At 39.4% G+C, this 144,179-nt stretch overlaps 1 protein-coding gene across 1 annotated transcript; it reads left to right on the forward strand.

The window, feature by feature from the left end:
- Positions 1 to 20,963: 20,963 nt before the first annotated feature.
- On the forward strand, positions 20,964 to 115,415 carry BICC1 (BicC family RNA binding protein 1; the record flags this gene model as incomplete). The annotated part of the gene is made up of 21 exons (XM_079536361.1): positions 20,964 to 21,417; positions 53,560 to 53,606; positions 68,144 to 68,213; positions 92,406 to 92,485; positions 93,634 to 93,792; positions 94,846 to 94,899; positions 95,809 to 96,003; positions 96,872 to 97,123; positions 99,658 to 99,789; positions 100,840 to 101,026; positions 101,972 to 102,130; positions 102,493 to 102,689; positions 102,976 to 103,117; positions 104,069 to 104,225; positions 105,590 to 105,752; positions 106,788 to 106,827; positions 107,497 to 107,651; positions 109,457 to 109,610; positions 111,918 to 112,078; positions 113,919 to 114,018; positions 115,285 to 115,415. The coding sequence occupies 21 exons, from the start codon at positions 20,964 to 20,966 to the stop codon at positions 115,413 to 115,415; spliced, it is 3,189 nt and encodes a 1,062-aa protein (XP_079392487.1).
- Positions 115,416 to 144,179: the final 28,764 nt, after the last annotated feature.

Here is a 144,179-nt window from a genome sequence, read left to right on the forward strand (position 1 = left end):
TCCGAAGGCTCCATGTAACAGTGTTCCTGCCCCTACCAGCTGCTTGTTGTGCAGCTCCCTGCCCTCAACACCCAGAAGCCCTTTTGCTTTTAGAGCCATTTGGCATCTTTCCACCCTCTCTCTCTCTCTCCCATCTGAATAATGTTGGGCTGCTGCAGCCTCACCATAATCATTTCCCAAGGCACATTGCTCTTCCACTTTTTGGCACCCTTCTTGCTGAATTTCAGGGGAAGCTCAGTTCCTTCAGTCCAGTCTGTCCTAAGCTACTAGGAATTCTTCCAATATGTTGCCCACCCCTCAACCTGCGTTGTAGGAAATAGACTTTTCTTCACGCAGAAGATTATTACAGCAATGCTCTGCTTTTGTGGATCCCTTAAATTAAGTCCTCAACAGCCTTACCAGGCAAAAGTATTTTTCTTAGTGTGTCCTGGTGGGTCACAATCTCCATGCTTCTAGCTATTGTAACCTCAAGTCCTGTCACAGCCACAAACAAAGCCCAAGGTCATGCATATCTTCCCAAGTTTATTTTTATGGAAGGACTCCTTTTCTAAGCTACCATTCCACATAGTAAACTACAGTCACTGCCACCAAGAGCAGGATACATAACATGAGAGAACAGGCTTCACATCCACTTCTCCTTTCTCTGTCAGCTCAGGCTCTTACATCACCTCCAGCATTCTAGTTATAAGCAGCAGCAATCAGCCTGTGACATAAGGAAACATGGGCTTTTTAAACCTATCATTGACAAACCAACACAGCAGGGAGCTCTTCAACACTCTCCAGTATTTCATCCAACTGCTAGAAGCTTCCAAACCACTTCAGAATGTAGTAGTATCTCATCCATATTCTATACTTTGAAATACATTGCTACCTAAAAGCAGCGACTGTCACCACTTTCAAGGGCTGGTGGCATTTTTGAATTATTTATCTGATATTAAGAATCATCTTTTGTTCTTCCTTTTTCACTATTATTTAACAACCCACTTATTGAAAAGTTCATCAACCCACTTATTGAAAAATTGGTTCACTATCTTCCTACAAATAGATTCAGGAATGCTTTCACAGTTTTGAGCAAGTAAATTATTTTTCTATTTTATCTTTGTATCTTTGCAAGGCTTTTTTTTCTGGCTGATGCCTTCTGATTCTGAAGCCTTGGTTCCAGCTTCAGTAACATATTATAATAAGCCTTCCTATTTTGGAATCAAGTGCTGGACTTGCTTTCAGAGACTGAGAACTGAGGTATTAATGTATATACACACATCATTTTGTCTTTATTACTATTAGATTTTTAATTTAGTGGGATAGATTTTATAAAAGTTGCTGCTACAAACCATCCAGGCCAGATGTGCTTTTGCACAAGGCTTTAAAAAATCAAATAACAAGCACTGTCAACACTCTAAACCAGTGATCCCCAAATGCCAAAGGCTTTCAGGGACTGTTAAAGAAATGGAAGCTCTCTGGCATTTAGGAAAAAAAAGGATGACTTGGTAACTGGAGACTCCTTCAGCATCAAGCAGGTTAAAAAAAAAAATAATGTTTAGCTTTGGAGTTTCAGCTGAACAAAGGCTACGCAGCTAACCATTGTTACCTGTGCTAACTGTTGCCTATCCTGCACTTACTGGATTGAGAAATCAACACTTCTATGTAACAAAAGACAGACAGCAGATGTGCTTGCCTGCAAAACAGCACATATTTCCTGGGCAAATCTGTCAAAAACATTAATAAATAACATTGTAAAAACCAGCTACACTTACTAAAAGATGCAAACATTAAGTACATCACTTTCTGATTGAATTCTTCTGCAAAGAAACACAATACACAACTTGAGGATGAGCTGAAAGGACTCTGAGCTAACTGCTGCTGGCACAAGCTGCTGTCACTTACTCAGCCAACGCTGTGAGGAGATGGCTGAGCATCCCAGACAGCACACCAAACACCGTGCTGCGGCCAGGCCTGCAAGCACAAGAGGGCAGTGTCATGCTGCATGAGAAGGGGAAAGGGCTTATTTGATAAGGCTTATCAGGAGCAAATATTTCAGCAGATTTAACAAGCCAAGCATCCTGCTGATAAGGTTATTAAGGCAGAATATGTAGGAGAAAGTACATGGAGCTTTTTTTTTTTTTTTAAGTTTAAAACTAAAGGGTACAAGAAGTGACAGCTGAGGAACAACCCCTGGTTATCTTTTGGAAAGACTAACACCTGTGTTTCCAATGCCTCTGAAAGTTAGACTGCCATCACTGAAGAGATCAAAGATCCTACAAATCAGATACAGCAGCACCAAGGACAGAAACAGCTAAGTTCAGGCATACTCAGCCCACTAAGTTGTGACCCCAGGCACCCTCTGACATCTCTATCTTGTCCTTTAGTGCTCTTGCCCCTTTTCCACCTGCAATGCTCTTAGTGAGGACTTAGCTTCTGCCAGGGCTTCATATCACACCACCACCCTGGGACACTGACAGACATCCAGCACAGACCCCAGTTTGTCAGGTGCTGGTGCTCCAGGAATGTTTGTCACTGATTATCTGGCCTCACCAGAACCTGAGGATTTGCTTCTAGGAACTGATGTTCCTATGTCTCTGGCCAAGGACATCCCTGGGAAACTGTCCAATGCTCCTGTACTGTTCTTGCTCTGAGGAAGGTTCTCTGAAATACCATTCCCCTACAACAAACTTACAGAAATACTTGAACAAAGCTAATCTGCCCCGAGATGAGATCAAACGAGACTCAGAATCAGGAGATTCAGTGCCAGCATATAAACCCAAGGCTCTGGTATTCCTGTAGCTGAGGACATACATGCAAGATAGCTCAGAATGCAGTCTGTACTAAGACCATTACTCTAAGTAAATAATCTGAGTCTCCATTGAAAGATTCTGAAAACACCACAGTACACTTCAGACAGAGTGCTGTAATATGTTGATTTCCTATCTAACAGATCAGGTACATTCAATAAATACACAGAACCACAGTGAACTTAACACACTGTCCATCTCTTCTATTCCTAGATCATGCTCTCGAGAAGGCTGCAGCTAAACCACAACACTTTCCATTCTGCTCCTCTCTTCTGCACAACTTAAGTACCGCAAGCCAGATTAATTAAGAAGTTTAGGTCAGCCATTTGAGTAGGTTTTACTCACGCAAGTGCAGAGAAAAATTCTCTGCCATGTCCCACTGCATAGGCATGCCATTGTGGTACGGCTAAGAAGCACCACTAGCAAAACAGCCAGCCTCTAACAAAGGATTCAAGGCTGCTGAGAACAGGTGACACCTGACTGGAAAGCTGTGTAAGCAGAAGGCACAGAAATGTGCCACAAAAACAACTCAGAAGACATTGAAATAGCTATAAAAGGGTCTAGAAGCATACAAGTCAGAGTTAGGCTTTCCATAACCTCAGAAAGAAATGAAAATAACACCATACACAGTATTTCTGGCTCTCACTGTTTCCAGAAAGCATGCCCCTAAAATGAGGCTAAAATGACTGGTGTGGAATGAGCAGAACAGTAGATGCTCACTGCAGTAGTGCCAAAGTTTCATCTAATGCCTCGACCGCTGAATCTCTATAACAAACAAGTTGATTTCCTCCACTTTCTTCCATTCTACACAATCCAGTTGGAAACGAATGGTTTAATTGTATCTTTGAGGGAAATCAACATCACAATTTAGGACCAGCTTCAACGTTTGGAGTTAAACATTTGGAGTTGACAGCACCATGTCAGTGGATCATCAGCCACAAATCTATGAAGGAGCACAATTTCCTTACAGAGACAAGCAGAAGGGTTCTGGATGTTGACTGTGTACAGGGGAAATTTGAACTTAGTAGATTCTTGGACCTTTTTTCACACAGAAAAATCCCAATGAAGAGGAAACCAACACTGACTGTGAGCAGTGCCTTTGAGGACAACAATCCACAATCCATCCAGGGAGAATGAGTATCTACAGCTCAAAGAAGGTAACAATTTTATTAGTGGATTGACTTAAAAAAAAAAACAAACAAACAAAGACTTGTATTCAGGCAGTTAGCTTCATAATTGTGCCAAAAACTCTGGTTTTGTAGTGTGGCACAATCCTCTGAAAGCCACATTTGCAAAAGCACAGTGCCAATTTCTCAGCTGAGACTGAAAACCAACAAACTGGCCAAACCATCAGAAGTGCTTTGCACATACACTACTGGGCAAAAATATTTTAAAATGTCAGCAAATCAATGAAGCCACAACAATTTGCATCTGCAAATAATTTGACCCATATTTTCCTCCCTAGTCATGCTTATGCAATGGGAAAAAATGCTACTTATATCTCTGCTTTATTTATGCTATTCATACATACTGATTCTCAATTTGCAAGAGCTGTGAGAAAGAAGGTGGGATTTCTTGTCCCAGAAGAGAATAACTAGCAGAAAAGATTAACTTCCAATCCAAATACAACTATTCCACAGCTAAAATAAAAGCAAATTAGTCACTTCATCAGCAATTAAGCTTCTCTAGAAGTGATACCTGAACTCCTATTCATCCAAGTCATTTTTATTTGCAAGGACTGTTTTTCCTGGAAGGACTGAAAAGCAAAAGATGATTCACAACATGCCAAACATCTGTAAATCTATTGTTGAGAACAAGACATTAGAGCGGAAGCGAGCAGCCTACATGCTGGGCACAGTAAGTTCTGATGAGTAACTAATAACTGCATTATTTTTAATAGCCTTCTGAGAGTCAGAAGTCAGCAGGAAATCCAATATTTCAGCTATTTGGATAAAACCATTCATTGCCTCTAGGGTATTGTTGTTTACTTGCCTCAAATGATAATTCCATCCTAACCAGGTATTCAGAAAATGTGTGATAGCAGAATTGATCAGTCAATGCATTCTGAACATTCTTTTCCAGAGGACTGAGAAATAATTAAGTAGTTCTTTCGCAACATCTTTTGGCTACACTGTCCCACCCACTAGATTCTTACAAGGATCAAGAATTATATCTGTTATTGTCCCATTACAGCTCTTTCTCTGCAGACTTGAGCAAAATATTCACATCTATTTTTATTTTGTTTCGAGTAGGAGGTTACATTTTCTTCCCCATAGTACAACTCTGCATCCCTCCCAAGGAAAAGCATGTATAAATTGCAATTGCAAGGCAGTGACAACAGTAAATCTGAAAGCAAGCTCAGACCCCACTGCTCAAGTTTGTTTAAGCAAATGAATAAAGATCAAACTAGACGATCATGAATGAATGAAAATAAAGAATTAGATATAGCCTTCACAGGAGTGAGCAGATCCATTTCTGCCAAGGATTACTACAAGCAGATGAAGAAGCCTCCTTCCGGGCCACGATTCATCTACAGGAACCTTCCTCCTGAGCAACTCACAAGGCTTATAGAGAGTTTTTGGATCAGTTTTGTCTTCCATCCTCTTCTGCCTCACACAGTTCCCGGTTCTGCTGGACACAAGGTACTCCTGCACATCCTCCAGCATGCTGCATGTCCAAAGGAGCATGGTCACCAAGCAGCTACCAACCGCAGACAGCAAACTGCTCTGGGACAGATGTTACACAAGTGGTACAAAAGGAGTGGCACTAGTGCCACATTTCCATGCTGTATTTCCCATCTTCAGAGGGGGGATCTTCCAGATTCCCAGAAGTCAGCTGGGACTAGCAAACTGTAGAGTTGTGGCAACAAAAAAAATCCAGACAAATCTAAGATCTCTGGAAGAGAGCAGCATACTGTGCTCTTTGTTTGGTCTTCTACAAAATTAGAGGTTTCAGTATGCAGCTTTAATATAAAACCTAACTGTTTTGGTTCAGGCTTGCATCCAAACCTTATAAGGATCAGTTCAACTTTAAAAGTTAAAGGGAGCAGTAAAGGTTTCACCATACTTTTTCCTTTGACAGTGAAATGTTTTGACTGGAAACAATTTATTTCAGAAGCCATCTTTTTGCTATATATACATGTATGTATTCAGGCCACTGAACTGATCCCGACAGATCTTGCTGCAATAATAAATGTGGTGGGCACCCACTGTTTATTCTCAGTTTCAAGTAACTGTACAATTTTACCATTAGGTGGCACCAGAGAATATTTTAACTTTTATACAAAGGGCCCTCTGAAACTGAAGTCTGGAACAGTCTTAAAGCAGATGTATCCACTAAAATTAAAAAACAGTCATCTTTGCTATGCATCTGAGCACTTTAATTACTTGACTATAAGCAATAGCTTTATACAGCTCATTGGGAATCAAGTTACAGCTAAAGCCATGATTTCTTTATTAGCATGTTTCTTTTCTATTCTCTATCATACATGAAAAGTACTCTGTGTGAAGCTGCCATACAGTTCAGTTTAAGTGAGATGAACTGCTTTGTAGTGTTTCATTTGTCTTACTGAAAAGAGAAACATCACTGCCCAAACAATTCCAAACATAAGGTATCAAAATAGCCTTCCAGGACTCTGTGCATATCTGGTACAGTTCCAGCTAGGTCTATGAATAATTTGCCAGTTAATGATCTCTTTTCTAGTTATGAAAGAATACTCTTTATAATACTAAGGCAGGACATGGGCAGTAGCCATATGTTTCTTCTCGAATTCCAGCTAGACAAATGACCTGAAAATTGCTGTTGCAAGAACTTCTAAAACATATGGCTAAGTACAGGGAATTTGTTAGCTTCTTGTGTCAGATCCAAGAGTTTCCAATTATCAACAAAAGATGGCATACCAACCCAATTACTCCTGATATATTCCAGTCAAGACAGATTCCAAGTAACCATAGCTGTGTGGGTGTATGTGGTTTGAAATAACAGGAATCACTGAAAATTTAGTGTAAATAAAAAAAGTAGACCTTCTACATATTACATCCAGACAAACTTGTCCCAGTGTGCTGAATGTGCTTTCAACAGGAAGCAGGAATTTTTAGGCTTTCTACCAAGGCTGATTTCAAGCCATCATAAACTATTAGAGGTACATTTACTTTCCAGAGTTACAGAAGAGTCCTGCAACAGCTTATTTATTTCATTTGTCAATAGAATGGGAAAAAATACATTTCTTACATCAGATAGCAAATATGTACCAAATCATTCTCTTTTTAAAAAATGATTAATTGCAGATGGCTTTAAGACAACATCCTTGTAGTGTTGAGTAAACATGAGGCTACAATTAACAGTCAGAGCATAAGAACATTATGCACATTACCAATTCATCTGACTAAGTAACAAAGACTGATCCCAGTTTTTTACTCACATGAGCACTTAGATCCAGACTATGAAGACTTCCCACTCAATGCCTTAACCTAAGAATCTCTAGATAGTCTACTTAGCAAAGGGAGATTAAAAATCCTACATTCCCGAAAAAATCATAACTATTAGAACTGCTAGCAAAAGAAAACATAAGGAACATACCTGTAAACTAAGTTGGGTTCCATATTTGTTCTGTAAAACTATAGTTATGTCATCTTAAAAGCTATATAAACTCTTTCAAGGATTGCCCCCACTCCACTATATATACACTGATATATACAATATTCTTCAAAAAGATTTTCTCCAGGTTAGGTTTTTTAATTACACATTCTTCTTGCAATTAAGATAGATGTCTACATTCATGCTACAATTATATTTCAATTCAGACTTTTGAAAGACTGATTAAACTATTTACATTTACCTCCCAAGTACTGCAACAATTCTGAGATTTAAGCCATGGGTGGTAGCAGAACATATTAAATAATTACCCATAGGCAAGCCAATTAGTTACCTGAGATGCTTGCCCTTTTATTAGTCATAGCCTCAGTCACTTCAGATGCAGCTCCCCTTGGGACTAATTGTGCAACCCCTACCAGAAGGGAATTTACTCTCTGCACTGCATGCCTCTGCTCTGCTTCACTGGGAGTACAACCTGACTAAAGGCTACAGGAGCATCCCTAAGGTCCACCTGCCGAGGTACAAGCCAGAAGAAAAGTCCAGCTTCTGGGGAAGAGGAAAAACCCTCCGAAAGCTCAAGGAACTTTCCTTAGTATTTCCAGCCAGTCAAGCTAATCATCATGATGGAGACTGGTTCATTTCAACCAGACAGAACAGAAAGTTCAGGAAAATGATCCCAAAGCCCTTAGTAGTCTGAAAATGAAAATAATCACACTCATGAAAGATGTTTAAGTCAAGAAATGCAATCTTTTCCTGATGGCTCAGCAGCTGCTTTCATGAAGTTGAAAATCATTCACTTAACTAATTCTTCACCAGGTATCATGAATTTCAAGAGTAGCACCTGATCTACTAACAAAAAGGCAGCTTTTTAAACAACTCTGTGATCTAATGCATAATGATGGAAGAGGGAAACATGTTGTAACTTCATATGCTATCTTGAACTACAGTTGGAAGATTCAAGAAGACCATTCTGACCTTTGCTACCTAAACACTATCTGAATCTAGATGAAGGCTTTGTTTCTCCCAAACACAAGATAAAAACTAATTTGTTGTTCTTTATCAGAGCAAATAATATCTGGCACTGTTCATAGGAATTTCCAATATTAACCCACCTGTAAACCAAGGAAAACATTTTCTCATAGCTCAGGAATCAGTGCCATGGTAGCTCATTTGTAAGACACAGGAATGTTGCTTTTGAAACTCAATCTGGTATGAGCACATGGAAATTTAATGATTAGCCATTGTTTTATCTACTCCATAACAAAAAGTTTTCAGAAAAATGTTCATGGTAGCTAACTAGCAATGCTTCCTTACCACTGGAATACCAGTAGTCAGCAGGTTTTCCAAAGCATCCTTACATCAAGTTCTCCTATTAAAACACGGAACAACTATACAGAAAACTGTCATGAGTCAGAACACCTCTATATAAGACAGCAAATCTACTTGCTACAAAACTAGCCCCAGTTGTCAACCTTGGGCTCTCAGACCTGCACCTAATAGAAACCAAATACTCTTCCATTTCTTGCTGCGCATTGTACTTGCTTCCTGAAACACATTCTCACATGTTGCTGTTTGCAGTATACAACTGCTCCAACAGTACACTTAAATGCATAAATTATATTCATGAGCCCACTGATATTGGTTAATTTATCCTTATACTTAAAGCCAAGCTGAAGCACTGTTGCTAATTACAGCTTCTTACAATTCTGTACTTAATTATCAGCTTCTAGGTATCTTAATATCAAGAAACATACATCAGCAATAGCTTTAGCTATTTCAGAGCAGTTGTGTCCAGAATTTTCACCATATCAATGGAAAATGTATATTAATGTACATGTGTACATATACAGAGTGCCCAATCAAGGATCTGAATCCTGTTCTGCCTCCCTCTTGAGAGAGGGGATATTGCAGGTGAGTTCTCCAGCTGATTACTACATCTCACAGGAGATTCCAGCAATCTGTTCCTCTACACCTATATAGGGTCATTCCAGTAACCTCATATCCACTAGTGGATTAATTATCTGTTAGACTACTTTTGTACATATCATGTACATCATCTGCTCTCACCTCAAGACAAACATCACAGCTTTTGCCATTTTAGCACTAGTCACAGTATGTTACACAAAATGAAGGCAAGTAGGGTACAGATTATTTAACAAACAAATTAGCATGCAGCATCAGCATACAAGTCCTTGTATTGCACTGTTATCATGTTCTGTAAATAAGGGTCCCCAACTCATTGTTTTCTTACAGCACTGAAATCACGCTGCTCTTGAACTCCACCATCTCTAATAGTGTCTATCCCTTGCAGGATGGCTATAGAAGGATACTGGTCTTTGTTAGTTGGAATCACTGCCACACCTCTTAAGCATAATTTAGTCAGCCATGGTTTTGCATTGTATATTTTAATATCTGTTTATTTTAAATATCCAGAAAGAGTCAGATAAGACACAGACTATTTTACTAAAGAATGCATAACATTCTTAGAGTAAAATGTACAAGACTCCCACAACTATTTAAGTTAATAATTAAAAGGCCTTCCCCTAGGGTTAACCAAGTCAAGTTAGTAATTCAACTCATTTAAAAGAGCACATACTAAGGTAAAAAAAAAAAAGGAATGGAAGACTAATTTGTATTTCATCCATGCATCACTCTGTACTATAGCTGCATACAGAAGTACAGTATCACTGAACTCTGATAGTTATAAAACAAAGTACAGCAAGCCCCACAGTTCAATATGCAGGTATGTCTCCTAGAGCTATCTGAGGCTCACTGAGAAGCTTGAATGGCTTTAAACTATCCCAGTGGCTGCACCAGTTTCAACACCACATCACTCTGAAAGCACGCAGACTGGTACACATACACACACTTGTGAAGTCCCTTGCATGTTGTGTCTTCATTGTAGAAAATTGTGGCTAACAGCCCTAGCCAGCCACTGCTCCAAGCTACACTTAAAAAGCAAATTCATTTTTACTGATGTTGTTCACAGCTCTGCAGAAAGACTAAACCATGGAGAAGCCAAAGGCAGTGGTTTTTGCACAGTCACTGGAATAAACTAGGTGGTTAATTTTTTATTTTAAATGAACAGAAAATGAACATCTACTTTCAACCTTTTTATTTTTATAAACTCGTTTATGTATACTCCCCTATGCAGACTAAATACAGAGAGACAATTCCAGCAGGCAACAGTTTAGCCCTTTGGGAAGTACATCTGTTCCTTCTGCTGCCAGAAAAACATCACAGTGTGGTCAGCCTCACAGATGATGACTATTCACTTGGTGATTTGAACATGTAGCTTTAGGGAAGAGACTACTTGCTGCCTCTGTTAGCCAACAGTGTTTCCATGCCAAACCTAACTCTACCCTCATGCCCTCTCTAGTAGGAATTGAGAGCATTACGCAAAACAAGAGAAAATGAGGAACTCAAGTTACCATAGCAGAGGCTCTGTATTTCCTAAAGACTCTGACTAGCACTCCATGCAAGTGACTAACTCAGAAAACAATACAGGAGGAAAGTGGAGGAACCCCCCAAAAATATGTGGAACAAACTCCTAATAAAAAAAGTGAAGCTCAAAAAAAAATGCAAGAGCACAGCACCTAACTAAAAACCAGAAAATGAGAGATTGGAAAGAAGCAGATGATTCTGGAACAAACTAGTAGATGATTTTTAAATGTGTATGGCTTAAAGAATAGCCAGATTTGTAAAGAGCATGTTACAGATTCCCATAAGGAGAACTAACAGATGTGATTTATCTTGGAATAGTAAGATAAACCATTAGTGAAGTTCCATATAACATTCTTGTACCAAACTAGACAACTGCACATAGAAAAAGCATTTGGAATAAGATCATGTAACAGTTTGGAAAAACAAATACAGATTAAAAACTGTACACAACTCCTGCATAAAGATGAAAACAGAATAAGACTGAATTAAGTAAATAGGATTTCCAAAGGCAAGTTCACTCCCATGGTCAGAACAGGGCCACTTGCATAGTGCTGCTCATGGTCATGTCCTGAATTGAATCTGTTCATGACTCCAAGCACAAGTTCATGTCCACAGCCTCCTGTCTGTTCATCATTTGAGTGTTCCTTTAAAAGAAAGGCCATCAATCAGACAACCCTGCTATCCGCAGCCACAATACATTTGGAGATTAATCTAAAGGCAACACCAATTGTTTACAGAAAAAAATAGAAGGAATCATTCAGACAAGAAAGCTAGCAGCATCACTTGAGCTGTAATTAAGATGAACTCTGCCAATGTGTGATCCTTGTAATCACAGAATAAACCCAGGTTTCACTTCAATTCTCATAGCTCATGCAGTAAGATAGAAAGCATTTCTACACTATTATCCCAATAAGTTTTACTTTGAGGTTTTTTTTTCCCCATCTCTTCTGAAAGAGATGTAATACAAATATTAACCCAGAAAGCATCAACACTTTTTCTTTGGAAGTAGCATCTAAAACATATGAGGATCAAGAGTCAAGCATTTATTAAGCAATGTAAAACACTTTTCGGTATTACCAAAGTACATTTGATATACTGATATGTCTGGATCAAATCTTCATCTGTTGCATGTGCAAATGCATCTACTTCAGCATGTCCACGTAAAAGCATCCATGTGCGAAATGTATTTCTCCATGCCTGCTGAAGTTCTTGGATATTTACAGTCACTAACCTGATAAAACACTATTACAGACTTGTTTTAGGAATGTAATTCAGTCATTTCACTGCTTCCTGTCTCTGCCTCTGTGGGCTAGTAAACTCAGCTTCAACAGTATGGTTACATTAACCTAGCTTTTCTCAGCATTACTATGATGTTTTTCTTTCTTCTGAGTACTGTGAGTCATTTCCTTAAACCTTTTGCTGGTTTGGCTGCAGCCTTTAGGATACTAGGAACTGCCTGTGCTCCTCTTCCACTTTGGGTTTTAATTCCACTGTGAGCTAGAACTGGTCCTCTGTTTCACAGGTTTTATCTAAGGTATTTTTGTTGAAATAACTACAATTTGACCTAATGCTGAAGTCATCCAAACACAGCTGTCAGTACAGCTTCTTTGAAGCCAAAGTACTTTACACTCACAGAGAGTCTGAGCCTTATGTTCTATTATCAATTCTGATAAAGCCCTTGCAGATGACTAGCTGTTTCCCATGCTTGAAAATATGGCTGTACTACTGAACTTGGGAAATAAGTAGAAAGAAATTCTTCACAGCTATGGCAGTTCCTCTACAAACACCCAAGGTTTGACAACAGAGGCAAGACCAAAAGAACAAGAATGTCAGTGCATGAAGTTGTTAACTTCTGAATATAAGTCCCTTTCATTTCTTTCCTGACCAGATCACACAGAACCCACAGAAACGGTTAATAAATAAATCCAGATGTAGAATACAGTCCTCCTGAAAGATATAGCTCAAGACAACAGGTCAAGCAGAGATAAAGATCAAGCAAATTTGCTCTCAGTCATGTTTGAAGCAGCTGGGTGCCAGGCTGCTTGCAGTGCTGAAGTGATTCTAGTTGATTCTAGACTTGAAAACACTGTGGAAAAGCATAAGGTACCATAGGCACCTGTGTAAGGCCTTCCACAGTAAAAACACTACACAGACAAGGGAAAAAAAAGTCACTGCTGAGTAGATAAGAAATATGACCCTATATAAGGCCAGTATACTGATCAATAAAGTACTCTGGCTTCTCACTGTTTTACAAGCACCAATGGGAATGGTGCACAGTTTAAACACTACAGCAACCATCCACAAATCCAAATTCCCCCCTTCATGGCCCAACATGCCAACTCATTTAGATCAGGCCTGCTTGCTTCAGACAAATGCACAGAAAAGCTTACACCACTCTCTTTCCAGCCATAGCACATTTAGAACATCAGTCAGACCAGTTTTTCCAAAAATTTATTCACAAAGTATTCCTTGCCTCTGACAGGCAAACACCCAAAAGTGGAAAAACCTTCCTATCTCCCACTTCTGTAGTAAATAATAAAAAAAATCAAGTTTCTAGATACTTACAGATACTTACACAACAATACACACAGCTCAGATACTGCTTTATACTTACACAACAATACACACAGCTCAGATACTGCTTTCCACAAAGGTAAATGGAGCATACACAGTTACGTAGAATTTATGGTACCAGCTATGTTAGTGACAAGTAGAAAGCATAATATAGAACACTATCTCCTAAAATTTTTGCCTGCTCTGAATGGGTATAACAACACTCAATTGCACAAAGATGATAGCTTGCAAAATGAAGACTTCAACCACCAGCTTTTCACTGCTCATTATGAGACAGTCTCTCTGCCTCTGAGAACTTGCATGCCTTCTCATTAGGACAAAGTTATTCTTTTTAGTTCACAGTCAGTTCTTGAAGCTTTAAGATCTCTCATTACACTTCCTTTACCAGAAGATGTAAGTCTACTTTGAATTTGAACAGATACTCAATATTTCCAATATTTCCAATACTCAATATTTCCAGGATTCATACAATCAAAAACTAAAGATAAAACAACTAGCAGTGGTAGAAACATAATAGAATTGAATTAAAACTAGAAGTTATTTTCAAGCCTAGCTCTTCCCAAGCAATTCATTCACTCTAAATCAACAACTTACTTGAACAAAGAAATTCTTCAATAGCTAAAGGAAAAAGGTAGTAAGAACTCACACATTTTTATTTTGATACAAGAATTAATTCCCTTTGATTTACTCAGGTACATACTAATATAAAGTAGACATAAGCATCTGACAAAGAAATACTAGAAATTCAAAAGTAGTAGCATTTTTCACTGTGGGAATAAGCAAACATCTAGAGTTAAGGGGAACAGAGAAACAGACACCAGAGCTTCACAACAACACTATGATGCTGTAACACAATGGAAAGTACTACAATAATAGCAGGGTTGCATAGTCCCAGACTACAGAAAATGAGTACAAGCACAAATGCAGGAGCTATCAACACAGAAACAAAGGAACAAAAACTACTTACCATCAGAAGGCCTCCAGCAGGCAAGGACTTCCAGCAAAACAGCTTCACCTCCCCCTGCTAACCCTTAAATGAGATCTGGGAAGGGGTGGATCCTGGCTCCACCCTTTCCACTCACTCAGATGCATTGAATGCACCTGAGCTCCCCTGGGTTCCCATCAGGTGCTCAATCACTGGTTCAGGCCATGACTTACATTTCCACCACAGAAGCTAACAAAGTTTGCCAGTTTTCTTTTCCTAATAACTAGAATTCCTTGCCTGCATCACACTAAAATATGGTAAAGTCCAATCTAAAGCTTAGTAATATTTCAATTCAAACATTTCAGTCATAATTAAGTAATCTAAGTGTGCAGTATAAACACTTGTGAGGAAGGCTCATTTTCAAAAAGAAAACAGAGCCATCTGATGACATGCATTCTAAAATATAAAGTTGCTATTCAAGAGCCAGAAGAGCAGGACTAATCCGTAAGGCAGAACAAGACAGGAACATCAGTCAACAAATCTTACTAACTCAAGTGCAATTCCATGTGTATAAGTGTAATTACTTAAGTCAAACAGGACAAACAAGGTCCTATCAACAGGATCAGACATGGAACAGTGATCAATCACTAAAGTTCATCGTAGAAACAACAGCAAAAAACAAAAGATACATCTGCATACCTCCAACACAAACCAAAATCCAGCCAAGAAACAAAAACAAGAAAACAGATTTCATTCTGATACAATCCAAAACAAGAGCTAAGGCTTGGGGTTGAGCTTAAATAGATCTCCCAAGCCCATGGGTGGAGACTGTAGGTGAGGCCCCAGGTGAGGCAGGTTAGGGCAGTTAGAGCATATTAGTGCACTCAGGTGCACTGTCTGTTTTGACAGCATTTGTCAGAACACGACTATCATGGACTGAGAGATGAATAGCTGTGTGAAATAATAGAAAGCACATTTCAATCATTCCTTCCAGATTTTTTAAATGGTCACTCACAAAGTGCTAGCAAACCAGGCCAAACCATGACAGTATTAAACCTGTATAAGAAAACAAACAAAAAAAAAATCATCAAATTACAATTTGCTGTTTGATTTCTGGTGGATAAGAACGGCTGATCTTAGCAGCTATTTATCTTGCTCCTGGTAGAAATATAGGAACTACGGCAGCCATTTTGCACAATGTGAAAGCCTTGAATGCCTTGGGGTGCCTGTACATGTAAAGGAGACCCTCTCTTAATTGATGGAACATTATAATAATGTAGTGAATTGCATATGCACATATAACTGGAAAAATAGATGTTATCAATGTGCCATTGGTAACTGCAGCATTTCAGCTGTGTGGGATAATAAAAGTACAAACTACGTGTACAAACATAAGCAAATTAAAAAAAAAAAAAAAAAAAAAAAAAGGCCAGAATCATATAAATAAAGAAGGTTGAATCATTTGGAGCCAGAAACCACTGTAATGTTATTTCCACCGATATAGGAAAAAGTTTAAGTATATAGTTGACATCAAGTGAAGATAAACTCTCCTCAGTGGTCAAGTGATCCCAGAATCACAGAATGTCCCAGTTTGGAAGGGATTTCAAAGATCATGAATCTCCAAACCCCCTGCTACAGTCAGGCAGGGCCACAATCTCCACATTTAATACTAGACGAGGCTGCCCAGTGCCTCATCCAACCTGGCCTTCAACTGCTCCAGGGACAGGGCATCCACAGCCTCTCTGAGCAGCCTGTGCCAGCACCTCACCACTCTCATAGTAAAGAACTTCCCCCTGACATCCAACCTAAATCTCCCTTCCTAACAAAACAAAATGATTTTTAGATACCCTCTCCAGAGTTGCCCAGTCATTCGTGTCTTAAATCTTCCCACTTTAATCAAGTACAGTTGCTTTTGCTCTAATTCTTTTTCTAACATGGAAGAAAAATTATGTAATAAAGATACATATTTGGTCATTTTTGAGAAAATGAAACCTTGAAAAATTCAGACACAATTTTTTTCTTTAATGTTCGTAACAATAAATGTCATAAGCAGTCACTACAAAATGCATGTATGTATTCATGATCAGGTGATGACTTTCTAAAGATATTATTAAGAAAACGCAGGCACATTGGCAGAATTTGAATTGTCATAGTAATCACAGTAGATAGACTGTTGTGCTACTGTGACAGAGAAAGAAAGTCTGCACACTGGTGGATAACAGCAGAGGCCATACCTGAGGGTTTGAACAGAATTTAAATCCTGTTTCCTGTAACATTCCAATACAATATAGCTAAAACTGACAAAGAAATGGCATGCAAATAGGTGAATAAACCTCACTGTGCAAGATCATTGTCATTGTTTTGGTGTGAAAATGGAATGGTGTATAAGATAGGACTGCAATAGTTTGTTCTGGAACTGTGTCTGTTCAGTGTTTTGCTGACAGCATTGGTGAAGAAACTAAGAGTATGCTTCTTAGGGGCATAAAAAAATAAAATGCAGAAGTATAGCACTAGCACAAATATATGTAAAGAAAAAAAAAGGAAAACAGTCTTAAAAAAAAAAGATGAAATTCAGTAGGGACAAGCCCAAGAGGTCATACTGATGAAGAGTAAACAACGTCACAAATCCACAGTGAACAACAGCAAGGTAGACAGTGGATTTTCATAAGGACACCTAGGGATTATAGTGGAGCAGCACAAACCAATAATGTCACACAGAAGAGACAGAACAAACATGATGCAGAGATGAATAAGCAGGTATGAGACATATGGTAAGATCATGCAGTTACGTTCATTGGTAATGCTTCAGCTGGTATTTTCTCTCCAGTTTTGTGCTTTGCATTTCAAGAAGGCTGTAGGCTGTTGTGGAAAGAGTTTGTTGGAGAGCAACAAGAGATAATACCTCTGAATGGGCTGGAAGACTTAGGATTAACTGATTTGAATTGCAGCAAGTAGTATTCAGGTCACTTATTGTGGAGAAAAAGTACTTCCTGATGGTAAGTGAAGCACAGGAATTTCCTAGAGAGGTCACGGAGACCTCATCATTAGAAATTGTCAAGAAGATAAACAAATATATTTTCAGAAATGAACTCAGCATAGTTAAGAGATGGACTAGATAACCTTTTTGAGATCTCTTTCGATTTCTTTTTTATAGTTCCACGATTAAATGTAATTATAAAGATGTTTCAGAAACCTCTCTGCTCTTACAGTTAGAAAAATTATCTTGGGAATTTCTATGGGTGGAAAAGTTTTTATAATAGCTGTGGAGAACCTCTTATTTATTTGCTGGTGTGCCTTAAGTACACAGTATGTTAGTACAGAGTAAGCCACTTGATATTATTCTGAGAAATTAAAGTTAATGGGGCCTGCTTGGAGAATATAGTACGACATAATGAAAGTGAAAATCTTACAGGCTGTTACTCCTGCAAAGGAGATAATTGCCATAAATAAAGCATTTCAAAATGCCGCTAACATTAATTTTCATCAGTAATAAACCTCTTCTAAATAACTGAAACCAAAATTAGCATTCTCTCTAGAGAAGTATTTCTAGAAACCACAGTTGACTTATAAAGATTCTGTATGTTTCCTTCTCTTTTCCCACTCTCAGTTCACAGCTTGATGAGCTGGGGTTTTTTTTGTTTTTTTTTTTTTGTTTTTTTTGTTTTTCTTTTTGGACATGGCTCCCAACTTGGAAAAATACAGATAATGGCACTTTGCTATTAATAAATAGATTAACACATTAAATAAATTAAAGATTGCAAACTCTGGAATACTGTGCTGTACTGATAGGTTACATTGTGTCACTCCTCCATTTGTAGATAACGTCTGCATCGCAGGCTTGCGAAGGACAGAGATAGCCAGCTGTCCACTTCATGCTTTGGCAGCAGCCCTAAGGCAGACCTGTAGCTTTGATTGGTGCTCTTTTCTTGGTGACTGTCACTTCTCTTCCTTTGCCATAGGAGAGGGCCTATGCAGCTCTAAATTTTGGAGTTCAATGCAGTCCCAAAGAGAAGTGATTTACGAGCGAATGCAACCTGATTCATCAACCTCCTTTAAATTCATATAAGCTATTCCACCCTGATGGATGTTATATGATAGACTTACTGTCAAGCGTGTGAGTAAAAAAACACTTTTCTATTCAGTTAGGCTTTTTCAGAGATTTGCAGATATTGTATGTATGTGAGGTGAGGAAAAGAGACCAGGGTGAAAAAACTGGGAGAGAACACAGCAAAACAGGCATCCTACGCCAAAATGAGGAAAGTCCTTTTATTCTTTTCTTTGATCAAGCTACTGGCCACAGAAAAATGACCAACGTATGCTATACATGCCAAAGTCAACTTCAGCTAATGTTCCTTCTAGCCATTTGATCTTTTATCTGCCAACTTCCTCCCATTTTCCCCAATTCTATCCACATTCCATATTGTTTTAGCCATTAAAGTGTGGTTTTCTATTTTTCTATAACATTTTATTCTTCCTCTGCAGTGTACTAGAGAAATAAAATGCCACCTTTGCAGCACAAATGATACTCATCCTAAATGCATACTATCGATAAAAAAAACTAACACTGCCTCTTTTTTGACCATTTATATAGATTTTGGTAGGTTTACTTTTCATTTTTGATCTAAAACCACACCACGGAAGGGTTATTTTCAATTCATGAAAACTAAACCATGTACATCATTATTTTTAAAGAGATGTTTGATTTACTATATTGTTTACATGGCTGCTGAAAAAATACTGCTGAGTTTGACCGTAGCTAATTTATGAGAAAGGATTCTGTGGCCAAGCTGCAGGAACTGATAAAATGCAAAGAAAGGGACCTCACACACTGAGAATCCCTGACTGTAAATCTCACTGCTTTATGAGTGGAAAATACCCAAGTAATTGTTCTGCTCAGAGGTGCTAAGCACCTGTAGCAGCTGTGGGTTGTAATTGGCCCTGTCGACACTCATAACTTGGGAACATTTGGATTGTGTAACTCACAGGTCCTGGCACCCAGAAGACAGACAAGTCCAGCTGGCGCCGATCAGGGGGAAGCAGCAGCTTTCTCTGGACTCCCAGTTGGTTTGATAGGGACCATCTTCACTTTCCATCTGCAATAAAAATAGGGTTTTGATGACTAAATTTCTGAACCAGGAAGAAAAGCAGCAGTGTGCTTTCAGCCTCCCCTCAGCCCAGCCATTGTGCTACAAGCAGCAAACAGAGATCCACTCTTTTGAAGATCTGTATTCACATTGTGTTCTGTTGCTGTTGGATCCAGCTGCTCTATTTCCCATCACCATGAGAAGTACCAGGGGATGTTGCAAGCAGCATGCTGCCTGCAGGTCCCTGGCTGGGATCCATGGAGGCTGAGAACAGCAGGAGGAGTAACTGCTGTGGCTGAGCACAGGGAGCTTCAGTGAGAGTGCCTCCTGGTGTGCACCTCCTGGTTGGCAGAAGCACAACCACAGAGGTGTGGAAATCACACTCACAGCACAATGTGAGAAATTGTTAATGACGCAGTGAGCCAAAATGTCAGCCTCTGTACATGTGACTGCATCTTGCAACAAGATCCATCTACCTGACATCGGCCCAGCTCCTGATGACTTCTAACACAGCCCGCCAACCCGGTGTTAGCTCTGAGCTTGGTAAGCACCACTGGAGTCAGCTACCGCTGTCCTACTGCTTTCTGGCAGTGAACAGCAGCGCACTTTGGCCACCAGAATCCATACCGTAGAATCACAGAACCATTCAGGTTGGAAAAGAACTCTGAGATCACCCGGTCCTATCTGGCCCCACAGCCAATGCCACGCTGTCTGAACACTCTCCCGCTACACCACTGCATGGTTTTGGACGTAGACTGATTGCAAAGCGATACAAACTACACTGCGGTAAAACCCAATGTTTAACTCAGACTGAATTCTGCTGGTAGGCCATCCCAAGACCTCCGTGTGTAAATTAATGTGGTTTTACCTCCAAGCTCAGGGCTCTGTAACACATCCTCATGTGAAGCACTTTGTGTTTCCAAGCTTCAGAACCAGAAAACCACGAGGGTGGAAGTTACTGTGGTGCGGAGATCTGCCGGCCACACAGGACAGATGCTGCCTCCAATGCGTGCTCACAAACAAACATTGTTGTGAACAGAACAAAGTTTGTTTCTTTTTGCTGCACATTCGATCAGCGTTGAGGGGAATCGTGGGTTGATTTTTTATTTTATTTTTTTTTTTTTTGGAGGGGGGGCGGAGGAGAGGAGAGGGCTGTTATTAAGCGTTTATTTTCCAGAACTAAGACCCCTATGAGTCCATCGCTCTCCAGCACATCAGCCGGGGCCGCACGGCCGCCGCCGGACCTCCCTCAGAGAGCGGCGGCGGGCGGCCGAGGGGACACGGGGGCCGCTCATCCCCCAGCGGGCCCTGCCCAAGCGGGGGCGGCCTCGGGGGAAGGAGGGCGGGCGAGGCGGCGCGACGCTCCCGGAGCCCCGCAGACAGAGACCGGTGCCGCGGGTCGCGGCCGCACCCCGCCCTGACAGCCGCCCGCCTCCGCGGCCGCTGGGGGCGGCCTCTCCCCTCCCCCTCCGCTCCCGCCTCCCGCCGCCCCCTCCTCCCGGGCCGCGGCCGGGGATATCCCCGGCCCCTCCCCGGCGGCCCGACGGCGGCCCAATGGAGACGGAGATGCTGTGCGGGCTGCGGGCGGGCTGGGGGCGCCGCCGAGCCGCGGACGCCGGCCCGGGGCCGCGCGCACTCGGTGGGGAGCCGGAGGCAGAGGCGGGCGGCGGCGGCGGCGCCGGGGCCGGGACTCTGGCAGGCGGCGGCTGGGATGAGGCGGGGGGGCGGCTGTGGGGGCAGATAGCGTCCCGCGGGGAGGCGGCCGAGTGGGACTCGGAGCGGCGGCGGGGGCCGCCCGGCAGCGCCATGGCGGCTCAGTGCGACCCGCTGAGCGGGTACCTGCAGCAGCCGCTCTCCGACCCGGGCTCCAACAGCGAGCGCAGCACCGACTCTCCTGTGCCCGGCTCCGAGGAGGACTCGGCCGGCCCGCCGCGGCCCCTGCACAGCCCCGAGTGGGGCGAGGAGCGATTCCGGGTGGACAGGAAGAAACTGGAGGCCATGCTCCAAGGTGAGGGCGGGGAGCGGCGCCGGCGGTGCCCGGGGGGGCGCGGGGCGGCGGCAGCCCCGGCCGGGACGGAAGGAGGAGAGGGGGCCGTGTCCGGGCCCGCCCGGCCCTTCTGGTCCCCGCTCCCGGCGCTCCTCCTGTCAGTGTCCCGGGGCGGCAGCGCGGCGTTCCCGTCCGGGGTTGTGCGGAGACGGCTGCGGCTCGTGGTCTCATATGGAACTGAGTCCCCGGGACCGCCCCTGTCCCGGCCGCGCCGTGCTGCGGCTGCCCCGGGGACGCCTCGAGGCGCTCAGGTGCCGCGCCGGCCCTGGCGTTGCGAGCGGAGCCGCTCCCGAGAACCGCACCGGGGCGAGCGTGCGGCGGGGCCGCCGCTACGAAGGGCTCGGGCTCTCGAGAAGCGCTTCCGAGCGAACGTCGACCCTGGAAGCGTGCTCTGAGCTCGCCGCTTTCTAGGAACAGCTCCGAAGGCCGCGGCGTAGCGTAGTGGAACGGCGGCATCCCCCCGGCCGGGTGCTGTCCGGGAGGAGCCGCGCGCCCGGCCCTGCCGCTCCGCCCGGAGCCCGGCGGGACGAGAGCCGAGGGAACGGAGCCCGGAGCGCCGTCTGCGGGTCTTTCGTAACTAGAGAGCAAAGCGGTTCCGATGAGTCGCGAGGGGGCGGCGGGGCTTTGCAGCTGACAGCTGGCTGTGTGCGCCTTGGGCTTTTTTCCCCCGGGACTCCGTGCTTTGTCCCATTGTGCCTAGAATTATCTGACTGTCTCAGTGGGATCTGCGTGGATGGCTTTGGACAAATAGTATCACGAGCCTGGCTCTGTTTCTAAAAGGCAGATGGATGGTTTTAAAGCCACTGGGGTTGGCACTCACTGAGCAGTTGATACTGGGTGTTCCTGCTGCTGACCCCAGAGCCCTGAGGATGAGGTGAGTTCAGGGCTTGTGCTGCCCTGAGGCAGCAGGATGTGTGGGGAGCAACCCAGGAGGATCAGGGTGCTTTGGAGAAGTGTGCTCTTAGCTTTGAGACTGATGTTTTGTAAACTGTGTTATGCTCGCACCTTAATCCGTGTAAGTAAATTTTCCAAATAAAACCCTAATCGATACGTTGCAATTGTTCATGAGGTGCGTGCCATTGAGAGCTGCAGCCAGCAGGTAGGTAGCTGGCTCTCCTGTTCCAGCACCTGCCTGTCCCTCAGGTGAGAGCCGGCACAGAAACGTGGGTGAATTGGCTGCTGCAGAGCTGTGGTCTGACTCAGTGACTGCAATGATTGGAATTTTTTAAAATGAGATTCTGTCTCCTGGGGGTGGGTTAATCTTTAATCGGTTAATTCTTTTGTACCAGTAGAAAAATCTCTTTATGTCATGTGGTAAAGAGTAAGGAATTCTGAGGAACAACTATCATAAGTAGAAACAACTGTGGCTGAAGATGTACTCATCGGAGTGACTTAGAACTAAAATCCATGGGTATGGAAAAGAAAGCATTGGTAACTTTTCCCTGCTTCTTCATAGGCACCAAATGCTGTGAAAAGATTGACAGCTGCCTTAACCTTCTCCTGTGCTAATGAAATAAATTTGCATTGTCTCATCCCACACAGTCTCTCTTTCTGCTGCCTGAGGTAGTGAGTGTGTGAGAGTAAACAAAGCTCCTGAGAAAGATCTAAGTTTAATCTATTCTGTCATCCAGAAGTAGCCAGTGTCAAAGGAGTTGGACTCTAGGATGCTTATGGGTCCCTTTCAACTTGGGAATCTTCTGTGAAGTGTGGGGCTGCTTGTTTGCTCCTGTTTTCAGTTTCTTCTTATCCTTGTAAGAGTTCAGTAAGAGGTCTGATAGGTAGTGCAGGCAGAATGCTGGGTGTTTCTGTGTTGCTTTATGTCCCTTCCAGTAGGTACGTACATACATGCTTCAGGTAGTGGTTTGGGGAGGTTTTTGACTCCGTTATTCTTTTTTATTCTTTTTTGTGAAGAGCAGTGCATGTAGAACTCAGTATCAGGTGATTTTTGTTTGTTGTGAAAGCCTGAACTTTCTGGCTTGTTGGCTCTACAAGGAGCATACTATTCGGGAAATGTAGCAGAGGCAAGCGGAAAACAACCATTTGTTAAATGTCAGCACTCTTGTACAAGTTCTAATCTTGTGTCTTGACTTTCCTACAAGGTAGGTCTAACTTGACCTATTTCGTAGGAGGGTACATCAGGATACATTACTTGAGCAAGGTTACCAGGGTGTCACACATAGCATCGTGAAGCCAGAGCCGTAGATGGTACCCGGAAGTTTCAAGTCAGTTATGTTGCAGATTGCAAAACAAAGTTGATTTTGGTAGATGGGTGTGGCCATCTTTTGTAAGTGTAAACTTTCCCTCACCCCGAGAGGAAAGAAATGATGGAAAAGTGCTATCTTCAGAAATTCACTACAGCTTCTCTTACAGTGAGTTTCTGATTTTGAAAACATGACTCAAGGTCACATTTCCTATTGTTTTTAATCCCTGTGTTCTTCACTGGGGAAGTTCTTAAAACATGCAAAAATGACATTGTAGAAGGGAAGCATTTTTGTCATCTTCCCTTGGAGAAGTGATCATCAGATTCTGACTTCCAAGATTTACCCAACTTTTAAAATCTGGGCTGGGTAAATATAGCTTCTTGCTTATATTAGATGGATTAGGTCTCTTTTAGATTTTAGTCTAGCTAAGTCTTATGGCTTGTTGAAGTGTTCTCAGTAGCTTTTTTAGGTTACCTGAATGCAAGAATGCAATACCTTGAGTTCAGTTGTCATTAAAGCCAAATTATAAACAGCATCTAGTTAAGAAACCTATCAGGAAATGTTGACATGTTCTCTTTCTTGCTCTGGGAACCTTTTCTATTTTTTTAATAGTCAACATCTGCTTTTGCTAATGAAGAAATGTAAGAAGCAATTGGTAGTAGAAAAAAGTTGAACAAGCTAAGTGTTAGTATTAACTATTAGGCCTGGTGCTTCTGCTGCATGTTCTGTGTTCTAGGACAGTATTACTAAATCCTCTTTTCTGCCATGATTATTTCCCATCTTTTCTGCCACTGCTATGTTGTGCAGAATTTCTCAAGAGGCAGAGACTTCAGTGAGATTTAGCTGGCACTGCAAATGTGTTTTATAGTTCACTTATCTTGGGTGCCTTGGTGTCACCTGCAGAATCCATAGAGGGAGGAAGTGGTGTGGTAAGATACACAAGGTTACTCTGTTCCAAGAAGCTGTTGATGTGGCCTGTTGGCTACCAGTCACTTCTGAAGCAGAAACCAATTCTGAACTGAGATGGCAGAAAGCATTGACAGATGTGGGAGTGTTGCTTGTTCTTTTTTTCCTCAGATCTTTTTGTGTTTTTGGTGTTTTGAAGGTGGATTCTTAATAGCCTCAAGAGAAATATTTAAATAAAAAGTAGAGGGAGACTCTCAAATAGTTTTCCTTTTACTAGTATCTGCAAACATGAAAACTGGTGAACATTTTTGAACATCAGTTTTTTTTTTCCACATCAAACTGTCTTATATTACTGTTTTATTACTTAAAGATGAGTGGAATAATGTTCCATTAATCTGAATGGTTACTGTGGCATATATGTTGTCTTACGGTGCATCTCTTCATCAGTTTGTTGGTTGAGAGCTTTTTTTTCCAAGAAACAAACTTAAATAAAGCAGATCAGCTGTTGCTTTATTTTTTCAGCAGCAACGGACCATCGGATGGTATTTCATATTATTCCTCTTAATCATAGCTGCTGTGTACTGGGGAACACTCAGATGATTTAATGCTGTGGAATAATTCACTTTGATTATTTAAGTGCCTGTTACCATAGCAGCTGAGTATGATTATAAAAGTGAAAGCTATTAAACTTGAAAAAGCTGTCTGAGAAGGTACATCCTAACAAGAAATGCAGCAACCATTGAAAGACTCAAAAGTTACCCATGCATCCATAACAAAGAGAAAAAGAAAGACACTCCAATACCTTTCTACTGCATTGCAACTTAACTGTGAAGTATTGTGCCAGTTTTATTTAAAATAATCCTTTCTTCTATGTCGTTCTTTAACGGATGTAAGGGAGTTTTGGTGGGATGTATGTAGAGCGCATGCTTAAGTACTTGGATTTTATAATGCACTCTTGTACAGCAGTACTTCAGCCAAGAAAAGGAAAAAAGCAACACCACAAAACCACATTTCTTGTTTTAAGAGAAGCTTAACTGCAGCAGTGATGCAGATGCCACATGACATATCTTTCCTTACAGAAAGAAGAATGCAATAACAGAAAAGACAAAAACCTAAAACTGTGACAGTCTGTGCCTGTCAGAATTTGCTTTTTAAAACACATCTTTCAGTTTGGGGATGCCTTTAGGTAACCTTAGTTTTGCTATCTGGAACTGGAGGTAATTTGTTGTTTTCCTCAGTTACTGAAGCACCTTTCTGCTTCTGGGAGTGTGCTCTAGAGGGGGTTGCTATCAAGTGGGAATCTCATCCTGGGCTCATGTGGTACTGGCTGATGAGTTCTTTCATTTTTTAACTAAAGGAAGTCAACATCTGTAGGAATCGTGTCCATCTTCATGTACATAAGGTAGATTCATTTTTCTCTGGTGGATTTGGTGTTCCTTGCCAGTGGTTTGGAGTTGGAAGAACACTCAACTGTTGTTTTTGACCCAAACAAGTCCTGCTGCTCTTTGATACATTTTCTGTTCATTTAGGCTAGGTGAACGTTGCCTATTTCCTGTAAGTCTATTGAAAATCAATTGTGAATTCCTTTGCCCAAAGCTCACCCTTGAGGCCCTTGCCTGGTGCTAAGGCTGCACTTACGCAATGACCTACCTCTGGTGCCTGGGTGATAACTGATTTATTTTGTGTTTGCTGATCTCTCAGATGGAACTTGCTGCCTTTAAGCAAGTATGTTTTTTCTACTTTACCTATAACTGTCAAGGCTAGTTGGTATCAGATACAGAGAATGATAAATTAATGTCTGACTGGCCAGGCTTGTGTGGTGGGGGGAAGAAAACCACTTGAGCATATGGAGGGAACTGGAGATGTTCCAGGAGAGGTGGAGACATTGCTGCAAACAATAGTTTCATTAGAAGCTGGATTCTGAAGATTTGAGCAAGCTAGTATCTTTAATAGGCTGTCTTTAATCTTTATTTTAATAGGGTTATCCTGACTAGTTTCTGTGTGGGGACAGTGACTTGCGTATTAAATATGCTGACACTGATGTTTGAATGGCTGGACAGGGATGAATCCTTCACTTCTGGATTTTCATGTGTGATAGTGGCAGAAATCTAAACAATAACACTAAATGTACAGTATTGATTTGAATAATTAGCATACTTTGCTTGCAGTTGAATTTACAGGTGCATAATGCTGTTGATTTGTATTCTTGGTTAAAGGGTCCCTGTTGGAGCTATAAGAAGTGTGAAATACGTTTTTTCTTTGAGATTCTCACTGAAATAACTCCTCAAACTCTTATTTTCCTAGCCTGTAATCTCTTTATTTTCCTAGAGAAAGAAAATGTTTTTTTGTACTTAAGAATGAGATTTTAGTTCGTGGTTGTTTTTTTTGTTTTTTTTTTGTTTTTTTTGGTTTTTTTTTTTTGTACCTTGCAATGTAGTAGCATAGCCTGGACAGAGAACATAGTTGTGGGGTAATGGGAGCCTTTTTAATAGCATTTACATTTGGTGTTTAACTTCCATGTAGCAGGAGAAAAACAGTTCAGTTTCTTGGTCACGCTTTCAGATCCCCAAAGTGCTGAGTAGTCTATTTCTAAAAAAAATAAATATATGAAATGAATTTGTGTGACTTGTAGTTTAAAAATGTTCTTACATTCCATTGTTAACAATTGTAATAATACCACTTTCTCAAGTTTCAGTGTTTTTAAGTAGTACAACGGACTATCATGGTTTGGCACGAGCTGCTGAATTAAGTATTGCTGGCTTGCACATTCCTGTTGGTTATATTGTAATCTTTACCTCCATTGGAAAATATGTCCTATTTTGAGTACTCATTGCAGGCTTTTGGCTTAATGCCTGTCAAACAATTAAACGTGTTAGCTTTTATTTAATTTCAGAACGCTATGTTGAAAAACTAGCAGTGTTTTTAAATTAATTGTTTTTAGACCACTATCCGGTACTGTGAAGGCTCAGTGGTTTTCTTGTGCTTCAAACATAAGAACTTGCTATGTGTGAGTTGGCCCTTGGAGAGCTCATGAATTGCATATAATTCTTCTAGATCAAGGAGAGAGAAATTGATTGAAGCGTTTCTTGAAGATTCTACCTGTTAATCAGTGGTTGTTTTCCTAATGAATTTGAGCAACCAGAGGGTTTTATTCAGTATCTTAATGACTGTGCTTTCAGTTCAGATCAGGGTGACTACCTTGCGTGGGGTAATGTAACTCTTCATGTCTCAGTGACTTTAACAGCTGATTTATGTTGAGACTTCTGTAATGATATCCTCTTTACTGGAATAGGAACATTATTTTTTTTTTTAAGTTTCCTGTTCAAGTCGTGTTGATATTTTGAGGAAATGTTTTCTCAAAAGACCGAGGTAAGATAAGTGCGTATTTGAACTCTAAGGCTGAGGAGATGTGTTTGTAGTATCAGCCACAGATAGGATCTGTCTTGTAACAGACGTGAGCAGAGCAAAATCTGCAAAGTGAAGGCGTTGGTTGGTGAGTGCTAGCAGCCCTCTGCCAGTTCACTCCGGTGCTGCTGGATTAACTGCAGTCCGTAGAAAAGAACCATGCCCTTTCTGCTGTTATTTCTAATAGGAATCAGGAATTGGGGCGCTCATCAAGTTTCCTCTGTAATAATACATGACACTATAGTTTTTGGGTGGGAAAAACCCAACTTGTGTGGGAAAATTTGTGGAGTGGCAGCTAGGGGGCTTAAAATGAATATAAAATATAAACGCTAGATCCCCTGAATGGATAAATCCCTTGTCCAGTTGTGCAACACTTAATTTTGTGCTGAAAACTTGACTTCATGTGGGTGCACACAATGTATGTATCCATAGTGGTTGGTCCCAGCCATTGTCATGGTGCATAGCTCTGGTGCAGTGGAAAGCAGGGCACACAGCATGGAAGGGCACCCACCAGCACTGTGCCTGCAGAATGGCTGTGGGGGAAGTTCCTGTTCCTCTTCTGGGAAGTGTGTGCTCTGTCTGGACCTGGGCTCCCAGCAGGTGACTTGGATCACTTGGATCAGCGAAGGGTTATAAAGAGATAGAGGGACTGCAGCCTCTGATATGAGAGGTGGGCCTGAGGTGCCTGGGACTGCTCGGCTTTAAAATGTAGAAGGCACAAGGGAGATCTTGTTCATTGTGCATAGCGGGCGTGTAAAGAAAACAGACTTCCTCAGATCAGTGACTACTGATAGGGTACAAGGCTAAGTTACTTTCTGTGCCTTTTTCTTTTCTTTGAAAATGAACTTTCATTTACTTTTACATTTTAGAGGTAGTTGAAAACTTGAGTGAATTGCCCAGAAAGGCTGTGGTGTTTCCATCCTTGAAGCTGTTGTTAACCTGACTGGGCATAACCCAAAGTAAATAGTTGTAGCTGATGCTTTTTTATGGAAGATAATTGGAAATGTATTTAATCCCTGCACTTCATTTTTGAGTTCATGAATTTGGTTGACTTGTTTCACACTACAAAAACAGGAAAAATGGATTTGTATCAATAATATCTGTAGCACTTGGATTTTTGTGGGTATGAATGCATGGGGCAGTGTCAATGGACGGGGTGGTGTGTGGAGGTCATGTTTCGTTGGTTCATTGTGGATGAAGGATGTAGATAGGGAATTAAGGCAATTGAAATGCTGTGCAATAGTCCAGAGGGTTTTTTTTTAATAGTATATAATTGAGCAAATGTCTTTGCACAAAAAGTCAGAGTTGTAAGGCTTGTGATCAAAAGAAAGTAAGTCTACCTGATTTTTTTCCCCAAAGAGTTATTGCGTGTTGACATACAATTCAACCTGATAAAATGGGATCTATTCTAGAAAACATCCATAGAAATCTTCACTTGTCAATTTTGTAGTGTTCAGTTATGAACTGAGATTAGTTATACTGATTTCTAGGTGCTCAATCAGTTACAAGTATTACTAAAAAAAAACCCTTTGGAGCACAAACTGTAGTCAAGGATTGATGGTGTGCCTGAATATTGTAATGGATTTGCCTTCCTCAGGAGTGCGAGAAGCATCTCCTAGGAAAAATATGGTCTGCACCTGTCAAAGTCCTGGTACCATTTGGATGTTTATTTTAAGATTTTTTATTCCCAATTATTATTGCTTTATAATGTTATTTTAATGGAACTTCAAATAGTGATGGTACAGGCACAAGTTATGTAGGCTGCTTTTGCTCTTTTAAGCTGTCTATCTCCTGAACAAGTAGAAAATTGCTAATACTCTTTAATTTGTATTCTTGCTCACTTTTTTTTATTTTTCTTTTTCCCCCCTCTTAGCATGGCTACTGCTGTTCTTTAGATACCATTGTATGATTTAAGAACTGACCCCCTCTCAAATGGCCAGTGGCCAGCAGCAGCTGCTTTAGAGTTTGGCATCTTGGTCAGCAGTTCCATAAGTACTGCGAAGTAAAGCTACTACTTGAATTACTTTCTTCAAAGTTGCTCAGTCTGCTATCACCTAGAAATGGGTTAAAATCAGATCTTTGTTGTAGAGGCTAAGCAGCATAGGAGCATCCTGCGGTCACTGAAGGTGGCTGTGTGCCAGGACACAAGCAGTCTGATCGGCTGGAGATCTTCCTGAGCACGTGCTTGGTGGTGTGTGTAGTCCAGCTGTAAGCCGTTGCTGCATCTCTAGAGAGGTACAAATGCAACCTGCTGGACTGAGAGCAGTATGAGCATTGATCTGCCTTGAGAGCTCTATTCAGTTGCTGCCCACATTTGTTTGGGCCTTGTGCCTTTTCTAGGAGAGGGGGGCTGGTCAGAATGGTGCCAGCCCCAAGCTCCTGCTCCATGCAATTCCGGCACTCACCTGATGTGCAGGGGCTGCTGTAAGCCTTGTGAGAAATGCTGCTTCTGCAGAAAACCTGATAAACTCATGGAGAATCGTGGGTGTTTTTTTTTTTTTTTTTCTTCCAAATATTACTTTCAGAAAACAGCAACTCCCATTCTTCTTCTGGCTTTTTGCCTGTTAGGAACTTGTGTAGACGCAAGTGAAGCCTGAGCTTTCCATTTTCCATTTGCTAAACTCATGTCTGGGCCAGGCCCGGCAGGCTTTGCAGAGTCTCCATTCAATTTTCCACTGAAGTGAGGTGATATGAGTAAGGTCTGTAGGAACAGTTTTCGAGGAAAAAATAAGCAGTTATCCTTCTGCTTATAGTCTTTCTATAAGGCTTGCAGTATATATGTATTCAGGAATTTCTTTTTAACACTGTAGCTTTTACAAGTATGTTTTTCCCTGATGCTACAAAAGACTCTTTAGTTTTGTTCAGTTTTGTCTGCTCCCTCCCACTTTTTATTTAGCAAGATATGGTGTTGTCATTGACTTAGGCCTTCCAGTTCTTCTCTGATGTTTTCCAGCTTTTGAAGTTAAGTTCTATTTTGAAGGATGTAATGCCACAGGATGCTTTGCTGTAGATACTGGAATGCTATACAGCATCTGGAAGCAAAAACCATAAATGAAAAGGTGTGCTAAGGGAGGAAAAAATAAACGTTCTCATTCAAGATCTTTCAAGTGAATAAGTAGGTAATGTAAAAATGGGTATTAGCATTATCCTGATATTATGGGTATCAGTATTAGCATTTTGCAGTGATTAGGTGTGAATAACTATTCACACCCCTTACTGGCAATGAGGCAGCTCCTTGCAGGGGAAAAAAAATCCTAATAGACTCTCTTACTATTTGTGGAGGAGGTCAGATCATGGGCTTTGTCTGGTAAGCTTCATTCCTGGAAAGGAATTATGCTGTACTTTCCTGTGAGAAAAATTTGCAACATTTTAATAATAAAATTCAGTTAAACAGTTTATAGTACAGCACGTCTGGAAATGAGCAGCAAAGACCAAGTACATCTGGCCTGAAAGAGACAATGTTAATAGATAATTGGAGTTAGAAATTGGTGATGCTAATGATTTATTAGAGTTCGAAAGAAGAAAAAAAGTGGTGGTTTTTACAGTAAAGCAACTTCATCTCTACCATTTCAGCCCTTCCAAACAGCATTATGGATACGTACTTGACTTGTTTTTAAGTCTAATAAGCACACGCTCATGCAAACCCTCTGTTCTACCATCCAGCTGTCTTGTTAGTATCTTGCTGTATAAAGTTTCATCTATAGAATTTCTATTGATGTTCTGAAGTTTCATGGTGGGGTTACCAGCTATTCCAAAGTTTAAATATATTATCACCACTTTATTAAAATTGTATTATTAAAATTGAAGTATTATTCTACGTACAAGTGATGGCACTTTGTCCATTATAAGCAAGGTCTGCTTTTAGGAATCTGCACTGCCATTCTGGAGTAGTGGTTTAAGCTGACCTTTAATTCTGCCTTTTCCCTATTGCCAATGACTTGGTCTGAATGGAGGGCTTTGATTTTATCTATTTGTATTGGCTCTGTGCTGTTCAGAGCACGTCTGTGATAAATTTATGGCAGCTGAATATACGAGGCTGGTAACTTAAGACTAAGCATCTTGAGAAATGTAGAAAATGAAATCCTTAATTCCAAAATAAATATTAGGTCAATTAAGTGGTGCATTGAAGCATTTTTATGTTACAGAAAGCTTTAGCAGATTGCTTCTTTTGAAGGTATTCCCTGTGACCTTTACAGTAAGACAATTGAATTGCCTGAGGGAATACAAACCATGATTCTGTGAGCTGTTTGCTGGATAATTAAATCAAAAGCTGTGTTGTGAGGTGGTTCCTGTGTGGAATGCTCTCCTGTACTGCAAACACCACGATGAGTGCAAGCTTAGTCACTTAATCACAGAATCACAGAATCACCCGGGTTGGAAGGGACCTCAAGGATCATGTAGTTCCAACCCCCCTGCCTAGCAGGGCACTTAATGATACAATCCAGGGTGTTCTGACCTGAACTGATGCATCCCCTGCTCTGGGGCCTGGCCAAAAGATTGGGTCTCACTTCTTCTGGGAGTGCAGTGCATCTGTGGGTAAGAAGTGCCATGAAATGGTGCCATATTATATTACATCAATTGCCCCTTGGTTATATGCAGTTAGAGTGGTTAAAATAGTGCTGTATCAAAAGATCTGGTCATGGAGTACAATATTTATACGTTCTTTAAATGGTAGAAAGGAGTCTCAGTACTTTTGTTAGTAGAACGAATAGAAGTGCTGTTTTTCCCTTAGTAAACCTGTGGGGTGTGTGTCAAGCAGCAGATAAGAATGTCTGGTTTTGATCTATTCCATGTGCAGAAACAGTGAATAAATGTGATCAAATCTTAGTACTTTAAAAGCAGTTCCTTTCTGATATATGAACATATCCTGCAGAATTCTTTTCTCTCGGTGTGGAAGACATTACCATCACTGGAGTCCAGAATCCATGGATTCCCCTATGTGTGAGATTGTTTTAATGCACTAAACAATTGAACATGTAGGGATGTTTTCTGGGTTGCTTAGTAACAGTCAGGTTCTTTATTTTAAATGGCCTTCAGTGACATTTTTAGATTTTTTTTTTTTTTTCCCCCAGAGATTTGGCAGAAATAAAAGTCATTCTGATGCTTGAAACATGAGGAATTGTTTAAGCCATGAGAAAGTGGGATTGGATTGTTGTAGTTGTGTTTGTGTTTATTTACAGGACTTGGTATTGTGTATAGCTTTGGGAGTGTTGAATCCAAGAGAATCCTACTGAGCGTTTGATATGGTTGTAAGTGGTTTATCACCTGAAAGATGGAGCTTGGATTACAGAATGTTTAAAGCTGAATTAAACTTTAAAATCAATATTATGTTCAGTATGAAGCTGGGTGTGGTGGTGGTGGTGGTGTTCTGAGTTGAGAATATTATTCCAACTAAAACTTAGAATATGCAAGCTACTTCTTTGCGTATGGAGTACCAATTGCATGCAGACAAGGACCCTGTAACCTGGTCACTCCATTACTGCTGCAATGCTGGCACTGGGGTAATCTCCTGCTCTACTGAAGGAGCCAGTAGGAGTTAGAGACCAGCTTCAGTGTGTGCTGCCGGGTTGGCGCTGTCAGCTTCTGCTTGGGATGCTTTTGGTGTGTCTCTTCTGCATATATTATCTAAGCTTTGTTTTACCAATTGCTGCCACAAATTGAAAAATGGTTAAAAATAATCAGGAAGGCTTGCTTAATTTTAAGGTAGGCAGTTCCTGTCTGGTAACAAAGTAAGTGGTAAACTTCTGGATGGAGCTTCTTACTATGGAACGCTCAGTTCTTAGTATGTAGTGTTATCTTGTAACTTATCTTGTCTTACATTCTTTTAATAATTGACAGAATGAGTTCTTAATGATGCCCAATTTTATATCATGCAGGAGATTTCAGCTTCAGCAGAAATCGTAATAGCAATTCCTAATTAAAATAAAAAAGTCCTTCACTGTGGTCTCTTGTAATTCCCAAATGCTGTAGTCTGCTTTTACTTCTATCTCTTCTCTTCTTCAGAAATGCAGAGGCACTTTACCTCAATAATAGATCTTAAGATGAACTTTACTAAATTGACAGGGATAGTAGTACCACTTTTTTGGGGAGATGGAAGAGTTGTACAGAGTTGTTTAAGAGGACAATATCTTTTTAGGCAAATTGTTCTGTAACTTCAGTTAATTTTTGTATTTTTCAATTAAAGACTCTAGTATTTTTCTGATATAAATGTGATTTTACTTCTCCAGCTGGACCACAGGTCCCGACCCTGTTAGCAGCTTATTTTGCTTCAACACAGCATGTTCCTTACTTTGTGGAAGGAGCTATTCACTTGGTGCAAAGTAAAGCTCGGCAGCTGACTGATTATTCACAGGACTACATGAGGGACTGTGCTTTAGCTTGCACCTGCTGCTGTTTCTTCAGTATTGCTTTCTTTTCTTTTATGGAGAAACTTTTCTCATTGGGCCTGAAGTAGATAGGTGCTGGCACTGGAGGTTGTGAATGTTTCATAACAGATACAAATCTACTTCTGAAACAAAATGTTTCTTCTGAAGCACCTTAAGTTTGATTACATGTCAGCAAGTTAAAGAGAAGATTTATCTCAGTCTCTGCAAATTGGCTTTGCCAAGACTGTGGCTTCATAGTAGCCAATCTGTCTCATGATTTCAGGGTAGGAACTTAAGCAGCTGACAAGTATTTTATGATTAGAGCCAGTTGAATTGAAACGGAAAACCTACATCCAACAAAAATCAAAATAATAAAAAAGCAAACAGGAAATGTTGCTTTTTTTTTTTTTTTTTTTGGCAGTCTTAAGGGCTTGTGAATTCTAGAATGCAGTAGACTATGCAAACTTTACCTCTAATCTTTCTTGATTTTATTTTTGTTATTCATGATTGTGATTTGCAGATATCTGAATCTCCTGAGCCCTCTTGTCTTTCAGTCTGATCATTGCAGTGTTATTCTGCGTCGAGACAGTTTTGGAAACTTTGCTGTGTCAATAGAAAACAAGTAATTGATAAACTTCCTTAGCTGTCCTGTCCTTACAGAACAATCTACTGCTCTCCATACAGCTTAATTATTTGTAATTGTATGCAGTGCCTCATTTTTTTTTTTTTAATTTTTTTTTTGAACACGCAGGAAAAACATGCCATAACAGCACAGCTACAATAGTTGAAGTCACACTGCTATTGAAAAAAAAAAAAAAAAAGAGGTAGAAGGAGAAGTGTAACTACCAATAAATTAATCAAATGATGAAATGGCTCTTCATGCATTGGAAAACTCAGCTCAGTCAGGTCTATCTGAAGAACTGATGATAGGAGAAATGACTTTGCTTGTCTAATGGGGCTCGGAAGCACAAAGAACAGGAGTGCCTCTGGTGCACTGAATGCATGCTATTGCATGCAAGTGATTGTAAAACTCGTGTAATACCTGGTGTGCTAAAGAGTAACAAGTACTGATAAGCACTGTCTTTTGAATGCAGCCAAATTTAGTGTGTGCATTTTTATATATTATATATATTTTGTAATTAGAATGTAACTTAATTTATAGACTATCCATCCATATTAGGAGGTAGTGTGAATTCTAGTTCTCCATTTCTGTATGTGGGTGTGACATATTGGCAACTCTAAAATGAATATAAAATTGCTTGAATTCTCTTTTAACTGAGAAACTAGAGAAATTGCTGTGGATTAATTTCAACTATGGGAAGACCCAGTTAAATGAAGTTAATATTGGAAGACATGGCTTGTGTGTGTGAGCAGGGCCATGTTTGCTGTTTTTCCAGAGTTGTCATTAGATGGTTGTACCTGCTAAGCAGGTGTGCCTGTTTTAGAGGGACTTCTCTGAACTTGAACGCTTGTTTTCTCTTGTGTCTGCTGCATCTGCACAGTGACAGCAGAGCTGGACACCTGCTCTGCTTTGCCTTGCACTCATCCTTCTGCAATGCCTGATCAAAGATAACAAATAAAGGCTCCTTTAAGGCTTCAGGTGCTACTTGTTATGCCAGTACCTCGTGTAGAAGTGGAAGCTTTCCGTATAATGCACTTGCAAGAAAATTGTACTCATAACTTACAGTTCTATTAATCTTTTTTTCTCCTCAAATGTAGTCTTCCGCAGCCTTGAGTTACTGTTTACTTGGCTTAAAAACGCCTGAAACATGAACTTTACAAAACATTCAACAGAGGAAATGGAACAGCAAGACCTAGCATTCTTTGTTCAATCTTCCCTTTCTGCTTAGTTGTAAGGCTAATTCATTTTAACTGTAAGAGCACACTTTTTCTGGTAGTTGGTTTGCACTGCTGTAAAGCTGCGGCTCATGTTGTGATTATTAAATTTTGATTATTAATAAAAATTATTGTAATGAATAAGGAATGTTAGGAATCTTTTGTGGACAGTTTATATTTTGCTGCAGAACTTTATGTATCCTTGCTTTGGATAGCTGAGCAAAGGCTGTAATCGCTTGTTTAGCTTTTCTGTGCCTTAGTAGAAGGTATTCTCTGAGAAGGCTCCACATCCTATCTCTCTACTGCTGGGGGAGTAGGGGGTGGAATGTAAGGCTGGCAACTCCAGTGTAGATGAGTATTCTAAAATTTCACTTCTTCAGCTGATGGCCCCTTTGTGCCTTCTAGCTGTTGTTTCTGGATGATTTAGTGGGATTATTTAGCATCATTCTAGGCTTTGCTGAATTCTTACAAACCTGTGAGAATACTGATATGGCTTTCTCTGGTCTGAGTCAGTCTGGATAGGGAAGGTGAAAGGGGGGAGAAGGGCTCAATATGTTGAAAAGAACATCATTATTATTAAGGAAGGCTGTCAATTTTATTTTTTAATTGTAAAATACAAAAGCATTAGAAGGAAGTTTTTTGGTTTTTTTTTTTTTGTGAGGGCTTTTTAAAACCCAGAAGTAATAGAGGGCTTTAAGATTCTGGATGCTTCTGTGATTGTGATACTTAGCTTTATGCATTGCAGTTTGGTGTTGAAAGATCGTATGCATTGAGTAGTCATCAGAGCGATTGATGGAAATTGTAAGCATTTTCATGGGGTTCTGATGTTACTGTTCTTTCTTATTTATCACTTTCTTGTCTTTTCTTAATGCAGGGTTTGGTGAATGCAAGTGTGTATCGGTTTCTCATCAATATTCATAGAATCATCATAGAATGGCTTGGGTTGGAAGGGACCTCAAGGATTGTCAAGCTCCAACCCCTGCCGCAGTCAAGGCCACCAACCTCCATATCTAATGCTAGACCAGGCTGCCCAGGGCCCCATCCAGCATGGCCTTGAACACTTCCAGGGACGGGGCATCCGCAGCCTCTCTGGGCAGCCTGTGCCAGCACCTCACCACTCTTGTTGTAAAGAAGTATTTTTTTATTAGATCTAATCAGCAAGGCATTGTTGCATTTTTTAACTTATTTTTGGTCAACTGCTAACTACTATTTAGTGAAGCAAAATAGCAGCAAATGCAGAATATTGTCCAGTCAACATTTTTTTTGTTGAGGTATGAAAGAGGTGTACTTGGCTCATGAGTGACAAAGAGTCCGTTGCATTCTTATTCCTCAACAGATCTGAGTACTCTAGTTCTTTATTTCAGTTTTCTGCTTTTATTTCAGTTGAATGTAAAATGCTGATGTCTTTTGCTTTGGGGTGAAGGAACTACTGACAGCTGTTGTTAACAGTTACTACTTCATTGATGAGAAACTGATCTCTTTCACAGAAGCTTAATCCAGTGTTGAGTTTGAGCTACTTTGCTCTCTGCTTTTTCAAGCTTTGCAATTCAACTACTTTTGTCCATTTAAATCAAGTGTTTTGGGGTTCAAAATAGGATTCATATAATATTGTTTTCTAATTTATCAACCACAGATGTAATCATTAAAAATCATATTTTATTTGTATAATTAATGACTAGCATGAATACACTCTTTGTTTTACACCGTAGCAATTGAACGTGGTTAGGCACTTTTCAGGGGCAAACATGACTCCCTAAGAGAACAGTACTTTGTCTTATTACAGGTCCTTCTGATTGCTACTTGGAATTATTTCCAAGAGCAGTCTCTTCTGATGTTCAGCTGCAGTTGTTGGCTGTGCTGTTTTTATCAATACTTTTGGCTGATATGTTGTCTTTTGTCAGGCTTATGTTGTTTAAGTTGGTGTTTTGGGCTACTTTATTTCTTGGCCTATTTTAGAGTAACTTTATCAATACTTATGCACCTGTTAAAAGCATGATTACTTGCAGTTAAGTCTGTGTTGTCTGTGTCACCGCCATCTAATCTTTACAAGTTCTTGGAGAACAGTTAATTGTTTACCCCACAGCTGTGAAGTTATTTCAGTTAATTATGACTCCTCCAAGGGGTGCAAATTGGCAGGTAACAGAGGGCAAATGACAAGGTTTTAAAACTAGTCTTGATTTTTTTTTTTTTCTTTTTGTTGTTGGTTCACTGACATTCTTTCCAAATGAGTGCATTTTCCATGTCAGAAAGTGAGTGCTTTTGGCAAATGCTTTATGCAGGCATGAAACAGATGGAGAATATTTATAAAAACTGGTGTCTTTTGCAAGCGGTACATCATGTGAAGAGATGTGGCCTGAAGTGTTACACGATGTTTTGTACATATTGCTTTGTGCAGATAGCTGGTAATATCATTCTGTGTTTTGTGTTAACAAACTAGACTTTTGTTTTTGTCACTGTGTCACTTCATCTGCTCCAGTTTGAAAGAGCTGTAAACTTTACCAGTTATTCCTCAAAGTTTTGCAAGCTGAGGCTTTTATTTTTGGAGAAATAGGCTGGTACATCAGCAGGGTGAAGAAGCTTTTACCACTATACTTGAGACTCACTGAGGTGTTTTTTTAAGCTGTGAATAGGTGTACAAAAAAGAACTTGATAGAGACTTCAGAGCTACTGTTAACACTGGTCAGTGCCATGTTAGCGTATGCTAAATGGCTTTGTAGGTAGCAAGTTCAATGCTTATCATTTTGTGATTAACTGATATGTGTACCTTGCAGTGATCAGCAGAAACTTCAGAAAGTCAATTCTAAATATTATGTCATGCTCAAGGTCACTTATAGGCGTACTTTATGATATATGAAAACTTTTTCTTACAGATCAGATTCTGATTAACTTTGCTTTCTTGTATGTGTGTTACTTGACCACTGTGTAAGCACCAAGAGGAGTGCGTACTTAATATAAAACAGAAGAAAAAAAATATGTGCATGAAGCTTTACTGATAGGATCTGAGTGTAATAATGCGGCGTACAAATGGGAGAAATTATTCCTGAAAACAACATTACGTTGTCAGCTGCACTAACATCTTGCTGCTTAATAGTGTTTGTGTTTGCAGAAATATGGTATTTCTTCAGCTAAAGCTCCCACACAGGAACTGGAGGCAGAAGAAGGCCAAATATTAGTTCCACGCTCTTTATCGTTTGTTTTTCTAGATTTTGGCAGAAATCGAACATTCTTCGTTTTAATTCTTCACTTAACCACAAATGACATTTTATAGCCTTTAAGTTTGTAAGTTTATTTTTAGTTTACTGTGCACAAAATCAAGTTTCTGGTATTATTTCTTCTTAGAATTGATAGTTCTTGAGTCGTAAGAATGTAGATGAAGAACTTTAAATTTCAGAATTGCTCAAGGTAACCAGATAAGTGAGTTATGTAATTCAGAATGGGTTGTCTAACCACAGTGCTTTCTTGTTTACCCGGGGTCATTAATTTAACTTCAGCGTTTCCTGCTCCGTATCACAGGTTCGTGTAAACAGTTTTGTAGAATTTCTCTGGCTTCTACTTGTTTCCTGTAAACAACAGTGTCAGAAGTAGCTTTTTGTATTCATAAAATAGATATTAGCTAGTGGAGGGCTGAATACACCATCTCCTCCATGGTTTGCACAGATTGGCATGTAGTAATGGGCTTGTTGCCTGTTGTGTAGGCAATGTCATGTTGGAACTACTCTCTCCTGACTGTTTCTTCAGCATCTTGCTCAGTTGAATCTACTTGGAATTGAAGATTCACCAGTTCAGAGACTGGTTTTCAAATCCTGTAACTTAAATTCAAAGGTGATGTTTACTTATAGCCCAGCTGACTATTGCTATTCTGCTGTATTCCCTTTGACTACTCAAACCTGTACATGTGGAATGAGAGATTTAAGATTGTTTCCTGAAAACTGAGAAGCACAGATGTAGACTGCTGTGTTCTGCAAGTGTGGCAGTTGCGCAGGGGAGGCCAGGACCTGCAGTCCTCAGGATTGGGTCAGCTGCCCCGTGCCACATCCTAACGTGTGTATGGAGGGGAAATTCAGGAAAAGTCTTGTGGTTAATGATCTAACATTGCAAGAACATAGCTGCTGTGAGGGCTGGGCAAGCAGGGAAAATTTTGTGTTTATGTACATCTCCTGTGCAGCCACTGTACGTGATTTGGAAATTGAGAAAAACAACAGAAGACTGAAAATAGACAGGAATGAGTTTATGCATTTCAAAGCGTGGCCCAAAAATGGGTGAGGTTTGGCTGAGCCATAGAGTCAGTGGTAATTATTGCTACAGTGCTCACATTATTGTTCTAGTATTGCAAGCATTGTGTCATTGACTCAAGTTTTTGTTGTTTTGATCAGTCTGAATGTGACAGGAGTCACCATGTAAAAATGCAGGGTGAATGGAGCAGGTTAAGCCTCTTAAAAATGGAAAATGTCTATTTACTACCATACATGCATTGTCTGTGGTGTCTGCTTTAGCACGTCTGTATTCAATGTTCAAACAGAGACTTGGAGTTTTCATGAAATAAGACTCAGTAGTAAATCTCATACCAAGCTCACAGAAAAATAAAATGACCAAAGCTGTTTTCTTTGTGTGTGTCAACTGGTCATCAAGCTGTTGTTGATGACATTTTCTTTGATTTGAAAACAGCTCTAAGAAACCTGTCTTGCTCTGCTTCTCTTGCCTTCAGTTAGTGTTTTGTGCAGAAGACAGTTGCTTTGGCTGGAACAGACTGACTGAAGTCTGTATAGGAGGCCTTTATTTTTACTACCTCTTGTGCATTGCATCCCTTCAAGGAGATACCCTGAAATTGTGACAGTGAGTGCAGTGTGAGATAAGTAATGCCTCATCAGAACACAGGTTTGCTAGCTGTCCTTTGCATTGGAATGTAAAGAGTGTTCTACTTGTTCTGGCTCTTATAGATGACTAAGTTGGTCACTGTAGCACATAAAGTGAGCCCAGTTTCATAATACTTGAACAACCCTGGGAGTTACTTGGTCCCAAGGCAGGCTGAAATGATTGTGGATGTTACAGCACCAAGGACACAAAAATGTTAAACTAAGCAGCTCCTGATGAAATGGCAATGGCACATCTTGCTCTACTTCTTTTTATCATCACTTGAAATTCTGCTCCTGTTTTATATTCTTACTATCAGTTTTGTAGGTTTCTGAAGCAGCATTTAGGACAATTGAACCAGTCCACAGCTGGTTAGGATTTTTCCCCCAAGTGGATAAGATTTATAGATTTATCTGCCTGTCTTTGTTTGCCATGTGGACAGATCGATATACTGCAACTTTTCAGTAGTTATTGATGTAAAATTAACTATAAAAATAGTTACTGGAAAGGTAGAAGTACCGTTAACCTGACATTCATAAGCATTTGCTTCTACTCTGCAAACGTCTTCTGGGAAATCTGCTTTGAAAACACACTGGTAAGAGAAAGTCAGTTTGCCAGTGTAAGGGCAGAATTTGTTCTAGAGCTGCATCTTGTTGTCCCTAAGAAGACTTTATTTGCCTGTTGGTTTAGAGCAATTTTCTTCCTGGATATATGTCCATGTTATGTCTTGGTCCAGTGCTGTTTACATGAGTAGCATTATTTCAGTGAACAAGCACATAGGTTTTCTGAAACAGAACAATTCAATTTGGGAGGTAAAATGAATATAATTCTTTTACTTGATTTTGGTTCAATTTTGAGAAATCAGAGTGCTTTTGCTTGTCCTCCTGCTGAATAGTTGACCACACTAAAATACAAGTTGGTGTATTGGGCTTAGTAGCTAATGCAATTCACATCTTCCACCACAGAACTATTTGAGTCTGTGTGGATGCTAAGCTCCCTGCTGACTTTGACCACTGAGCTTTGAACTTACGTAAACTGCCTCTAGAAATGGTAGTTGTACAATGTGGTGTTCTTTCTTTGCTCTGAGTTTGTGTATTTTTGTGTATTTCTATACAAATACATAAAAGATAACTTTTCTGCAGCTGTATATAGTGCTTGTGCTTTTTAATATGGGAACTGGTCATAGGGGAAAAAAAATCATGTAGTTGTCAAAAAAAATGTGGACAACAAAACAGCTGTGAAAATAAAACTTTTTCACCTTTACCAGAAGATCTAGACCTTTGTTGTACTTTGATCATCTTACCTAAACAATTACTTCATTTCCTTAGCTTCTTAAAAGAAGGACCTTGATGCTGTGAGTCAACTTCAGTTTGTGGGCTTAAAGTATGTTGCAGGTTTTTCTGCTGATGCATAATTTGGACTCCTTGCCTGTGTAATATATGAGAAAATGAGTGACAAATCGGTGCAAGCTTTATGATGCTCCATTGCTCCAGGCTTGAGGTATGAGAAATGAAAAGTGGTATTTTTCAACAGAAAAAGAAAGAAACTCTTTGTTTCATTCTCCAAGTATTCCAGTTAATTCCACAACGCTGGAGAGTGTGGCTGGTTGGTTTTGAGAAAGGGAGAAGATCTGTTCTTTTTGTCCTTGTCTCTATGTATTTTCAAAATCTTTCAGCCTAATGGTTCCAGATAGGCATGGTGTCTCATTACTGATGGGAAAGGCTTGTTTCTTGTAGCTCACTATGTAACCTGCATTGCAACAGTCTTAAGCTGGTTTCCTGTATAAAGCTTTGTCTTTGACTTAATCTTGGCTTCCATCCTGTAGCTCCACATCTGTGAGTGACTCATAACGAGCAGAGCCATCAGAAAAATATTGTGTACATTTTTATCCAAATCTGTAGGGTTTTTGTTTCTAATTTTTTTACAGCCTCACTGCATTCTTTTCTCGTATGTAATGAATCATACAGTATCTGTGTGCATACCTGACAAGAAAAGTGGTTGTGCATAGAGAGAAAATGGAACACTAAACAAATAGAAAGAGTATCCCTAGTCATCAATCTGTTGAGAGCAGAGCTTTTGTATTTGGCAGTTATCCTCTGTCAGCCCCTGGGGCACTTCTGAAATGATATATATATATATTTTTCCCCTCCTGTAAACAGCAAGTTCTGTTAAGTGGAGACTGTGGCTTGGGGGCAGATTCAGTTCTGTCAGTCACTGGCAGCAGGAGAAGTTTTGCCTCCTGAGGCTTTCAAGAAATTGTCTCCACAGCACCCAGGGATTCAGGAAAGCAGACCTGCCATGGAGCCTTATAGAAAAATGCCAAGCTTTACACCTTCTGCTTCTCTTGTTCTTGCAGGAATGCTTTGACTCACCAGTGTGTCCCACTTCTAGGTGTGTGACAATGTGAAGTTTGCTCTGTCAGCTCTTCTGCTCCTCTGCAAAGCAGTGGCTAGGTTTCAGACAAGATGAAAAATGTTGAAGCCTGAAAGACAATTCCTTTGTTTTCCATCTTTCCTTTCACTATCTACTTAGGTGAAAAAACAGCTTCCAAATTCAGCATTGGGTACTTGTGTGCTCGCTCATAGACTGACAATGGAGTCAAGGATGATTCAGGGAAGTCAGCTGAGGCAGGCGATGTGGAAGTTGGGCTGGAATGGTTTAACCGAACTGCATTGTTTTCATCTCTTCCCTTGTGTCAGGAGTAGGCTTATTGTAATGGAAAAATGAGTTGCCTGGGTGTACAGGAACTGCTGAGTCACGGCCTGAACCTCTGATCACCTGAGGCGAGCCATGAGTCAGCCACGGGAGCAGAGGTGCAGGCAATTCACCTGTGCTGCTGGGAGGGGTGGAGCCTGGCTGCACCTTTCCTATACCTATTTAAGAGCTGGCTACCAGTGGGGAAGGATCTCTTCTGGAGATCCACTCTGCTGGAGTTTTGTAAGTGAGCCCAGGATACGGGTAAGCTTTCTCCCTGTTCTCTTTTTGTTATCATTATCTGCTTTGCCTAACTCTATTGTTTATTTCGTAATTATAACATCTTAATATTCGTTGATTATACACCTGGGTAAATAGCTTTTCATTTCTTTGATTAGAAGTATTTTATAGCAACTGTAGGTTCTATGGGATCTTAGATTTTCCAGCAGCTACTAGAGCAGCCCTTCTGCAGTTTATAGAGGATCATAGATTAAGGGAATTTGTATCATTATGGCAGTGCGTAATATGGAACAGTGTTTTTGTTGACTTGACATCTGGCTGTGGGCTGGTCCTGTCAACATTGTGCCTACAAAGCATCTGGACCAAGTTGATACCACATGAAATCTTACTATCCCAGACTATCTTTTTGACCACAGGTTCCCAAATTTCCTGACATGCTGAGTTGCAGAAAGGCCTTTTGGAGGAGAGGAGCCAATTAATTTACCCCTTGAGTAAAATGGCAAAAGCTAAACTACCTCATCTTTCCTTGCTGCATCTCAGTGAAGGTAACACTTCCTGGCAGTGGGGTTCCACTTATTTTCCTGGAGCGTAGCTTGGGTAAGGAGTGTAAGAAGACTGAGTTCATGGATTATTTGCTCTTGTTATATATCTGTTCAGTTAGGAAAACATTTTAGAAACATAAGGATCAGTTACAGTCTTTACTTTTTAGTCCTACATACCATATAATGTAAAATGTTTGTCTCAAAACTGGGGGTCAGAGGGTAATATTGGAGTGAGGGAGGGTCCACAGAGGGACTTAATATAGTGTTTTAATCAGGTTTCACTCATGCTAATAGACTAAGTGAACCTATCTGTCTTATTGCAAATTGTGGTATGTGATAAATGTTTTTTCTTTAAAAAGCATTTATCAGAGTTGCAGGTGTAATTTTTTTCTATTTTGAGAAATCAGAAATAAAGCTCTGCTACTACAGAGTTTAGGTTCTGAAAAGCTGTCTTTGTCCACTTTAATCAAAATAGAGGAAAAAAGTAATTTATAATAAACAAAAATGATAGTAATATGGGAATCTCTGTATGAAACATTATTAAAAAAAAAAAATAAACTGCTCTTCAAAAGAGACACCTTGACAAAGCAAATAAGACTTGAGTTTGCCTATGCTAAAGATGTTCCTTGATTTAATGGCCAGTACTTTAATATTGCTTTGTAAGTCCCAGTGGTAAGACCAGAAATAATTAAAACTGGATCATTTTTCAGTTTTGCTTGTGAGTACTTAGAGTAATGGGACAACTGCTCTTTTTCTTTCATTAAATATCTAGTTTGTGTTATGGCCACCAGTGCTTTAGCTGAGATGTTCTGTTTTTGAATTCATTCTTGCTTTGAACTCTCGTTTCCTTACCTACAGCCTGACAGCAAGCTATGCTTTCTGTGTATGGAGGACTTGAAAAGCAATCTTTATTAGCTTGAGATTTCTTAGGCTTTAAGGAAATTCTTAGGGTTTCTATTTTTATGTAGAATTCTGTTGAACTTGAATTAGCTAAGGAATTTCAGATGAGCCCTCAACTGTTCCCGGAAGCAGGCCAGATGACTTAATCTGTTATTGAAATTGGAGTAAATGAAAGATTCTTAATAGCTCTTTTACATCATTTAGATACAATGCAGCTGTCAGTCTCCTTGGTGTAGTATCTTAACTCTTACAAACACCATGTAGATAAAAGAATTACTCATGATAAATACCATAATTTGGCCATCAAATAATTCAGAATTTTTTTTAAGTATAGAATAGTAATGACTCTTTGGTTTTCAGCTTATGGTTTAACCTGCTGAGTATAAATAGAGGAAAGAGCCTTTGGTTTTCAATCTAGTTTTTGACAGTGAGAATAAGAAGGTAAGAATGGACTCTGAAAAAGCTGGCATGAACTAAAAAGCTGATCCAAGTTTGTGTGTTAAGAAGGGGAAGCTGAAAACTTGATCTTGGAACACGAGTTGGCATGTCTGCTATAGGTAGCAACTGGAGTCCTTGAATGCCTCTGAAGGATGATGTAGGAGGCTTTCAGCAATTATCCACCTGATATGTTGAAGCAGAGAGTAGAAGACAGTGCACAGTGCTTTGCACAGTGCTGTTCACTACTAGTCATTTCAGCATTTTTTCTCTCCCTTTGCCTATTCCTGATCTATGTTTTTAATTCTGATGTAGAAATTATAATTGAACTGCTGGGCACAGGTTTTTTTTATGTGAATTTCTGTGTGCAAGGGAAAAGAAGCAACGTAATAGAGGTCCAGGTTTCTTGGGTTTTAATACTGATGAATCCACACTGAGAGAGCTAATAGAGCAGTTTTAATCAGGTAATGCACTGCTGACAGCTACTGGGTTTTCCTGACTGATTTCTTAAGAGTAGCCAGCACGAAGTAAAGCACTCACTTGCTATCTTTTGAAGTCTGAAATGCTGGGTCATAGAGTCTTCTGTACTCCTTGTCTCATATGAAAGCACCCTGTGCTTGGGTAGGTGAGACAGACCCGTTTGATTTTGAAGGAGAGATCCCCAACAAGGAAAAGAGGTCCTGGGGCAACCCCAGTTTCACAGCTAGCTTTAAGTCTGATTTGACTACAGAAATGTACAGATAGCATACTTTCTCTATGCAGAGACTTGGCAGAAATCATTTCCTTAGAAACAAATTCGTTTTACAATATGAGGAAAAATCTGTTGGTAAAATTTGTAAATGTAAAATTTACGGTTATGTATTAAGTCAGAGGTTCTGGATGCAGTTCTAAAAAATCTTGGTGTCGGGGAGAGAAAATTGACCAGGCAGTAGCTTGTAGCATTAATTCTAGTTTTCTTGATGCTACTAGCTGTCAAATCCATTAAGTCCCTAAAGAAATCTGACATAAATTGCTGGAATATTAGTTCAAAACTGTTTTGGTCATTTGAGTGTATATAACATTCTTTCTTGGCAATGTATGCAATGGCAGTAAGCTTAATTTCTTTCAAGCTTTTTCCTTTTGGCATTTTTTGTTCCTTACTCATTGCAAGTAACAGATGGAGGGAACTTTGCATTTTGGTTGTGGGATGGTTTAACTTAATTGCCAAAAGTCTTATTATAGCATGAGGAAAAAGATTATTGAAAAATTGTTTTAATAACTGACTGTTTATGTAGTTCACATGATAGATAGTCCTCAATTTTATGTATGAAAGTAAATGGGGACTTGAGGGATGAATGAAAAATATCAACTTCTGTCTGTGTGCATTCAGGAAAGGCCTCAATTCAAGAAATCTCACGCAGCTAGCTAGTAGTCCAAATAGGGGCTGTAGGTGCTGAGCTTCTGCAGTGCTCAGAAAACGTATTTCAACAACAGTGTAAAAGCAGTTTATGTTCAGAGGCTACTCTTTTTTTTTTTTCTTTTTTTTCTTCGCATTAGTTATGTCTGTCAGAACTGGCTTTTTCACTAATAGCTTCATAGCTTGTATATTAAACTCCTTCCAAGAGAAGGAGATACAGTGGAACCTACCCAAAAACATCTAGCTCTTTAACAGACTGTTTTTTGTCCTTTACTGAGAATATTGAGATTGTTCCAGTTCTCCTTAGGCTGCTCAACTACAAAAAGAAACTTCCCATGTAAGATTTGTGTTTGTGTCATGGGTATCTTTTTGTTTTAATTGTTTTCAATTGTTTTTCCTCTTAATTTATGTATTAATCAAAGATGATACTCATGTTTTTACCTGCAGTCCTGGAATCCTTTCATCACATGATGTGTAGACATTGGATAATTATGTAATATTATAGATGGTGCGTACCTTCTCACTTGGCAAGTTTGTCAGCATGATATATGTTGTTTTTTTTTTTTTTTTTTTTTTTTTTGTTTTTTTTTGCCAGCTTTTTTTAGTTGTGACTGTGCCAATAACTTCTTGAGGACTTTGCGTTGTCTTCCATCCATTACCCTTCTTTCTGATACTTCTAGTTGACTTTGTAATGTACTCTGCCTGGTCTGTGGTGAGCATCCTCTAAGACTACAGGATGCCTTATCAGTGAACCTAAAAATAGAAGCACTTAGTTGGTTTGCTTTTTTTTCTGCTTACTGACTCTGGAATACTTAAAACTAATAGAAAATCCTAAAATACCAAAATGTGTAAGTTACAGAATACTTCATGATACCATAAAACGAGTGATTTTCTTCCCTTTATTGCTTGGGAAGTTGACTACACAGGAAAACTGGTAACTTTTTTTTCGACATTGTGGAAAGTTCTTCACATGAACACAAACTTAATTGTGTTGCAGAGAGAGTATCTGTAACTTGCAGCAAACTAATAAGTAGTCACAGAAAGCCTAAGCTATCTCACGTGAGATGAATATGTAGCTGAAATACTACTGAGAGGCCAATACAGTAATAGAGCTGAAGGTTGTTATGCAAATGGGTGGCTTATTTAAGCTTTCCTATGTTCTTTTACCAAACACTTTCATTTTGGCTCATCAGCTCTTATTCTAACTTCTTAGTTTGCTAGCTGAAAACAGCAAGTGAGGCTAGCTTTAGAATTAAAAGAAAAATGGTAACTTACTTTGTTTGGATATCAACAAATTCAGCTGAAGGTCAGATTCTTTGAACAGTGTATGCTCTTCTTTGTCAGTGAGCAATCACTATGAAATGAGTGATTTCACTACTTGAAAACAAGAAGAATCAAGTCAGTATTGGGTCAACACCTTTTTATAACTTTGTGAAAAGATAACTAATTAATATGGGGAAAATGACAAGTTTTACAAATTCTTTGTGATTTATTGGCTATAGAAGGTTTTAAAGTTTGCTATTCAGGTATATTATTCTACAGTTGGACAAATTCACGCTAGGTTGGTTTGTCTTGTTAAAACTCAATTTTTTTTTAGCTCTTTTAAATGTGTTTCCTGATGCAAGGAATAATTTTGTTTTATAACTAAAACCCTGAGACGGGAACATGCAATTAGTTTCTCTGAGAAACGTAGAGGTTTTTTCAAGAGAAGGGAAGAAATTCTGATACTAACCAACCCAAAAGCAAATGCACAAATATTTTTCATAGTTTTCAATACCAATTTCAAGAGCTTAGGGAATGAGGCATAAAGCTGATTTGTGAGATCAATTTGCAGTAATGGCTTCTTTAAACAAAACTAGACTGAATCCGAGTACCTTTGGTTCAGTTCTTGTAAAAGTGGTCTACTTTGTGAACTATTCTTTTCATGATTAAAAGAACATTTAAAATAACAGTTAAAATTCACTGTTCCATGTGAACTTAAAAGAAATTACAATCTGGCTTTTTTCTGATTTGGTGATTAAGTAGACAAGCAGTATACTTAATGGGTATAATAATAGTTAACACCTGTTTCAACTGTTTCATATTTGTTTTGGATGGGACCTCAGCAATCCAATATATCTTGAAAAGTGAAAACGAGATATAAAATATTTCATGGTATGGAAGAAATTATAATAAACAGAGTATAGCTTAAAATATAAAATGCCTATTATGCACGTTTATTTAGTCTTTCCTTGTATTTCTGAAGCCAGTGTTATCATTTTGTGTAAAAAGAATCCTAGTTTTTGTGAAGTTCAGTTAAGTAATTATTGAATACAAGGAAATAAATAGTGTTTCCAAGAAACCAATACTTGCTGAGTAGGAGAGGTTGGTGAAAATGAAAAACTTCGTCAGTCAGGAGTCAGTGCATGGTGTTAATTAGCGTTCTGCTTGACGTGGCAGAATGGTAAATGTGGTCAAGCCCACTTTGAGGATGGGGCTGCCAACAGAAGGGTGTGGTGGTCTGAGGCTGGTGACCACATGTGGAATTCCAGAGCTCACCTGGATATACTGTCAAAGCACAGATCCTTTTCAGTTTCTCAGTAAAGATGCTGATGTCTGTTGTGGAAGACACTTAGTTGAGTTCAAGGAATGCTGTCATTAACATGGTAGTACTTCTGCTGTAAGATGTGCTGTTACAAAATTAAAGAACTGTTCTTTTAATATTTATGCCATTCTTGTGATGCCTGGTTTTTAAGGAAATGTTGGCTTTGTATTAACATTACAGTTAATATTAGTGAAATAACTAAAATAATCTGCCAGGATATGAACGTCAGCTATGAATTCTGAGAGATTCTCAGTATGATATTTCAAAGACAAGATTTGTTTTGAAAGTCAGGGTTAATTCTCAAGATTTGTTTAGAAAAAAAGTTGAGCTTAGGATGCAGTGACCTATCAGACTTTTTTCCCTAAACACAAATTAACGCTTGCTTTTATCTCAGTTTGTCTGACTGAGGTCAACCTCAATAGCTTGCTGAGTGGCAGCTCACTGTAGCGAATGCTGCACAGTTTGGAACCCATTTTCAATGACTTGGGTATAAAATTAAAAATTTTGGGGAATAATTTTGAGGCTCATTTCCCTGTCAGTGATACTGAGCTGGTGGCGTTAGAACAGAATCCGTTTTTCTTTTTAATTAAGAAAGAAATGGGTAACTTTTTCCTTGTTTGGCAACTGTTCCCATTTTCAGAAGCAACAAATCTCGGCCACTTTTGCAGGGAAAGAAAGGCTTTGAGATGGTAGAATCTTCACCATATCAGGAACTATTAATGTTAAACTTTCTTCTGTGTGTGTGTATATATGTTGTTAGGCCACCTTAATATTCAGCAGCTATTTTATATATGAAAGTGAGCACAGACATAAAGGACACATAAGAAATACTGAAATCATAGAAGAACTGCTTTAGGATACAGCAGTGTGAAAGTTCAACGTATTCCCCCCTTTTTCCCCCCCCACAAAAAAGAAAAAAACAAAAACCAACCATACAGTACAGCCTTCCCCATCTTTTGTTAGGAGCCACAAGACTTTAACAGTTAGAATGAAAGACCATTCCTTTATTTTACAGTAAAGCAATTGAAAACACTGAATAATGACTAAAATTGTAAATGCCATTTGCACCCCAACTTCATTAGGACACTCTCATTCCCTCTTCTGCCTTCCATGCTTCTTGGGATCCATGTGTTGTGTCATACAGTTGCTGGTCAGGTCAAGCTGTAAATCAGGTCACCAGAATGATTCAGATTAAAAACAAACTTGCAGTAAGAAACTTGGAATTTACATTGTCAGCATTCTACTTAAATGCCTCGCAGAGCATCACTGCCATTATCTAAGCCATCTCTTGTTTGTATTCAGTTTAGAAGGCATGTATTTACAGCTGAAACAAAATCTGTCTATTCTCAAAGCTACAACTTCAGCTCCCCTGTCATCTTCTCATCTACAGTTTGTCTTCTGGACCCTCTGATTAAAAGCACATTAGGCCCATCTATCATTTGAAAGGGCATTTTGATACTCACCTCCCTAAAATTTTTCAAAGCAATTTCTGAGTTAGTGAAAGACGTGTAAAAACAACATGCATCTATGAAGTGTCCGCTGTCTGAAGTTAGCTCTTGTTTGCAATTTTCTTGCTAGTACCTCTGGCTTGCAATGCACAAGTTGAATTTTGTTTCTAAAAACCCTGCTCTAGTGAAGCTTCCAGCAGTGCACTCTTCTGTCACAGGCGGTGTGGGTTTGGAGGGCGAGGAGAGCACTGTTTTTTCCTCAGTTTATGAAGCTGAGATTTACTCTGCAGCAGGTCGACTGCTTCACTGGGTTCTTCTGCTTTGACACTGGATGAAAGAACGGGGACTTCTGTATGCAGTTGTATAGAAATTCGTGGTCAAGGATTACTCCATGCTATTTGTGTTAGAGACTCTTTCTGAGAAGCTCTCAAATACAGTGGCATTGCTTCCTCTGGGGTAGGAGGTATCTTGTACCTCCTCAGTGGCTTTTGCTCTGTCTGGAATTGCTTGTGTCATCAAAAGAACAGAGAGAACTAAGTAGCTGGAACAGCTCTGAAGGTAGGTGATGGGGCTAATTGCACATCTGTTCTGCGTATGAGAAATACAGAAAATTCCCAAAGACAATGACTGTCTTCAGCAATTCAAATTTCCAATCAGGAAACTTGTTTTTTTTCCCCCTCTTTTGTTTCCTTCACTTGGAATTTCATTTGGAGGCATTCCTTTCTGGGGGAGAAAAGGCAATTATCCTTCTCATAATTATCTTGCTTCTGAAAGACCCCCTGTGTTGTGGTTGCTGTGCCTTGAGTTGCAACACAGATAAGCTACAACATATGTTATGTGCAAACAGTTGTAGCGTTCCCCTTACATCACCCGAGAGCACAGTGAGAGGTTTAAGGTGGGAGAGAATCCAAGCCCTAATCCCTGTTTTGTTCTTGAAACCACTAAGTTGCATCTTTGTTTCTTGTATGCTTGCAAGTCCTGTTCTGAAATGATGCTACTGTTGGTATTTTTTTTTCCTGCAGGCTTACTGAAAAATACTCTTAAGGCTGTATGCTTTGTTTATTGGCTATGGATTTTTAGGTTTGTGGTTGCCTGCTCTTTCCAGAGTCACTGTTATCTTTTTTGTTGACCCAAATGTCTCTGTGTGGCTTCAAGACTGCAGAGCACAGCGCGCTTGCACACACCAGCATCAATGCCCCTTTTATCGGCTCTCCCTCACAGAAGCTCAAGACCTGGAATCCCCAGACTTGATCTCTTGCACAGTTTGCACAGTTTGACATAGCTAGAACCATGCTAAGCATGAAGGGGAGCTGATGTTCTCCATTTTGTGCTTTTTACCTACAAAACTGTACCAGTATCAAGTTGATGGTTTTTCTATTGTTCTGTTGTTTGCTGTTTTTCCTCTGAGCAGTTTGTTTTCATGGACTCAATACTTTCACCTTTCAGCCTCTAAAACCTCCTAGGCTGAGGAGCTCACAACATTTTTCCTTCATGACAAGTTCACATTTGCCCGTGGTTGAGAGCAGCCCCATTCAGTTTACCTTCTAGCTTCAGGTCGCCTTTGTTGAATGCTCTTCTTGTAATCAAAAGTGCTAATGGTTCTGGTTTGTACAATGGGGGCTGTTCCTAGTATCTAGGGCTGTTTTCAACTTTTCAGCTGTGTTGACTGTAGTAGCTCAGCAGTGCTGTTGGTCTAAAGGAGTACTGCATAAATTCACTGCCTGACAAGCAAACATAACAGCAGAAAAGTGTGCTTGGATTTCTGTGATGCTTTGTCAACCTCAGTAAACCAAAGAGCAGTCAGTATTCTATGAGGTTGTTTTATTTCCCTTTGGTATTAAGAAGAAGTTAATAGTAAAATAGAGGTACTTACTAATGTGATTCAGATTTAATATTCTGCTTAGTTTTGTTTTGGTCCTGATTCTTAATCTTGATTTAGTGAATGCTGTGCCCTTCCAGCTTTCTGTTTCCATCTTAATAGAAGAGCATGGCAAAGTATGCAATGTGAATAAATCATTGGACTTAGGTGATCGTAGATCTAAATTTGAGTTACAAAGTATATATGTATAGTAGCTCTATTATGCAAATAAATATGTGCTTGGAACTGATCCTTAGCAAGTGACTCACAAGATGTTGTTCCAAGTATTAGTCAGTTGTTGATAAATGCCTATTGCATAAGAAATAACTTACCCAGAGTTATAATTTCACAGTAACATGGGCTCATTGATGATTTTTTAATATGTAGACCTAGAACTTTTCTCCCAGCTATTTTATAACCAGATGTCATTTTTGTTTTACAGCTGCTGCTGAGGGCAAAGGGAAAAGTGGGGAAGACTTTTTTCAGAAGGTAAGAAAGTTACTGTAATTCTATCATAACAACTGACTAGACAAAAAATGATGCTCTTTATTTATTCATGATTTCTACTAGTGAAATTTACGGTGCAGTTTCCACTGTGTGAGCAAATCCATTTCTTCAGTTTTGCTGTTTAACACTTACTTACCATCAGCTGTCTGTAAACTATAATGATAAGTATTGCTCTTTAGTGTATGCTACTGTAATTCACTTAAAAGCTTAATTATTCTTCAATTGAAAGTTTCAAACTAGGGGAAAATATTTTCAAAACCTAGTAGCAGGTTTTTCAAACCCTAGTAGCAGAGGGCTCACCAGAAAGATGGTGTGGTGGTCTTAACATTTTAGTCTGTGGATAAACACTACATCCTGTTATTGAAGAAATGACATGAAACTTATTGTGCTATCGTTGAAAGCATAAATATTTGGTTGAGAAATGCAAAGTCCTTTTAAGAAAGAAATGCACAATCCACACAGTGTTTCAATAATGTCTGTGGTTAGACAGAGGCACGGAAGGACTGGAAAAAATAGTCCCACAGCAACTCGGCTACAAAGAGAAACACGAACAAGAGTAATGGCTTTGAAATTGCTTTTTACAAAGCAATGTGGGTTTTTTAATGAATAATGTGTAAATTAGTATTTGAGTCGATGAAGATAGTGCATATAGCATGCAAATAAAAATGAGCTGCTTTGTCTTTCTGCACTCCAGAGAAAACAGTGTAAACATTCAGGTTGTATCCAGAAATGCCTTGAAACTTCATCTTGATTAGCTGTCTGTTAAACAAGTGGCTGCCCTTATTTTCCATATTTTGTTCATACTTAGAGATTGTACTTTCAAAAGATATGTTTTTAAATGTGAAAGAACACTTTATCCTGTATGAGATCAGCAGATGCCCTGATCAAGGCTGGAGGGGGAGGAGTGTGGATAATGGCAAAATATCTGTTTTATTAAGTATTACATGGGATTCTTAGATTACATTCTTGCACTACATTACATTAGACTACACTGGGACTGACAAATGAGTTAGTTTTCTGAATGTGCTGCTTAATTTTCATGATTAGTGTGCACAGATGAGGGATGTGTTAAGAATTCATCTTTAGAATGTTATTAAAATGTGTGGATTTGTTTTAATTTGAAGCAACAATGCCTTAAAGCAGGTACTTCGTTCTACACATCACTTTATGGTACAATATTTTCTCACCCTTATGTAAAATGGCTCATACTTCTTACAGCTGAATGTTTCCTCTGTGGAGTTGAATGACTTGCATGTTTAATGTGTTTGGATACTTGATTATTTACTGTAGGCATAATCTACCTTAGAATTACACAGTTATTGTAGCAAAAAATCCTGTTTTGAATTTAATAGAAAATGGAATGTCCTTTGTGAATAAGAGTATATTACTTAGCAATATTGATATGTCTATTTTGGCATAAACCTGTGAAGTTATTATTTAGGCAGAGTGTGGATGTAGCAACAGGTTAAAAGTGGTTCATTTCAACTAAAGCTCTTAGTGTCTGAGCAACTCCGTAGTTTAATGTACATTAGTGAATCTTCTCTGTATGTACATGTGATACTACAGCTAATAAAAACAGATGGAAGCTATCTTCACAAGTTTTCTTTTTGTTTAAAAAAAAAAAAAAAGAAATCTTTGGACAGTGTCTCATGGCTTACTCACAGTCTGTCTGTGCAATTTCCTTTAATCAAGGTTACGTTTTTTCCTTTCTCTCATGTGAAATGAATAAGGCAGTTTCTGGAGGTAAAACGAAGACTTCTGATGTGTTTCAGGTTGTGTAGTGAGGAAGAGTGATTTGAAACTTTGGAAATATATTGGAAGCTAAGGGAGAAAATACTTTCAGAAACTTAGTATGAATTTGAAGGTGTTTTTAAAATGGCTTATAAAATGAGCCTCTCCAGAGCTGTATTATCAGACTTCGGAGTTGATTGGTGAGGAGAGGGGAGCCACTTACGAGTGACATCAAGATTTGAGAGTGTAATTTGCATAAATACTGTCGTGTATAACATCTTCAGACAGTACAAATGTTTTCTGACAAATGTGTTGCACTTACTGTGGGTTGAAAGAAGTGGGCTGGGTGTGAGAAGTTTTCATGCGAGTGCTTCAGTGACGGTGGGCAAAGGCTCAGAAGGTGATTCAGTTTGAGAGAGGCAGATAAAAAGGGAGGAGAGGAGGCCAGTACTGGAGGCAACAAGGCAATGCTGATTGCTTGCAGATGGCCTGGCTTGGTGGCTGGGCCATGAGAGACAGCTCAGCTAGTGTAAGTTAGATGTCAGGAGGAACAGAAGTTACTCATGCTCCCTGAGCTGGGCTTGAAGCCAGAACTCATCCAGGATTATTAACACAAGTTTTGTGGTGCTAAGTTTTTTTTACTGATCTTCCAACATGAGTAAGCAGTATTGCTGCCATTAATTTTTGTAATAAAGTAGGCTTTAGTGGATATGAACTGTTCCTATCAACTTACATTAAAAGCTTAATAACAGTTCAAGTATCAAAGTGCAATATTTCACTGAGCATATTAGCAGAACCAAGTATGTATTCTGCTGATGGAGTTGCAGAATTAGCCCTTGTTTCCCGTCAATTCTTTACTGTGTGGGACAATATGGCCATCATTTCGGCCATATTGTGGGGAAGATGGTGATGATGTACAACTTCCACTTTTCTGGAATTAAATATGAGAAAGAGAAAATAGCAAAGTGTTCTTCTCTAGTGTTACTTAATAATAATCTGAGGACTTCATCATGCTTCCAATGTTTTTAATCTTGACTACTGCTTCAGAGTTGGGGGAAGACCTAACATAGTCTAATAGATTTTTCAAAACCTCTGGCAGTTGCTAATTAAATAAATAAATAAATAATAGTTTTCTCTCCAAATCACTCTGGTTTGTGGTTCAGTGACAGGTAATATTAATTAAGCATGAACTGGTTGGCTGCTATTACATAGAACAGCTAATGCGAAATATAATTGTGGGTCTTGCTCTCTCTATTATTGTTCTTATTTTTTCTATGAGTAATGGTTAATGTAAAATTATTACTTGATCCAAAGCCCACTTGCAGTCGATGGCAGAATTTTTCCATTGAGTTCTGTAACATCTGGTTCACGCCTCATGTGCTAGCAAGGCCCTTCCCAGACAAAGCCAGGACGTTGTTCCAGGGAACGTATAATTTATGTAGCATTATAGATATGCATGGCACTTTCATGTAAAATGTAAGAAGGTGATGGGTCTCTGCCGTAAGGAATTGGTAATCCAAAACAGATGAGAGTTGGCTGCATGGACAGAGGGGAATTTAATACATCATTTCTGCTTGCTTTTTGTTCTGGCCTCCTTGCCTTGTCTCTATCTTTTTCTAATATTTGGAAATCTTAGTGCTAAATGATAACCTCTAACTCTGAAATTCCTCAATGCATCAGTGCATGTAGAACTTGAATCACAACGCTGATGGGAGAATGCTGGGATTCAGCTGACTGGAGTTCTTAGGCTAATATGGGGCTTTGTGCTCAGAAAGAGGGCCTCTGGAAATGTGCACATGGGGTTCAGCCCAAGTGCTTAAATGTAGGTCGGGTGTAACTCCTCACTGCAATGTGGTTCAGTGTCTAAAGGAAGGCTAGGGTTTTCTTTGCTCATTTTCTTCCTAAAATGAGTCAGACGTTTGAACGTACTGCAGTTTTAGAAGTGTTAATCAGTGAAACTATCCTTTAAAGCTAGCTACTTCTCCAGGATAAAGATGAGAAACACTACAATAGAAGATTAAAGGAAAAAAACTAAGCACAGATAGACATACCTAATTGCATCTTTCATCACTTGTTGATCAGACTGAAATTGTCATCTGAATTAGTTAATAATGAATGTATGAACTAATGAATTAGTTAATAATGAATGTACACTACTTTCAGTTTAGGATACTCTCATAGCAAGAGGCAGTAAGGAAACAGCCTCAAGTTCAATTCATTTAAGGTAATAGTATTGTGTTCTACAGAATCCTTTATTTTCACTTGTTTATTCTTTGAAGAGCATTTGTTGGGATGATGTTAGGCAGACGTGAACTTTTGCAAAGTGCATGTGTGAATATGCTGACAGAGTTATTGTGTACATGAATGGTTCTGTAAGTACGTATTTATACAAATGTAACCCAAGATGTCTCTGTCTGCTGTAGGTCATGCTGGAAATGGGTCAGTATTGCTTCTTAATCTTCGAACATGAAGTGTGTAGGTAAAGCTCTAAATGTGGATGGTTTTAGTGCACTTTGAGACATAGGTATTAATCATTGACCTGAAACTAAGATGTCCCAGACTGATTATAATATTGTTCAGCAGAAACTTTTGATGGGGTTTGCATGTGTCTTCATCCATGACTTCTCTGAAACTTTGTATTTGTAATTAACGTTTCCCTAAGGCTATACTCTCATTTCTGATGGCACTAGTGTTGCTATTGGACTATGGGTTTCTTCCAGTGCTATGTATTTTGCTAATTAGATATATTGAGTTCACGTTTGATTATGCACCATCATTATTGTGGGCTTTATATTTCAACTGCAAGAACCAGGAGCAGCTGTGACTTGCAGATACTGGTTCCACACCTTCAATTTTTCTGTGTAGGAATCAATTCATATATCTCCATTAGCATTAAATTGTATGTAGACTTTCAGCTCAGAACATGTGTTTAAGGGTTTGCAAAGGTGATACAGTCCCAGTACTTGCTTCAGTGTTAGTCGGTAGTGCCACGAGCTTCTAATTTGTTTAGCTTCCTCTCAGTTAGCTTACCAGGAAGGTATAGAGGCGGCTCCAAGATATTGGTATGGATGAGAGAGTTGAAAGAATATCAGTAGTCAACATTTGCAAGAAATCATGAGATTGAGAATTTGGTCCCCCTTTTAGCGAAACCGCAACAAAAGGAACGAAGAGACTATTCAGGTTAGTTCAGTTTTGCTAAAAAGGTAAAGCAAGTATGTTCACTTGAACTTTTCACTTAGTCTGGGGAAGCCTGAGTGATGGGAAGACTGTCTTCTTGCAGAAAAGTTTTTGTCACGTTTCTACTGTAGCATTATTCCATTAAGGGAATGGAGTACTCACGAGACCTTTAACATGCAAATGAAAAAATCATGATCTTTAGCTTAATCTTTGCTGCTTCTGATATAGTGGGAATGATTTTGAGAGTTAGCCTGCAGTATGGAAATGCTCTCTGATGGGTCTAGTTATTAAGGCTTTCACATGTGATGGTCACTTCAGAGCACTGATTGTCCCTGCTGATGCTGTTGTGCTTAACTTCTTCTGTCAGGAGAGGGCATTTTGATCCTTTCAATGGAGTGAAGATTTGCTTCATGATGTGGAGCTCAGCCTGAGATCCAAATGAATCAGTTTAGTTGATGAGGAAGTCTTAATTTATGTACTCTCACTGCTATACTTCAGATTTTGTGCATGATCTCTTGCAGTTTAAAGCAACAGAAGGGAAAGTTTGTCATCACAGTCCCCACTGAGATGCTTAATTCTTTCCAATTAGAAAGTTCAGAAGAAGGATTTTTGACCATGAAATGCCTTGATTCTTTCTGTGAAACTGTTGAAAGAGGAGGTGAGTGAGAATGATGCACATTTGTAACATAGACTGGGTTCTGGATTTGTGGGAAGGAAACTGCCTGTTCTACTTGGGGGGGAGGGGGGGAGGAAGAGTTGGCTGCCAGTTGCTCTTCCAGCAGCATGCTGTGGGATGTCACTGCTAAGTAATATTCTCAGATGAATTTTTGCTTTTTTCTCCTAGTACTGTTTAGAATTAATGTTGTAACACAGATAAATTCATAGGGTTTTTTTTTTGTGCGTTCTTCTTCAAAAAAAAAAAAAAAAAAAGTTGAAAGGTTATATATTTTCACTCAGAGTGGTGAGGCACTGGAACAGGTTGCCCAAGGAGGCTGTGGATGCCCCATCCCTAGAGGCATTCAAGGCCAGGCTGGATGTGGCTCTGGGCAGCCTGGTCTGCTGGTTGGCAACCCTGCACATAGCAGGGGGTTGAAACTAGATGATCATTGTGGTCCTTTTCAGCCCAGCCCATTCTATGATTCTGTGATATATTGTTTTAGCCATTCAGTCAAAAGAAAAGCATGATCTTGGATTAATATCTCAATTGAGGGCTCATAAAACATGAAGTTAAGGTAAGGCATAAATGCTTCTCTGTAGGTAAGGGCAATTGACTGATAACTTTCTTTCTTACTGTATTTATGAAGGAAATAAGTACAGTGTTTAGTGAACGTGACTGGTGCAAGAGGTTTGCTTAGTGCTGTTTTTAGTTGTGTGTTTTTTTTTTGTTTTTTTTTTTTTTTTGTTTTTTTTTTTTTAGATTGCAGCAGCAATACTTAGTGGACTCCTGTCTTAAAAATTACTTTCCCAGTTCATTTTAGGTAAACTGTAGGTTTAAAAAAAAAAAAAAGCTATGTGTGCTTGTTCTTTTACCCTCTGGTACTAATCTGACGATATTGTAGTGCAAGCTGATCTTATTTGCAGGTGCTACCTTAATTGCCTTTACTTACTATATATTAAATAGCTTTCTGAAGTATTAAAAGCTGATATCCATTGATCAGTACTATGACTAGATTGCTATACTACCTATGATGTTAATCTTGTTTTCTAATTTTAGCTTCTCTGTTTCATCATTCTGCATGCGATTACCTTCTTGATAATTATGTTAAGAACAGGTTCTGAAAATGCGCTGAAGATGTTAGTGTGTGTTTTGTTAATCTGGGCTACGGTGTAGTCCTTTAAAACATTCTGCTTGGCTTGTTTGTGCAAGTCTCAACATTTGTACATGCAGACTACAAAATTATGGGTCATGAGAAGTTAAAGGAAAGCATGTTCATATTTTTGCTTTTGGCTGGAAACTATAGAAATTCCATTTGGAAAGAGAGATGTGTTTTTGTTGCATTTTTATACCTGAATCTAGATTAGCTGGAAAATTCTGAAATACTTTCACTTTTTTGGATGAGGTTGTTTTGGCATTTAATGTAGGTAATTTTAAATTAAAATCAATTGAAAGAAAATGGGCTAATTCATATGTGAAGATCAAATTCCTCTGATCTTGGAATAAATAACTCACAGTGGAATAATAAAATATTTCTCTTTGCCAATATTTAACCTCATCCATGTCGGGTATCCCAGATGACAGTCTGTAGAATCATTTCAATATTAGCCTTTTCAAAGATAGGTAAAATTGCCAAGGTCTAGTCTTCTAGAAGGAGTAGTTGCATACAAGTGGTTTGTAAAAAAAAAATATTTGGGGTCTTTAGCAGTTGGAAAATAATACAGGAAAACGTTATAGCTCTACCCCACCTCCAAGGGATGCATGCGTTCCTTTCCTTGTACCTGGAAGGCTCCTCTTCAAATTGCTGTTTGCAGAACCTTGCACAAATGGCACTGAATCATTACTCTGCTTTTGCATTATCCAATTGCATAGTTTTGAAGTATCTTCCCTTGCTTCACATCCATCTATTTTACACTGCCTCAGAGATGAGAGTCATTTTGATATTCATGGATGTGGTAGTCTGTAGTTATTCAGTTTAACTTCTTAATATTTTGCCCGATCTGCCTGCTCCAGTGACTTGGCAGGGAGTAACTTTACCTCTAGCCTTGAGAATACTGGAGATAGTTCTTGTTGGAGAAAGGATTTCTATTTATTAGTGACAAACCAAAATGGGAGTTTGTTGCCTACATTGTCTCTGCTTAACTGGAATGTTGTATCAGTACTTAAAAGTATCTTCAATTGTATTGGAATATTGGTTATTCTTGTATTTTTTTAACTAAGATTATTTAGAGCAGAATGTTGAGCTTGAAACGTTTGTCACCAGGCCCTTAGACAGGCTTGTTATCAGAAATTGTGCATGTTGGCCTGTGAAACACTCCAAGTGGGAAAACTAAGTGCTTCATGTTAACTTCCACTGTTTGATGGTTGAAAGCAAGGTATGTTGCAGTAGTTATGTTCACACAAATTCTCAGTGCCATTTCAGGTGACAGAGACAAAGCTGCTCTTGCAGCACTGGCCGCCCTTGGGCCCTGTGACCAGCAGACTTGCCATGGCTGTCACTGAGCAAGAGACTTAGCTTTGAACATCTGACTCCTTTCAAGTTCTTTGCTTGAAAGTGATTTGGGTTGTGTGTTAGAGCTCTCAACAGAGTGATTTTCTTACTGACACAAGACTAAGCATGTGGAATTCTGGGGGCCATAGGTTACAATTTCAGCTCCTTGCAATAAGGCAGTGAAAGCTGAGGTACCATCTAAACTCATCTGGGGTTTTGTTGGTGATTTAAGCCTTAGAGGGATGTGTGTTTTTCATGTCTAAATTAGGAAACCTAGAAGAAAATTACTTTGAAGTCAAGAACTCAGCTGTTCAAAACAGTGCATGGACAAACAAATAAGAACTACCAGTAGGCATACAATTTAATTGCTTTCTAGGCTTTTTTAATAGCATGAAAAAAAACCCTATCTGCAAAACCTATGCCAGTATGTTAAATAAAAAGTTCTTAAATGTAGATCGTGATGCATGTACTTCTCTAAAATAGGAATTTAATTTGAACTTATTTTTTGAACCTATAATTTTTCATTGCTTCAGTGCTCTGTGCCTTGAAAAGGCCTGTACGTTACTCTGAAAGTAATGGTTCCTATTTATTTGCATGGAAACTACAAGAGATACTAAGAGCACAATAACTCTGAGAGAGCAAATTCTCAGCCACAAAACACTCTTTTCTCAAGAAAGTCACCTCATTTAGCTATACGTATTTGCCAGCAATAAAAAGCAGTGCTCATGATGCACTCGTAAAAATTTACGTTGATGGAGATGACCCACTGTTTCACAACTGTTATGACAGCATTTTTGGTAGAAAAATGTTGCCTGTCCAGTCTGCCTTTCATCAACTCAAATGGATGGGAGTCAGAAGGCGCCAAATACAAACTATGTATTTATGTGGATGGAGTAGGAGTCCAGCCAAGATTGGCAAAGTGCTCCGCAGTATTCCAGGTGATGTGGGACTTGACACTTGTGTTGCAAGAGAGAGGTTGCTGCCTTCTCTGGCCTGACTCTGGAATTTTAAACCTTAAGCTTAGTTGGTGATGATAGTTGGTATAGATAGATGATATAGTAATCAGACTTGATGGTTTGTCCCAGTTCCAGAAATCCAGATGGACCACACTTTTCCTTTCCCAAAAGGCAGTACACATTCCTGTACCTGCTGAGGGCTGTATCTTGAACTTTTTTCTCTGATGGAGAATTCATGTTGTTGCTCTGTGGACTGCTGCTATGATGCTGACTTGCTATGGTGACACGTGTATTGTCACCAGTAATGATGCAACCCAGGAAACTGTCACCTTCAGCCTTGTATTGGCTCAGTAGGACCTGATAAACTTATGTGCTGTTCTTTCTCTTCCTGTGTGAACATTTTTGGGACTTGCCTGGCACAAGCCTTGTGATATTGCAATATTGCCACCATCATTTCCAGTGCATTGAAGCTGATATTCAGTTCTGTACATGATTCCCTTGATTCCCATGATTGGTGGACCACAGTCCACCAATTTTGCAGATGAGCTGACTGATTAGGATGCTCTTCACTTTGTGATGTGACAGCTGTGTGTCACGGCCATCTGGAATGTGGCTCGTTCTCAAGTGGTTGTCATCATTGCTGAAATGCTCCAACTACCAACTCACTCTGCTCATATCCACTGTTTGTTCTCCTTAAATGTTCAGCAAGCATCAGTGAATTTTAGTGGATGCAATTTTTTCCACATGGAGGAATTGAGTGATGCACCTTTGCCCCATTCTCACTTCCATTTCAGGTGCCATTGTGTCAGACTGCCCCTCTACTGGCATCTGTTGCATGGCAATTCTGTGTAATGAAATATTGGTAAGAAGGGTCAACCTCTACTGCCACCTGACCAACATCTGCCTCTGGCATCAGGAGATAACATAATAAAATAGGAAGAATTAATTTCAGAGCAGTTGTCATATTTTTCTGTTGTAGTTAACAAGGTTGAACTGAGGAGATGGATTTCCCACACTGAAAGAGAGAGGTTGTTTATTCACGAAATGAATTACTTGTTTATTTCCTTGTTTCAACTGATAGCCACATCTGTGATTTTCTTAAGTCCCTTTTTGTTATTTCAGTTCAAGTGGACTAGTTTGCATGTTTGTTTTTTTTTTTTAACTTCAACATAAAAACAATTGCAGAGATGCCCTGGCAGATACAGAAAAGTGACAGATTCATTTTTTTACCCCTTTTTTTTTATTTACTTTTTTTTGCACCATGAGTAAGGACTGATACAAAAATAGGTGAGATGGATAAACCGAAGCGCCAGGAAAATTGGTTTTTTTTTTCCTTAAAGTTTAATACAAATTATAATAAAACTGCTGCCACTGAACGTATTGCTTATAAGAAAAGCAAAGCCTTTTCTTCATCTATTTTGTCTGAATTCTGAAATGTTTGTGTTTTTTAAGAAAATTTTACTTCATTTTTCCTTTGAGAGCATTCCAGCTTTCATCCAAAGTCAGCTGTTTTAATGTAAAAGCTCTCCGAGTGTTTAAACAATAAATTTCTCAAATAAGTTCTAAGTAGCTGCAGTTCTTGGAGGGTGAAAGCTTTTCCTCCAACTGTCTGAGCTGTAAGTCTCTATTTTATTTTTTTCTTCTTTAAAAACTCAGTGATCTGCAACTAGAGCCAGTTTTTCATTGTCAGGGCACAGCCCTGTTTGTTTTGATTGTGTCTCCCACATCTTGTGTCATCTTCTGTGTCTTTTTCATGGTATGTATTACTTGTATCTTTTGGCTGTATAAATGCTATGATTTCTTCTGGGAAAGGGGAGAAGAAAAAAGAGGCAGATAAATAACTGAAGAGTTTCTCCATTACGAACCACCTTGATTTGTTTACTGTGTGGTTAAATCTTGCTGACAAATGTGCCTAGTCCTGGTCAGTTGATTCTTCAAGGTTGAGGGACTATAGATTAGTGCAAATCCTGATACTTAGTTAATGTGAAAAGAAGGGAAACCTGTCTAGAAGTGATCTTCAGCAATCTACGTGATCAGGAACTCAAATTTACTCATCCCTTGACTGAATCCTGTTTTACAACTGATATATTTGTACTAATATAATATGTATATACACGTATTGCTGGCAGAGCAAGTTCTGTGTTCTGTTTTGTTAATATGAGAGTAGCACTGTTGTTCTCAGAGTATGTTGTGTAACATCAAGTTTTCACTAATAAAGTATCCCATTGCAACATGCAATTGAGGTTTTGATGGAGTGATTCCAAGTTTGTTTCATGGAAAAAGAAAAAAAAAAATCCTGGGTCTTACTCTTTTGGGCACTTAAAACTGAGTAAGTTGGAATGGTAAAATGTGAAGCTGAGATAACAGTCATCTATACTATGCAGATTTTCAAGTATAGCAGCTGGAAAAGAAGCTGGTTTCTTTGTGGCATTCCTGCCACATACAGTAAGTATTAAAATAATAATTAAAAAAAAAAATACAACTCTTTGCAGTTTCGATCTGCTTCATAAAAGTTCTTTAGCTATTGTTTGTTGTAATATATAAGCCTTATTTTTGACATGCAGCTCCAATTCTTCTTAAGGGTTCCTATGACCACCCTGATTTCTCAAATGTAACAGGATATTTTTGTGGCAGACCTTTTTTTGATTCTCAAATTGCTTGACAGACGAGGTTATTTTCATGGGTGAAAAAGTGTTGCAGCAGAAACTTTTATTTTGTTATATAAATGTAATTTTCAAATACATGGTAAATAATTATGCTCAGATTGGAATTTATTAAGAAGTTTACTGGTTAGAGTTCAAAGCCAGCAATGCTCTGATTGTGGTTAAACTTCAATAAATGCACATAATTTAAATGCATACAGACATTTTTCTGCATAACTGATACAGGAGATAAACTTATCTTTGTAGTGACCAAATTGTGAACCTTCTTTTTCATCTAATGTGGAGGTACTTAGGCTTGCGTTCTGAGAAGAACCTGAAGGTATTGGGCAGCCAAGCCTCAGAGCTTGGTAGTTAACTCAGTTAACTCCTTTTCCTTTGAAGATCTTGTGCATCTTTGTATGTCCTCAGAACGCGTGCACCTCTGAAGCCACTTTGATTTTCTTTTGGTTTATTGTGACAAATATGATGGGTTTAATTTCTTTAACAAATTTCCCAGCTTTGAGAAGTTACGGTACTGATGGGACATGAGCATTATTCAAGACAAATGTTATCCTCTCCACTTTTGTTTCTTCTCTTGTAGTCCTCTTTATGTTGGAACTTTTGTTTCAGCATCTCCCTTCTCCTTTCATTTCTTCCTTGCTATTTTCTGTGCATTTCTTTTCCTGCTGTACAATTAGGAATAACACGGCCTAAAGCCCTCTGTTTAAAAGTGGATTCTTGGAAATGGTGTTTTTCACATCTGGATTGGAAAATTGTGAGAAGCAGGTATATGTTGCTGATAGAACTTCCTTCTCCTTGAAATGTCTTATTTCATCTATAATTTATTATCTAATAGTTGCTGAAACAAAAAATATACTATAATGAGATGTGGCTAACACTTCTAGATTTTCCAAGTGGTGTGCTGATCTGGAAGTTGTTCTGGTGTATAGAGATTTGAATGGAGAAGAGTTAACGATTCTTAGCAAAGTCTGCCTTAATTTTGATCTATACTGCTGTTGAAAATTTATTTGTGATGCAGCTGATTTCTTATTACATTTTCTTCTTGGAAGTGACTTTAATTGTTTTGGACTTAATTGCTTGAGTTTTTTTTACCAATGACTAGAAATGGTAAAATACTTCTCTTCGTCTGATTCCCTCACCCTCATCATGAATGAATTTACTTTTTTGGATAATATCCATGTTTATTTTATTTTTTCATTTATTATAATTTTATAATTGTCGTTGGTATAAGCAATCCAAAGAATGCATTCCTATGTTTTCTCTGCTTGTGTAGAAATTAAACAAATAGTCTTTATGGAGGAGGAGCCCTGAGAGCTGCCGTCTGAAAAGCTTTCTTTGTTGTTTCCTATGTCTTTCCTACTTATGTAAATCAGGTGTAGATTAGAAGAACAGCTGAATTAAAGTGTTTTTTCCTAGTTTACTGCATAAATTTATGATGAATGCTTGTGTACTTGTTACTGAAAGATGTTAGTGAGAGTGTTAGCTGAGAGAACTGATTACTGAAATTTTTGAAGGGGCAGCAGCCAACAACTCTCTTGGTGCACAGACAGGATTTTGTCCAGCAACAGCAGAACTGGACAACTTACTCCAGATAAACTTTATCAAGGTCTTCTATAATGAGCAAATTTATTAAAAACACCTTGTTTGATCCAGCCTGGGATGGTATTTGTTTGTTTTCATTAGATGTGTTTTCTTGATGTTTTATATAACCATCCTGTCATGGACTAATATGGGCAGATCTTCCTTTTTTTTTTTTTTTTTTTTTTCTTCCAGATAAAATACTATCTTGGTACTCATGTTGATCAGACACTGCCATTTCTAGTGCAGTGAGAGGTGCTTCATCACACTGCTTGATGAGATCTCAACACAGAAGAGCTTTTTAGTCTCAGTAGAGACATGACCCATGTATTTTGGAACTGAATTTCAGTGAAGTCTTTGGTGTCGTTTGGCTCTTTCTCCAATGTTAATGCTAAATGTGTTCATAATGCATTGTAACTGTCATTATTAAATTCTAGCAAAATATTATCTACCTGGTGGATTTTTTTCTCTAAAGCAAAAAAGGCAACAGAAGTCTCTACTGAGCCAAATGATCAGATAGCTTTTGAGGTGCATGTGCGCTTGCAAAGTTTTGTTTTTTTTCTGTGAACTAGCTTGAGATTTACAGCTAGGTTGCACAGTGTTTGATTAAATACTGTCAAACTTATTATCTGAGCAGCTAAAGTGGTAAGTAAAATTTCTGGTTTCTGAACAGCCTCATATTTAAAAAAAAAAAATTGCACTTAGGTCAAGATGAAGCAAAAAAAAAAAATCTCACAGCAAGAAACCTTTGAAGGCAAATGGCTACATCTTTAGGCGTCTCAAAGGACTTGTTTTGAATTTAATGGTCTTTGCTTAGAAAATATTTAAAGGTAACTTAGAGTATTTTTACTAATCTGTAAACCTTTTGAAATATGCGTTAAGGTGGATTTGGAGCACATTGGGCCTGGTACTGCTCTCTTGAACTTCATGCAAACAACACAGCAGCATTATGCTGTAGGTTGTTATTGACTAGAACCTGATCTAGAGGGAGGTGTCCCTCCTACAGCAGAGGGTTGGAAGTAAGTGATCTTATATGCCTCTCAACCCAAAGCATTCTGTGATTATTGATTTGCTTTTAGGATTTGTACAGAACCAAAGAGCCTTCTCAAGGTAATCACCAGTGATACGAGTCAATTACTTGTGCTAGCTATGACTAATAGCAAGAGTGAATGATTGTATATAGTAATAAGTCTTGCCAGTGTGCGCTCTTATCTTCTGTAGGAGAACAGTAGAAAATTAATTTTTCTTAAATACTTTCTTTTTCACAGATCATGGAAGAAACAAATACACAGATTGCTTGGCCATCGAAGTTGAAGATTGGAGCAAAATCAAAAAAAGGTACAGTGTTTCATTATTTTTATTTATACCGTTTGGGACGAATTCTTAAAAGAGGAAAACCATGGAACAAGAAATTCTGCCTGTAGAATAACCTTACAAATAGCAGACAAATTTTTCACTTCAATCTTTTTCTTATTATGAGAGTTTCTTGTTGAAATTTTCAACTTTATGTGAATATCTGGTGTATGAGTGTATTTTAAGTAGCTTGTGCTTCTGCAGGTTCTTTGTCAGCACTGAACTACTTCTGTCTTCAGCGTGCATACTTCTGTGTAATTCTACATCTAATCTGAACAATTTCTTTATTGTAGCTAAATCTAATTCATTTTTCTGGTAATGTATATTAGTGGGTCTCCTCTTTCTGTTTAATTTTGTTTTCTTTGTCTTTATAGATTGAGATGATGTGTTTTGGTTAAACCAGTTGAGATAACATACGTCCTTTGTATTCCTGACAGTGAAAGTCTATGATTCTCTGGTTTCTTAAAGAAACTGAATTAGGTTCCTTGCTAATGGCTAGTATTATCTCTTTGAAGTTGTGCCTCTTTCAAATATTCAGCCTACTAAAATGTATCAATGTTGGGGAAATCTTCCTGAAATTTGCCATGTGGTTTTGTTCTTAAAGAAATGCAGTTGAATGGTAATAATACTTCCTTCTCTCTAGAGAAATAATGAAACTAGGAATGTTTTTCAACGTTGTCTGTATTTTTGTTCAGGCTGATACATATTTAAACCTGAGAAACTGGAGTTCAAATAACTTCTGGCTTGTTTAGAAAGTAATGGTGGAGTTGTAGCCAAACTTTGTAAGTGAAAAAGGTCTTATGAGAAGAAAAATAATCTCTTTAGAAACATACAGGTTTATGAACATCGTGTAAAGTGAGATTCAGTCTCTGAGGTACTATCCCACATACTCTTGGAAGTATGAATTTTCCACCTGTCTAGAGGGGAAAAAAATTGGAGAAGGGAAAACAGGGAGCAAGAATTCAGGGTGGAAAAAGATGCTGTTATTGTGCATGTGTGTTCATATGTGGGACTAAGTTGCCGCAAATCCAAGCAAAGCAAAAGTTCTTCAGAAAACTATGGCAGAGAAAGATGATGATTGGATGATAGTAGCTTTTTTTTTTTTTTTTTTTTTATAACGGAAGGAAAGAAATAAAGCAGTGCTTGCATTTGTTTTCTTGCCAAGTTAAATGAGCCTAGTTCTGAAGCTGAAAAGCGTGGGTTAAAGGCCACAAAGAGGGATGAGAGAGTTGGCTGGCTGGAATTCTGGGTCAATAATTAAAAATGCACATTAAGTAAATTAAACTCTTTTTATCTCCAAGACAAAATGTTAGATTGTAAGTGAGGCTCTGTAAGTATGTGGAATGAATTTAAATACCAGGGGAAATAAAATAGCTGAAAGTTAAGAGCTGGTAACAATCAAAAACCAGTCAAAGGGGAGAAGAAATGCATAATATAGCTGAGCAGACTGAGTGCTTCTTCAGTGAGTGGTTATCTTGGAAGGCCATCATGCCAGAAATTTTAGATAGCAATGGGCTGCAAATAAGGCATTTGAGCAATATGCTGAGCTACTAATAATGTTTCAAATGCCTGTGAACTGCAGGGTGGCTCTTGAGTTAAGGCTCTTACTCTCTAACTAGCTTTATTCTGGGCAGTTGTGTATATATATACCTAAGATAATAAATTACAGTCTGTGTGCAAGGAACCCCTTAACCCAGAGGTTCCCATTTCTTGTGAAATAAAGAGTAGTTTATATATTCTGTTTACATTTGGTGTCAATTGTTTGCAATTCTGTAACTTTCCATCTGTGGCTACAGCAGCTGTTTATATGGGGAAAATACTCTAAGTGTTCAACATACTCCAGCATTGCTTAATGATGCTGTGATTGAGTGGGGAGTGTGAAACAAATAACTGGCCAGCTCTCAGTGGACTTGAACTCTGAGAGCATCGTATCTTTTGCCATCTCCTTGGCTGGAAACTGAGTGCCTGATTAGCAGTCATTCAGTGAGGGAGAAGCAATTACTGGTGCTCAGTGTTGCAGCCCAGCTGTATCTTGTATCCTAGCATAATCAAATCTAACCCCATTTGTCATGTAACTTTTCATGGTAGTTTGCCTGCAATTTCAGTGGCATCGTACTGTCTTGGTATATGTGGCTTTTGGTCATTCATTTTAGTTCCAGAAGATAAAGAAAAATCATTAGGTAGACTTAAGTCTGTGCAGCTTCTGTCATGTCCGGTCTACTATGAAGTATTTTCTCTTCTCGCTGTTGTCAGCTCTTTGTTTGAGGTTGTTGATGCCTTTCCAGGAAGGACAGCATACCAATTTCTTTCCTAATTACGGCACATTAGTTGAAATTTGTATGCAATCTAACCATAATAAGGTTCAGAAAGGATCTGAAGGTGAAGTTTTGTACAAGCCCTTGCATCTTATGCTGATCCTTTGAGGAGAAATTTGTGATAACAGATGAAACATTCAGGGTAGAAACCTTTAAGTTGCTACTTTTTACTTCATATATACTCACTGCAACTTTTACGGTAATAATTGTGAAATGCTATATATTGTGTAGTCATAGGAGTTCATTCATTCGGGCTTGATGAATGTTTTCTAAAATTTTTGAATTGCAAAATACCTGTGTCTGGGACCATTGTATATAAAATTTAAACCATTTAATAATTAAAAATTCTGTTTCAGTATGAAACTGCTTAAAAAAAAAAACGAAACACAACAACAACAAAAGACTTGTACAAAGGCTAGAATACACAAATCAATTATCAGCTCTCAATAGTTACATAGAGACTGAAACAGGAATTTCCTGGCTTTAATGAATACCAGATGCTGCAGTCTTGCTTAAGTGATGACGTAAAGTATTTTGAAATGCACGTTTAGAAAACACGCACAGGTAGTCTTCTAGTAGCATCTTTTAGAAAGCTATTTGTTCGTGTTTTCAAAGAGATTCTGTATCATTAAGGCTTTAGAGAGGGAAGCAAAAGATTGTGAAATAGCTCTGTAATACCCAATTCTTCTCTGCCAGTGACTGAAACAATCAGAATTTATGTTCTGAGCCATGTGCCTTTGGGATGCAAGGGCTGGAGTTCAGGGCTGACCAGCAACTAATCTTCTGGAGGTTTCAGATCTTTCCAAGTTCAGTGAATTACAGATCTAACTGGGACAGAGGAATTTTTATATTTACCCTCTTGCAGTTAATGTAAATCTTCCCCCTAGGATGGTTAATGTTGCTTAGGAGTGCTGTTAATTGTCTTGAGAAGACTTATTCAGTAATACTCAAGTCCACACCAGGGCATGAAACTCTAGGTGATCTAAAATGTTTGCCCTATCCCTTTCCAAATACTTCTGCCCTCTTCTTGGTCCAGTTGTTTTGTTCAGCCTTTCTTGTTACACTGTCGCTGCTGTTTATATTGTCATGGATGGATTAAGACTAATTATAAGTAATTTTTACTGTTGGATATGTCTTTCTGTGCATTTGGTAGCTGCTTGAACCCACACTTCGTCCTCCCTCTTGTTCGTTACAAGGTTGAGGTTGAGTGAACTTGTAATGCCTAATGCATGGAAGCAGTGTAAGCCGATGAAAAGTATGACAGCAGCAGCACGTGTTGGCAGTTTAAGGTACTCTCTAGGAACTTTGGGGAATAAGTTGGATTTTAGAGTTTAGATTTCATGCATATTTATCTCTTTGATTCCTCCTCGTAATATTTTTACTCTTTCTTTTTGTGCCTTTGTATTTCAAGAAGCTAGAATGTGTGTCCTGAGAGCATAGGCAGCCCTGCAGAAACGTATGGCCAACAACAGGCCCTCAAATAGCTTCATCTGGAAAATCAGTGGCACTTGGCAGGAGCGAGTTCAGAGAGTTGGAGCAGGGAACACTTGAGGAGATTACAAAAGGTGATAAAAGGAAACATGAAGTAAACTAAGAGAACAGGGAAAGTCCAGTGTTTCTGAACTTCTGGTAATAAAATACTGTACGTGGATGATTGGTTTGTATATAAGCAGTTCAGCATTTTGTTTGCCAGTTTTTAGTGTCATATGTGCAGACACTTCATGATTTACGCGTGTTCCTTGGAGAGATTACCTCATTTCATAACATGCAAATACATCCCTGACCATTGCAGCTATTGGGACTGAGCTGAATCCCAGATTCACACAAAGGTGGAATTGCTGTTCCCAAATGGAGACTTAAGTAAAACACAGCATAAAAGCTAAGTGACACCTCAGAATTGTTTATTGTAGTGTATCATAGATGCAGATGAAACATGAATGGTTGTATTTGAACAGAATATTTTCATCCGAGTCAGTGAGCCGATTCCCTTGGAAGTAAATGGGGTACAGGTAAGGCAGGAGTGTTCTGCATGTGTTCTGAATATGTCTGTCGCATCTCTTCCATAGACGACTGCAGTGTTCCCTCTTCGTGCTCTTTTGACACATGGCCTGTGGTTACCATGCAGCATAACCTGAGGCACAGGAGGAGAACTGCTCACCAGACTTGGCTGTTTGTTTCCTTCCTTTACAAACTATACTCACTATTTTGTACCAAGATGAAATGGTCCTTGTCCTCACGAATGTTTAGAACTGAGACTAACGGTGCAGCCAGCGGGGAACTTGGAGTACTGTGAGAAGTGTGTGGCATAAATAAGTGGTCTGGCACTCTCAAAGCAGGAGTTCCTCACTGCGTTGCTGTTAATTTGTAATAAATGCAAAGTTGGAATAAGCGAGTAGTTTTTTCTACTTCCAGTGATCATTGAGGATGCAGGAATACTAAAAGGGTTCCAGAGCATGCTACTAAATTGTAAGTTAAATAACCATTTTTCTAAATACCAGGAGACTTGGTGTACTTCAGAAGCTGGCATGTTTGCAAAGAGCAGTTATATAAACTGCAGTTTTACCCAAGAATTTGGCCATGTCTGAGTTTAGTCAAACAAGCATAAAAGTAACTGAAGATTACCTAATAGTTTAGACTATTTACTTCTGTCTTATATAACAGCTTATGTTGAAAACTGTAGACTGTTTCCAGCAGTTTGGCAGCTATAAGACTTGATGACCTTGCAGTTTAAATATATAATGTAGTGCTATATGTGTGCATCTATATGCATGAAAAGAAAGAGAAAAACAAGGAATTTAAGTCTAGTGCTTTCCTTTCTCAAGCATTATTTGTATATGTTATTCCTCCTTAGTGTATTTACAGCCATAATTGGGCTTTGTTATTCTGTATTTTATTTATGACTGATGGGGTGAAGAGAGATTAGTTGCTCTCTTTTTCACAGTGCATATATGTGCACTGTCAGCTTCACTTTTTAACCTAAATTAGAACAAAATTCAATTTGTAAGTAGCTGTGTTATGGAAAAACTGCTGGTGTTGACAACGTGACATCTGTTAATTAAACCCATTGAGCTCAAAGATTTTAAACTTTTGTTTTGTTTGTGGGCATGGTGGTGGTGTTGCTTGTCTATTTGACTACTCTCTGAAACAAGGATGAAACAATTTGGGGAAGAAACCCACTGCACAACCCAAAATCCCATATGTAGTTACGACAACAGATTTGATGTTAGTTGTAAGAATTACATATTTAAATGTGTCTATGCTTTCATTTCCATCATTTTTATATTCTGTACAATGTTATAAGAGCATTTCTGAAAGCATTCCTAGAAATGGATGTTGAGGAAACATTAATTGATTTTCAGTTTTCGATTTTTTTTTTTTTTTTTTTTTTTAATCTGGATATATGAAACTGGTATCACATAAAATGATGAGGGGAAAAAAATCTTTAGCCTATTTTGGTACTTTTCTGAACATAAGTGTAGATATCAGACTAGCATTGTTCTGCATGAAAATCATAGCTGTTAGTGTAATGTGGGGGGTTACTGAATTCTTCATGATGAAAATGATTCTAGCCCAGAATAAAACCATATGTGCCAGTGTATATGTAAGTAGAGGAAAATAAGCAACTTTCTTTTGTGAATACACACAGTAAGTTTGAGTGTTCACAGACTAGATTTAGATATTTATATTTTCAGATTGAGGCCATAAACTTCTTCAAATTCATCTGTTTCGTATATACTTGGTGAATTGCTGTTTAACTCTCAGGTTGGGAAGGGGAGTTTTCATGTGTGTGAACCTCAGCTACAACATCAGGGCATACTTTTTTACTAAAAATGATAGGTTATTTACTTCCAAAAATGTATAAACTTTTTCTTACAAAGGCTAATTTCCTATTGACACTTAATACTGTCTTAATTCTTTGAAGATAAGTGAATCCTGCTGTTTTTGTAGGGAATTCGATCATGTGAACTGTGGTGATGCTCTTCAAGCACTTAATCTTGCATATCACAGAAGTCCTATAATATCATTCACTTCTAAAATGAGTCTTTTTAATTGTAACTGTATAGAACCTTTGAAAACATGCATAAAATGACATGGGAAACAAAGCTTAATACACTACAGTTGCTTCTATGCTTGCCAGTAGCTGGTTTATCACATAGCAAAGTTTTTTCTCAAGTTTAAAGACCATAGTAAAGACTACAACTTACTGCAGAAGTGGTCCATAGTTTCTGTAAATGCAATCGTGTTTTGTGACTGAATTCATGTCAGTCAAAAGTGTTGAGGCAGCCCCACCAAAGAAGGTGTGATACTGTGTCAAAGAACTGCCAAGTACTCCAGATGTGTTAATGCAGCAAACAGCAGTGATCTTTGATAATTCTTGTCAACTTCTGTTCCTGACCTGTCTTCATCTCCCTGTATGCTGCTGCTAGTTAAAGTTACTGTAGTTTCTGCTGTTCTCAGGAAAAGACAAAGCAAAACAAATGGACAGTGTAAGACATAAAACATCATGGGACTTGACCAGGTAACTTTCCCACCTTAAATTCCATGTTATGAAAAGCTGCTTAATTTATTTAGAGCCTTGTTTTACTCCCATGTATTTTGCTCAGGCCCTTGGAGTCCTACAGCATTGCATTGAGCTTTTGATGAACTATTATATTGGCTTTAATTAGGGATGTGAAATAGTGCAAGTTTTGTGTGAAGAGAAAGCTGAAGTTCTGTGAGGTGCATAGATGTGCAAGTGCTTAAAAAACAAGTTAACTTACTTATCCATGCATGTTCAGACTCCAACAGTTTGTTGTCTCAGCATTGATTTCAATGTAGATAGGTGGAAGCATCAGTTCAAATGGCATAATGCTATACTGCTTGTTGTCTAGAGACTGTAAATGATGTTCCACATCCCAGTGTGAACTCTGCCAGCAGATAGTGCTGCCTATCCAGGCTGACTGGTAGTCACAGGGCAGTGTGGGAATGCCTGGAATGGAAGGGGGATGTTCCTCTAACAGTAAGAGCAGGGAGATGCTGAGGCCTTTGTGTCAGGACTGTAGTTCTGAGCTGTGAGCACCTGCTGTCTGAGGAGCGGAGTTTTCCATCTGGCTGCGTGTGGATCAGTCAGGAGCTATTACAGGAGAGGTTTTGGAAACTCTTCCATATGGTGAACTCTTGTGAAAGGGCAGAGATACGACAAGGGGAAATGGTTTTAAGTTGAAGGAGGAAAGATTTAAGTTGGATGTCGGGGGAGTTCTTTACTATGAGAGTGGTGAGGTGCTGGCACAGGCTGTTTAGGCTGTGGATGCCCTGTCTCTGGAGGTGTTCAAGGCCAAGTTGGATGGGGCACTGATCTGGTGTTAAATGTGGAGGTTGGTGGCCTTGCCTGACTGCAGCATGGGGGTTGGAGGTTCATGATCTTTGAAAACCCTCCCAGGCCATTCTGTGTGATTCTGTGTGTGTTATTCCTCCTCTGTAAGTAGCAACAGGATCCTGGTGCATTAATTCAGAGCATCTGACAGTAGTAATAGACATGATGTTTTTTGTCACCATGCCACCAGAGCACCCGTATTCCCTATACTATGAGTAATGATAAGGATGTGCTCAATCGTGACTTTTCTGAGTGCTCTAACAGCAAAGACCACTAGCCACTTTTGCTAGAAACGAAGTCAAGGCAGACAGAGCTGTTTTCACAGCTGCTGACCAGTGTGCCTGTGGTCTTATCTCTTGCTTTCCTGCATGCCTGCTGTGTGTCTCTTTGTCTCCATAGCTGCCTGCTAGGCAGATCAGCCCTCCAGCCTGGCATGCCCTGGTGTCCAAAGCAGCTGCTGTGGAGGGAATTCAGCACCAGTGCTTTGCTTAGGACAGTGCTGTTTTCTCAGTGGAATCTTTGTAAAGCTTTGTACTTTTGGTTCCCAAGGTAAAAAGTGTAGGTCTAACTTCATACCAGGTCAGTAAAGGTTTTTCTTAATCTTGGCATCTACAGGCTTTGTACTTGCTGGGCCCCATGACAACACAACTGCTGGGTTTGCTGTTCTGCTGTGGGCTGTGCATGCAGTAGAATTCCCGTGTGGCTTTCATGACCTCAGTGGGGGGAAAAAAAAAAAAAAAAAAAAGATTCATTCCGATATGTAATTGTTAACTATGTATAAAAGTAAAATTAAAAAAAAAAAAAAAAAAAAAAAACACAACAAAGCAGACATGAATTCTTTAAATCTACTTATACCTGAGCAGCATGTGAATTTAGCAATAGAATGCTTTTGCATATTGCAAGCAGTTGTGTCAGGAGGTAAAGGATGCCATAGAATGTTTCTTGAGAATTTCTAGTAAGACTTACTGAGGAAGGAATAATAATTTCTTCTGCATTTGTTCATAAAATCGATCAAACCATTCCAACATGGTATGTAATCTGATAGGTCGCACGCTTTTTCTGTTCATCAAAATGGCCTAATTATTTTTGTGCTTGAGCTTTCTACAGCAGAATGAATGCTGTTTTGCATTTAACATAGGTAAATATTTAAAAACGTGATCAACAGTATGTTTGAGGTAAAATGAAGCCAAATAATTTTGTAATCTGAAATGCAAAATACCTTCATTTTGGAAGTTTGCTATAATACTGACAAGTACTCACTCAATGATTTTGTGGCTTTCTATAACTTCACTGGATTGTGGTTCAGATCATCTGAAATGCTTCAAGATTTGATCTATCTGTGATGGAATTGAAATAAGCGTTTTGAACTGAAATAGGCTTACAGGAACACTTTGATCTTCATTGGGATATAGGAGTGATGGTCAGATAATTCCTATCAATCAGAAACAGGCTTGTTAGGCTTTAGGTTGTATTTCTTGAAGATACAGAACAACTAACAATTGTTGACAGCGGCATTTGTATACCATCTGCTTTTTGACTATTACCACTCACTAGTATGTTATTCCTTTTGTGAAGAGATTATACACAATCTTTAGATGGTGAGGGGCCTGGAGCATCTCTCTTATGAGGAAAGGCTGAGTGAACTGGGTCTGTTCAGCCTTGAGAAAAGAAGACTGAGAGGAAACCTGATCCAGGTCTATAAATATCTAAGGTGTGGGTGGCAGAATGGCGAGGATGGACTCTTTTCAGTGGTGAAGGGTGACAGGACAAGGGGAAACGGCCGGAAACTGCAGCACGGGAAGTTCTGCACAAATGTGCACAAGAACTTTTTTACAGTGAGGGTGACGGAGCACTGGAACAGGCTGCCCAGGGAGGTGGTGGAGTCTCCTTCTCTGGAGATGTTCAAGACCTGCCTGGATGCCTACCTGTGCGACCTGCTGTAGGGAACCTGCTTTGGCAGGGGGGTTGGACTGGATCTCTGGAGGTCCCTTCCAACCCCTACAGTTCTGTGATTCTGTGATTTAGGACTTTTTCATAAGAAATGATCAACTTCGAGGATGTCAAATGTCACTTGAAGCCCACAGTGTTTTTGGTTTTGTTTCGGAGCGTGTAACTTGTCTAGAATTTGATTGGTAAAGCATTGAGAAAAGACATGTGTTGTTTCATTTTGAACTCACTCCTGCTTCCATGTGTTTAAATCCTAATGGTTCTTAAAGTTTCAAATGAATCTGAAGTTTCTGGATGTGCACTTTATGAGCAATATTAGTATTAAGCATTCACATGAAACAAAATTTTTTGCAAGCCTATTTAAAGATACTGATTAAAATACATCACTTATGCATTAGCATTTGACCAGTGAAGAATAATGACATGAGGTTAATAAATAAGATGCAAATTGCTGTGTTTTGATTTGAAACAAAGTTGACTTGAGTGTGGGAAGGTAGGACCCCAAAACAGCTTTCCAGAGCATAATGAAAATGACATACACAGCAGAAATGAAGTTCAAGAACTTGTCAGACTTCGAAATAATAGCAATAATGAAAAAAAGCCATTTGATAACTTTATTGAGGATTCAGAACAATGTTTTTACACTCTAAAGAAATAATACCGAATACACTCTATTTTATGTTTGAAGAAATCCCACACTTAAGCTGTCATTCCAGTTCCATGCTACTATCTTTCTGTAGCTCTATCCAATGTGCAATCCTCTCCTCAGGAAGGGGATGTTCCAGGTTTACTGCTGACTGCAGGAAAAAAAGGTCTGCCATGTTAATCTCTCTAAACTGGTGCACCACCTTTAGACTGTCTAAAAGTAAAATGTAAGTATCTTACATTCTTTGTAGATTTTGTTGTATTATAAGTAAAATTCTGATACATTTATGTTGAAATTGCTTTCATTTCAAACATTCTTCATGCTGTGGATTCTAAATATAGCCCAAGGCTGTGCCAAAGGCTGACTGCAAACACACAAAACCATCATTGATAAAAAAGCACTTTAATGACTTCCTCTGGAAAACTCTAATTACAATCATATGATCTTTCTGGAGTAAGCAGTAGAAGGGAATATCTGAAAAAACAGCTATAGTATGGAATGGCTTTCTGAACTCTAAGCTTTTGATCTGAACAAGCTTAACTTTGTATAAACTCTGCAAGTAATTTTATGTCTTGGTTATGGGGCAAGACTAATATTTCCTGTAAAGCAATCCAGATCCAAAAAGCAAAAGCCAGGGCATCAATAGTGTTCTTGGGATACATGTGATTTCCCCCTAGCTGGTGAGCAGTTAAGAAATAATAATTTTTTTTGGAAGATGTTTGTCTTGAGCTCCGGTAGTGTGTAGGTCTAGCTGTGTGGCTGCAACTGTTAAATTGGTTTTGTTTGTCTATTGAGATTGGTACTGTTCAGTGATGTTTATCAGCCAAGGTTAGTCATTGAGAGCTGCTGGCAATGTTTGCCCCCTACCTTCCACTGGCATGGAAGGAAAAAGCAAATGGTATCTTAATGGGAGGAAAGATGTGGGAAAGGAGCAAGTTGGGGATGGAGGGAGAAGGGAGAAACACTGAAAGGAAATGAGTGGTTGATGAATAGACCCAAAGTAAGTTGGAAAGATGTAGATGTAGTTCAGCAAATAGTTTGCAGGAAGCATGAAGATAAAGTGGAAATCTCAAAGAAATGAAGCTTTTGAAAATGGAGAATAGAAGAGGTAATAATGGAAGTGGCATAGGAGAACAGGAAAACAGATGAGTGGTGGAAAGAGGAAGGTGCTGGGGAGAAGAAGATGGTTACAAGGAATATTCCAAGTGGGGAGGGGGGTTGTTACCCAGTGTTCATGGCTCTTTGCCATGGGGCTTAGTCAGGAACCCTTTTGAAGTTTGTACTGGAAGAGTATTATGGAGAAAAGCTGGTAAATACCATTATGTTGATGCAGATTTTGCTTGCTGTTTTAAACTGGTGACTTAATACTTACCATGCTACCATTCTTATATCTAATATCCTAATGCAACTTCCATAAAGATGACTCCAATCTTGGGTAGGTAAATTTTTTTAACAGGTACCATGTCTTTGATCAAAACATACCTTTGATTTAAAATGTAGGGAATGCAAAACAGTTTCTTGCCTGGGAGTTGAGTATATTGGCACTTCCTGCTAAAAATTAAAAAAAAAAAAAAAAAGAGTATGTGCAAGAAAATTAAGACAACTAAAAGGGTTACATTTGAGTGCAACTACTATCTAGTTTATTATACTTGTGTCCAGTGCATTGTCAAATAATGTAAACTGCTTGGTTTTCTAACACTGGAGGAGAATAAAACGTGATAAAATGAGCTGAGACAGTACTGGGCTTCATGAAATTGCAAGCTATTTTGTGGAACTTGCTTGAAGTATCATGATGCCAAACTGTTCCCATCAAGAATGCAGAGTATTTCTATGTGTATGTTGCTCTTCCCCTTTTCTGCTATAGCAGTATGGAGTGAAATGTAGGAGTGCTGTTAGTGTTAGCTTTTCTGCCTATGGGTGCTGTCTCTGACTTGCAGAATTATAAATGTGTGAACTGGCATGTGTGTAAATATACACTTGGTCACTTCAAAGAAATCTATGTTTTCAGAATGTGTACACATTCTAGAAAAAAGAAGGAAGAAAAGATCAGTTATGAATGTTTAGGTGCAGTATTCGTTATTGTCTTCTATGATTCCAGGGAACAGGGAGACTGGGTGGTTGCCCACACTTAAAGTGACTGCTATATTGCACTTCTGACTACTTTCCAGTACTGGTCAGTGGTTTTATTGATTGTTAGTGGATGGATAGTATGTATTTTAAAAGTATGCAGATGGCATCAAGGTAGAAATGCAACTTTTAGTCAGAGCGTGCTGAAGAAATGATATCTCAGTAATAATAATTTGGCCTAGGCTGATTTAAGAAGAAATGTGGGGAATACGGTGTTGAAGAGAGGGGTTTATCTGTTATTACACACTACAGGCTAAACAGACTGTGCAGTGTGATGCTATATCTCAGCATAAAGCAAAATAGGACATTTTTAGATTCATTGCTCGTAAATAAAGGGAAGGATTATTTCATATTCACGAGAGAAATCTCAGAAATGCTATCGTGCCCAGTCAGTGGTGCTACTCGTCAGGATTTGGACTACTTGGAGGAATTCCTGGGAAAAGCAGAGGAGATACTTAGAAAACAAAGTAGGAAAATTTTTTTCTTAATGTTTCATATATTAACATAGTAATAATTTATGTAGTGGTAGTAAAATAGTGATTGTTATCAGTGTCTTAGTACAGGATTATATGCAAACACTTCTGTTGAGAAGAGATTTTTTAGGTGTTACAGAGGACAAGGGTAGGTAATACTGCAGGGTTGTTTGTGGTGGTTTGGCTGGTGGTTTGTTGGTGTTTTCTTTTTTTTTTTTGCATAGTTTTTGCTGCTTGCTCTCTTGCAATTTTAGTAAAAACTCATACCACAGTCAGCTGAAAATGAATGCCTTGTAACTTGTGTTTGAGTATCTACATTTAGATTCCTAAATCTGTATCTGAATGTGGTATCCTTTGCTGGTTTCCTCTGGTCTGCTGGCAGGGAAAAGGAGTGAGCACAGAGCTGGGATAAGTGTAAGTGCTGGAGGGGGTGTTCCTCACAGAGGTGGACTCTTCACGACGCTTTGTCACATTTCAGTTTCCATTGTTTCTCATTTCATACCCTCGTCAACATACAGCTGTGTTGTCTCAGTGTCACAGCTAGTATGCTGCCATCAACACTGCCTAGATGTTTATAACTGAGCAGGGAATGTTCTGCTGTGCCAGCTGTTTTTGCTAGTGGGTGGCAGGGTACCCCTTTGCGTTGGGTTTTGAAGAAGAGCACTGCATGCAGCATCTCGTGGGTGCGTCCCCTTGCCTGTGCTGCCCTTTTGTAGTGCATAGAAGGCCAGGTGCAGATGTTCAGACATCTGTTCCTCGCCTAAGGAAGGTGAGGCTGCAGAGGGTTGAGTGAATCAAACAGGACTTCTGGGACATGCAGGGTTTCTCTGTGTTTGTCATTGAGGATTTTCATTCTGAAAATGTTTTAAAACTCTGTTTCCTGCAGAGGGCTTTTTTCCTTTTTTCCTCCTAACCTTTTTCAATTGGTACTGGCATACCTGTCATGCTTTGGAATTTCTGTCAAGCAGCCTCTTTGATTTGCAAGTCTCGTGGGTGCACACGGCTTTGGAGTGATTCCTATGCCTGGCCATAGCAGGAAACAGAAACAATTTTGACTGATTTTTGTCTGACTAAAATAAGTTGAAAGGAAGTTTTGCAGTATGGAATTTACTGGTTGAATTATCAATGTTTGTTTTTTACATTTCTGGACTCTACTTGAAAGCTAGAATTTTGACTTGTCTGCATTGAACAGAAAACTTGTCTTCTCCCACAAATATTTAGACAGCTGAACTGTGGGGACAGTTCTCAGCTGTCTTAATGTTGTTTGTCCACAGCTGTTGCTCTGCCTTTTTCTACCTTAAAATGATTGAACTGATTGGTTACTAGGAAGGGACTTGATTTTTTTCTTGCTGTAGACAGTGGGAAATCAACACTGTAAGTTTCTCTGCTTCAAATGGTGAACGTAGAACTCAAAACAGAAAAGTCTGCTTGCCTTTGTTTCTCAGCATCTCAAATGGAACACAGCAACCACCACAACCCTCTTCCCGAGTCAGTGTGTCCTCTACCTGAAGGCCCAGATTTCCTTTATCACACTGTTTTCTATTAATAATGTGCCAAGAATAACCATCTTTGTATTGTCATCTGAAAGACACGTGCTGGCAGGCGTGCTCTTCCATGAGTGGTTGCTTTCATCAGGATGAGAAAAAAAGCTGTAGAGCTGGAGTTGTTCTGATGTCTTTGGTGCTTTGCTCATGAGCGAATTGGAAGAAAGGTCTTTGTAGTCTTTATGTATTCTCTCCCCATGAAGTTTTGTAATTAACCAACAGGCTACCTGTTAGACAGTAATTTAACTAGGGATCATCTTCACAAGGCTTTGAAAATGGGTAAATATTTTCCTGAATGTGTTGCTAAGGCTATCAATACATAATTGACTTGAAGATTTAAAGCAAGTCTCTTTCTGACGCTGTGTTTATTGTTTGGAATGCCAGATTAATTACAACATGTACTGCAGGCTCTGTGTTATGAGCTTCATCTGCTTTCTGTTAACTTTCTCCATAAATGAGAAATTGTCAGTGCAAACAGCTTCTCATATTTTGAAGAAAAGTCCCCTAACTTTGTAATTGTGTAGTTTAAAAATTAAAGAGCAGTTGTATTTAGATAGCAAGTTAGTCCATTCCTTTCGTTTCTGGAGGAGCTGACCTAGGCATGGTCTCCTCCCTGTTTTGCAATAAGTGAGGCGACTGTCCCAGGCTGTGCAGAACTTGGCTGCAGGAGTTGATTCTCTTTGATTGGAGTTGTTTGACATGCACAAATTCACAGCATCCCCCGTGCCAGCAGCTGGCAGCACAGGGTTCATTTACTGGAGTTATTCATGTCAGCCTTCAGCTTGTTTCCATTTCAAAAGGCAGACAAACCAACAAATTCTCCCTGCTTTGCATGCAGCACAGGTGAGAACTGAGAAACCTTTAAAAGAAAGTCGTGTTTGCTGAAGTCTTGTTTGTGGAGAAACTGTTGAGTCTTCTGTGCTCAGTGCTTGTACTGTATCTAGTGCTGCTTCTACACCAAAGCATTAACCTAGAGAAACATGCGGTACTTTGTTGTCATATTTGTGAGTGATTCAAGGGAACACTGAAATAGTGAGTGATGTAGCAGGTGAGAATGGTAGAAGGGAAAGACAAACAAACAAACAAAAAAAAACAACCAAAAAAAAAAAAAACAAGAAGAAAATGACATCAACTCTTGTCATACCTCAAGAAAAGTAGGAATGCAGTTGTAAGATTTTCTGCTTCTGATCAGGGCTTGTTGTGTGTTGTGTAAAGAACAGCAGTTTGCTTATACTCAAGCAGATAAAGCAGAGCCAAAATACAAGCATATTTATGAAGGGAATTATCAAGGGGTTTGTCCTATGAGAGTGCTTGGCAGGAATGGCAGTGAAACTAAAACTTTTGGACCTGGAATGCAGCAATACAAATTCACATCATTGTAATTAAATTACTTGAATACACATTTGTTGCTATCTGTTCTGCTAAAACTGGTGTTAACTGATGCATTGTTCTTAGATTTCTAGGCTTTTCTTGCCATTAGCAGTAGCTGGTGGTGTGCACTGAGAGTGACTGCTCTTCTGTGTCATCCCCATTTGAACTCAGATTTGAGGCATTCACATCCTGTGGGTGCTCAGTAGGAGATAAATTTTTCAGATGTGAGTTTTGCAATTGATCTTATGCTGGAGATAGATGTACAGGATTGATGCAGAGCAGATTGATCCAAACCATTTTCCTGTAGCTGTTGCTACATAGTTAAGCTGTTGAGAAGATTGTTCAAATGTTTCTGTATTACATTTGGCACTGTTCTCTTAAGAAAACAAAACAACTGCCTTTGCATTGTTCATTAGAAACACAAATGATATAAGACACTTTAAATAACTTCATTATCCAGACAAGGTTTTTTTTTTTTTTTTTACCCTTACTACTACCATACTAAAGCAGAGAAAGCTGTAGAGTATTGGTAATTGTAACCAAAAATGGCATCCTTAATTACCTTTGTCTTTAGTCATCAAGTGCCTAGTGCAGTGTCGAGAACCTGCTGTTCCTGTCTTTCTGATAGATGTTTAATTCCTATCAGTTCTCAGATTGACTGTTGTTTCCTCTGTTCACACAGATATTCTCAGTGCAGTATTCTTTACTGAAAGACCGGTTGCATCGACTTGTTCCAGCCATGTAGTTGGTGCTAATAAGTTATTCCTGTAGTTGCACAGGATACAACTCGCACAGTGAGATGCAGTTAGAGCAATAAGGCGTTAAAAAGAGTGGTAGTAATCAGGAGGCATGAAGATTCAAAGTAAACGCAGTTGGATTTGGAATGCAGGGCAGCTTGCAAAGGCAGCTGTGCCTAAGACATATGGTTAGTGGCTGGGTCAGATGCTGTGATGCTTTTTCCCTTTTATTTAGCAAAGAAAGCTACAGTGACTTTTTGAGGAGTATGTGCATGTAATCTAAAATAATCTCCAGGCTTCTGCATCAAGGCTGTAGTCTTAAATTTGAGCATGTGTGTACTGAAGATACAATGGTGTTCTCACAGGAATTTAAGTCATCTGTTACTATTCTTATAATACTTTTTTTTTTCCTCCCATTATTTCTCATTTTCTTTCCTAAGCACTGTGGTTCTGCATTTGGGCTTTGAGAATCAATGATGATAGACTATTAATGAACTATTAATTCATTTGTGTATTTTTCATGCTTAAGATATAACAGACCTTGTGTCATGCTAAGGACTGCCTTGCCTAGGGTGGCTTCTTAAGGGCAAGGCTGAAGAACAGCTATCCAGGGAGTAGCAGTGTTGATAATCTGCCTTCTAATGTCTGAATGCACTTACAAAATGCCTTTAATGATGATATTTAGAAAAAGTAAAAATAAAGAATCTAAGCTAATAATAGAGAAAGTGCTCTGATGATAACTATGTATCTGAAGTGGACTTCATGTGACTACAATTAATTCATTCTTATTTCTTCTTTTCAGGTTTTCCTCTTCTCCACCTTGGCCTTCATCTTCTCCCTTCAAATCTGATTACTTTTCTGTTCAATTTGCCATGCCTTGTTACCTCTGCCTTGTCTTGCCTCCTTTCTTGTACTTTCAGAGAAGTCTTTTCTTCTGTCTCTAGATCAGAAATCCAGTCATGAATAGTTTTACTCCAAAAATGATAAATTGTACAGGTAATCATTTTTAAGCTTATCTGATATTTCTGGCTGATTGTTATTTAATTCTGGGCCTTCTAAACTTTAATTTCTGGTGTTCTGCAGTGACATTTTTCAAGGCTGTGAGAAGATGTGAATGCAGGATTCAGCTGTGATTTGATGTATATGTGCTCCTAGTTTTATTCATTTATGAGATTACATCAAACAGCTTTTACTTGAGGTAGCCCATTTACATTTTTAAGGTCATCTATCTTTTAAACTACCCTATCTAATACATGAAGTCAGAGAAACAAGATGTCATTTCTCAATTCTATGAAATGTTACACAGTGTTTCTTCAGTTCTTTGCTTTTTGTGGAGGGAGATGGTGTCAGTGTTGCTTTACCCGGTCCCTGCTTCAGAAATACGGAGTTATGTGGACCCATCCATTTACACGTGTTTCTGTGTATGTATGTGTATTTATTTTTTTAAAATGCTGGAGAGAAGTAAGGAGGAGATGGTAGGCTTCACCACCATACGTTGTTATAGTGTGCAGGACTGAAAGGTGATGCTCTGATGCCTAATGCTCCTCACGTGACCAAATAGCAGTAACCAAAATGCAGAATGAGTCAAGGGTTGCATGTGAACTGCTTTCCCTGAAGCTGTGGCAGCAGCTTTCCACCTTTTCATTCTGAGTAGAACAGAAGTCTTTCTTAAGAAGGTTAAACGCAAGTAAGAGGGAAGGATGAGAGTCAAAATAAACATATGATATATGTATATATAAAAATATATGAGAAACAAGAGCCTCTCGAGTATGCGCATACATATAGGCAGTGGTTCTAGCTTTTCACAAGAGCATTTCATTATCATCTGTTCATCCACAATAGATCCTCCAGAATGCCCAGAGCCTTAGGATATGTCTACTCTGAAGACGCTGTTAATTGCTTGCAGCCCATGTTGAGTTTTGTGGTGCTTTGGCTGGGCTTTTGATGATCCCTATTTAGCCAGCTGAAATGTTTTTCTGATATGAGAGCTCCGCAGTCTAATTTAAACTATGTGAGGGAAATAAAAAAAAAAAATAAACAAAACGAAACCCAATCCCATGGCATTCAGTGATATCTCTGAGGACGCAGGGGAAGGCTGCGCTAGGAAATGACCCACTGAGTTCTGCCTCAATACAAGTAGCTGCTTTCTTCTGCAATTTAAATACCAGGGAGATAAATGCAATGAGGTGTTTTGGAGAGAAGGGTGAGAATTCTCAGCTGATGACCAAACAGCAAAAAGTGCCCAAATGACAAATTTCTTTTCTCGCTTCATTGCATTAATTTGCATATGCCCTTAATTGCTTGCATTTGCTGCATGCTTTTTGCCTTCATGTTTTTTCTCCATGGAACTAGAGTGAGCCTGTTTCAAGTTTGTTAGGCACTGACATCAAACCTCAAACTGTCTTGGCTGGTCAGTGAATATATCCACTCTAGCAACTGTGTACGCAATACTTATTTTATTTGAAAACATTTTTTTTTTAACTATCTCTTTTCTGCATTAATACTAATTCCTGCTTGACTTTTCCTGATTAAAATTTATGGTTTTATAGACATGTTTCATCTTATTGCTGTAATGTGAACAGTGTTCTTTCTATTGAGAACATGCATGTTTGTTTGACTTTTTGGTATAGCTTGTTATGTTTTTACTAATACCTTTTCAGCTGATAGTTTCAAAACTTGTCTTTTCATAACTTGTCCTTAAAGATGCTGCATCTCTTTTGTCTTCTTCTTTGAGTAGCTCAGATTCAATTACATACACATGGGCTATACACATCCTGTTTAGCTTCTTACTGTGGATGACTGTCATCTGCCCTTGTGCTGCCCAGTTGGCTAGCTAATTTTAGAGTAGTGGTGTTTCTGCAATGTAAGTTGAGCCTGTTCATCATGTAAACAAGCTGCGGTCTGAACAGCTCTTACCCATTAAATGTAATGTCTGATTTACAGTGGGTGCCTGAAAGTTAAATGTCTAATTATTTTGAATATTTCTTGCCTGGCAGAAGTTAATGTAGGTTCATTTGCAGTGGCACAAATGTGGTTTGCTTGGAGGAGTTTTGTTTATAGAAATGCTGCACACAATAGTAGCAAAAAAGCTTGAAGCTTGCTGGTAGAGCTGTGGACAAAGACAGAGGAGGTGGAAACACTGCCAAAGTGTGGAGTGAGGAATTTGAGGAGAGGAGAAATAAAAGGCCACTTCAAGGCAGGAGTCTGGCAAAATGCAGACTGTAGAGGAAAACATCCAGCGTTTTCTGTTGTGCAACTTCAGCTTTGTATTTTATATCAACATTCCCCTATACTCAAAGGAAACCAAACTGTTAAAGTAAATTGCGTATTTTCCATTCTTAGGAAAGAAACTCCACCTCAAAACAGACTACAAGATAAATGCCGGTGCAGCAAAGTTCTTCACTTTTTGCAAGACATTAAATGTTATCTAAGTCACAATCTTTTCCAGCTTCTGATGGTGTACAGCCATATGCGCTTTTAACATGCAGGTTTTCCTGAAGTCTTTAGTCTTTGTAGCAAGTAGTTCATAAAGATTCAGTGTCTCATTTCTTCTTTCATAATAAGCATCTGTTCTTTGCCATAATTACACATTTAAAATACACTTCCAGTCAGGGGAACTGCTAAGTGTGGAATTAAGTCTTCACTGTGTTCAAAAGCCTCTAAAGGAAAAAGGTGTGGGAGGACTGTTTTAGTAAAAATAAGTACAAAACCTATGTTCTTTAGGATAAAATAGTTCATGCTTTCTTAATGATCTGACCCAGCTGTCATCTGGAGGAGAATGCCTTGCTCTGTCCCTGTGTTTCAGAGCCCGTTCTGCTGGAAGCTTACTAAGCTTACTATGGGCTCTTTCACATTAAGAACATGTGCAGGTGCTGTGAGGGGTTTGGGTTTGTCTAGATACTAACAGAAGGGCATCCTGACAATGTTATGGATATGTTACATCTGCCAGATCTTTCTGCCTTTCTGCTCTTCTCACTCTAAGCAGTGTTAGTCATCTTATTTGGGGCTTTGTCAGATGAGACTGCATTGCTGTGCTCATAGCATGTGGGTGTTTCAAATAGTAAATATAGAGCTTTACCTAAGAAATGTTTCTTTTGTCTCATTAGAGGTGAGACTGTAAAATTTATTTTAAAAAATTACTGTGTAAGTGCTAGGGAATAAACAGTTGCACCTGAGAAAATAGGTAGCATGGAAAAGTTTTCCTCAGCCTTATCTAATGTAAGTGTAGCAGCCAACAGGCATCACTTGGCACAGTTGATTACTGACCAAATCTTCAGTTTATGCTGCTAAAAAGTAGTCCGTTGGAACAAGGGTTTTTTAGGTTTTATTCCTTATAGTTTAGTTGGAACAGATATAGAAAATACTTAAGAAGCCTAAGTCAACAGCTTTAATTACCATCCTGTATTGATGCATGAAGAATCAGTGCTCTTTTAATGCTGTTCAGTGATATAAACTTTGAAAACAGTTACTGGTTACCATTTGGTGTCAGACTTATGCAGGAAATAGTTTGGATTAACAAAAAACTGAAATTGAAGGTGAATGCTTCTTCCTTTAGTGGCAGATTGTTTCTGTTGGCATATGGTCATTTAAGGATGAATGCAGCCTGGTCTGCAGGAGGCTTGCAAGAAACTTGGGAGAAACTTGCCTTTTGATTACCCTGTTGTAGTGTTTTCTAACTGAAATAGGAAGGCCTTTACTTTGATAATGTATGGTTTAGCCAGGCGGAAAAAAGGCAGCTTATCATTTTCCTTTGTTATTTGACAGGCAAGTAGGATTTAGGATTTGGCTCAAAAAAAACCCAAAAAACAAAAAACCATAATGATAGTGACCTGACTGTATGTACATACCTTCCCTGGAAGAAACTACTGTTATTTAATATCAGGAAAAAAAGTACAAGAACCACTGAATTTAAGTGAAAAACGTGACAAGGTATAGATTTGGGAGGCTGAATCTGGTGAATCATTAGAGTAGAAAACTTCCCACTTGTCCACATCTTACAGAGGAACTGCGAAGTAACAATTTGATTCTCTAGAGAGGTATATTTAAGAAACGTAAATGTCTATAGTACACAGAAAATCAGACTACCTAATTCAATTGCTGCTCTGACTTTTTAATCAATTCCTGAAGTGGTGACCTGGTTTTGCATGTTACTTTGATATTGTGTGGGAGTCTGCTGGTTCAGCTTTCAGCAATACATCCTTCCAGTGCACTCTCAGCTCCTGCAAAGCCCACTTAAAGTATTTAACTTCTATTGGTTGAACATAAGCTTTTTGCTTGCTTACTTTTGTTTTTGCTGTGTGCATGAGTTTTTGTAGTTTTGTCTGTTTTTTTAAATGCAAGATTTTGTCTGTAATGTCATATGTAAACTGCATTTCCTTGAAGGAGTGAGCAAACCTCAGAGGAGGAATTCTGGTAACATGAAACAAGTTGCTTCATATCCATTTCCAACCACTGTGCCATTGAGAAGGAGTCAAATGAGGAGAGAGTACTTAAGACCACGTTTGAAAGATTTGTCACTGACAACAGTGACAGTAGATGTAGATTTGTCACTGACAACACTGGGTTCTTTTTGTTTCTTAATGTGAGGAATTGAGCTTTTTTTCCTCTAAAAGCAAAGAAAAGTGAAGCAATACAGAATTACTTCTTTCTGAAGCTGTAAGTATCAACAGAAGAGGGACCCAAATGAGGTGAATGAGGGAGAAAATGCATGACCTGAAATCTATCTTGGCCCCTGCTTGAACAAACATGACAGAGCTGCAGTACTTGTCATTGGTACTAAGAGCAATGGGATGCTAGCTGTGATATCAGATATTTTTCATACTTGTGACCAAATGGGTATTGAAATGCTATGTTTACAATTATATGAAAATCAACCCTGAATTGTTCTTGTTTTTGGTTTTGTGTTTTTCCTGGTTGCCTCTAATGAGCACTTGGAGCACACATCATGTGCTAGAATCTGCTTCTGGGAATTTCAGCCTGCGCCATCCACTTCAAATATCACTCACAGCTTAAACACATTAGAACCACATGGCTTATTGTCAACTTAAAACAGAAAAAAAAAAAAAATAATGCCCTTAAAGCTATTTTGGTTTTTCTTACTTTGTTGTGAAAAGGCTGAAGCAGCATATTTTCAGGGCCTTTCTTAGGTTCTATGCACATACCATGTTCTAGCAGCTACAATTTTTTTTTTAAAGAAATATGTCTGTTTCTTAGAACTCAAAATGCCACATTTTTCTTGACTTTCATTAAACTTGGCAGTGAATCTGCTGTTCCTTCAACATTTGTGTTCCCAGCTGAATGCGTTCAAACTTCCCAGTGCTGAAACACTGGGTTGTTTTTTTTTACTGTTGGAAAAAGAGCATCCAAGCATGACTTAAACATAATCACTTTTCAACTGAGCACAACAGGTTGACAATTTTAAGTTGTATTATTTGGCATTTATGTACTAGTGAAATATTTCTGTTCTGAGATGATGACAAAAGCAGATGTGTTGTACTACACTATTTTCTCCTGCCACCGAAAGCACATTTACTGTTGTGAATGAAGATATTTATACCAGTTTAGCATAATGAATTAGACAAATTTAGCATTAATTAGCCAGAAGATGATGTAGGGTTTTTTGAGGAGAACAGTTCATTCCACGCCAGGACTAAAAGCGCTTTTCCTGCAAATTTATTCCAGTATCAGGGAAAGAGAAACGTGCCTAGCATCACTTGCAGGATCAAGTCTGTTTCTGAGACTGAAAAATTTGGGTGGCGGTGTTTGCTTCATGTTTTGAGAGTAATTTTGGGTTGTGGTATGTTATGGTACTTTATGCTTCTGGGCACCAGGTGGTGCTGCTAACCCATCCAATGTGTGATTTTCACACTTCAGTGTGTATGATGCTTAACTTAGGTGATACTCTGCCTGTTAGCTCAGCAGAACAAAATAGGCTTCTTAAGGACACTGGCTTGAAAACCATAATGCAAATTATTTGTATGTAGATCCACAATTTTACATCTCACGGGGAAGAAGCTTCAATTAGCTGGTGATAGCTTTGACTATCTAGTTTAACGGTGAATGAAAACACTTTGAAGAGTTGATTTTATTTATTATTTAGTGGTACTATTTAAATTTGATTTGGTAAATTCAATTAGAAAGCTGCTTCTACTGGAGGCAGCTTCATTTTTATTGCCAGTTTAAGACAGCAGAAGATATTTCTAGAAACGAAATAATGAAATGATGCTGAGGGTTGGGTGGTGTCAGTTCCTCCTCAGATGTGTTCTGTGTCAAAAGCTCGACTGAGGCAGGCTAAGAGCTTTCTCTTTGCCCTCAATCTTTTTTTTAAAATGTGGTTTCTTAGCTAGATAACTGTATCACAGGCATTATTTTTAATACTGAGAAAACACATCTGGCATGTAATTTGTATTTATTTTAAGTAGGTTACAGTGTGTAATAAACTCATTGGGTAATCCTGAACTCCTAACTGAATGGATTGAATAATATATTTGATTTTTAACTGAAGGCTGACGGTACAGTTGATCAATAAACAATAGAAAGTGGGTAAGAATAATCTTGAAAGCTTTAAAAATGTTTTTTTCAAGACTGTTATTCTCTAACTGGTGACAAAAGTTTGAGAGATATTGGTTTTCTTTCTTTCTTAAAGGTATTTATTTGTTTTATAGATCCTCATATTAAAGTCTCTGGAAAAAAGGAAAATGTCAAAGAAGCTAAAGAGAAAATCATGTCAGTCCTGGACACAAAAGTAAGAAAAAATTTACTTTCAGATCTTAATCTTCTAATTCTGTTGTGAAATTGCTTTTTTTTTTTTTTTTTTAATGTCCTTATTTAAATAGAAAAAAAAAAAGCTCTTCTAGATGTAGACTTGTGATGTATACAAAAGAAAGAATGCATGCAACAGGAACATGCTTAGATAAAGCACTTCCGCATATCTGAACTCTCTAGAAGTAATATTCCCAGCCATATGACCATGCCTAGTTTCATTGGTTTGTTTTCTTATCTTGAAGATCTGAAATACTGCCTCATTGCAAACATTAGATTGCGGCCACTTCAGTAAATGTAAAATTCTGTGAAAATCTTCATTGAAACCCTTTATCTCTGTCTTTTGGCTTTTGGGAAATGTCTCTACATATGCAGTTTTACATATTTCATATCCTGTTCCTCCTGTTTCACAGTTCTTTGACTTCTGAAAGCATATAGCTGTTTATCCACAGGTGTCTTGTACCAAAAGGCATAATAATTGCATTACTGTGCTGAAGATTCAAAGTGCTAGTAGATGTACTAGTTCATATTCTCAAACATATCTGTACCAATCTGTCTGAAGTTGAAAATGTGTAGCAATTAGTTTTAAGAGCACTTACTGGTTTTGTTTTTAACCATTATGTTCTTGTACTCTGAACAGAATTCTTAACATGTCTAGAATCTGGCCAAGAATTTTTGTACTTCTATCAGATTTTAATTTCATCTATTAACAAATTTTTCATGTAAATGTGTGGAGCTTCTGCCAGCTTTTGTTGTATGCCAACTTTTCATTCTCTTACACAGCCAGCCAGAAGGAGCTCTCCAGTGATAAGCAGCATTTTTCTTTAATAACTGTGAACATTAGTAGCAACTGTTAACTATTAAGAAAGGCTCTAGACAATGTTTGTGCATTTAAATGATCTACCAGAAAAAGATTTGTATTTTGAAAGTCTAACTTCATCTCCATGTTATTTCTGTATTAGAAAATATTAATGACTGTGATCCATATTAAAGTGTCTCATCTGAGTAGAAGATGAGCCACTACAAAAATGCTTTGAAAAGCAGTTTTCAGTGTCATTCTTTTAGTTCCAATACTATAAAATACTTAGGTCCTGCTCTTAACATATCTAATCATGGGTGCTTCATTTCCAGAGCAACCGGGTAACCTTGAAGATGGATGTTTCTCATACAGAACATTCTCACGTGATAGGTAAAGGTGGCAATAATATTAAAAGGGTGATGGAGGAAACAGGATGCCATATCCATTTTCCAGACTCAAATAGGAATAATCAAGCAGAAAAAAGCAACCAAGTATGTATAATTCTAATTTAACTACTAAATTTTAGCTAATTTGTATTGTAGATTTCTCAAATATATTAGAATCATAGAAGATAACTTTCTTCTAGATAGAGATAACTTTCACTAGGTCTGGTTGCCCAAAGCTCATTTCAGCTTGACCTTGAATGCTTCCAAGGATGGAGCACATGGGATATCCACAGCTTCTCTGGGCAAATATTTATATCAATATGAAACAGTTCTGAACTTTTCTCCAACTATCTTTTTTTTCTGGAGAGGAGTGGAATTCAAGTTCAGAGAATTAAGTATTTGTTGCTTACATTGTAGAAAGCACAGGAGTTCCTAAAAGAAAGCTTTATGAACAGAACAATTTGTGATGCTTCATGAATCTTTTTTTTTAAAGCTAAAATTACTTAGAGCATACAGAAGTTAGCAAATTAGTGTGAGCGTTCTACCAAAGCAGCACTATGAAAAACAAAGCCTTTTTTTTAAACTCTTCATTGAATCATGGATAACTTATTGTTAGTTCTGACTCATGTTATGTTTTTGAAAACCAGAATTGGTGCATAGCTAGCAAATACAAACATTCTATTATAAGTTTAATTTCAGAAGGATAAACCATTGCATCTGTTTTGGATGTCTCCTGTAATGCTAACCATTAGTGAAATGCTTACCTTCTCATCTTGCATCTTGGTGTTTAGAGTCTCTCTTGGACATCCTAGTGGCTTTTCATCAGAACACAGCAATTTTGAAACATTCAAGAAAACATACTTAGGAGCTTTGAGCACATAAAGTAGTATTTCCATTATTCAATCCAAACAACTGTACTGATCAATTGATAAACTTCTAGTTGCTGAAGTGTACGTAACCTAAGATGCTGCAATATTCATAGGTAGATCTCTTCTTTAAATTGGATTAAATTTTCAGCTATGGTTTAGACAACAGTTGGAATGTTACTGGCTGTCACTTCAGTGTTGATTTTCAAAGAAAGCATAGGTATTTTAATAAATTATCCAGTGCCTCACTTGAAAATGTAATGCAGTGTTGACTATTTTCTTATTCTTTCAGGTGTCTATAGCAGGACAGCCAGCTGGAGTGGAGTCTGCGAGAGTTAGAATTCGGGTAATAGCCTTTTTCAGTGTAATGCTCCCCTGAAAACACCTTGAAGGAAAACATTGCTGTGCAGATCCTTACAGTTGTTTTGCTCTGTCTTCTGACAGCAGAAATACAGAATGAACAAGTGTATCCATGAGTAATATACGAAGGGTATCATATAGATTTTACTAGAATGTGAATCAGTTTCTAACTAGCTTGAGGAAAACACTGAACACAGTATACAGTATAAGCAAGAAGTAAAGTATCCCATACTGCGCTTAAAATTGCATCTTCATTTATGCTCCATAGTTGATCTGTAGAAGCTCAGGCATCCTGTGTGAATACAATTTAAAAGGCAGCCATTACTGTTATTGTGTATATGGAAATGATAAAATTATAGTGGAATTTGGCTCCGTTCTCCACTCATAGCACTTCCTGTCTTCCCTTCCTGGTTTTGATTTGCATGCATCATAGCATAGGTAACAAATCTAATAAATTAAAAATGTGGGTCTTCGTCTTCAAAGACATGAAGCCAATGTTATGTAGCTTTGTACATGATTTAAGAGCCTCTGTCTGGGACCGAGCAGAAGCTTTTCTATGAATGTTTGCAAATAATGACTTCTGTTAGCAGTGTGGATAAATATGGGTAATTAAACTATGGCTTTACGATTGCCACATAATTGCAAAAGTTCCTATTATTTTTGAACAAACAAAGAGAACTGCTGTCTAAAACAAACAAAAAAATAACAACATAAAACGTGCTTCCTTGGAAAAGCAATGCCTTTTTAACTCAAGATCATATCTTCCCAAATGAACAAATTATATATTACATTAGTTCAGTTATAACTGATCAATATGTTCTAATTCATGAATAAAGTTATGGTAATTTTATTGAGCATGATTTCGATTTTCAGTATTTTCTGTTTAATGTTCTAGGAGCTGCTTCCATTGGTACTCATGTTTGAATTGCCTATTGCTGGAATTCTGCAACCAATCCCTGATCCTAATTCTCACACAATTCAGCATATATCTCAGACATACAACATTTCAGTTTCCTTTAAACAACGCTCTCGAATGTATGGTGCTACAGTCATTGTCAGAGGGTCACAAAATAATACTAGTGCTGTGAAGGTAACGTCATCTTAAGGAGGTTTCTGCATATTGTACATATATTTGTAACCTAGATATCTAAGTATTATGTTAACATTATATCCTTCCCCATCCATACATGTGATGGCAAAATCACTTCTGAAATCTTAGTACTAATTCTCAAAAAACTTGAAGTGGTGTAGATAAAGTGTAAAAATGTGGAAGTTTTAAGTTTAAAAGCTCAGCACAACATCAAGTTATATATATTTTTTGTTGCTGTTATATACCTCTTTAGGTTTGCAACAGTTCTGGAATGTGTCATAATCCTACCCACATCTTAAATAAAAGCATTAGTAGAAAGTCTTTCATGCTTCAATTTTCTCAATGTGCAGTCAAATATTTAACTTTGAAATGTGCCTTAATGGTTCGTCAGAGTTGTCTTGCTAATCTTGGGTTGTGAGATGTGAATTTAACAGAGAAGTTAGGCTCACCACCATGAGCCTATTTATTGTAATAAAGTTGAGAAACTTTTGCTAATGACTGGCAGTGTGGCAGATAAATAGTGTCTCATATGGGTGTATCTCAAGCCCCGGAGAATAACTGAGGCCAAAACTGAAAGATAAATTTTGCAAGTGTACCTACCCAATAAAGTCTCAATTGAGTTTCTTTTTGCTGTGTTTGTGGCCCAGGAGTTTTGCTGAGATCAGACAGTTTGATGTCTTAATATGTGTCTTCAGGGATGACAGTTAAACTTTCCTTTTTGTCTTAAGATGGAAATAGTGAAGTTTCTTACAAGTCAATTGAGTTTGTCATCAAACCAAATTTATCTTGAATGCCAAGTGCAGTCTGATGCAACTTTTTGTTTTCCTACAAGCACTGTATCATCAGCTTCTTGTGTTTGCCCCTGCAGGAAGGAACAGCCATGCTTCTAGAACACCTAGCTGGGAGCTTGGCTTCAGCAATCCCTGTGAGCACGCAATTAGACATTGCAGCACAGCATCATCTCTTTATGATGGGTCGAAATGGCAGTAACATCAAACATATCATGCAGAGGACTGGTGCTCAGATCCATTTCCCTGACCCTAGTAACCCACAGAAGAAATCTACTGTCTACCTCCAGGGCACAATTGAGTCTGTCTGTCTTGCCAGACAATATCTCATGGTAAATACTTTCAGTAAAACTTGCTTATAAAAATGCTAAATAATGGAAAATGTACTCTTTCCACATTGATCCAATGTAAGTCAATTTTAGAGAAGTGTTATGACATTGCAAAATGCTAAATCAGCTGAATGTTCTAATTTTGTCAGTGTTTTGTGTGTGTTTGTAGTTACTCAAAGTTCTTGTGATCTGTGGTAGTATGATGTGAAAAAAGGCTGTGGCAGTATTAATGCAGCATAAGCAATTTGTATTTATGGTAACAGTGTGCTCCTGAGTGGAAGGCAGACTGGAAGGGAGGAGTTATTGCTATGTGCTGTCATCTTCTGCTTGTCTTATTTAGTCAATTGAAAGGCTGAGGGAAGAAGCAGCTAACCAGATAAAATCTTAACTCCAATTCCTAAATTAGTAAATCTGTGTTTTTCAGCCTCAGATACAAACATTTGAATTTGTCAGTTGTATTTATAACTAAACAGGTGTAATCGTTCTGAGGTTCATTTAAAGTACTATTTTCTTGTTTCTTCTCTGACATAGTTCAGTTTTTCTGTGTTCTGGAGCAATTTTCTGCGAGGCGGAACTGCATGCTGGCCTTCTTCCCATGGTCACGTTTGTTCCTGGCTCTTTCCAGCTGTTCTGGTTCCTCCAGAATGATGATTGATGCTGTTTCATAATCAGGCTGTAGAAGTGTTCTATAGAAGGGGGAATGTGATATAAAAAAAAAATAAAGGTCAAGTATTTTGTTTTAATTTTTCAGGGATCTTATAACTAGAAGAACCTAGACACTTGTACCAAGAAAAGAAACGCTGTAAATGTTTGCAGAGTTGACAGTTTGCCTGTAACGTGTGTCTTTGTTTATGACATACGTAGTGTAGCAGTGCTACTTCAGAAGTTGCTTAATAGTATGTCTGAATGGAAACTAATATTAGCTAGAAACTAATATCATTGATAAGGCTATCTAATGTGGAAAGTGTGAGTATACATGTTGCTAGTCTCAGTTTCTAATCATCTATGTATTGTTTGCAGAGAAATATTCATCATGTTGATTAAGGCAATGGTCATAGTAGTGATGAAGGCCAACTGTAAAAGGAAGAAAGATGCAGTGACTTTTAACTAATAGACTGAGTGAGAGGGGTCTTGATAAAGCATTCTTGCTCTGTCTTTCTCTCATCTCTAACCCCTTGGTTTTGTGTGTTTTTATAATTGCTAAAAAAGTAGACTTTATCCATTATGCATATAATGTTTTGGACTGTATTGTATTTAATTATGATGATAGTGATAAATCCTGTGCTCTAAACACAGGAGGAAAACTTCAGTGCAAAAGTCCAGCCATTTACATTCATAAAACCTGACATTCCAATTTCCAAGTTTCCATTTTCCCTTTTTGTCTTACTAACCTTTCAGTTGCAGTTTTGTTCAGCGGGCATTTGATTAGACCTTGTGATATTACTTTCTGTAGCTTTTTAATGGGAACTTGGATTGGCTTCAGTGTGTTTTCTTTAGATTAACTTCATGATCGTTCTTGTTAGCCAAGTTTACTTAGTGAAGCTGTATCAGTCTTTCTGAAGTCAAAATAATCAAGAGAATTTGCTTTAATTTAAAATTATGTTATGGAAGTATTCTATAGTTAGAAGTGGTACTGTGAGAAGACATACATAATAATTAAATACTGAGCTAGAGATGTGAAGGATATACCAATTTGTAACTTTTGTTCCAAAGCAAAAGGAGGAAACTAAGGAAGTGATCATATTTAGTCAAATGTCTGTTTTCTTACTCACCTTTTTCTTGGTACTTGTGGTATTATATTTACTTTATTGTGAATCCAAATTTCCACTAAGTGGGACTTGTCTTGTACTGATATGGTTATTTATGAGCAATCTAATAACCCCTAGATACCTTCAGAAGGCTGTGGTGGGTTTATCTGTTTTATGTTTTTGGTTGGTTGTTTTTTAGGGTTTGTTGCTTTTGAGTATTTTTTTTCAGTTATTTTTAATTTGAAGCTTAATATTTGAAATGTTTCAGTGATGTCATTTCTATTAGTGGAAAGTCCTGATGTAACTATGGAGTATAGGAAAAGGGAAGTAGAAATCGAGCATTAGATCACAGCGACTTGTGGAGACAATTTTTTAGAGTTTTCCCTTATTCCAAGCTGAGCTTAATGTGGAGTTAATGTGGATGCTTCTGACAGCATCTTTTTCTGATTTGATATGCAGTAATCATTTCTGAATTTGCATCCTCTAGATACTCTTAATTTAGCTAGGTAGGTGATGTGGGGCATATATGCACTGACTTTGATGTCAAAATATTCAACAAATCATTTCATCTCTACACCACCAAACTGTTTGTTTAGAATCCAGCAGTAAAAAGCTACAGTTACATTCTCGTTGGCAATAAAGTGGCTTTACTTAAAACTTCGTCCTTACTATTTTTTCTGGGCTTATTACATCCTTATGCATATGCATGCAGTCAATATGTATTTCACTTCACTGCTAACATTTATGTGAGGAAAGCATATGTTTAAATTCTTGCATCTATCTTTTCAGGGTTGCCTTCCTCTTGTGCTCATGTTTGATATGAAGGAAGAAATTGAAGTAGAACCACAATTTATAACGCAGCTAATGGAGCAGTTAGATGTCTTCATAAGCATTAAGCCGAAGCCAAAGCAGCCAAGCAAGGTTGGTAAAAAGCTCATGTATTCATTCTAGGCATTCATGCCAGCTTTTCAGAGCTGGTGAGTTGATGTGTGTGCCCTTCCTTCCTGACTTAATGGATCATAAACTTGTAAAATATGTGTGAAATATCAATTTAAATGTTGTAATATTCTCCTTTATGGTGATTTCACTTATTCGTTAAATATTTGGTGATACAGTAACTAGACTTTATATAGGAATACTGAGGGGAAAAAATAAGAGGGAAATATTAGATCTGATTAGACCTATTCTTAGTTTTAAAGAAAATCCTCGAATCATGTATCTCCCACATAATTGCAGATTTCCTTAGCAATCAGATTTAAGTTGAAGGGAAAAAAAGCAACAAAGAATTACAAAATATTTCTGAGAATTGATATTTGTTGTTAAAATACTCAGGTAAATGTGAGTAGGAAGTACTCAGTTATCTATACCATTATACATATTGTTGTAACAAACAGAATCATCAAAGTAGCGTTGGCTACTCTTATCAGTTCAGCATCTCTGTGTAGGGATATGTACAGTTCATACAAAGAAATTGTGAGGAAAATGTGCAGGGAACAAATAATTACTTTCTTCATGAATTTTTCAGGTGTTACCTGTGCCTTTTTTCAGACAGCTAGGAATTTGGTTGCTTTTGTATAAAGTTTTGTCTACTTTGGCATATAGTACCCTGATAAGAGTGTAAGACTTAAATTATTGGAGCACTTTTCTAGATCTTGGGGCACTTCAGATTTGGTATGTCCAATACCACTAAAGTTCAGTAATAACCTGTTTTTAATAATAAGCCATGATAACCAGTGATAGAAAATGTGTTCATCATTTTTGCTTTGTACAATGCATACAAAATTCCTAACCATTAAGGCCAATGAATTTAAGTAATTGCTAATGGCTGTTTTCCCACACTATCTTACACTGCTATGTTACTGTTAGGGGAGATTTAAGAGTTGTGTGTGTTGCAGACATGTTATATAGCTGTTCGTTACTGGTTTTCCTCTTCTTTCCTTTTGTTTTGCTCCTGTCTGTCTTTAACTCCAGTCTGTGATTGTAAAAAGTGTTGAACGAAATGCCTTAAATATGTATGAGGCACGGAAATGTCTTCTGGGACTCGAAAGCAGTGGAGTCACCATAGCATCAAATGCCTCTACTGTCTCATGTCCCGTTGGTCTGTCTTGTCCTGGTTTGGATATCTTGTCTTCAGCAGGACTAGGACTCACTGGACTTGGTATGTATTTTACTTTATCTTGCTTTAGTTAAGTGAAGCACAGGCTATTACTTTAGATCTTCCTTAGCAGTATGAAGTATAGGACAGAAATATCCAGGTTTCCTATCTGATAGAATTTCATAGAAGGAATGGGTAGTCCAGACTGAAATTACCTTCTCTTTTTCAAGCTCTGCAAAGACCCAATTACCAAACAAGTAGAGAACTGAACTACTCAACGAGAATCTAGTGACCAATTTCATGGCATAGTCCCCAAAATTCAGCATTACAATGCAACTACCCTGCAGTCTGCCATCAGGAGGGCTGTGTAATTCTGTTGATGCCTTTGTCAAGATCACACAGATGCAAATTAATGTTCCATTTGACTGATTTTTAACATGGCTCCTGCTGTAATTTTTACATGCCTGCACCTTGGGTTTTTATTTCATCTCAATATATTTCTGAGCTGACTTAATAGGATTGAAAGCTAGTTTGAGGAAATGTGTTTGGAGGATGATTACTATCAGTATTGGAATTGCAAAAAGGAACTACATAGCTCTTACTGGGGAAGTAGTGGTTTAGTTCATGAGGTTTTTCAGGAAAAAAGCTGTTACGCTGTTGTTTGAAATGAAAGCAAGGTTATAGAATGCGGTTGTTTATTCTGTAAGTAATGCTTCTGTAAAACAAACTGACAGAAGCAATGGAGGTAATACAAAGGATGGCAAGCCTGAAAATCAGCTATTTCAGACCGGTATTTCAACACTTTGTTTCCCAGTTGAAGAATCTCAGTCCTTAAGTGTGCTGTTTGCACCATATTAACGTGAAGCTTAATGTTAAGATCTGTCTATAAAATATATGCTGGTGCTACTTAGGTTGTTTATTGTTTTTATTTTTAATGCTGCTTAAAACTTGCAAGAATGTCTTTTATCAAGTCTTAGCTAAATATTCACACGTGTGATTTTTTGGCAGGCCTTTTAGGTCCAACAGCACTCTCTGTCAACACCTCAACTACTCCAAATTCTCTGTTGAATGCTCTCAATAGCTCAGTGAGTCCCCTGCAGAGTCCAAGTTCAGGCACACCCAGCCCCGCACTGTGGACAACATCTCTTGCTAACACAAATGCCACAGGTTGGTGGAAGTTAAATGTAGATCAGATTATTTTGTTGATTGTTCAACAGTAAAGTGTGAGAATAACAGCAGAGTCCAGAGTCATTTTTAAAGCCTTAATTCCCAAGTTTTACGTTCACACAGATGAATATGTCATAATTTGAAGTTATAATTTCGTATAGATTTATAGCACACTGTCACGTACAATGTTTTCATTTGGCGAGTATAATAAACTTGGTTAATTCACAAAGTGATGATTAAAGTATTATATTTTTGGCATGTGGTTCTAAAGGAAACTTTCAAACCTACATAATGATAGGTATTTATTTGAATCGTTGAGTTAAGTGAGAAATGTAACTAGAGCATTACCAAATTTCTTTCAGGTTTCTCTGCTATTCCACACCTAATGATACCATCAACTGCTCAAGCAACTTTAACTAGTATTTTGCTGTCTGGAGTACCTAATTATAGTCAGAACACTCCATCTCCACCACCGGGCCTAACTCCTGTTGAAGTCCATGTTAATGGCATGCAGTCAGAGAATAAAAAAGGGTCAGCTTCTTTAAATGGTCATGTGAAGGTAAGGGACATGATCTCTGGAGAACTAGATCTGTTTGTAATGAACCTTGTCATTTCTTTATCCCTTCAGACTTTCTTAGACATTAGTAGATTCTGAAGGCTACTAAGTTTCCAAATTGAACAGTAGTGTTTTCAAAATGTTATATGCCCCTTCCTTCTTGAAAAATGGGGCATTCAAATATATTGTTCTCCTAAGTCAGAGATGAATCTCTTGGTTTTTTGTACAGACAGGCAAAATTTGCAATATTTTAAGTGTAACAATCACTTCAATTTGACAATTATTTTAGACCACAAATATCAAGTATGCTGCGCTGTCTGCCACTTCACTGGGAGAAAATGTGTTGAACGCAAACCACAGTGATTCAGCAAGACAGACAAGCACTCATGGTGCCTCAGAACAAGTAGCTGCCAAGTCAAATGGTACAGAAGGTAAGATTTTGGCACTTTATTCTTTTGTAGTGTTTGTGCAGCCCATGTGTGTTCATGAAACAAATGTACAACATCTATAGGTTGTGATACAAATGTACAGTGCTTGTACAATTTTAGAGTTTTGTTTATAGGTGCTTAATTTCATTGCTAAAGATTTATCTGCTGGCTTAAGCAATGTTTTATTTTTCTTTTCAGTGGAAGGAGAGATTTAATGCCTTTGACAGATTTATTGCACAAAATTATGTGTACATCAAACCTAGATGACACTGGCAAGCAGAATTTATTTGCACATTTTATAATAACGTTTCAGTTGATTACTTCAGCTCCTAAAGTGCAGCATAAAGAGCTGTTCTCTAGTTTTTGGAGGGAGGGAATATCAATTCCATTTCAAACTTGTGTAGACTTCTGTAAAGGCCCTGCTCCTCTTGTGAATACTGATCAGTAAAGGAGATGCTCTTAATGCTTGTGGTCATCTGAAAGGCTGTCTGAATGAAAGATGCATCGGCCAATCAAACATAAAAATATTTGCAAAAATAAACTCTAAAGATATTTGAATATTAAGTGGGATGCTTTCATTCCAGTGAAGATTCTATTAGCACCTGACAGGATTTAATAGAACAGGATAACGAATCAAATTCATTTGAAATAACTAGTCACTTCTAATCATCTTTAAAATTGGTTAATATTACTTGGCTTTTACTTAAATAAAGAAAAATAGTTACTAGATATAACAGGTACTCTTTTGACACTGATACATAGGTTTGTTGGCTTTTTCTAGTGCATCTGAACTTAAATTTCTGACTGACTTCAAGATGCTATTCTAAAAACTGAGCTTAATTCTGTAATGAGGAAAGCAGGTTGTGCTTTGTATTCTAGTACGCTTACTAAAGCAATGATCACTACAAGATTTAAGTGTTTTTTTTTAAATCACTTTCTTTATTGATCTTGTAGGTTGCAATGATGCTTTTGTAGAAGTGGGCATGCCAAGAAGTCCGTCCCATTCAGCAAATACCAGTGATCTGAAGCAGATGATAAGCTCTTCCAAACAGGCCTGTGCAAAGAGGCAGACAGTTGAATTACTGCAAGGCACCAAAAACTCTCACTTACAGTAAGCTAAAAGTGCAAATGCAGATAAATGGAGCTTTCACCATGCAAAAACACTTAACATGTGTGTTTGTAGGTAGAATGTATGTTTTAGTTGTCAAAGAGGTGATTTAAATTGAGCTTGGTTTTTGTAACGTACCCTTCAGTTTGCCTTTTGATTGCAAATTTTGAATGATTTTTGTGCATCCTAGGAATTTTTTTCTTTAGTTCGTACCCATGACAGAGGAGAGGAAAAAGGCAGGAAAGATAAATCCTTTTTCTATTCCACAAGAAAGGGCACTCTTTACAGAGAAATTTTCTTTAGATATTTCTAAAGGATGCTCTTTTGTACTTTGCCTTCCTATTGATTATTTTGAGATCATTTCCCAACTGCAAGGGTTTTTGCTTTTGTGTGTATCTGAGGCTGTTTTCTTGGTAGAAAAACTACATTTGGGGCATAACAGTGTGTTCTCAAACACTGTTCTCAGTGACTTCTTGTTTGTTTTTTTTAATGACCTAGCAGTGGGAAGGGCCCTTTTGAGTCATGTGTCTTGGCAATACAGGTTTTGTTCTTAATGAGATGTTTTTAAGTAATGTTAAGTAGCTTGTGGGAACTGCTTATCATGACTCTTTAGAGTTGTTTTTTCCTTACCTCATTTATTTACACTATCAAAGCTATAATATAATATTTCATGAGTTCTGTTCTCACAGTTGAGAAATCCAAGGATTTTTAACTCAGTTGCTGGTATGTTTTGTTCTTTACGTTGTGGCTACAGCACTCAAAATTTCTTCAGAGTTTCTTTCTGGGCTAATTATTTAAAAAATGATTACATCTCTATGTTTTGAAGTAAGGAAGGAGGAGTGTGCACTTATATAGAGCAGGCACAGAGTAGAGCTGATTTTTAAGTATTTTTCCTTTTTTTAGAAAGAAATGATTTCAGTAGGAGGTACACTGGCACATAGGATTGCAGTGATTGATGCAGGGCTTACGTTAACTTCATCAGTTTTCATAACTTCTCTCTCTATCCTGCTATTATCACTCTGTTAGATGTGCTGAGCTGCTAGCCTAAGCAAGGCTAAATAGCATGAGCCCCTACTATGTAAGGCTTGCATGTGATGACTCCAGAAAGCTCAAATTTAACTTCATAACCTCATACTTGGTAGCATACGAAGCAGCAATTTGTTTTGTTTCACTGATGGAGAAAGCAGGTATGTATGGTAAAGGAAAGCTGAGACTTGGAAGTATTGTAGAGGATGATGAAATGTTTGCACATTGGCTCGTGTTGAAAATGCCATCCTTCTCAAGGTAAAACTCAGTTATGAAAATCACACCGAATACTTACTGTTAAGGTGAGAAGGCTGGATTTAATACTGACTTTGCTTCCTCAGTACCACCGACAGGTTGCTCTCAGATGCAGAGTTAAGCGCTTCTGAAAGTCCTGTGGCTGACAAAAAGGCTCCTGGAAGTGAGCGGGCCGCAGAGCGAGCAGCAGCTGCCCAGCAGAACTCCGAAAGAGCACGTCTAGCTCAGCCATCATATGTAAATATGCAGGTATGCTTCCCCCAGTAGGCCCAAGTCTACTGCACAATTTGATAATTGCAGAGTGTATGCACCGCACAATACAAAGGGGGTTTTTGGCTAGCACGCTGACTGCCAGTACTGTTTCATTAGAAGTATTTCCCAGATAAACTATTCATTCTTTCGAGGTACATGGATGTGGTTGTATCTGGGTTGATGGTTGGTTTTTAGATAGTGAAATAATGCTGAGGTACCTGGTCTTGTGAGATTACATGAGATACGATCACTTAACACAGGAATACGAGTATGGTTTATGGGAGGCTTCTTTGACTCTATTGCTTCCCTTGCAATCTTTTTATTTCCCTTAGTTCAGAATGATTTCCAATGAGGTGGTACATTACAGAAGAGTGAAAATGAGGTCAGTTTTGTGCTGAAACTGCTATATGATTACTAGTTATTTTCCACATAGTATAGTAAGACCTCTTTGAATAAGTAATTAAATACCCTCGTATGTCTCAAAAACTTAATTTAGTAATCAATCTTGCTTTCTTTGGAATATGAAGAAATAGGAAGAAGAAAGGTTCAGTCTTCAACTCTAAGTCAAGGAAGACAAAGAAGGAGTTAAAACAATGCTTCTGTGAATAAATAAAATAATTTCAGCACAAAATAAATTGCATGGGTATATGAATCTACACTTGAACATGTGTGCAAAGTCTTACTACTTCACAATAATGGAGATGAAAAAAATACTTTGCAAGATCTCATAAGCAATGTCAACACAGCTCTTTTTCTGTAACTTCAGGCTCGTTTACAGGCACGTTTATTGAAGTAACCACCCTCTTAAGAATATATGTTAAACACTACTTTCACAGAAAGAAATCTGCCTATCTAAATAGTGCTGCAGCCTCACATAGAGATAATTATTTAAAATTTACCTACATTTGTATGAAAGCATTTACATACACGGGAAACTTTCAGTTATTGGTAATCTGTGAAATAATAAAAAAAAGTTTTTTAGAAAGATCTATTTAAGAACAATAAACTATCTTCTGCACATTTAATTTTTAGGCATTTGACTATGAACAGAAGAAGCTACTAGCAACCAAAGGTATGTGAATAAACAGTGACTTCTGGGACATTTGAGTCCACCACTGAAATAATTTTCTGAAGGTTCAGTTATGTAACTCCATTTGTAATCAGATTTGAAGCTGATACTGAAACGCTTATTTTTCGTGTTCCAAATATTTTTTTAACACCAACACAGTATGAAGTAATCATGGTGTTAAAGAAGTTGCACATGGGATACAGTGTGAGTACATCCATATACAATTTGACCATGTTTTTTTCAAAAGCCTCTCAGCTTTAATTGCTGTAATTGACTTCATTTAAATGAAATTTAAGCATTAGGATGTTTGTCATATTTGTTAAGTTGATCAATATTTCAGGCATAGATGAAGCTACAGAACTCATAAGGGACATAAAAATATATGGATCTTTTGACCTTGTTTAAAAATAAACTGAATATGCTGGCACTGGAAGAGAAACAGAAACCCTTTTGATACTTTATTTTTTTTTTTTTAACTTTCTTGCAACCCAATGGGGTTTACTCCTAACAGAGTAAATTGCCCTCAGGTGGGGTACAATTCAATCTGTAGCAAATGGAAGAGTTAAAATGACTGTTTGGTATGTTGAAGTCGTAGCATACATGACTTCAGTATTATCATCTCATCACCTTTATTAAGGTTGAGATTTACTGGTTTGTCCCTTCATTTTTCAGCTATGTTAAAGAAGCCGGTTGTAACAGAAGTGAGAACTCCAACAAATACCTGGAGCGGGTTGGGCTTCTCTAAATCTATGCCTGCAGAAACAATCAAAGAACTAAGAAGAGCTAATCATGTATCATATAAGCCATCTATGACAACTACCTATGAGGTACATAAAGACCACAGTGTAATGGAAATGTATTTCTAGTGAATGATGGTGATAGATGTTAATTTTGGGAAAAAGTCTGTAACTTCAAAAAAAAAAAAAAAAGTTACACTTCTTAGTTTTTATGTGCACTTGCTTGCTGTGCCCATTTCCCTGCTTCCTTTTTCTTTATTTTTAACCCACCTTTATAAAATGTAAGCAACATGTTTCTTCCATGGAACTTTGGACAACTTTTCTGTAGGATGTACCTGTCTTTTAAGTCAAATAAGATATTTAATGATAGGAGGAAGGGTACTGTGCTGTTCCCCTCTTGATATGAACTTTGTGTGGCTTTCAACTATACGTAATAGATTTGGAGGTTTGTATTGAGTTTGCAGCAGCAGCTTTGTGAGAGAGAAAAAGCAAATGAATTCTGTAACTTTATTTAAAGTTGTTTTTATACTAATGGAGATGAGCTGGGGATTTTCACCCCAGCTACTAAAGGTCTCTAAAGGTCTCTAAGCAAAGATGTTCTAAGAATGTTCTTTGTTTTAGTTACTGGGAGTCTGCCTGTGTACAAACCATAGACTTAGCTCCTTCCAGTGAAACGTAAGGATTCCTATCGTCCTTGTTTTCTATGAGCTATTGTGGAAGCATGGGGAAAAACATATATCTTGGATTCTTTGCTTCTTGCTTCCACTTAGCAGTCTTCAATGCCATTAGTGTCAGAGGCTCTACTGCCACCCTTCCTCCCTTACACATGTGTTTTTGATGTGAACTGTGTGGGATACACTGAGGGCCCAGTCTTTGAACAGATGTGGTGTTGGTATTACAGTCTACTGTCTGGAAAGTTAATTTGCGAAATAACCTCACTGAACATTTAAACTTCACTGTGATACATTAATGAACATTCAGTTTTCCAGAAAAACTGACTGACATCTTTTTTGCCTTAAAACTTTTAACCATAACTATGATCAAACACATTACAGAAGCCCAGTCTCTTGTCTGTTTGGAAGACTTGGAGTAAATCCATTCTGTTCTTCAATTGTCAAGTTTTACTAGCCTTAGTTCACACCTTCCTGATTTTGCCATAGACAAGGAGCTTTTGCTTTTTTTCACCAGTGGTGTTATTTTTCTCTGAGCAGTGCAAAAGTTGCTTAACTCTCAAGTTGTGCTTTTCAGTTAGAATTTGATGCAAATATATGGAGTTAAATTGTTCACTTAATTCTGTATTCAGTTCATGCAAGTGCGGTATCACCCTAATTTTGGGGATATGTCCATCCTAATTCCGTAATTAACGCAGCTTTTCAGGGAATGTAAGCAATCAGGAGCACTGATTAGCAGTGCTGATGAGAGTTGATAATGGTCTTTACAGAAATATGAGAATCTATTTAAAAAAAAAAATTCTCAAACTGTTGCAGAATTGTTGCTATGCAACATAGTTGTCAAGTAGTGTATAATGGATCCACTTCTCTGCAACTCATGGCCTGTTTGCCATGAAGGGATGCAGTGTACAGACTGCTTTGTCTACAACTTGTGTGGGAATGTGATACCATGCAACCTTTGGAAACAAACTTAAAAATACTGAGGAATTGATTTTGAAGTGTGGTCTCTAAACTTCTGTTTGAAATCCTTAAACCACGTTTGTTTTAAACACCTGCTGTTTTTGTGTCCAGTTTACAATTATTTTCCAATTGATCAACTGCTAAGAAGATGCTTAAAAGTATTAAAGCTGTTTTTTTTTTTTTTTAACTGAACTGCTGCAAAGAAAACATTTGAATCACAATTAAACTTGTTTTCTGCCCAAATTTTCTTTCTGTGACATGCAGGGTTCATCGATGTCTCTCTCACGATCCAACAGTCGGGAGCACCTGGGAACTGGCAGTGAATCTGATAACTGGAGAGATCGTAATGGCCTTGGACCCACAGCTCATGAATTTGTCTCCTCAATTGCCAGCCCCAAGAGGAAACAAAATAAATCAGGTTAATAATGTCCTAAGATCTGATCATTATTATTTTAAAATCCAATCAATACCAGTAAATATTTATTCTAATATTTGTATTTCCTGACTACATCTCTGGGGATTCACATTACTGTTGCTTGTAAAATGAAGTAATTAACTTAAGGCTTTTTTCTGTTGTTGTTTTACAAATTGGAAAGTGAAAGCATATGTAAGATTGTGTTACATAATATACAAGTAATGGTCCAAAAGGAAAACCTTTGAGGAAATTTTTTAAATTCAAGACATTCTTGCTAAAAGTTCTTTGCTGTCTTGGAAGGCTTTTTCAAGGCGTACAGCCTTAATAAGAGTTTATTTCTAGACTACCATCGTTCCGCTGTTATCAGTGCAGCAACAGCCAGACTTCTACTAGGCTATCTGCTAGCTGGTGCAGCAACTATAAGCTGTGCTAATGGTGAATTTTAAAGCATTCTCTTCATGGTGATAAAAATAAATAATGTTATGTGTTTGGCTAGGCCTAGCCCATGGCTTTAAACTCTCATGCCTTTGGTTGCAGGCTGTAAGGGTTTTAATTCCTTCTCTTAAAAAGAAGTTTAAAGCTTACAAACCACAATTTTACTTCATCCACATTGTTTGAAACTTCATTTCCTTTTTCAGTAACTTAATATATGCCTTTCTGAAAGACAGCAAAAAAAGGGAATAGAGAATATGGGACAATACTGTCTGACGGCATTATGGCTGCTTTTATGCTCTGTTCTTACAGAGGTGAATAAAACCTAAATCCCAGACTAATTGCAAGGTACGCAGATAAGAATAATAAAGTTGGACATCATAAGATTGAGTAGTTTCAATTTGAGTAATTACTCATGGTTGGTACACTTGGTTGGTATATGATATATATATTTCTAAGAAGTATATTAGTTCTACAATGAATGGCTACATGCAGTATTTAAAATACTCATAGTATAGAAGAGATGAAAAGTTTATTTAAAATCATGCCAGTATTTACATGTAAATTGAATAAAATGGAAGTTTGCTTTAACCAAATAAATGCATTTTCAATCCTTACTTATACATTAGAAGAAAATTAGTAATTTGAATGTATTGGCGGTGTGGGAATCCTCAGACTGCTGTCACTGTAGTTTTTTTCTGGGAAGGAAAGAAGATGAAAGAAACAGCTATGAATTGGCTGGACTAACGTTTGTGCTTACCTTAATGTGAGAGTGTGCAGGAGTGCTACAGTGCAAGATTTTAGGGTCTCAAAGTGCTGTTGTGATACTGAATATTGAGTAGTTTGCTATCTTATAAAATTCTCTTTCAAAACAAAACCAAGGTTGGTGAGGGCGCTTGGGATCAAATTAACAGTCTGGAGACTTTCTAAATAGTTTGCTTCCAGAACATAAGAACCCTAATGTAATGCATGTGAAAAGTGGTGTTTTTACAACCTTCTGTTGGCAGTCAGTGGTGGAGACTATAGCAGAAGGCTTTGGAACAATCTCAATATTACTCACCTGGAAAAGCATCCTTTTAGTCTATACTGCAGTGTCTGTAACAAGTGGCCCCATTTACAGTGTTTTGATGCAGTCCTGGGCAGTTACCTTTGTTCTTGTTGTTATGCAACAGGAGGAAAAATTGTTATTAACTGTCTGGTCATGTAGTACTGCTGTGTACTATCAGTATGTATGTGCAGAGGAAATGGATTGCTCACCAAAATCTGTTTTCTTTGAAAACTTAACCCATAATTCTTCTTTTTTTTTTAATATTACCTTTTAGGAAATGTAATTTAAGATTATACAGGTAGCATATTTCCAGATGCAGTATTTATAAAGCTATTCCACTTTTTTTTTTTGTCTGTGACATACTGAAATGATAACGAAATCACGCAGTTACTCTTGCTACCAAGAATGCTCTGGCATGATGTCCCTGTTCCAAAAAGAACAGGCTGGTTGTGTTTGTGTGCAATGATGATTTTCAAAATACCTACTGGAGAAAAGAGGAGAAGGGGTTAAGGAGGAGGAAAAGCAACAGAGTGTTGCAATTCTTTCCCCTGTATGATGTCCTGAGTTTGTACCCAGGTGAAAGCTTAATGTGATTTTATTGCTTCAAAGATTCACCTGAACATCTTTTAATAGAAAATAAATATGGAGGTTAACAAGAAAAATCACTTCAATCTGTTTGTTCTTTCAGACCACTTAAAGGTGCATTTTGTTTTTTCCTTTCCATTCTGTTATTAAATAAAATTAATTTAAGTTGGCTTTTGAAGGGGTAATCAAATGCAATTCTTGTGACTGAGAACTGTGCACTTAAATTGCCCTTCCTTTCCTTTCAGCTGAACACTATCTCAGTAGCAGTAATTACATGGACTGCATTTCCTCGCTGACTGGAAGCAATGGCTGTAACCTGAACAGCCTCTTCAAGGGATCTGATCTGCCTGAGCTGTTCAGCAAACTTGGTTTGGGCAAATATACAGACGTATTTCAACAGCAAGAGGTCAGCATTCTTTTGCAAGGCATCTTTGTGTTGATAGTGTGTTTTATGACAGTAGTTGTTCTGTTCCTTGACCAAAGGTGTGTTGCATCTCTCATGAATTCCCAGTCAGCTTAACATGGGTACTATTTCATCATATATTTTTTCATTTATACAAAAAACTGAACTGATATCTTTTTCTTCATTCAAGGAAGTTTTAAACCTTGGCTCTTAATTGTAAAGCAGGATGATACCCAGAATTTAATAGCAGTCTGTCAACTTCCTGCATATGTTATGGAAATTTATTCTATATTGAGCAGCAACATCTTCTCTCAGCTACAGCTGGGATGTGTGAACATTCATTTGTTGCTTCATCCTGTGTGACAGTTGAATGGACTTCCTCCATTCCCAGCAGGGAGATGGGCCAGTCATGTATGAGACCTTCTGTCTTCTACCTCTGCACCCACTAAGTCAATATCTCATCTTAGGTCAGGTGCTAGTATTTCATGGTCACAGAATGCTGTATAGGTAGAGTCAATTTGTTTATCTGTTGGTCACTTAATCTGGTGACAGATAACCTGTGTCACAGAAGTGCAGTGAGCCCAACTGCAAGACTTGCTGGCTTACACACAGAGTACCTGATCTTTTCCTGAAAGCACTGTCATCTTACATAGAAAGCTACATGTGTCAAACCACACTGCTGGCATTGGGTGTATGTGTGTTCAAAAGAACAAACTGAGAGGACCTTCCATTTACTTGAGTTTCTCAAGTAGTGTACCAGTGTTCAGGTTTGCTTCTGTGGGAGGAAAAGTGCTTTGCACACACCAATGTGCATTTGAGTGCACATAGCAGGATTCCAAGGGTAGGCATGAGGCAGATTTGTACCTTCTCCTGCACTCTAGTTTACTCATGTGTATGCACTCATAGAATCATCCTGGGTCCAATGAAGTATATTGCCATTTCAGCCCGAGGCAGCTGCATCTGGTGCATTTCATGCTAGTGCTTCTCATCTCTAATCATACATTTTTGCTGTGGAGGAATTTTTATTTGTGCAACCAGTCTGTGTGGCAGGGTCAGTATTCAGTCTGAGTGAATACAAATCCAGCTGTGCCTCAGTTAATTCTATGTGCGGTTTGGCAGGTTTATTTCCTTTTTACTCCTCTGCATGTTTAATAATGCCCATGTTAGCCAGTCATTATTGTGAGGCTACTCTCAGTGCCTGAAAAAGAGAAGTGGCTGTGTTGGTTTCTAACGCTAAAAATGGCTTTAGTCTGATGGGATTTTCATTTTTATTTTTTTTAATCTCAAGAGTTGCTGATTAAGTGTGATGAGCCAAGCGGTTTGGCCAGAGCAATTTCTAACTCAACAGTTTTCACGATATTTCCACGAGTTGTATGAGGAGCAACAAACCACAGATGTCCGTGGTCGCACACACTTTCTATGTTGTAAAACGCTCAATGCTTTAATTAACCCAGTTACGTCACTAGTAGTTGGGCAATCATCCTCTAACGTAGTAAAGTCTAAAGCATGTACTGTACCTACAGACATATCTATCTGGCTGTTTCCAGTTATGCTGCAGGAATTTTGCTACATACTCAATTTCAGTAGTCAAAGTTAAATGCGATAACTGGATCTGTGCTTTTCTTAAGCTGCCTTCTGTCAAAGATAGCCAAGTGAGAAACTTTGAGAAAGTTACTGGGAACCCACCAATTGCTGTTCACATGCAGAGAACAGATTGCTGAATGAACTGTCAAGGGCAGTAGGGAAAAAAAAAAAAGCGAGACTATTCTGTACCACACTTAAAACCTAGTAGCTTTGGAGAAAGACTTGTTTTGCTTAACTTTCCTGTTTCTTTTTACTCTAGATTGATCTGCAAACATTCCTTACTCTTACTGATCAAGATTTGAAAGAATTAGGCATTACCACTTTTGGTGCCAGAAGAAAAATGCTGCTTGCAATCTCAGGTAAAGAAACAGATTCACACAGGTTTTCATTTGTTGATTTTTAGTATTGTTTCCTTCTTATTTGAGTTGTGTGTTTATAGTAGTCATGTAGTATAGTAGTAGTGTATATAGTAGATCTTTCTAAGATTGAAACTTAAGAATCTAGTCCACAGAGGTCATAGTGACTCAACTCTAATCAGAAGGCACTTGAAACCAGACTTAATGGAGCTTTCACACTCATCCTAGCTAGAAGAAGTGCACTGGTGTGTTTCTGTTTAGCTTTTTGTTCAAAGTGAAGTGTTTCTGCAAAATGCATAGTTCTGAATGAAACACCTTACTTGGAATTTTTCCAGCTCGCTTCCATTATGAGATTGATTTGTACCCTATGTGCAGAAAGAACACAAAATACTGTTTCTTAGAACGCATTTTAGTTAGCGTGTGATGCCTAGGTATTTTTTCTAACTTCAATAAATAACATACTGCTACATGAAATTCTATTACATGGGAAATCTGTTATCACTATCTTGGCAGAATTGAATATATAGTGGGAAATTTTTCAGGTTGTCAGTTCTTTCCTCTCAGTTGCATCTCTTCTAATAATGCTGTTAGTGAATGTGCTTTTCGCATTTAAAACAATGGGATAAAGGAGGTGAAAATACAGTGGATTTATTCAGCAGCACTCACAAAAAAATCTGTGTAATCCTTCAGTTTTTTATCTATTAAAAAGTTTGCTCACAAGAAAAGAAAGGTGAGAAATGCTTTGAGCATTTACTAATACAAATGTAGGGTGCCTACTTGAATCAGAGGTGAACACCTGTTACTTTAATATGAATTCTATTGGAAAAATCATTCCAATGTTTTGCATAAAATAAAGACCTGGCTATCGTAAAGTTATAGAGAGGCTAATAAGCTTTTGTCGTTATTTTACGTAACATGATTATGCTACAATTATACACTGATGTACGGGCATCTTTAGGGGATTGCAGCCTTTGAGTCTGGTAGCGGGAGCTTTGAAAATTGTTTTGGCTATGGTAATTTGATCAAAATCAGCATTGCTAAGTAGTATTAACTCCACCTGTGCAAATTAAGATTTGAAAGAAATAAAAGCTCATTTCCCAAGCAGCTTCTACATAGTCATAACCTGGCTCTTATACTATCCTGAAGAGCTCCTAAGCTGACATTCTTACTTGATACCATTTGTCTGAAATGTTTTCAAGTAAATAGAAGTCTTGGTTTGGTTTTAGGTCAGAATATTTCTGATGAGAGTTGCTTTTCTTAACTTTACAGAACTGAATAAAAACCGAAGAAAGCTCTTTGATCCATCAAACATACGTGCCTCATTTCTGGAAGGTGGAGCAAGTGGAAGACTGCCACGTCAGTATCATTCGGACATTGCTAGTGTCAGCGGTCGCTGGTAGCAGTAAGTTGTGGCTCAAAAAGACAACTGTAAAAGACGGACATGGCAATCCTGTGGACAGCCTTCACTGCACACCACCCTCTGCACTTTGGGAGTCTGGGTATCAAGGACCAAAGCGTTTTGTCTGCACGATACTGTGCCAAAAATGAGAAAACACTTTTTGTCTGTTGTCTTTCAAAACACCAAATGTGGGTTACGTTTTACTCAAGTAGATTGGACAGATTTTGCAATAATAATAATATAGGGTTCTTTGTTTAGTATTTTATTACCTATAACTATAATGTATGCACTGAATTTTTACTTTGTTGAATGAAGGAAGAATGAAGGGCTGGGATGCCAGAGAGCATAGATTTTGCTTTTTATCAAGATGGATTTTTCTGGTACTGCTTAAAATAATTATTGAGGTCTTTCTGCACTTTACATGTTCTGATTTCTTGTCCTGTGGAAATTTATTCCTCTCATTTCCATATCAATTTTTATATTGGCACTAATCAAATTTTTTTCAGATGTTCCTGCATTAAGTCACATCTCACTATAATGGTACTAGGAGCTGGTTCTTAGCCGTATTTCCCTTCTCTCTGTCTCCCAGTAGCTACCTGAAGAAATTGTTCTAAAATCAAGCCACGTGCTAGCAGACCAGTCCTATTATGCTATGGTGAAGCAGTGTAGTGCTGCTTGCAATTAAACTCACTGTAACAGATGCAATGAAAGACCAAAATGGACCTTGCAATATTAACCCTTTGCAGTCATCGTATTTAACTGCTGCCTGTTATGCTAAAACTGTTTTTAATGGTTGTCTCAAAGCAAAGGGCTATTTTTAGTATCCTGCCACTAAAGGACATTTATTTATATCAGACTTTTATTTTTAGATCCTATACATCTACAATATGTAACAGATTGTACTGATCTACTGCAGACTTATGGTAGAGAATGAAAGGCATTCATCAAACTAGAGCTCCAGGCTGTCAGTTTGATTAAACAGAACTAAGAAATTTGACAAGACAGCAGTGTTGCCATTTAATAAATGACGAATATTACTTACGTGAATATGCATGCAGCAATTAAGTGACCAACTTGAAATGGATGTAATAGCATGTTTTGTTCAATTTAGATTTGTAATGGTCAGCTGCAGAAGTGTTTAAGAATCTGGAGATGAACTATTTCTGAAACAAGTTATGTTCACCAGAGTCCATGTTATAAGTGGCTAGCGCTAACTATTGCATTCTTATACTGTGAAAGTCCAAATAATTTGACAATATTATTCTTATGTCTTTACAAGTGTCTTGTGCGTTTATGAAGGGTTCTCGTACAATGAAGGACTTCCTCAAGTGCCTCTTTCTGCAATGCAATATGACATTTCCAAGCATTATGAGCATTATGTTTTTGCAAAGCATTCCCATGAGAAATATTGTGAATTACCTCTACTGTAATGAATTATTTATGTTTGGTGTACAAGCCTTTTGATAATGGACATAAACCACTGTTAAGTGCTCTTAAACAGAAGGCATTAGAGTAACATTTACAGTAGTTGGTTTTTATGCAAAAATGGGTGAGAAACAGTTTTGACACTTTCCAAGGATAATTCTTTCAAGGTGAGAAAACAGCGATGTATAGATAAATTTGCACACACAAAGGGAATTTAAAGAAATTATTACTTGAGGGCATAGATGATCAAGCAATAATACAAAGTGTTGTGGTTAGCAAAAAATAACTGCTCAGTACTTACTTCAGCCATATCTACTTAATGGTGTATAGCTGGGTGACTTCCACTGTTGATCAAATAGCAGTAGCTTACTCTGGGGTTTGAAAATTGTTTTTCAGATTGGAATGGATAGAACTGCATCTTATATGCACACAGCTGTTCACATCAATTCTTGTGCTTGAACGTTGTAGGTGAATATCCACTTATCTGTGAGGTATTTGTGTGTGTGTTGCACAGGCAAGAGCAACTTCATGCAAACCCTTGTGGAAGCCACAACTCCTAATTCAAGAAGTATTTATGCTTGTGCTTGCTTATAAGCATGTAGGTAGCTCCACTGACGTGGACTGACTTACATGCTTACCCATGAGCTTTCATTTAAATATTTTCATTTTTAAGACTAGCGTTGGAGAATCAAGTTGTTTTCAGTTATGTTTGTTTTCTAAAATATTTTAATGACATACTCAGCAGCACTTTGTACAGAATTTTCTGCAACCCCTCGTTGCTTACTTTGTCTAAAATTAAAAACATCAAGAATACCTTTACACTCTGAAATTTTAATCTTTCATAAGTACATGCTATGTATCTAGACAGTACTATATATTTGGAAACTGAACTTACTACAGTATTAAGTTGATGTGGTCTTTTCCTGAGCAGTGCTTATATCATCTACACCAAAGTGAAGAATTTCCCATTAACAACATGATTTTCAATAGGGCTTCACACAAAAAAAGAACACACTGGAAAAAGAAAATTTCTCACTTATTTTAATTCCACAAAGGGAATATGACAGTACAGCATACCGTATTGTTAGTGTTATATTATGCACAAATATTTGACTTATTACATAAAAATGTTAGTTTTAAATCTGTGCCTTAATAGTGACCAGTTATCTGTAAATACAGAGCAGATACAGATTGTATTTTTGTGGGTTGTGTCCTTTTAGTGATTTTTAAAAAATAAAGCAAAGATGGAATTAAAACATTAAAAATGGGAATTTTCAAAACTAATCAATGTTGCATAAAATAAATTTATATAACTGCCTTGTATTCTGATTGGTTGATGAAGTATTTTTTTATTTAGACCCAGTTCCAGGGATGCTTGCTTGTTAATAAAGTATCAAAAGCAGTATTTCATAATTGCAACGTTTCTTTCACACAGTAGTACTACATTTGAATGTTCTTTCCGTATTCACACAATACAGTTAGCTTTTAAATGAGAATACCTTTTTGGCTGTACCTTGTTCAAAAAACATGCAAAAGGAGTTGAGTCATTTCGGGTTCAGATCAGAGAGGCGTTCATGATTCAGCTTACGCAGGTTTCATTCTTTTGCTCTTCTCATTTTAAGTACTGTGTAGCTTTTACTTTGGTTGTATGTATTCTTCTGTGGAGTTCATTATAGATTCACATTCAGTGTAAAAGAGCTCAATTTTTGAGAAATAAAAGGAATCCTTTATTTAGGATGCTGTCAATGGAACCAGCCAAAATCTAGCAAGAGACATCGCTTTTGCACCTGGGTAATATTTAGGTTGTTTCGAGTCAATCTTGTCCATGTGTTTGCAATGTAGGAACGTGCATTTAGTTTTACTTAATTGACACAGCAAATCTAGGCATTTCATTATTCCAGTATGATGTTTGCTTTCTTTGTGAATTTTGTACAGACTTCCTTCCATTTACTCAAATTAGTTTTCTTGGATCACTGACCTTTTAAAAATCTATTATCTTGTTATGCCTAGTAAATATTTAGGGAAATGATATGGGAACGGGAGATGTCAACTATTTGACAGGCACTGGCATAAACTAAGTGAAAATTGCACAGGCAGGTGGACCTGCAAATAGCGCTGCACCTTTGATGCCTGAGCAATAGTTAACTACAGGGATCTCAAGTGAGTTTCCTTTGCAGTCTGTTTACTTGGAAATATTGCTTATAATGGGACTACTATATGGCTTCATTTAGCAGAGCGGTTAAGATAGTATGGGAAAGAGGAGGAGCAATGATGGCACGTGAGAGCTTGACTGCCACTTCCCTTGCAGTGTGAGCAGTGTTTCTGGCAGCTATCATGGTAGGGAATGAACAGTGTTGCTCCTTGAGCAAAGAGGCTTTTTGCTGTAGAGATGGTCGTTGCCTCTCTCTTCAATTATTCAGATAAGCAAAGCTGGTGGTCTTCTGTCTGAAGATGTCTTACTAAGAGATCTTGGCAATATGCAAGAGAAAAGAGGTGGATTCTCCGAGCTGTATGCAGTTTCTTAAAGCAGTCCAAAAAATGCTCTGAAATTTTTTGGAATTGCACATATATATATTTACAGTGTATTGTTTCATTATTCTCCTACTTTCTGATGTATATTGGGCTATAATTATTAGAAGTGTTCTGTACATGTAATTTGACAGTATTGAATTGGAATAGGCTTGAATTATGCGGGGAAATTAATATACTTGATTATGAAGTTGCAGAACCTAGTACATGAGTCAAAGCATCGCCTAGTGTCAAGTTTCTCTGCTCTTCTGTGGATTAAGATTTGGGCAATGTTTGCTCTACTGAGAGATGCAGAACGATTCCAGATGTTTGACCAAAACACGAGAAGAGATGAATACAATGTGATGGAAATTACTTAGTTTGTGCCAAAACTGTGTTGCAACTTCATGGAAACTTAACAGATGGGAAAAGCAAAACATAATACACACACAAAAAAAAGAACCAATTATATAATGAAGTAAAAATTTGTCATTTCTAACAGTGGGTGATGAATGTTTTAAGGATCGTTACCACTATTATAGAAACCCAAGGATCATCAACTGATATGGATTTTGTTATGGTATTTTGCTATGACAATAAAATCAGTTCTTCATGTAACAAGGACAGCAGATTTGAATAGGCCTGACGTGGACATGATATTAAGTTAAGGATCCTAAAAACAAAAAACATCCAAGGAAAACAGTCTCAAGAGTGTACAGACAATATAGGAATGTAGTGGAAAAGACGTACATTATTTTAGACAAATGATAGAAGAAACCTTCAGTGTTAACCAGCATGAAATACAGTAAAACTTGCTGTACATAGTGCACTCACATTATGGGAAAAGATAGAACCTGAGAATGAATCCATTTTGAAGTAAATTACATTCAAAGTTCAGATTCAGCAAAACGGCCACAATCTTTTCATCTAGCAGGATTCTTTTTTCCTTCACTATTCACTATTTAATATGTTGATTTGTGATTCTGAAAAATGCTTGTCCTGTCCAGCATCATCTAGAAGTCAGTATGAACCAAGATAACACTGGAAGTGATCCTAAATTGTTGACAAATTTGAATCTTGCTTAGAAACTGGATGGGAGACAATTAGATAACTATTCTGTGGGCCAATTAATATTTCTGTGTGAGTATATTAAAAATATCTTAGTCTCAGCAGTGTTTTTCCTTCTACCAAATGATGACAATAGTCAGGAAGCTGGAATGCTGAAGGCATCTATCACACACAAAGGCTCCTCCTGAGCATTCCTCTAGCACCAGCTTATCTTCCATCTTCGCTGAAAGTGGTTGCAGATGCTCTATTGTTGAACCAGTGCTTTCTTTCCATCGTACTTGGATTCTAAATGCTACACAGAGCTAACTTTTAAATTTTACATGAAGTTTCATGAGCTTTTTGCTTGCCCAAGCACAGTGTTGACTTGTTTTCCTGCAAGTGATTAATGTAGAGGCTGTCCAGAACCACTAGCGTGGATGAGGAGGATTTTTTTTGAAGGGATTTAAAAGTCATGACTAGACTGGAAATAACACTCCTGGCATTGCTGTCTTTATTGGCTGCTGGTGTTGTCTGCTCACTTCTCCTAGATCTTGGCTCCCCCACACTTGGCCCTAATTTCTACTCTCCCTTCTGGTGAGCAGTCAATTTTCAGAGGATTATTCCTGGGATGTTCTGATGAACTTCAAATTTTCAGGCAGATGCATTTCCTTTGCTTGTTCTATGGACTTTAGTAGTCTATGAACTATAACACTGAAGGTACAGATGCTGGTAGTCATCACTAGGCAAAGTAAAACAAAAGTTGTAAGCACAATGTAAAGGATAAAATAATACAAGGCCAGTAAAGATGAGGGCATTGCTTCCTCAGATGGGTACTTGTGAATGAAGAATAATTAAAGGAAATATTTATTTACTTGCCTGGTTCTTTTTTACATACCTTAATAAAGAGGAGCATCTGTTCTGTTGCATAGCTTTGGTACAATTTTAAAAAGATTGGGCAAAGTGACTCCTGTAACCAATAGTAGATACATATTTTATCATAGGCTCTTCAATGTCTACCCCTATCATCCTAACACTAATTATTGGAGTAACACAGCACGTTTCTTCCTTCCCTTCTGTCAGTAATGTTACTACTCTGACCAATGTGTCCTGGTTTTTCAGTTCCCTATCAGTATACATGGCTGTTCCTTTCTGGAACTGCTTCAGAGACAAGGTAAAGAGTCCCCACATCCAGGATTGCATATGATGTAGTTCCTAGTGCCAGTGCTTCCTCTGGCTGTGTTGATCTGCTGAAAGCTGTGAACCACAACCTCTCTAGACCTCCTCTCTACTCCGTGTTTTGTGATGAATTTCTAAGCTTCCAGGCATTTTACATCTGCTTCTATTTGTTAAATTGTTTTCAAGATTGTTTATTTTGGTTTTTGTTTTTTTGTTGTTGTTGTTGAGGCTGTGCTAGGAATTGAGTACCGGAGAGGCATTGTATCTTCATGTACATTCTCTGTATACACCAAAACTCAGCCTGTGACAATGAGTTACCAGCTGGGTTCCTTCCACCTCCCTTTCCCCACCTCACAACAGTTCAGCTTCATCTTTAAGCACTTTTTATCTAATTGAGATTTTCTAGGCTCACAGAATCTGCTGCAAGGCACTTGAACTGCTTTATGGCTCCTGAAGGAAAATCAATTTCCCATAATTTTTCTGATGTGTCTTTGTGCCCATCAACATGGGAGGTGTAGAAAGATCAAAAAGATATTGAAAGCTCTTATGCTTGACCTCTAACTCTTCAGCTTTTCCCTTTGCTGGAAGTTAACGAGTGTCATCTTGCACTTAAGCACAGAAACAAACAACACAATAGCACTCCTTCCTTTCCTCCTTGCATACTGCAATTTTGCACGCAACACCTTTTTGTAGATTTAAAGCCAATTCTACATCATAAGAATTCATCTTTCATGCTTTTTTTTCCTGCTCTTTGCTGCCCTGTGGGGCCTTTGCCCTCTCTTTAATCAGATTCTGCTGAGGTGTTCAGCTGTGCCTTCTGCGTGGGGCAGCTGGAGCCTTCCGGAACATTCCAGGGGCTCTGGTGTCTCCTCACAGAACACCCTCAGCCCTGTGGCTGGTTACTGGGCATCCTGTACAGGCACTAAACCTTTCTTTGGTGCTGCTGCTCCCTGCTTCTTGCAGGGTGTGTTTGGGAGCAGCTCTAAAGGCAACCTGAGGGGATCCCCAGCACTGGCCACACCACTGCTTTGCAGTCTTCAACCAAGCAGAGATGGCGCCTGCCGCCACCCCTCTGTCAGGCCCTGCAGCCCGTGGAGATGCAGCCATGCTTGGTAACACACAAAGGTAAGGATCTGGCAGCCCTGGGGAGCCATGTGGGAATAAAGGCTCTGTGCTGATGACATGCATTTGGGGAGGCTGCTGAGGAACCAGCCCCAGGCGGGGCCCATTGTGACTGATAGCTGCCTCAGGGCCAAGCCTTCCCCACGCATTGTGATGTGGGGCTGCGGGCTGTGTGAGGGAGCAGTGCGGGCCCGCCCTGGGGAGTAGAGGCAGCAGCAGCAAAGGTAAGTCCAGTCCTTTCTTACAATTTATAAAGCTGCCTTTTAACTTGTTTTAAAATGCTGTGTTGTAAACAGAAGTAGTTCATGTTGTGCCTCGTTTGAGGCCTGGTGTGGGTGCAAGCAGTTCCCTGAAGTCACATGGTAGCAGCCACTATGTGACACTATGTTTGATGCTGAGTGATGCATTGAGGCTTTGGGAGGGAAAGGTTTGCACGTGTTAAGAGTCATCCAAATAATAGAGGGTGCTGTAAGAAGTAGATTTGGAGTAGGTGTTTGTATGTATCTGGATACTAGTATCTATACAACTCAATCCATCATAATTGCTTAGTCTGTGCTCATGTGTTACGTCTGCTTGAATACGAGAGCAATTGAAAGCAGTTGCAATTCAAATTCACAATATCTTTAAGAGTCTGATAAGTGTTAAGTGATTGCTTTAGTGTCTGATACTTTTAGAGGAGCATGGGAATAAAGGCAATAGCAGATGGCAGAAATTGCCAGCGCTCAGCAGCGTGAAGTGTAAGCAGAGCTCTCCCAGCGCCCTGCTGTGGCAGCAGATGGAGAGCTGGCAGGAGGTGCTGGGCAGGGCCGGGCTGGGAGAGAGCAGCAAATGCTGAGGAGATGCCCGAGGCACTGCAGAAATGTAGCGAGCTCCTAGTGACGTTGTGAGGTTTTCCTTGCTTCTGCCCTTTTCCGACTCTTTTTTTTTTTTTTTTTTTCCTGAAGTGAAATATCAGAATTGAGGATTTCTATCAGCCCATATGCACGAATACAAGGGTTTTTCAGTGTCCTATAAGCCTCTGCATAACATCCAGAAGCTGTTGTTTCTGGAACAAGAAACACACTAAAATACGAATGCGTTGTTTGGATAATTGCTGTCACCTGTACTTGCTATTGTAAGTTTTAAAATGATGCTGGAAAAAGAACCCTCTTTTCTTTTGCTACAACTTTCAGACAAAAAAAAAGAAAAAAGGTAGAAAAGAAGCTTCTAGGTTAGCCTGTGTTTCACCTCATGCATTATCTCTGTACTTTTGTTTTCTTGCTATTTATTCACTTAAGCAGTCCAAAATAATGAAACATTATTATCTCCTCATAACTTCCCAAGCAGTCTCTGTAGATGCAAGATTTGTGATGGCAGCAGTTGTGTCAATGTGGAAACGTCAGCTTCTTGGCCTTGTGGCAAGAAGGTATTTGTTAGTGATGGCTTTGCCATAATATCCCTAACAACTGAGGAGCACAAATTAACATAATTCCAAATGACTCAGTTTTGAATGTTGAGGGTTTTGATGTTTTTTTTTTTTGTTTGTTTTTTTAAGAGCTGTTGGTTGATGGCACTGCTGAATAATGAGTATGTTTAAATTGAAACAATTTTCTTCTTTGCTTCTTAAGTTTTACTGTCTGTTGTGGAAATAAGTGTCCTGTTGGGTAGCTATGGGGCTGAATACGATATTGTAGCTGTGTGCTGGGACTTCACAGCTGATGTGTTTGGTGTACTGAGAAACGGTGTGCACTCACTGTGCTGTGAGAGCTGCATGTAGGGATAAGGAGCTTCTGGTGCTAAAGAAACACTGGGGATGGCTGCAGCTCAGGTTTAGGTCATGAGCAGTAAAGGAAGCTTCTGTAGAATGCTACTGATCAATCATTTAAGTGAACAATTTTTTCCTCCTTTGTGCGCAAAGCTGTAGTAGAGCAAAGTTGCATTTGAAGGAGTTGCTTGCACAACGCTGCTGAAGCTTTGTCTGAAGAAAGTGACCTGTGAATAGTGGTTTAAAACCTGCCCCTGAGCTCTGAGGTTGAGGAGGCACCATCAGGACTCGCCAGCAGCTGTGTGGACTTGGTTAGATCAGCACAGCTATGCAGAGTGGAGAGTTTAAAACAGGCTTTCGCCAGGTTAAATAAAAACATTACATGCTTAGAGGTCTTACAGCTAGTGAAGTCTGAGAAAGTGACCTATTGCTTATTAAAACTTCTTCCAGTCTGAGAGTTGCATAGTCAACAACACTGAATTTCTTTGTCTATTACTCTTCTTAAGAAAATAAATGTTTTGGTAGTTTAGACACTTTAGTGCTGAATATCTGCGTATTTTACATGGTCTGTGGAATTGCAGTAACTTCAGTGTTTATCTTTGATAGTATGGTTTGCATGCTTTTAGGAAAGAAGGTGAAAGGCTTGAGCTGAGGTTAAGGGAGCCTGTGATTGATTTATTTCTACCATTGCCGTACTGCGTTCTAAATAGCCTTGGGGAAGCTGTTTCTTGAGAAGCCATAGTGAGTTGGCAGCAATGATGTTCTTGTGAGTATAGTTATTGTTTTCAGTGGTTAATATTGAATCGAATGCAAGACTGGAAATAAGAGATTTAGTGGATCTTCTGTTGTTTGCACTAAAGCTTAAGGTAGATTAAGTGTGTTGGTTAAAGCTCATTGCAGGAGTTAAGATAAGCACACGTGTTTTTTATCTTGAACCACAGAAGACTATTTTTTTCATGTACATGACAGTGGGATTTTAATGCACTTTTTTACAACAAACTACTTACTAAAAATTGGAAGATGAGCTGATGGCTCACCTATAGAGGCAGTGAAGTTGTAGAGACAAAGACCTTCCCCGTGATACATGAAAACCATTTATTGCACTCCAAGCAATGGAAAAAGGAGTGCAACTCTTACAACTGCAGTGTGCCACACAAGTACTCTGTTTGCGTGCCGGGTACCCTAAAACAAAGAAGGCTGTTTTGTGAAGCACTGTTTGGAGGGAGCAGATGGCATATCTGTGAACAGTCACGCTCAGGCCAGGCAAGGTTTGCCTGCCCAGTGCTGCTCAGCTGAGAGCTGTGAGTAGAACTTGATCTCTAGCTGATTACTCACCAACTACCAGGTCACTGGTTCAGCTTTTATTTGATAACTATTATTGAGAACATGGAGAAAAGATCCACAATTTAATTCTGTAACTGTCTTTTTCCAAAGCCTTGTCATTCCTGGTGCTCATCCCTCCCTCCTGCTCTGCGGGTAGGGGCAGATCTCCATGGTGACATGGCTGCTTCAGCCAAAAGCCTGGCTGCTTGCGTGTTGAAGTGTTAAGCTGCACTAATTACTGAATGAGTAACGGGTGAATGTGGTACATGGGAGAGGCCACGTGATTCCTGTTATTGTGCTGTCCATGCTTTAAGAGAGGAGTGAAAAAAACCCTGGTGCTTGTGCCAGGCTCACTGCTTGCGGAGCCATGTTGCGACAGACACCCTGTGAGTGATGCTCTTATGGTACAGTGCTGGGAAATCTTATAAGAAAAATGTTGTTTTTGTTATTCGGCTCTGCAAGTTTCCTCTCGAGTTCTCCGTGAAATCTCCAGAGCTTCTCCTTCCCAACCAATCTGCCTTGATCTGCAGCTGACCCCTGTGGGATGAAGTCATCAGGAGAAAGTTCTTGTTTTCCTCTATCTGTTTTACAGTGCGGCTTGTTGCTTTATTAACTTTACCAGAGCAGGCATGTGTTTTAAGTCTGTCTTGTGTTGCATTAGGAAATCCTCCCACACCACAGACCTTTCTAAACATTGTTTGTTGACTTACGGGAAGGCGATGGCTCTGTGTGCGGCCTTCCTGCAGGCAGACGTTTGTGCACCCGGCACCGGGGGATGGGGACAGCGCGGTCCCCTTCCTGATTGTGGAGCCAAACACAAAACAACCACAAAATAAAAATGCCGTTGTCTGAAAGGAGCCTTTCTGTGTTAGAAAGCACAGATGTTAAAGGCTTTGAAGAAGGCAAGGGTGCAGACAGGGCTGCTGAGAGCCCTGCACACAGGCAGCGACTTCCCCGCGCCGCAGCCCTGTGCACCAGAACCGGAGTGAAGGACTGGGCCAGTATCTGGCATTTCTCTGAGAACGCACTGATTCCTCTGCACTGAGAGCACTTCACCATCACACGCTGGCGCCCATCACTGTCGCTGCTGCCAGCGGCCCTCCCCCGCATGCTGAGTCGGAGCAGCGTGAGCCTGGATGCTGGGCTGCCGATCAACTGCAGGGAAACGAACCTTCTGGAGACGGCTCTCTGTGGCGAGGTGCTTGCTGCTTAATAAACGCAGCACGCTGTCACGTATTGCATACTTACACGGCCTTGCTGGCCGCCCGCTCTGCTGGCTTGTGTTTTTGGATGGCTTGTAGCATTTCTCAATGCTGAATTCCTCTCTTCTGTTTCTATTGTGGTGGGAAGGATGGGTGCGAGCACAGCACTGGGGAAGGCAGCTGAGGCTTGTCCAGAAACAACTGAAGTGAGATCAGAGGGGGACGGTTTAGCAAAAGGAAGTTGCTCTCCTCCCACCCACTGCACGCAGGCAGGGAGAGGTGGCTGGATAGAGGCAGAGGAGGTGGTTGTTTTGTACTGGCACCACACCAGCGTTGTCTGGAGGGCAGTAGGGACTTTGTCACTGTTTCAAAACAGATGTCTGTGGACATGGGAGAAAACAGAGCAGCTCCTCAGGAAGACGTCACCCGCTATCATCAGCAGAACTGAGTGTGTGCTCACTGCAGGACAAGCAGGGCTCTGCCTCACCTTTAGGTCAGGGCTGTGAAGATGTTTTCTGGCACTGGCTTGCCAGCCATGTGGGAGAGCAGCCCCTGGGTCCTGCTCTCCTGCTCTTCTGGCCCCTGGGGCTGCCTGCCTTGCCAGACAGAAACACCCCTGAGGAAAGACATCACGTGAGCTCATGCTCTTACGCACTAGGAATAATCGCTGTGAAGTCTCTGTGGTTATTTCCACTGTTAAGGAACAAATGGAAAACATCAGCATGCAAAGAATTTTAATTGTTAGGGTGTTAACCTCTCACCAATGAAACCAGTACCAGCGTGCCTCAGCTCTTGTTAGGGAGCCAAAATATAGTCCAAATTCAATTTAGGCCAACACTTTATTAGGTATTTTATGTCTTAATATTTGTCTTAGGTGCCTCTTTAAAGTCCTGTTAGTAAAGTAGACATCGTTGCAGCAGCCAACTGAGATGTGCAGGCTGTCAGCTTTGTTCCCACAGCTCAGTAGGGCTGCTCCTGCCTTGGGAAAATGCTCCCTCGTGGTGCTGAGCCATGGCAGCTCCCCAGGTGGTGGATGCTGAAATTTGTTGTTCTGGTCCTTCTCAAAGCAAGGCTCCTTGCTGAGCCGGCCTGCTGCTCACTTCACAAATGATAATTTTCCTCTGCAGCTCCCCCATGCTCAAACACTGCCCTGTTCTCCAGCAGACCAGGCCAAGGTCTGTTAAAGCATTGATTTTTTTTTTATTATTGTTTTTTAGCAATTTTTTTTTTTTTCCTCCATCACAGGGTTGCATGTGCAGCATTGCTTGGTATTGATTTGTGATGGCTCTGTGAGGGTACAGGAGGGGTTGTGTTGGTAGGGCCAGCACATCTGGGGGGGAGGGAGCTGAGCCCTGTGTTCCAGAGCTGTGCACATGCACACAGAGTCCCCAAACTGTCTCCCCCCAAGCAGGGGGAGAGGGCTGTCACGAGAAGGGAAGGGCAGCCCCCACTGAGTGGCTGACAGAGATGTGTGCTTGGGTTTGTCTGTGAGGCTGTGTTAGGCTCTGGTGCAAAAACTTGGAGTTCTCTGCACCTGAGAAAATCTATCCCATTTCTCAATTCACTCCAACAGTATTAATCTCCTGCGTTGATGCTTTGACTGCAGTGCTGGGTGCTCCAGCTGTCCACATCTGCATCAGGGACAACTTGCAAAGAGATTGATCTAGGCCTCGATCTGATTGTTTTAAGTGGGGTTTTTTTTGGTGGTGATTTGGTTTTGTGGGGTATTTTTGCAGCCTCTCAGGATGTGTAAGACTCGCTTTGATGCAAGATTTTAACTTAGAATTAAGAAAATCCATAAGTCCTATCAGCTCTCTGGAATATTTTAAGCTCTGACTGCGTTCTGGGACTGTAAATGGAAGTTGTGACTCACAGACCTTGCAGTAGTGAGGGCCAGAGCCCCCCACATGTCTTTGTCTGTAAGTAACGGAGACATGTGCAGGAGCCTGCTGGTGGCGTTTGTGCCTTAGTAAATAGTTCTTGTGTGGATAACTTTAGGATAAAGGCCCCAATGGGGTAAGAAAAGACTTTCCTTGCTGCTCTGCTACCTTTTACCGTGTGCCCTTCCCACGTGCCATTGTAGCTGGCATTATAGCTGGTACCTGCCTGGATGCCTACTTGTGTGACCTGGTGTAGGGAACCTGCTTTGGCAGGGGAGTTGGACTCGATCATCTCTGGAGGTCCCTTCCAACCCCTACAATTCTGTGATTTTGCAAAAAGTGCAGATCAGTTTTTGCTATGGTACCCTGATGTCACCTTAGGGCTGCAGTTCTCCTGAGATCAGGGCTCCTCCCCCAGTGCTCTCTAAATCCCATGGATGTCCCCTTCAAGTATCTGTGGTTTGAAGAGAGGCTAAAAAATAGAATTTATTTAAGCATTAATTCAAGTCTTTCCAACAAACTTCAAATGTGTGCTTTCTTCCTTTTTGCATTCCTATTACAACAACTGGGGTTCCCTATACAGTAAAAGGCAAATCGGGGAACATCTGTAGCAAAGAAGATTAGTTAGTTGTAATATTTCTCATATGCAGCTTACCCCAAGATTGTTCCGCACCTTCTGATTGCCTTCTTATAAGGCCAATTTGCCTGGAAATAACTGAGCCAAATTCTGCGATTACTTGCCTGTGAAGGTGTGGGGTGATTTTTCTCCCCATAAAGCAGGCCCATCTGGCCCAAACAGATGGAATTCAGAAGGTGCCAAATCCAGATACCATGACTGTGACAGGACAGTCCAGCCCAGTCCAGTATACTGCTGACACTCTCTACAGATGAGCTGGGAATTGGCTCACAGTAGGCCAGTTTTTGCCTGAGGAGTAGTATCATCAAAATATTTGCATTCACCCTTTTATCTGAGGCACTTAGGTACATAGCAGCTTGGTTAACGTGGGCTGCTTGTTCCTTGCACAACCTTTAAAGGCAGTAGGGCTGGTGAAGATCTAGTGAGTTGGTTTAGACCTGTAGGATCAGGACATGATTAACAGTGAGGGGCTGGGTTTGGAGTAGATGATCTTAGAGGTCTTTTCCAGCCTTAATGGATGGTTCTGCGATGTGATGGTGACTGGGAAGGCAGAAAAACTCTGAGGCTTGTAACATCATCTTGCTTGAGGTTTGTGTGAATGACATACTGCAGTAGTGCTCCAAGCAAAGTTCTCTGTTTACTATAACAATAAAAATGTTGGTATTGGTGCAAAAACTTGCTGTGCTTTCAGAAATCTTGTCAGGGAACAAATTTCCATGTTATCAGCAAGGACGGTTTTCATTTGTTCTCAGTCTTAGTTTGCCTGGGTTTGTCAGGATTTTGGGATAACTGTTTAGACTGGATTTTCTTTCCTTTTAAACATTCTGCATAATTAAAATTGCATAAGCCCTTGTGTGTAAGCAAATCCAACAGGTTTTTCCATTTAGTTTTTATTTATGCATACTTTTTCATACAAAAAAACCCAAAACCCAACACAACATTCCTGGTCCATCTGATTCTCATCCAGTTTCTTCCACACGTTGGGCAGCTTTCATGGACTTGATGCCACAATCCTGCAAGCCCTAAGGAAGAAGAAATATCCTTGGGATGAGGGATAAGCTGCTTATAGGTGTCTTAGTAATAGTTGTTTCTCTATTCTGATAAAATCCCATTAGAGGCAGGTAAAACTTTACGTTTTAACAAAGAATACTGGATTTACAGCCTTAGAAGGTTGTAAGTTGCCTTGTAATCAAAATCATCCTCACTAAGGTGCCATTCCCCAGGTGGAGGCAGCTGATGGCCATGATCAATGGCTGCGCTGCACTGGGTGCAGGGCCGGATGGGCTGCAGCTGCCAGGGGCACAGCTTCACTTTACTCTCCTTGCTGGGTAGGGTTGGAGGAAAAGACTGCCACGTGGGTGAACTTGGGTCTCATGATCATCCCTGTAGGCTGCTGCAGAGATCCAGGCAGTTCTGTAGCCCAGATGGTTTCTTCTTCACCTGACAAGTGAAAATCCTCACCCTAATGCTTGCATGGAGAGTGCTGTCCCTTACAGAAAAGGCCTTTTCCCTGAAATATGCAAAGCAGCGTGAAATCCCCTACAGCTCTGGATTTTTTCGTATGGGCACAGCACTGCCCTCATTGGAGATGAAGGACTGCAGTTCCAGAGGGACAGCTTTCACCCAAGGAATTGCCTGAGAGAGAGCCTGATGAGTAACCAGGTGAGGTGTAGCAAAGGAGAAGGGAGCACTGATTGCGTGCGTTGCGCTGCTGGCGAACTGTGAATCAGGTGTCAAAGGCCCAGGAGCACAAAACCTGTTGTTGAGAGCTGAGTTGTGCCGCTTCTTTCACTCAGGAAATACCATTATGTGTATCAAATGCACTCAACATCTTAAAGACCAAATGGACGGTGAGGCAGCACGAGCCTTTCTCATAAGTATAGCAAATATACTTTAAGCTTAGAGGGGAAAAAGTGTAACATTCCTTTTCCATTTGCATACATGTCTGCTGAAAACTCTTTTTCTGCCTTTCTCCTTCCACCATGCCCCAGAAGGAGGCTCTGTGACTCTGTTAGAGAAATCTGTTGTCATGCACTTGCTGATCAGTATCCAGCTCAGGCACTGGCTTGGTTTCAGCCCAGCACTAAGCCAGTCTCCAGATGTGTGAGGCCTGGTACTATTAGCTGAGTTCACCTATTTGCTCTCAAATTATGTGCCTCTGGGGCTGCAGAACGCTTAGAGAGTTGAATGCTGGCAACCCGAGTGCTGTGAGGCGGATGGCAGCCACACAGGCTTGTGTTCATAAATGCACTTTTCTGAGATGTGGATGCACTAGAGAAAGAGTTAGACCATGCAAACACAAACTGGTAAAATACAGCACCATTAGCTGCAGACCTTGGATACACAGATCATTAAGATAAAGCAACATTAGCTGCCTGGCTCCTGAGTTACCTTGCTACCACATCACCCTGTGCACCAGGCTGTAACTTGCTCTCTGCTCTTATAGCCAGATCCCTTTTGCTGCTGCTGTTTCCAAAGGCTGACAGCACACAAGTGAGGCTCCCTGCTCCTGATATACTTGTGTTGGCAGTGCCCCAGACACACCTTGCTTCGTTAGCTCTGCCATCTTAGGGTCAGGCTGGATTCCTGTGGCTCCCTGGGTGTGCAGTACCATCTCCATTCACAAACTGAAGCCTTTCCTGTCATGGCTTTTTGATGCTGCACACAGAACTTAACCTCGGTCTGCCAGCTCTGGTAGATACTGTGAGGACTCTGGAATAGTATTACATGTTTTCTGTAGCTCTGTGACCTGCTCTGTATCAATTTAACTGCATTTCAGAGCATGCCAATTTAATTAATGGCTTCCCTCAGGATATCAAGCAGTAATATATCAGATCCCTTACTAGAATCTATAAACATAAAGTTGTCTCTAATTCATTTCCTCAGTCTAACTCTGTTAGTTTCTTTTAAAAATGCAATCCAGCTAATCTGGCAGTATTTTACTTCACTGAACATATGTTGTTTGATCCTTGAAATGCAAATCACCTTGGCCTCCATTTCAATTAGCATTTCACAGTGGGTAGTGAAGAAGATGCTTTCTTGCCATGTCATCAGCTGAGAACTTGCTTTTGATGTGCAGCTTCAGAAAGTTTAATCTGAAATTGACATAACCACAGTTTCCTCCCTGCTTCCTCACAGACAGCACTCTTATAAGGAGCCTGCTAAGCAGAGAAGGGTTAATCATAGGCTTCTGAAGAATAATGATTTAGCAGAGCAGAAAAATATTCTGCTTCATGTTTTTCCTCTCTGCTGTTGCTATGCCAGCAGTTTCGTAGCTCAGGGAGGCTTCATGTATTTCTTTTTCCTCCACACACTTAGGAAACCGACTAGGGGTGTGCCCATGTGCTTTCTGCTGCTCTGAGGGACCTGTGCTGCTCGAGTGGAGGGAAGACGAGCACAGGGGAGGGGCAGAAAAGAGTCAGCTGTGCAGATTGTTTTCGCAGCTGCACTGCTGTGCGAGGGGTGCTCCCATAGAGGTCTGCAGAGCCAGGGCTAAGCAGCAAAGGTGGATGGCAAGTTGAAAAGATAGCACTCAGGTGCAGGGATAAGGTTTCTTAGGAACCTTTTGCTTTTGGAGCAAATGTATGTAAGAAAGATGGGCTTCACCTCAGCCACACTCTGACAGCATTATCATGGAATCATAGAATGGTTTGGGCTGGAAGGGACCTTCGAGATCATTTAGTTCCAGCCCTCTGCTGTAGGCAGGAACACCTCTCACTAGACCAGGCTCTTCACAGCCCCATCCAGCTTGGCCTTGAACACCTCCAGGGAGGGGACACACACAGCCTCACTGGGCAACCTGTTCCACCCTCACAGTAAAGAACTTCTTCCTAATAACTAATCTTAACCTGCCCGCTTTCAGTTTAAAGGCATTTCCCCTCATCCTTTGCTACCTGCCCTTCTAAGAAGTCCCTCCCCAGCTTTCCCGTAGGCCCCCTGCACGTATAGGAAGGCTGCTATCAGTTCCCCCCCAATCCCCAATCTTTCTCTTCTCCAAGCTGAAGAGCCCCAGCTCTCAGCCTGTTCCCATTTATAAGTCACTGAGGTTTTTATACTATGCTGTGTTTTGCCACTCAGATCTGATTGATGAATCACAAGGCAGTGGAACAATGAAAATCTTGTAATCCAGAAATAAGAAAATCCTGTAATTCAGAAATGAAAATGATAGACTACAAAGGAATAACAGTACAACAAGCAAATGGCCTCTGATAATCACAGTACATTAAAAACAGATGGGACAAGTAGCAAGTGTAGATGCAGTCTATATTCAAATGCTGCAGATCTTAAAAAAAATAAATCTAAGGTGCATGAAGTGGAGTCTGATTTAAATAAGAATATAGGGATTAAAAATATGTCAGAATCTTGGTAGAAATGGAATACTGTAATAAGAAACAAATCATATTGTGTGCATGACAGCTCTCACCAAGAGAATCATACATCTGTGCTTTTTAAGGTGTCAAGAACAACAAAACAACTTACGTACAGTGGCACTCTAAGTGCTTCAGTGTGTGTTCCTACAGGTATTGAACTGCTGTGGAGTAAGAAGGATTACTTTTTCTTTTTTTCTGGTGGGTTAATGGACATAGGTAAGTGAAGGCCAAAAAGAGAGGAACAAATAGCCAGCCTCCACATAGGTGGAAGTTTCTCTACTGAGAGTTATCCCCTGTTCAATGAACTTACAACTTTCTGAGGAAATGGGCGACCAGTGAGTGACAGTTTGTTGGAAATGCAAAGTCATTTGGGATAGTTATTCAGGATTGCTCTGGTGTAGAAATACAGCTCTTATGATTTTGAGCAGCTGCATGAGAAAATGTCAGGACTTTGTATTGATGGAAGTAAAATTTTACGTTCAGTAACAGCAGGATGTGGCTCCAGCAGTACAAACTCAGAGCTCAGAATGAGTGACCAGCTTTATAGGAAAGAGTTTCCAAGGTCATTGGAGGAACTTATTAGAAAATATCAGCTTAGTGCCACGAAAGAGCATTCTGTGGGATATTTTCTTCCCTGATGACCAGCAGGTAGGATTTTCCCTATGTTTCTTGTTTCAAGAAAGGATTCTCTTCACGATATCACATTAGGTGAAGTGTGTTATCTGTCTCTCTCAGTCTTAATTTAATCTACTGATGTTTGGGTGGGGTGTGTGTACGTTTCCATTTTAAAACACCATAACCTCACTTTCACTCCAGCCTAGTGTCTAGTGCAAAGTTTTTGCTCTACATTTTCTCAGTCTTTTGTTGGTATTTCCTCTTATTCAGTTTGCAGAGTTTTTTTAATGTCAGAACCCTTTTCTTCCTCTGTATCAGCAATTTTATTAATGTGGGGATCTAACAGCAGTGAAGATTATAATATGGCTGAGGTGAGTGTCTGTAATTCTGAGGGAATTTGTAAGAGCTCGTCTTTTTGTTCTGTAGACAGTGCTTCTCTATAGCAGATACTCCCAGCTTTTTCTCATTGCTCTGTGCTCACCTGACATGGGTAGGCTTGGGTGCGGTTTGAGAATTATGCTGGCAACAATTCTTTACTAAGAACACTAAAATGCATTTCATGAAAGTTTAATTTCTAAAGGAGCACGCCTTTTATGAGCTTTCATTCAGAGATGGACTGCACAGTGCTTAAAATGAAATTCTGTTAAATAATGAGAAAATAACCTTCTGGTAAACAGGCCTCTCTCCCTTGTGACTTTCACTGTGTAATTTTTTTAAAGTAAATTTTAATTTTTGCAACATTATTACACAGATGTGAATATTTAAGCTGTTTGAACTGCTGATGGGAGTGGAAGCTACTACAAGAATCTCTGTTGTATTCACTGACTTTGGAGTTGTGCAGCAAAGTTAGAAAAACACAGTAAATCTCAATTTTCCTTTTCTTGCTCATTACACACAGTGAAATTCACTCCCCCTTCCATTTAGGCTCAGTTTTGCTAACCCAAACTGCTGGGCAAATGAAATTTATCTCCTTGAGGAACCACATCTGGGATTTGTGCCCAGGAGCAACCGGCCAGGTGCATGAGAAATGGGGCCCACCGCACTGCAGGCAGCGGGCTGCTGGCTTTATGGAGTTTTAGCAGAAACATGAACTCTAAAAACAGTCCTTCATGTTTGGATGAAAGGTCTATCTGCGAATAGAAGTGTTCATGCTCAAATGCGTTTCATATGGAAACATTGTACAACGTATGAGCTTTTCCTTCTAACTGCTGAGGTACTCGTTCTGCAGTTACTTCCTGCAAATCTGTTCCCTCTGACCACGTAGTTTTGCTATGCTGAACCAAACTGATCCTTATTTGAAAAAAAGCCCTCCGAGGGATTTTTGCTGGAGTCTCTTTTCATTAATGCTTTGTTGATAATATATACTGGAAAATGGAAGGAAATAAGTCATTTATGGTTTCATTTAAAGAAGTCACTCAGGATTAATAAGATTATTCTTCTTTTTTTCCCATGGAAAGTGTAATAGCTGACTTTTAAAAGAATGGTTTTATTGCTCTGACAAGTTATTGAAGTCCATTCTTAATGCAAATAGTTTTTGATGCTTCACATTTTTTATGTGAAAACAGAAATTATTTCATAGCTTATGGTTACTTGTGCTGCACCACTGAAATCATAAACACGAATTTAAATGGAAGAAAGTTTAGCAGCTTTTCTGCTCCTCTCTCCTCCACTGCCATCACTGCCAAGTCTGCTAGAGCTGTGAGTGCGAGTTGTACGTAAGATGGCAGACATTTTAGAAGCAAGTGTTTCTGGGTGGGGCTGGAGCTCAACCAGTTTTTCAAATCTATAATGCAAAGACAGAATTATCACTATGTATAATTGCCAGTTACCTAGATCTAAGCTGAAAAACAGCTGCAACTTTCACAGATATTTGCTTCAATATATTTTACAACTAAGTTCCTTCCCAGGATGTATAAATCACATTAGTTGAACCAAATTATAAACAGTTCCTCTGAAGGAGACTCTCAATACCTTAAAATAATTTATTTTCCTTTAAATAAGCAAGTAATAAGTTGCCCTGCTTTATCTCCTAAGCATCCTGCACTGAGTGAGAGAAATAAGAGCCATTCATGGCTAATATCTACTCCCCCTCTTCTCATGGCTTGGGCATAATGCCTTGCTTTCAAGGAGGAATTAAACTGTTGCATCTTAAATAGGTACAACCAGGAGAACTTAGACTTTCCTGCCTCCCAGGGCACTTTCTTGCATCTGGGATGCGCATGTGTATTGCCTCGGTGGCCTGCTGGCTCCATCAAAAGCAGCAAGGAAAGAAAATGCCTTTCTCCACGTGTTTGTTGCATGATCAGCAGAGGTTGTTATAGGTGGTGGGTCTCTGACCCCATTGTGAAGACATGGTTGGCCAAACCCAGGGAAGTGGCACTTCCCTACATTGTTGTGTTCCTCACATTCTTCACTCTGTGCTGTGTGCTGCCAGCTCCTGAATTCAGAGAATACTTGATTGGAGTGAGAAGGAGCAGTGATTTCTGCAAGGAGATGCTGATTGACAGTTGTTTCTTGAAAAAAGGAGGTGGATGTGAATGATAATGGTTCCAGCAGCAGAGGAAGCATCCTGCCATATCCTCCCAGAGCTTACAAGGACAACAAAATGCCTCAGCAGAAACCCAGAATGACAGGTAGTGCAAAGCCCACCCTCCTTGTGCTGCTCAGGAGGCAGGGGCAGCCGACTGCTGTCCCCACTCATGGCTTCGGGATGCTGCATGGAGCTTGTCAGTCCCACTGCACCAGAGCTCCACAAAGACTGAGTGCTTCTCCTTCTTCTTGGCTGTGCCCTAGTCAAACTTCAGTGATGTAACAGGAGCTACTTCTCATTTATGTTAATAAAAGGCTCGGTTCTTTTGTGCTTCTTGAAGAAAGGTTTGCACCGAATCTGTACTTCTTACTGCAGGACTCCATTGATCTGCAGGAATAGCAAAGAGGAGTCTGAGGACAGGGAACACAGTACAGTATTTCATTTCCTGAGTGCCCCTCCCTCCCCACAGCGTATGTAGCAGCGATTCTCTGCCATCCCTGCGGGCTGTGATTCAGATTCCACGTCCTGTAGCGCACACAGGTCTGGCAGAGTGGCCTGCAAAGCTCCTAATATGTGTGAGGTGGCAGGCTGTTGAGGAAGGAAGGGCTGTACATGCTGGAGAGCTCCAGGCCCCTCTCCCAGCCTCCCACTTGCCCGCAGTCTGCTCATTCCACCTACCCCGAGCAGCCCAACCTGCCATTGCTCTGGCACCGCCCTCACATGTTGGCCGAGCTCTGTGTATTTTTCACTTGTGTGTGTATGTATGTATTGGTTTTGGGTAAGCCAATGCAATTGTGAGAACTTTTATTTTTTTTATTGCTATTGGCAGAGTTTAAAACCATTTGAAACACTGCCATGTTGGCTTGTGCTCTGTAAGAAACAGGGGGAAGGAATCAGCATCTGCCAAATGGAAAGGGATAAAACTGGTGTAATGATATGTTGCAATCACGCTGCAAAACCTACCACAGTAAATTACTGCTGTAACAACCTCCTTCCTGTTGCTAAAGGCTTCAACCCAGGCTTTTTCATATCTCAATATTCAGCTGTTTAGAGAAGGTTATCTCCATGATCCATAGCACGTGTAAGGGCTCCGCTTCTTGGAGGATGGACTGGGAAGTGAGACAGAAGCCGGGGTGGTAGGTGCCTGACCTCAGGTGGGCAGTGTTGCCAGATCCCTGTGCCATTGATCAGCCTCTGGTGGCAAACCCACACAAGCTCAGCACTGTATCGCTGGCAGTGCTCCACCACACAGCATGTTGCTCTGTGCTGCGTGGGCTCTTCTCCGTGTTTGCTCACTGATCTGTAGGTCACAGGCTGCACACCCGATGGGAGGGGAGGATGCCCGCACTGTGCCTGCAGCAGTGGCTGAACACAGGCCCAGGGGACAACTGTCCTCTGAGTAGGCCTGTGGGAAATGGGCTGCATCTTCTGTTTCCACCCTTCTTGTGTGCATGTCCTCTCCTCAGACGCTGTGCTGTGCTTGGCATGCGGCCACATTGTTGTTAGCGCTGAATGAAGGAGTGAAAGGGGGGAGAGGGCCAGAAAGCCAAATTAGTGTCCTGGTTTCAGTGATCCTCCTAAAGGGAGGGGAGAAGGTGACGGCCTCAGTGTGGGAAAGTTTTCAGGGCTGCTCTCCAAGTAGTTTATGCTCTGTGGAGAGAGTGGTTTGGGTCTCCTGAATCCAAAGGCGTGGTTTTGAGAGAATTATTTATCTGCTTAGGGGAAGGAGAGGGAAAAGAGGAAAGCAAGCCTACTCTTTGAAGCAAGAGCCATGAGATCCTTGTGGTTTCAGAACTGTAAGATAATGGCCCTGTGACAACACTTTGACTTTCCAGAAAAGCATCATACATGACTTCATCTGATAGTCAGCACTAAAACTGGGAATTGCTGGGAGAAACTCAGCCGCCTTGTGCTTAAATTGTGCAGGCTGCCTGACGTGACCCAGGTCGTCAGGATGACATCTCTGTGGGCTCATTTCCCTTTGGTATGACGGACAATGAGTGCAGAGTGTGCTGGATGCTGCACAACTGCAGTCTGGAAGTCCACGAGAGCATGGGGCAGTGAAAGCTCCCTTCCCTCCAAGCACCTTCTGATCTGGTGTCCCTGCCTGGCTGGGCGTTGCTCCCAGGCTTCACAGCTCACCCTGCTGGGCTGTTTCCCTTGGATATGAATGGACTTTGTTTTTATTTTTTCTTCTTACGTGGTGTTTATACAATTAAATTTCCTTGTTCTTTTTTTTTTTAAAAAAAAAAAAAAAAACAACCATCATTAGTTTCCTGTGCGCTCCCTAAGTCCCCAGCCTCTGCTTCTTCCAGTAACAATAATAAAACCCAAAAAGGTTTGTTTTGTCCTCGGTACAGCTATGGCAATATGGGTGTAGATTTAGCCACGTTTTGCCCTTAGATAGCTGGCAGGCTTGCTTTCTCTCTCTCCGAGTCCTCCCTGTGAGCAATGAGCACAGCTTACTGCAGGGATAAGGCTCAGCTCAGGGTGCATGTGCTGGCCAGGGAGATTTTCCCCTTTGATGCCCATTGATCCCCACCTCTGGTGTCTCATTCACATTTCACATTCTCCAAGCTCAAGTCATCCACAGCCATAGTCACAGAAGCTGCTTTTCACCCCTACTGCACAGACCAGATCACCCCAAGGGGATTTTCCCTTGTGCAGGTTGCCAGTGAGATATTTTGCGTGGCTTAAGTTGAGGTATCAAACTATTTCTCAGCTTCAGTCAGTATGAACTGAAGGCTGTTAGGAAAAATGCTGTCTGTCACATGACTGTGAAGTGGTCAAGAAAAGGCCCAAATAACAGCTTTGAAAAGGCAGTCTGGTCTGCCAAATTCTCTTGTGAGATTAACAAGCCTTTCTCTCTTAAATTGAAATCTGATATTTATGGGAATGCCTCATTCTCTGTAAAGATATTTGTGTGTGTGTGTGCAAACAGACCAAACTAGATCTAAACTGTATGGAACAGATAAGTTGCAATATGTTTAAAAGAAGTGGATGTTTTTATGTTACAAAAGTGGGCGTGCCTCATTCTTTCATATGCTGGATGCTTCCTATGGAAAATCCATAAAAGAAAATGGGAAACGAGAAACTGTTTCTCTACTGATGTAAAATAGCAGAGAAACTTTATGAATTACAAAGAGTCCAGCAAAAATACCTCCCTGGGTACTCTTTCTAAAAGAAAATTTATCAAGTCGAGATGATTTTGGGCTATTTGGTTTAGTTTTGCATCAAGGCAGATAGATCGTGTTCCTTGTGATATTAAATTCTCTTTGCCCTAAGTCCCTTTAATCATGAATGTCACAGAGTATCCACTTCAAATGGCGTTTGGATGGTTACCCCAAGGGGAAAATGAAGGGAGTGGAGTGTGGTTTGGTGTTGGACTGGAAAGGGATGGCACGGCTGGTGAGCATGGTTTGGTCTCAGCGCTGTGAGGACCAGGCACCAGGTGTTTGTGGAGAGCAACTTAAGGCTGCTCTGTGAGGGCAGGATTTCTACTGCTTTGGTAGTGCCAGAGATTGGTTCCAGGCCTTTGTTGCTGCAAAGGAAGTGCGTGAGGAAGCAGGCTCAGGGATTAATACCACTTTGTGGCAGGTGAGGAAGGAGAGGTGCCTGGCGCCTGGAGTGGGGGCTGCTTTTGTTCTGGTCGCGTTGTTCACACCTTGAAGCCCCCTGGGAAATCCAGCTGGCTGCAAGGAGGGAGGGGCTGGGGGCTGCAGCGCCATCACCTTCACTGCTTTAATCCTGTCACTGGGGGCAGAATCACTGCAATGAAGTCCATGGAAATGTAATTCACTGCAGCTAAAAGCTGCCTCATCGAATTGATTTGGTTTGTTATTTCTGTCAGTGTGTTGCTCCAATAATGCTGGCTGCTGGAGCAGTGAAGGAGGATTCAATCAGAGAGCTTGGGCTCTAGGAAGCCATTTTGTTGCTGTCAGAGCTCATAGCTTGTCGGAGTTTCCAAGGTAATTCTGATTTTTCAGGGGACCAGTTTGATTGCTTCAGAATGCCCTGGGCTTGCTTCATCCAGAGGAATATGCTTCTTTCTACATGGCTTTTGTTGGAGCAATCGAAGGAACTTTGCTTGTTTTTTTGTTTGTTTTTAAGCTTTTCAAGACATTTTCAGCAGATCTGCAGTGTGCCATGAGGTTTGTCTCTGTCCTTCTCCTGCCCCTTGCCCACTGCCCTGGGTGGTTGGGTGTGCAGCTGGGGGTGTCCCTGCCAGATACGGTCCCCCAGCAGCTGTAGCAGCAAAGTGGCATTTTTACTCTGCTGGACCACTAGATGGGGAAATTGTATTTACATATTTGGGCTGTGAAATGAAGCTGGGCAGCAACGCTGGAACCTTTAATAGTAATGAAGCACGTCAAGCGTGTTATCTGCAAGAGGTGTGCGGTGATGACTCAGATGTGCCCTGCTCTTCAGCAGTGATGCTGCAGCTCCCCTGCAAGGAGCCAGGCTCTGCAGAGCCGTGCTGAAGCTTGGGAAGCTTCTGGCAGGGTGCTCTGCCCAACTGGCCTCGCTGCTTCACGCCCTGCCCCATTGCCTTAGAGGTTTCTATGGCATGGAGCAACAGAAGGGCCAGGGCGTGCCTGCACAGCTGCCAGCCCCTGCATGTACCCTACAGCTCCATATGGCAAACAAGGAGAGGAAATAAATGTTTTCACAGATTTCCAAAAGGAGCACCTGAGGTCAGGAGACCGGTGGGCGCGTGAGAGCCCTCCTTAGTTTTGAGGCAGGAATATAAAAGTATGTGTGCTCAGGTCCTTCTGTTGCTTTTGTTCTGCTGCTGTAATCCATTGGCTTTTCTGTAATTAAAAGTATTTTTCCATACTGTGACAGAAGCTGTATGGTGATCTGATGGCCTGCAGATGGGAGACATGGTGATGGGGCAGAGGGGTTTGTAGAACAAGCTTGGGAAGATCTGGTGGGTGTGAGAATATTTCCAAGATTGGAAGTAAGAATCTTTGCCCCAAATATTGTATCAGTTAGCAACTAATTAGACCATTTTGATTTAAAGCACACATTCTCTGGGGTACCAGAAGGATCCAGAGATGTGTAAGCCCGATTATAATGCATTTTGGATTACCCAAAGCTGTAAACCTAGAAGATGTTGGATGACTTGGTGAGATTAAAGATGCAGTTTTAAAATAAAGAAAGAAGAAGAAAAAAGGTGGTGATGCAGGCAGTAAGGACAATTTTACATGCTGCAAGATGTTGAGGTGTTACAGTAATTCAATAGTAACTTTCTGTATGTTGTGCTACTTACAGACCAGATGTGCCTTCTACTAAGCTGCCACAAGTTTTCCAGACCTCCTATGGATAATGTAACTTTGGAATCAGCTTTATTTCTCTAAAGGTATTGCTGTACTATTTTTGGGAGGACATTTAAAGTGATTCAACCATCCCAGTGTGATAGCAGCTATAAAAATGAGCACCTCTACCAGTGCAGGCAGGGCAATGAGCTGTACAATGAGAAGTTACCTTCACACCTGCGTGACCGAGTCCATGCAGCACCCCATTCCCACCTCTCTCCTCCCATCTCTGCTGGCACAGGGTCTGCGTGGGGCCCTGGCTCCTTCCTCGCTTTGCAGCAGCAATGGGCCTTGGTGTGTGCCTGCCACAGCTGAGGAATCCTCTTGTGAAAGTCAGTGTCCGCTCAGGAACGAGCCACAGGAATGTGTGTAAATAAGTGCACCTGCATTTTTTTGGCAGTAGGAATTACTGTAAGTAGCTTAGCCAGAAATATGGATGAGTGTTTTTAGCCATGTGGATATTACCACCAAGCAACTAGAGCACCAAATGTTTTTGCAACAGATGTGTGTTCTGTTGCTGCATGTATATCTTCAGGGTGGAGCCTGGGAGCCAAAGATAGGAAGGAAAGAAAATGTCTGCAGGCAACAGCCATATTCATCCCTTGTGTGATTTCTGTTTGCTGTTAAGGAAGACATCTTCTGTCTGACCAGATTTCCAGTAGGACTCTGCATTTGGTCAATGGAGTGAATTGTACAGGGTGTGTGATTTCCATGCCTTTGGCTGGGAGAAGGCTCTATCGTGTATACAGCGTGTTTGGAGAGAAATGGCTTGTGAAAGTTTTCCCCCTTCTGATTTGTAGAAATGCTTCTATCAGGGAAACCTGAGGCCAGCACTCCTCTCAACCCCAAAAAGTGCTGGTATGGGAAAATCAGCACAGTGTTTTAAGGGGAGCTGCAGTGTCTGGGTACTGAGCAAATTTTCCCTGTTGTGTGGAATTGAGGTAACTTTCTATTCCATGAAATCACCTCCTATTGATTTTTTTTATCAATAGATTTTGAAATGATCCATACAGGACATAAAAAGGATTATTTTTATCCTAAATATGAGGAAACAGAGAGCACAAGTACACACAAAGAGGAGCAGAGCCTCTCTCTCCCTCCCCCAACCTGTGACCCCACTTCAGGGGGATAAATCATAGAATCATAGAATGGCCTGGGTTGAAAAGGACCATGATGATCATCTGGTTTCAACCCCTCTGCTACGGGCAGGGTACCCAACCACCAGACCAGGCTGCCCAGAGCCACATCCAGCCTGGCCTTGAATGCCTCCACGGATGGGGCATCCACAACTTCCTGGGCAACCTGTTCCAGTGCATCTCTGTGTGGAAAAACTTCCTCCTAATATCTAACCTAAACCTCTCCTGTCTCAGTTTAAAACCATTCCCCCTTGTCCTATCACTATCCACATCGTAAACAGCTGCTCCCCCTCCTGTTTTTTTTTTTAATGTGTTTGCCTTGAGCACCTCAGTGATGGTAGACAGAGCCGATATCCTAGAGAAGGTTTGCCCTTGATTTTGGTTGGAAGATCTTCCAAACATATCAAGTCTTCATCTCCTGATGTGCAGTAGTGCAGCATGTGTGAGTGTTGCACTGCTCAGTCTCTTAAAACAGATGGTGCTTTAGCTGAAAACTAGATGAACATTCCTGAGCCCTTGCTCCAATCTCTTGGAGGAGTTTTTGGGTTTCCATATGCTGTGCTGGCAGGCTGGCTGTGGTGTGAGCAGAGGTGCTGCTGGCAGTGTGGGTAGGGATGGCTGCGCAGGGCTGGCTCTCGAGGCTGAGAAGTCCCAGGCTGCTCTGGCATCCCGACAAGCCTGGCTGTGCTTGTGGTTGTGTTGCGTCGATGGCCCTGCAAAACGCTTCCTTGC

This window comes from Tetrao urogallus (assembly GCF_951394365.1).
Source record: "Tetrao urogallus genome assembly, chromosome: 5".
Classification (NCBI taxonomy): domain Eukaryota; kingdom Metazoa; phylum Chordata; class Aves; order Galliformes; family Phasianidae; genus Tetrao; species Tetrao urogallus.